This window comes from Xenopus tropicalis, chromosome 2, assembly GCF_000004195.4.
Source record: "Xenopus tropicalis strain Nigerian chromosome 2, UCB_Xtro_10.0, whole genome shotgun sequence".
Taxonomy (NCBI): Eukaryota; Metazoa; Chordata; class Amphibia; order Anura; family Pipidae; genus Xenopus; species Xenopus tropicalis.
This window is the reverse complement of record NC_030678.2, coordinates 138,236,233-138,358,128: the sequence shown is the minus strand read 5'-3', so window position 1 is coordinate 138,358,128 and position 121,896 is coordinate 138,236,233. Positions and strand designations below refer to the sequence as shown.

At 41.6% G+C, this 121,896-nt stretch overlaps 4 protein-coding genes across 7 annotated transcripts in view; 3 read left to right on the top strand and 1 right to left on the bottom strand.

Annotated features, from left to right (window-relative positions):
- Positions 1-9,277: 9,277 nt before the first annotated feature.
- On the top strand, positions 9,278-16,317 carry pym1 (PYM homolog 1, exon junction complex associated factor). Its single transcript, NM_001016274.2, has 3 exons — positions 9,278-9,336; positions 14,585-14,678; positions 15,474-16,317. Exons 1-3 carry the CDS (start codon positions 9,306-9,308, stop codon positions 15,949-15,951), a joined length of 603 nt encoding a protein of 200 aa, NP_001016274.1. The 5' UTR covers positions 9,278-9,305; the 3' UTR covers positions 15,952-16,317.
- A 10,779-nt stretch (positions 16,318-27,096) lies between these two features.
- On the top strand, positions 27,097-48,332 carry mmp19 (matrix metallopeptidase 19). Its single transcript, XM_031897166.1, has 9 exons — positions 27,097-27,265; positions 28,875-28,963; positions 31,034-31,164; positions 35,100-35,312; positions 38,724-38,969; positions 39,482-39,607; positions 41,549-41,713; positions 43,615-43,742; positions 44,222-48,332. Exons 1-9 carry the CDS (start codon positions 27,170-27,172, stop codon positions 44,456-44,458), a joined length of 1,431 nt encoding a protein of 476 aa, XP_031753026.1. The 5' UTR covers positions 27,097-27,169; the 3' UTR covers positions 44,459-48,332.
- Positions 48,333-51,853: 3,521 nt separating this feature from the next.
- On the bottom strand, positions 51,854-78,372 carry tmem198 (transmembrane protein 198). Of its 2 annotated transcripts, none has more exon segments than NM_001005013.2 (5): positions 51,854-53,707; positions 55,226-55,374; positions 60,866-61,441; positions 62,340-62,572; positions 78,020-78,372. In NM_001005013.2, coding segments are annotated over 4 exon segments (1,065 nt in total). In that variant the 5' UTR covers positions 62,530-62,572; positions 78,020-78,372; the 3' UTR covers positions 51,854-53,557.
- A 28,978-nt stretch (positions 78,373-107,350) lies between these two features.
- The window catches only part of dnajc14 (DnaJ heat shock protein family (Hsp40) member C14), an 18,109-nt gene continuing 3,563 nt past the window's right edge, over positions 107,351-121,896 (top strand). Inside the window, exons 1-6 of one of the 3 annotated variants that reach the window (XM_012957815.3) lie at positions 107,351-107,476; positions 114,942-116,414; positions 116,759-116,865; positions 119,622-119,741; positions 121,359-121,519; positions 121,755-121,857. In XM_012957815.3, coding sequence (XP_012813269.1) covers positions 115,014-116,414; positions 116,759-116,865; positions 119,622-119,741; positions 121,359-121,519; positions 121,755-121,857 — 1,892 coding nt within the window. In that variant the 5' untranslated portion in view covers positions 107,351-107,476; positions 114,942-115,013. Of the gene's footprint in view, positions 107,617-114,941; positions 116,415-116,758; positions 116,866-119,621; positions 119,742-121,358; positions 121,520-121,754; positions 121,858-121,896 lie in introns of all 3 variants that reach the window. The other 2 variants (XM_004911890.4, XM_002934512.5) reach the window with 2 other exon arrangements.

Here is a 121,896-nt window from a genome sequence, read left to right as displayed (position 1 = left end):
AGGTGTGCACCCACAAGCTTATTTTTAACTTTGCATTTCTTCACTGTTTTGCAGAAAGCCAGGTAAAACCTCTATGTGCTATTAGCACCCATTTAATCCTCAAAAATGTTGTCTTATATCTTAAATTATGCTTTGGTCCTGGTTATCCCACCTCCACACAAGGGGGTTGGTTAGCCTTTGGCACCAATTCCCTGGACAGAAGACATTTTCCCCCCAAAAAATGAGACTAGAGGATTGCCACAAAGAGGATTGGCAATTGTATTATCATAAAATTGTTACTAAAATTACTGTTTTTGAAAATGCACATACTTGAAAAGAATTTAAGGACTAGGAATTATGCAAATTCCTTGCTCTTATTTGTGTTTATCCTTAGTATTTTACCCTTTGGCTGCTCCTGCTGCACTTGGTTTTTGCCATGTGTGACTATTGCTCCAATGTTGAGCAACAGTCTGCAGAGCTGCTTTGGAACCTAATAGGCCTCATTTGCAAAACAGAGCACAGTGTGCAAAGCGCAAAAAAAAGCTGCAATTGCCAACTTACATTTTGCACTTTGCACTCTTCAGTCAGTTCTGAGCAAATTGCCACAGACCACTGCACTCTGTACTGAAGTGCAGAGACATGAGACATGGCCTTTTGATCCAGCACTAACTACATTAATCAGCGCGAAATCCAAGATGGAGGCACATAGGAGTTCTATCACCTGCAAAAAAGATTGTACAGGACAGTAGCCAATCTTCCAATAAAAACAATAATTCTTTATTTAGTTTAAAAACATCAGAGTCTTAATCACCTGCCCCTAACATTTACACACACAAGGAGGCACAGCAATCATTGGGTCCTTGTGCTTAGAGCAGGCAGTAAGGACAGGGCTAAGCTGCGCCCAATGTTTCCTCTTAATTCTTTTTGGCTTTGTGCGCAATAAATTCTCTTGTATGCACTTTTTAAAAATCCTGTGTGCATGTATCAGAATAAATGCACAATTATGTGTTTTCCCCCGAAAAATCCTTTGTGCACATGACAACTTATAGTGAGCACTGCCCTCAAAGCTTAGAGGGAACAATGGCTGAGCGTCTTGACGCTGCTCTCTGTACCTAGCACCAGTTTTCATACCTGTGATCAGTGCAGAGAGCAGCAACCCCAGGGTGCAAGTCTTAGTGAGCACTAAGGGGCACACTCTTGAACTTTTGCCCCCGGGGTTGTAAAGGACCCCTAATAAATACTTACCTGGGATGTCTTGACTGATACATCTGTTGCAAAAATTAATTAAATACTTCTGGGCATTGTGTGGTGTCTATAACAGTTGGGTGTATTTCCTGACTTTGGCACCAATGTTTTCAGGGTACATACATATATTGAGTCAGCGCTGTGCTTTGGAGGGGAACAAGGCTTCCAGTACAATGACATTATACAGTTGTCAAGGAATTGTTGTTTTTTTTTTTATGGTTCATTCTAGGAATGATCATTCACTGATAATTAGCACAATTACTTTCTCTAAGGTGATGCAAGTCTATGAGTAATTCTGAAATGCACATGTGTGAATGACTGATCCTCTGTAAACAAGAAGAGAGACCAAACTAGTAAAAATAAAAAAAACAGCACTGCACTAGGAAGTAATGACAGAGGTGACGTGAGAGCCCTTGGTTTGGTTTTACCAGGAAGTGCAAAGCTGTTCCAGATTTAGCAGAAGTGTATTTTTCTAACCCTGCTCAGTTGTTTATTTTCATGGATATCACTGATATTGTGATTGTTGCAGGTTAAGGGGAAAAAACCTTTTGCTGGATACCACACTGGAATTTTTATTGAAAACACAGAAAAATATATTGTATTACGACAAAGTTTCACATTTGACATCTTAGCTGATAAAACATGCAGTTACAGGTAGTCAACTGAAACAAGAGCAAATGAACTGAGCTAAGTCAAACTGAGCAAATAATTGGCTATAATGTACTTACTGTTTATATTTTACCTCCATTCTGTTCAAGCTTAAGTATAATCCTATACTTTTATACTTATCTTTTAGGGCACTGATGCGTCAGGGCATCCCTCTCACACAAATGCTAAGGCTGCAGGGAATTGTATTAATAAGGCCTGTCTGACAGAGAATCTAAGTGAGGTTAATATTGCACCTCACACTGCTTAGCTCTTGGGCTCAGGTAAGCATAACATTGTTTATGGGAGTTTCCTTAAAATATTGGTCCCCTCCCAATGTCAGTGAAAAATTTGTCAGGTTTCATGGCTCTGCAGTGTGACTGATCCTCAGCCATGTGACTGATCCTCAGAGGGAGTTCCATTGGGGCTTTAAAGGGTCGTTCAGCTTCAAATAAACTTTTAGAATGATGTAGACAATAATATTCTATAATTGCTTTTATTTTGTTATTATACATCTGTGTTTTTCAGTTATTTAGCTTTCTGTTCAGCAGCTCTCCAGTTTATAATTTCAGAAGCTATCTGGTGGCTAGGGTCTTGTTTACCTTAGCAACCAGGCAGTGGTTTGGCTGAAAAACTGGACTATGAATAGGACATGGTTTGAATAGAAAGATAAGGAATAAAAAGTAACAATATTAATAAAATTGTAAGCTCACAGATCAACAGTTTTTTAGCCCACCCCCCATTTAAAAAGATGTAGGACCCCTGGAAAGATGTAGGAGAGGAAGGCAAATAATGAAAAAAACTATTAAAAATAATATAATATATATAAAATATGTATTTATTATTGCCCAACTTGTTCCCAGTCCCACAGCTGCTTTACGTAGTTCTTCTGTACCTCTAGGTTATGTGGTACTGCTGTGGAAATGCCAGGAGAAGTGTTGCATTTAAAAAGACAAACAAACCAAACATTTTCCCTAATGAATCCTGTGTGCTGGGGAAACTGAAGCATTTCCTTGTATCCTTACATCACTGGAAGTTTCGTCATTGCTACTTCTCTGGGCTTTCACTTTTGGTATTTCTTGCCTTTAATGAATGGGGACTAGAATGAGGAAATGCCTGATCAGCTGATTGCATGTATTTTTGTTGTTGTTGTAGTTGATCTTTTATGGGGAACATAAACCAGTTCTCTAGAAGTTCAACAGGTTGCTTTCACCTTTGCCCTTTGCAGATGTGAGGTATGACCTGATTTATGTTTACTAGTAAATAGTGACTGCCTGAAAATTTCCCATGTTAGATAACGTTTCTGTTGATCGTTCTATAGATTTTGCAAGGTTTGAAAGTCAAAGGCTGCCAGCATGAAGTAGGTACCAAAAGTGTCACAAGGAGATTAGCGTGAAGATTTGAATGTATGGCCAGGGCACCAAACCTAATACAGGTATAGGACCCATTATCCAGAATGCTCGGGACCAAGGGTATTCCGGATAAGGGGTCTTTCCGTAATTTGGATTTCAATACCTTAAGTCTACTAAAAAATCAATAAAACATTAATTAAACCCAATAGGATTGTTTTGCATCCAATAAGGATTCATTATATCTTAGTTGGGATCAAGTAAAAGCTACTGTTTTATTTCTACGTAGAAAAAGGAAATCAGTTTTAAAATTTTGAATTATTTGATTAAAATGGAGTCTATGGGAGACAGGCTTTCCGTAATTCGGAGCTTTCTGGATAATGGGTTTCCGGATAAGGGGTCCGATACCTGTACATGTATAGGGCTTGTGGGCAAAAACAATATTTTGGATTATCGCCTTGCTGAAAAGAGAAACTCACATTTAATGATCCCTGTAGAAGAAAAGAAACCTGTACTTTCTAAGGCTAAGCTACGGATAGTGAGCACAACTGTAAAGACACACACAGTCCCATTCGTAGGGAAGATAATCCGTTTCGTATACACTTATTAACGCACATAAACTTACCTTGACGTAGTGTGCAATATGCAATCGCCATATTTTTCCCCAGAATGCAGGTTTTCTCCTAGAACTACAGCGTCATTGCAAATCGGGTGCAATTGCCCCAGTCTGCCCATTTTGACTCAAGTATCCACTGCTCAAGTTGCCCACAGCACTTGCACATGTATTAGGATTCTCGCTAGGCACTCTTTACACTTGAACCTCTCCATGGCTGTTAGTTCTGCTGTATCTATTGTTGTACCTGTGGAAACATGGCCTTAACCATGGCTGTTCGTGTATAGTTTAATAAAATCTTCACCCACTTGGTATGGGATTATTTGTACAGGTGCTAAAAATGAGATTACTTAAAGTCTAAAGGTGGAAGCAAGACAGCGTGTCCTGCAGCCCTATATGAATATATGATTTTAAACTGTTTTTAAAGGACAGTGATCAAAGTGGCTTTGTTTTTTTCTGCCATTCTATGCACTGCTTGCCTCCTACTAAATAAAAAAAAAGAGATCTTTTAGAAGGAGCAGAAGCTGTGATGTGGAAATGGCAAAATGATTTTAGAAGATAATATGAGGTGAGGAAATGGCAAAAGGTGTTTCAGAGTTTCAGTAGGATACAAGCACACCAAAAAAATCTGTAGGCTGGGAAAGCCCGCCGAAAATATGCGCCATACACTCCTACCTGTGCCTGCACCTGAATGAATGAAATACAGTGGCTTGCAAAAGTATTCGGCCCCCTTGAACTTTTCCACATTTTGTCACATTACAGCCACAAACATGAATTAATTTTATTGGAATTCCACGTGAAAGACCAATACAAAGTGGTGTACACGTGAGAAGTGGAACGAAAATCATACATGAGTCAATACTTTGTAGAACCACCTTTTGCTGCAATTACAGCTGCCAGTCTTTTAGGGTATGTCTCTACCAGCTTTGCACATCTACAGACTGAAATCCTTGCCCATTCTTCTTTGCAAAACAGCTCCAGCTCAGTCAGATTAGATGGACAGCGTTTGTGAACAGCAGTTTTCAGATCTTGCCACAGATTCTCCATTGGATTTAGATCTGGACTTTGACTGGGCCATTTTAACACATGGATATGTTTTGTTTTGAACCATTCCATTGTTGCCCTGGCTTTACGTTTAGGGCCGTTGTCCTGCTGGAAGGTGAACCTCCGCCCCAGTCTCAAGTCTTTTGCAGACTCCAAGAGGTTTTCTTCCAAGATTGCCCTGTATTTGGCTCCATCCATCTTCCTATCAACTCTGACCAGCTTCCCTGTCCCTGCTGAAGAGAAGCACCCCCAGAGCATGATGCTGCCGCCACCATATTTGACAGTGGGGATGGTGTGTTCAGAGTGATGTGCAGTGTTAGTTTTCCGCCACACATAGCGTTTTGCATTTTGGCCAAAAAGTTCCATTTTGGTCTCATCTGACCAGAGCACCTTCTTCCACATGTTTGCTGTGTCCCCCACATGGCTTGTGGCAAACTGCAAACGGGACTGCTTATGGTTTTCTGTTAACAATGGCTTTCTTCTTGCCACTCTTCCATAAAGGCCAACTTTGTGCAGTGCACGACTAATAGTTGTCCTATGGACAGATTCCCCCACCTGAGCTGTAGATCTCTGCAGCTTGTCCAGAGTCACCATGGGCCTCTTGGCTGCATTTCTGATCAGCGCTCTTCTTGTTCGGCCTGTGAGTTTAGGTGGACGGCCTTGTCTTGGTAGGTTCACAGTTGTGCCATACTCCTTCCATTTCTGAACGATCGCTTGAACAGTGCTACGTGGAATGTTCAAGGCTTTGGAAATCTTTTTGTAGCCTAAGCCTGCTTTAAATTTCTCATTAACTTTATCCCTGACCTGTCTGGTGTGTTCTTTGGACTTTATGGTGTTGTTGCTCCCAATATTCTCTTAGACAACGTCTGAGGCCGTCACAAAGCAGCTGTATTTGTACTGACATTAGATTACACACAGGTGCACTCTATTTAGTCATTAGCACTCATCAGGCAATGTCTATGGGCAAGTGACTGCACTCAGACCAAAGGGGGCTGAATAATTACGCACACCCCACTTTGCAGTTATTTATTTGTAAAAAATGTTTGGAATCATGTATGATTTTCGTTCCACTTCTCACGTGTACACCACTTTGTATTGGTCTTTCATGTGGAATTCCAATAAAATTGATTCATGTTTGTGGCTGTAATGTGACAAAATGTGGAAAAGTTCAAGGGGGCCGAATATTTTTGCAAGCCACTGTACGCTCGGGGTGCAGGCACATGTAGCCGAAATACACATAAACATGCAAGAGAAGTCTCACGTTTTTATGCGTATTTCGGCTATATGTGCCTGCACCCAAACGTATTCCATTCATTTGGGTGCAGGCACAGTTAGGTGCATATGGTGCGTATGGCGCATATTTTCGGCAAGCATTTTTTGGCTTGCCGAAAATATACGCCATACGCATGGTTTGGCATCAGCCTAAACACTGAAAATATGGAAAGCCCTAATTATGTGCTATATCCAAAAATTACATATAAACCCTTCCTGTTTGAAATATTGTATAACAGTGCTGTCCAACTGGCGGCCCGCGGGCCGCATGCGGCCCGCGACCCCCCTCTGTGTGGCCCCCCACCTGTCTGGCTGCTTTGATGGCTTACTCTTGTGTAAGCTTTAAATGGTATCAGTACTGTGATTAACTGCCCCCCCTGCATGGTTCTCACCTCAGATTCAGGCTGTAATCAGGCTGTATTGTTTAAATATGTAATCCCCTGTACTGTTCACACCTTTTAATCTCTGCATTGTTCACCCCCTGCAGTGTTCACACCTCAGGCTCAGGCTGTAATCACCCCCATTGTTCCCCTGTTCACACCTCAGGAGCAGTAGAAACCCACAAATAATCCCTGCACACTACAAAAAGAACATATACTGAGGTGGTACTGCAATTAAAACGTTTTTAAATATATAGTTATTGTGCAGACTGTTGGAGCAGTGCCAGCATTGTGTCACTGTAGGCTGCCTGTGTGTGCCATACACACAGGCAGCATACGGCAAGCAGAGTATGGCACACACAGGCAGGGTAAGGAAGGCAGAGTATGGCACACACAGGCAGGGTAGGGCAGGCAGAGTATGGCACACACAGGCAGGGTAGGGAAGGCAGAGTATGGCACACACAGGCGGGGTAGGGCAGGCAGAGTATGGCACACACAGGCCAAGTATGGCACAAACCAGCCAAGAATGGCACACACAGTGAAAGTATGGCACGCAGGCAAGGTAGGGCAGGCAGAGTATGGCACACACAGGCAGGGTAGGGAAGGCAGAGTATGGCACACACAAAGGCAGGGTAGGGCAGGCAGAGTATGGCACACAGGCAGGCAGAGTATGGCAGGTTTTTGCTGTACTACAACCAATAATATGGGCATGGTCATGTGATAACATGGGTGTGGTTTCAAGTGGGTGCGGTTTCAAAAAGGGGAGTGGTCAAAACTGGCTTCCATTATCGGCCCTCCACCACGTATGTTGGAAAAATTCCGGCCCTCGGTACAACAGAAGTTGGACAGCACTGTTGTATAAGATATTTCAGAAATTTTAGTGTGATGCCCAAATAAAAGATCAAACTATTGGCCTAAATGTCATTATTATTATCTCCAGATAAAACCGTAAGTAGGCTAATGATAACTCTTTGGCAGGATAATTTTGATTGCAGGAGACTCTCTTGTAGGACTGTTGAGAACCCTATCAATTATAAATGGATAGGACAAGAGACAATATGAATTAGTGTATTGCTTGTTATATCTGTTGTGATGGTGAGTGCTGCAGAGACGTGATTAAACTGACTTGAGTTTTCACATAATTGATTACAGAACTTTGCTGTTACTAAATAATACTGAGGTTCCTTTGCCTCTAGCACCTCCTACTGTTCCCACTAAAACATACACATATATAATTCATAATGTGCTTTTCGTAAGGTCTTAAAGGAACAGTAACACCAAAAAATGAAAGTGTTTTAAAGTAATTAAAATATAATGTACAGTTGCAACAGAAATGCTACTATAGTTTATATAAATGAGCTGCTATGTCAACACGGGGGCAGCCATTGAAGCTGGGAAAAAGGAGAAAAGGCACAGGCACATAGCAGATAACAGATAAGCTTTGTAGAATATAATGGGGTTTTATCTGTTATCTGCTAAGTAACCTGTGCCTTTTCTCCTGTAAATGGCTGCCCCCGTGGCTACACAGAAGCTTTATTATATAAACTATAGTAGTCTTTCTAAGGAAAACACACCAGTTGTACCAGTACAGGGCAGCATTACATTATATAGTTATTACTTTTATACTTTCATTTTTTGGTGTTACTGTCCCTTTAAGTCAGGGGTCAGGAACCTTATTGGCTGAGAGAGCCATAAACACCACATATTTTAAAATGTAATTCCGTGAGAGCCATACAATGGCCAACGGGAGCTAGGCCGAAGGCCGCGGATGCTGTGGGGCAAGGTAGGGTGGGTGTCATCTTTAGCTGTTCAATATGGCTTGTTAGTGGTATAACTAGAGGGCTACCTAGCACAGTGCACAGTTGGCTTCTCTTTGTAGCCCCAACAGAGACATACTGGCCACATTTTATTTTCAATTCAAGCATGACAGGTTTCTGCTCCAATGTCCCTCTCAGTTCCCTGGGCCCTGGTTCAAGTGCAACCCGGTAAGGATGCTGGACGCGGAGGAGGGCGTGGCCTGTGCTTAGCGGATAGAAGATGTGTTCTAAGGCATAGAACATGTCTTCTATCCGCTAAGCACAGGCCACGCTTCACGTTATTTTTTTTATTAAAGATTTGGCAGGGAGCCAGATGCAGCCATCAAAAGAGCCACATCTGGCTCCCGAGCCGTAGGTTCCCTACCCTTGCTTTAAGTCGTAAGTCTTACTCTTAATTGCAACATATTTTTTATGATATTTATAAAATTATTTTCAGTTCCTACTCTTGAACATGCCCTGCAAGTTTAACCAGGACAAAACCAAGCAGTCTAAAATAATACCTGCTGATGCCCTGGAAATTCTACTCATTGAACTGAAAAGGACAAATGTGCAGCTCTTGCAGCAGGATTTTCTTGATATAGCCCTAAATTCAAGTGATTGTGAATGGATGCAGGTGGGTTGCTGCTAGGATCTATGAGCCCATGTGAAAGACCAGTACTTTAAAGGTTGTTTCAGTGATTGATTTCAATTAGAATCCACGCAGCCCCTCTATAAACATTTACTAGAAGTGTCCCCACTTTTATGGTTGTTTTATCTAACAGCCAGCTAAGGAAGAATTCACCATGGTATTTTACCCTAGAAGGATTTATTAACGCCCCTATTTTCCCATGGTCCCAGTTTGGCAAGCACACCAAACACAAACTCAGCCCGGATTCTTGTTTCCCTCTCACAAGTCTGCCGCGACCCCTTCATGACGTAGTAGCTAGAGAGTGGCGGAAGTGAGTGAGGTGAGAGGAGCAAGATGGCGACTCCCTATGTTACCGATGAATCTGGTGAGTGAAGCATGTCGGGAGAGAGACGCTCATGTCTTGTAGTGCGCGTACCGTTCTGCAACTGATTTTGTGTACATTTGTTTGACGTCCTGAGTTACATAGAATGTGCGCCAAAGCCGGTACAGGCGGCACCTTATTCTCCCTTCATTCGGGCTCCTGGTGCGATACACTTCCCCGGGAACAGTGTGTGTGCGCGTTGCCTGAATAGCATGGCCGCCTCACGGTGCCCTACACGTTCATTGTGTGTTCGCCTCCCCATGTTGCCTTTGTTCTCTGTTCGCTCTCTCTGTGCCCCCTCCCTACCCCTCTCTCTGCCACTGTGTCGTGCTGCCCGTATGTGTCCCAGCCATTCTCTTACCCTGGGGGCTCCATTCTCTTCAGCTCTTTATAATCTCATTCCCCCCCAATAATTCTGTTATATGTAGTGTTACCCTGGGTTCTGCAGTGGGCAGGTCAGCTCCAAGGCATCATCATTTTACTGGGGGGGGGGGGGGCACAGTTGCCATTCTGTGTATATTATGTGGCTTCCACACGTGTATTGCTTATATATGTAACCCCTATTTGGCTATAAAATAGTCACACCCAGGCTAGTATAGGTGTTCGACCCCCAGGTTGAGAACCGCTGCTCTAACAACCCTTTCAGAGGGGTCGCCTATGACCATCGGGAAAACACACATTTCCGGTCTTAGGAATAATTTTATGGTTGGGGGTCACCACAACATGAGGAACTGTATTAAAGGGTTGCGGCATTAGGAAGGGTGAGAACCACTGTGTTAGAGCATGGGGTGCATGTGAATCTTAGACAGGATGGGCCTTCGCTAGGTGGAAAAGACCAGCGGAGCTAAGGGTGTAGTGTAACTACAACTCACTGTAGCTGTGTGCAGTGCAATTTAGTATAAATGGACACCAGAAGGTTCTTGCAGTTGAATTTTAGACAGGTTTATTGCATATACTCGCATACAGATGGTAATGGAGTACAACAAGAGAGGATGCACACCGGTTTATCCCACCTCTTTTGGGAGTCTGGGCAGAGGCAGCCAAAGAGGAAGACGCACCCTCCTGCTAAACACTATATTGGAGTCCAAGGGGTGTTGTCGACCCAAATAACCAATTTAGGTATAATTGCAAAGGATAAACTAGATACATGGGTCTTTGCCCAGTAACAGCAGAAATAAGGAAGTGGTAGGGTTTAAAGCCATAGGGGCAGATTAACCCTGTGGGTCTATATATATATATATATATATATATATATATAATGCCCTTATCCTTTCCCGCTTAGATTACTGCAATCTCCTACTAACCGGCCTCCCAGACTCCCACCTCTCTCCCCTGCAATCAATCTTAAACTCTGCTGCCAGGATCCTCCTGCTCTCTCCTAAGAGGGATCCTGCTCAGCCTCAATTAAGCTCACTAGCATGGCTGCCTGTCAAGCAAAGGATAGCTTACAAAATCCTTCTTCTGACATTCAAAGCCCTTCACTCCTCTGCTCCTCACTACATTTCTTCACTGGTCTCCCTACATGTTCCTGGTCGTCTCCTCCGCTCCTCTCAGAGCCTCCGTCTCTTTACACCATCCACACCCACTGCGCTCTCTCGTCTTAAACCTTTCTATCTCGCTGCTCCTTACCTCTGGAACTCTATCCCTGAATCCCTCCGTAGGGAAAACTCACCCACTCTCTTTAAGAAAAAACTCAGCTGTTAACTTCTGGAGCACTAAGACATTATTTTGCCCAGTCCTGCGCTTAAGGGCAAATGCCCATACCTGATGCACTCTTACCTTCCAGTTTGTGCCTGTATGTTACCCAACCACTCAGATTGTAAGCTCTACGGGGCAGGGACCTCCTTCCTACTGTGTCTCATACCACATGGCACTTATATATATATATATATATATATACATATATGTATTTATTGTATTTATTTATTATATCACTTGTCCTCCCTGTGTGTAATTTTGTATTCTGTAAGACTGTACAGCGCTGCGTACCCTTGTGGCGCTTTATAAATAAAGTTATACATACATACATACATACATACATATATAATCTGATCTGCCTCAGAACAAAGAGTCCATGGCATTGCTGGACCTGAATGACATGCACTATGGATTTTGGGGTTCCATTGCTCCTGTGGGGCAAACACTAAATAGGGAAATAAATAAATATGAAAAACATTTCCCAGCTTTGTGCTTTCCACTGAATGAAGTGGTTTGTGTTGCTTCTTTAGGTGGCCTTACCTAGGCTGACTGTGTGTTTTGCACCAAGTCTGTCAAATCTTAATTTCACCTGTGACAGGGGAATCATGCCAGATATGGGCACTTAAGGTGGCCATACACGGGAAGATTAGTTTGTTTGGCGACGTTGCCAAGTAAGGGGATCTTCTGAGTTGCCAGTTTGTCAGCTGTTTATGGGGCCCTTAGACTGGTCTACCTGATCGATATATGGGCAAAAAATATCCAGATGACAATCAGGCATGTTTAACAATCCCACTGGGATGAGAAGCACGTCGGTATGTAGATATAGTCCTCGACCCAACAGCCTGTATTACATCACTGGGTGGGCATATGGTTGATCTTCACACATATAGCCTTTACAATTAGCATGCTCCATGGAGAAGGATTATCAACACTTTTGAATTCCTTTTGTCTGGAAAGCCTACTACAGCTGCATGGTTTTCAAAATATTTGTAAAATTTTGCTATTTGTATATTGCTGGTAAAGGGCTTTCAAAAATCTTTGTGCAGTATTTGCAATGACAGTTAAAGGTCCAGTAACACTGAAAATGTAGTCTATAGGACATATGTTTATAGTAGATAATACATGTGTAGGGTGCAGTGTGTTTAGTTCTTACACAGGAAGATAAATGGGCCAAATGCCATTTATGTCATGGCTCTCTACAACATTACAGACTGAAAACCTCTTTCATAAAATAGGACATTTGTTGCCAAAAAATAGTTTTAAGACAGAGCAACAGGTAGAAACCTTTAAGGTTTCTTTAGGACAAGTCAGCCACAATATAATTTTTTGCCTAATAAAAGGAAACATAATTCTAATATACATTTATTACAAATTTGCAATATAAATATGTATATATAATTGCTTTTAGAAGTAGTGTTTGCCAGTCTGCTGCTATTCTCTGCCCTGGTGGCTCTGGCGTTTGAAACAATGGAACACAAGCAGCAGACTGACAGACTTGTCTTGCTGGAGGAGACTGACCTTTGCAACATTGTTTAAAACATAACAACCAGGAGTTCAGCAAAAATTGCTTTCAATAGCAATTACATTTACAAGTAACTTTTAATCCACTAAACCTTTTCAATAAATTTACAAGGAAAAGTTGCTTAGAATTATGTTTTCTTTTATTAAGCAAATTATTTATGGGGTTGACATGTCCTTGAAAGTGAATGGCACATGGGGCAATTTATGGCATTTTTTTTCCTAAGCATCTCGTTTCCTGTCTGCTAAGATGGAAAACGCTCAGATGCAATCTCAATACCCCTGTACCCAAGGCACCGGACCTAAACACCCCCCAGGTTGTGGAAGTGATTTCACACACACGGATGCATATCATCTGGTGGCGAGTAAGGAGGTTTTTTATTTTTTAAAAAAAAATTTCCAGGCACCTTAGTGCCGCCCCTTAAGCTGCAGCCTTAGCCACAGGCCCTTAGGTTCCTATATATACAATTGGCCCTGCCTGTACCATTGCTCTCAATGTATTAGGGCTCTGGCACACGGGGGAGATTAGTCGCCCGCGATTAACTCCCTGTTCGCGGGCGACTAATCTCCCCGAGTTGCCTACCCCTGCCATCCCACCGGCGAACATGTAAGTCGCCGGCGGGATGGCAGACGCGGCGGGGCGATTTGCTACCTTTTTTCAATCTGACAGCAGCAGAGGTCCTATTACACTGTTTGCCACTGCTGTTATTTGTCCTTTAATCTAGTCTTGTACTTTCTGTAAATTGGGAAATAGAACTTTATATTACAATTAAAAACTTTGTTAAGGTTGTCATACGCAGGCCCTTTCCTTAAAGTATCCAACTGGTCAGCCTGCTTAACTGGTTTAGCCATACATACCCAGGCGGTGTGGTTGAAATCAGCTACTTTACCAAATTTAGACATGTACTGTATGGTCAACTTACATGAGATGTCAAGAAGTTATGTTACCTTTAAAATATATTTTTTCTGGAAAATAAAATTTTATGTGGCTTTGTAATAAAATTCACAAAGTTTGCACCAGATCTAGTTACCCATAGCAACCTACTGGCAGATAGCCTTTAGAACACACATGGTAACTGTTGATGCCTTGAGGCAGTAATTCTTTAGACCATTGTTCAGGCCCTCTCTTCTATTTGTAGTCTATCATTTGTTCACAGTTTGCTTACATCAAGCCTGCAAAAATATAAAAACGCTGTGGCTGATTTTTCAAGTATCAAATATAGTTTGGTATGTTACCCATTAATCCAAGTTTTCCTGACAAATACATTTTTAATGAATAGATACATTTATCAAACATGATAACTGTGCCACTTTGTCAGTGTGAATTCAATTTCTTTGGCTATTCGGATCTATTTGTTGGTAATGCTGAGGGTTCCTCTGCTATATATACAGTGCTGAGCACTATCACTCCATTTAGATCTGTGATCCCCTATTGCATGCTGGGAGCAAGGAATCACACTCACTTTCCAAGGAAAAAAATAGTACATTTTTTAAGAGTTTTACAGAGTGGTAACTAAAATTGTCTTCTCAAGTCAGTAATTCAGAAACAATGCATTTACCCCAAATCTCACCCTAACTGGAATTTAGAGTGGGTATCCCATCCACTTTCTCAAGTCTCTGAAGGAGCTTTAGGCTGAACTTATAACTCAAAAGGGCTCTTATTGTGACAAATAACAAGGGCACACCCATGCCTGGCATAGGCCAGGTAGATGCCAAGTTTTGTGTTCAAACAGTGAAAGCAATGCATCAATGTTTTGTATGTGACTTGTCCACTAGAGGTCACTATTTGACTGTAGTGTATGGTAGATAGATGATAGATCTGTTAGAATGAAATGCAACTAAGTAAAGCTTTCCCAAACACATGCTAACATGATCAACGAAAGCCTTGTCTAGCAATAAAAGGGATTTTTCATCAGCCATAACACATATACTGTTCTAAAATTGTACAAGCTTCATAGTCTTCATAACCAGAATATTTAAGCTGCTGTAGTAACATGAACTATACATGAAACTGAATCCATTCAACTGTTTCCAGGAAAGTACATAGCAGCCACTCAACGGCCAGACGGTTCTTGGAGAAAGCAGAGGAAAGTGAAGGAGGGATATGTGCCCCAAGAAGAAGTACCAGTGTATGTATTACTCATTCCAAATGATATATTGCACTTTAGAAGCATCTGGGTCAGGTTTGTATGCCTTTCATGTTGGTTAAATTCATGTATTTCCATCATAAAAAGGTTAGTCACTTCACTTTTTGCTTGGTGATATATATCCAGTTTCCCTGCGGTCCATTTACTCCTCTTCTTCCTCCCTGGATACATGTCCATCAGGTTCAACCATTTTCTGAAATATATCCTGCTTAGTTTCTTGTTGGTTCGAAGCCATCTCCAGTGTGCCACAAAAGGGAAAGTGTCTTTCCTGACATTAGAATGTTAAACAGCTGTTGCTCCATGGGTAGTGCCCTGAGGTACAGCTCTTAGGATTTTTAGAATTGAGTACAAGTAGTTTGCTATTAGAGAATACTGTGAAATATTATATTTTTCTGAATCATTCATGTCCCATTAAAGTCAAGAAATTCCAAACAGCTTAGATTCTTAATAGGCGGCCCGCCAGATATGAAATAAGAACCTCATTAGAAAAATGAGGGGGAAAAAAGTGGTATTGCTGCAATAAAGACCATTTGATGGGCAAGGCTTATTCATTTGATGTTCACCAAGCCCAAAATCCATTGCTCTCTGTAATAAGGATGACCCAGCATGCTTCTTAATATAAAAACATAGAGTAGAAGAACGCAGACTGGACCAACTACCAAACTGGAACAGCCATTATAACAATGCTTTATGGGAATCAAGAGTGAACAGTGTGGAAGTGCCCATAATGCTTTCAGGGAACAGGCTCAAGATTTTGTCCTATTTGATTTCTTGCAGGTATGAAAATAAATATGTCAAGTTCTTTAAGAGCAAACCTTCTCTGCCTCCTGGACTAAGTGAAACTGATGCCTCCACAGGCAAAACCCAGCAGCCGTCAAAACCAGATGCTGATACCACCTTGTCCAAAACAGCCAAGAGGAACATGAAGCGCAAAGAGAAAAGGAAACAAGAGAAAGGGGAGCGTGAGCAGGTGGAAGACGCACGGCAAGATCTGGAGAGGGTTAACATTTCAGAAACCCCTGTGCAAAAGAATTTGACATCCGCACATAAGAATGGGTCAGCAAGCAGTGACAACCCTGCAGCAGAGAGAGCCAAGAAAATAAAGAACCTGCGCAAAAAGCTTCGTCAGGTGGAGGAATTACAACAGAAAATAGACTCTGGGGAGATCAAAGAGCCATCCAAAGAGCAGCTGGAAAAACTGTCCAGAAGGAAAGCTTTAGAAGAAGAGATAGAGGACCTAGAGCTGGACTTATAAATCACTAGTATGGGGATGGCCTTCATGTTCTGGAACAGGGATATCCAGCCATTGATAAACTACAGTTACCAACATCTGTGTGGAACAAGTTGTAGTAAAGCAACAGCTTGAGAGCTGCTGGTTGGTTGTTTTTGTCTTAAAACATGGTATGCCTTTAACCTAGTTTTTTTTTTGTTTTTTTTTCATCCTGTTTCAGTGCAGTTTTTTCAAGTTAGCATTTTTGTGTTGAAGGACCTCCATTATGCCTTACTGCCCCCCCAAATGTAGATCCTCCCCTCCCTTTTTTTATGATCTGAAGTTGCCTTTATATGTATAGTTTCAAACAGATTTTAGCTCATTAATGGATAATTCAGTTTTAAAAAAAAACAAAAAATACTTCTTACTGAGAGACGTATGAAGCCTTATAGGTTGCGTCTCCACACTTTTCATTTGTCTCATTCATTTGCACTGGGCTCTAACACTTCCCACAATGCTGTTTTTGAGCATAGGGTCAATGTACATGCGTGTGAAGCAATAAGTGTAACCGTTTCATTTGAATGTATTCCTTTATATGGAATGGGAGCTTTTGTTTTAAATTCTGGTTGTGGTAACATGTTCCCCTCCACTCAGTTATGTGATAAAGATCCCCTTTATTCACAATTTCTCAAAGCATTAACACAAGTAGTCTATAAAAGCAGGTTCTTCATTACTAGGTGTGCTTGATTTATTATGCAAAACCTTCACAGAATTATGGGCAAGTGCCATTTTTAAAAACACCTTACTTATCCGGAATCAGTAGTAGCCCTATTTGTTTAAATGGCAGTTAAAGGTAATGTCCTATGGGGGGACTAGTTGTCTGTAATAAATCTCTGCTATTGCGGGCAAATCTTCCGGTAAAGCCTTTTCATCAGCAATAAAGGGAATCGCCAGTGGAAAGGCCTATGCATCACTACGGTTTTTGGAATCATGTGGAGTTACCTGCTTCCCATTATTGTCTGTGTAAAGGCTTTTCAGGGAAACAGGGATTTATCATGGGCGACTAATCTCCGCATGGGACATTACCCTAATCAGGAGTTTGCAGTATATTGTTATCAGAGTGTGTAGTTTAGCAATTTCTGAAGAAATATAGGTTGAAGTCTCTGCCATATACCCACTGGTCTCTTCTACAGACAGGACCCCTCTTTCCTACAAGCCATGAGCAAAACTATGGTGCTGTTCATGGGAGATTTTTATCATTAACCACTTACCTAGTGGGAGTTGTGGGAGGAGGCAAGGAAGATCAGCTAGAAGCAATAGACTCACGCAGGAGTACAACTGCAGGTGAAGCCAGTAACACCTATAGCAGCTAGCCAAATAGTTATACAGCCACATACCACTCGGTATGCAACAGAGGTCGCAAATCCCTCCGTGGGTGGCCCCACAGTTAAGGAAGAACTACATAAACAAATATAAAAGTAATATTAGAAAAAGGTGTATTAGTAGCCTTTATGGTTTGTAAGAATCATATAGTTCTCTGGCTAGATTGTACCGAAAATCCAGATAATGAAATATCTATATATAGTTACAAAAGTGTAGACATGTCAGGTAGGGGTGTTTGTTTGTCTTGTGGCATTGCATATAAACATTGTGTGTGCTGGAGATGTTTAACAATTCACGTTCCAAAACTCATCTTGATTCGTGTGCGCTCTTGTTGTGACACATTAATTAGGCAATGGTACACTGTGATTTCCAGCTTTTTGGCTGCTACCTTTTTCTTTTGATCTCTAAAACAAGACTAGATATACCCAAAGTCACTTTCCATTTCTTCCACAGGGGAATTGTGGAAAATATCAGCATGGGAATTGGTCACATAATTCATGTCAACACACACTTTAACAAGCTTGTGGCTGTGGGTGCCCAAGGGTGATCTTGGGCATTTGGTTTTAGCATCATAAAAATGCAGCAGGCAAAATGACTGAAATTCACATGCTCTCTTGCCTTTGAGTGTAGATACTCGTGCAGATTAAAATGTAGTCTTGCTTCTTTCACTCTAAAGGTACAACTGAACAAAGTATTTAGATTATGTATAGCACAAGGAGGATTTGTTTCAATCTTGTATTTACATGTTAAAGTGCCTTGGCTGTGCTTCAGGTTTAGATCCCATCCTATATAAATGTTGGCCACCTAATACTAACAATCTAAAAGCCATCAAAACCATGAATTAGAAGCCTATATCAGAGTAACATGGAAATAGGAGCCAGCCAGGTGCTGCCGGTGTTTTATTTGACTCTCTTTTGTAATAGAAAGCATCCCACTCAGCATATAAATGGAAAGGAGCACTGTATAGGAAAGCAATTAGGGGCCCTGTTTGTAAACTGTTACAATGGGAGAATTAGATGAATTTAGACAAAATCTCTTCTCTGTGCTAGTTTAGCTTTATTTTTATTTTTTGCCACAATGTGTCGACAAAAGGTTTGATGATTGAAATAATTGTATAAATGTATAAAATGGGATTTAATTAACATTTTACTATTTGGGTGTAATTTTCATTCTGATGTTGATATATAATTATAACACACCACATATTTGCTGTACAATAAACGGGTGTATGCATTGAACATGCTAAAACTGATTAAGTACAAAAACAACCAAATGAGTTAGTATAAATATAAATAAGCAATTGTGCTTCCCCAAAGACCATTGAATTAATGGGGATTGAATTTGGTTCTATTTATAAACTGGGCTCTATATTTCTTCTGCTAACTGGATGCTTCCTAATCTCTGTAGTACCACAGAATAATGTACGCTCTAAGTGAAAATAGTTCTGGGTTCAGACAAGTCTGTATGTTCTTGTTGTTCATGGACAATTAGTTAAAATGCAAATACAAATTGGCTTACCCATTAGAGATACACTGTTATGCAGCAGACAATGTACCTGTGTATTCTCATGGTGTGTATCATTACACTGACCCCTCTTGCTTCTCTCTTTACACCAGGGGTGCACAGATCTTTTTTTCCTATGGCTGATTTCGAGCAGAATAACAAGATAGAGGGCCTTATTGCAGTCTCAGTGTATGGTATCTGAGTGTTGTACCATTAGCCAGTGATCAAAGCAGGAAACAGAGTGTGTGATACCTTTTATTGGCTAACTTAGCAATGGTATTCTAGTCATGGAGAACTGCTGTTAGTGAGAATGTTGCATGCTGGGGTTGGTTATTTTTTATTCCTTCCCTGAAGTTGGCCCAGGGTCCATGTTTGTGCACCCCTGTCCTTGACAAAATACTTCTTAAAAAATGTGTTTTGTGTTTTGGTTTTTTTTTGTGTTTTTTTTAATAAAAATTCAGTTGTAATATAAGTTGCTCCATGTATTTGTTATATTAATTCTGGGGAACTTTTGTGGAGCATTGGACCAATATGTAATAGGGAGTGCTAACAGTCTAAGGGCCAAATTTTGATTACGTGAGTCTTTGGGTTCAAGCAAATATAAAGAAAAACTCCACGTGAGTTTGCTATACTGGGTGGAAAAAGCTCTGCAATTTCCATAAATTTCCCCAAACAGCTTTTAGTTTCTCTTTTACAGAAGCACAGTCATGGAAATTCACGAAAATTGCAGCACTTTTTCCACTCAAAACCCAGGTTGATTTAGCAAACTCACGCAAGATTTCTGTTATGATTGCTCGAGCCCAAAGGGTTGCGCATTCATAAATCTGTCCCCATGTGTAAATGCACTTGGTAGGGTTTTATCTACTGTCTGTAAATTCTTTTTTTTTTTACAGCATGAATATTTATATCTAAGTTTCTGTATTTGAATAAAAGCCGAAAAAAGCAGCAATACCCTGAGGATCAGTTAACAGAATGCCATTACTAAACTCCTAGATCAGTATGTTACTGTGTTACAAAAAAAAGTCATAGGCTTTTGAGAATTTAATAAATGTGCTCATGTCTATACTTGCTGTTTTGCAAGGTGACATAATAAATATAAAATTTAAGTGCCTACGTTAGCAATTAAAAGTGGTTAATGGTGCTGATTGTCAACTTTTTATTTTGAAATGTATGTGCTCTGTGAGTAATTTCTTTGGCAGCTATCTGCAGATCTGTCAGTATCTCGTGATGTGCTCACACTCCATTACACCAGGGCGTTGGCAAACTTGGAGGAAACAGGACAATTGTCCCTTAATTCTATTGTACCAAATGGGTGAGTACCATTTCTGTACAGTACTCCAGAGTAGATGCAACACTGCTGTTAAAATACAACTGCATAACTCCCAGCCCAGTTCATTTGTTAGAGCGTTGTAGTCAGGTCTGGACTGGGATTTAAAATCAGCCCTGGCATTTCATGTACACAGAGGCCCAAACAACTTACTCCAACCCACTAATAAGTGACTGACTATGGCATTTTACAGCAGCCCATTTGCCAGAATCCACAGTTTGCCAGTCCGAGTCTGGATGTAGTCAGTTTATGGTCAGCGCCTGAAGGCTGTTGACGAGTACATGGAATTTTAAGTCAATACAGCGAGAGAGTTGCTGGTGGCCCCCAGCTTCTATTTTTCTGGTGTCATAACTCTGCCCCTAAAAGTAATAGTAAGGATTATAGACAAGGCAATCACTGTACAGATATTCTGTGCACAGACTGTATAAAAATAAAGATGTGAGAATAATTAATGAAGTGGGTTAATGGCCCCCACCTCATTAGAACATCCCTAAGCCTCCCTTGTGCCAGGGACATTTTGGGGACAAATATATTCAGGGACAGAGAAGTGCTGTATGTGGGAAGTGGGGCAGAAGCTCTCTGCACTGGTACAGTATAAACTTAGCTACATTTCTTTAGTAAAGTTACTTGTGTAAGCACCAAAGTTCATATGATCTGTTTTGTTACTGGTTTTCTTGTTGAGGAATACAAAAGGCCACATGTGCCATTGCCCTTAAATTCTGTTTATATGTACTTGTCTGTAGGAAATGAAAACAAAAATGACACTAAGGAGCAGATATCATGTGAGTTTAAAGAAAAACCCATCATGTAACTATAACACTTTAAGATAACAGGCCTATGACCGTGGGAATCTTAACCAATGGGAGAGCCCTATAGCCGTGCCAAGCACACATAATGTTTGGGGTGCAGTTCTTCAAGCTTTTTGGGCTCAAGTCCTACTGCAGCCCTGTTTTCTGTCCAGCATGTGGTGCAGTGTCAGTTTGGAGACCCATTGGTCCACCAGAGGACTTGACCTCCAGAGCCCCAAGTGAACAAATAAAGATGTTAAATCCCCTATTTAATTGACCTTTACACCGCCCTCCCTATCCACTACTTTGGGGCTCCCATGGCTGTCTATCGCTACATTTTGGGAATCTGTGACCTAGAGGCTAGAAATGTGGGTTTTTTTTTATGTTGTCCTCTGAGTACTTTTCAATTTACATTGATTTTCTATTGTTAGTGGTTTTTGAGATATTAGCAGTTTTAGACATAGACTGCTTATCAGTGGTGTAACTACAGAGCAAGCAAACCCTGCAGTCACAGGGAGCACCCGGGTCTGCTACCATGGGACCATGGATGACAGGTGACCCACAGGTTTTTCTATGTTGTGGGTTTTGGCTAAGGGGAGGGGTGGGGACCCCAAAAAAAACCTTTGGGGGGGGGACCCCCAATGTTTCACTGCTACTGCTAATATGAGGGTTTTGGCTCTTTTTTTTTGGAAGCTCAGAGTGTCAGCAAATCCTGATATAAATAACTGTCAATACACTTTCTATATTCAGATAACCTTTGGGTTGCTGACTCCCATTCGAGTTCAAAACTGGTCAACCACACTTGTTTCCTTGCCTGAAGACTCATAAAACACTATGCCTGACACAATTGTGTCCAATTCGCCAAAATTAACAAACACTTGAGAGCATATTTATTATAGTGTTGCCCATAGCAACCACTTGCTTGTATTGTAGTTAATCAGTAAATTCTAGTTGCTAATTGGTTGCTATGGGCAACATAACCTGTGGACCCCCTGGTCAAAAGGTGTGTTTTACACAAGAATCTTTGTGCGTGCTACAGTTTTTTTTGTGTGCTGGCCTTAAAATTTGTGCATGAGTGCACACCTTAGAGCAGGAATCCCCAACCTTTCTTACTCATGAGCCACAGCCAAATGTAAAAATCTTTGGGGGGGGGGGGCAACACAGGCATCATAAAAGTTCATGGAGGTGCCAAATAAGGGCTAAGATTGGCTATTAGGGAGCCTCTGTGCACAAGATCAGCTTACAGGGGGCTTTATTTGGTAGGAAATCTTGTTTTTATTCAACCAAAACTTGCCCCCAAGTCAGGAATTCAAAAATAACTACCTGGTTTGGGGGCACTGAGAGCAACATCCATGTGGTTGGTGAATCACTGCCTTAGAGGTAATATTACTTCTCTGCTTTCCTGCCTAGTTCTCCCCTAAACCTCCACTAAAACTTCATGGATTTTTTTTTTTTTACAATAGCGATGATTCCCCTTTAAGGAATGTCAGCTCCTGCCAGGGAGATGGGGAACATGGGCAGAGAATCAGATGTTGCTAATAGAGAAGTTCACTTCCTGGAATCGTGTCTATCAGGCACTTAGCAATAGCAACCACAATATCATCAGATGACAAATAATGATGCGGCGGTGGATGAGTTTATTCTCAGATACACGTGACTTCCTCGGCATCTTTTCTGGGCAAGATGGTACAACGGCACATTCTGTGTATGTTTTATTGCTGCATAAGCAACATATGCTGCTACTGTATCAATAGCATACCTGTGGAATAATAACGAGGCTGGACCGATGCATGGGCAGCCTAAAGAACGTAACAATTCAGGAATATTTGGCAGTGAAGTTGTTAATGTCATTATAGAAGGTACCAACATGTGGCTAGTGTGGGTTGCTTGATTCTTGGGACTTTTTTTTTTTTTTTCTACAGTCCCTTGGCAGCCCCTGACTCAGGTGGAGGGTATGCTGCATTGGAAACCTGAACCCCTCCTCCACTAGCGGCCTCCCTGTGAAGCATCTGGCGGGCTTTGAAAAGCTTTTGTTCCCTTTATACTGTGTACTTGTTCTATTTAGATCTGGGGCCTGAGACATTGTTCTCAGTATTGAAAAGACAATGGGCTTCTATGACTGAGCTGGATGGACAAATTCTTGGAAGGAGAACATGAAAAGAAGTCCTATGTATACTTTAAGTTTAGGTCCTGCTGCTTTGTTTACAGGGTAGAGATGCTACAGGTGCTACTAAAATGCGCTGGATGTTGTATCAGTGGATGTACATGGACATCCTTCATGGTGGTACCAATATCAGCTGGGACCTGAACACTCGCTACCTCCTCCCACTTTATTTAAGCATTAGTTTGTTAGGTAAGCATGGCCATGATCAAAAACAATTTTTGGGTTGCCAAAAAATGACAAGATCTAGAGAATGACTGTGGGTGTGGTAGAGTTGCCACCTTTCCCCTTGTCAAAAGCCGGGCAGGGAGACAGGCTGTGATATCATGGGGTGCAGCTGTGATGTTGGCCAGTCTAGATAAGTCCTGCCCTGTTTTCCAAATTAGGAAAGAAGACATTGGGGGTATTTTAGGGCCCTAGTACAGTGTGTAAGGTGCAATTTCAAGAGCAATCGCCATGTTTTTTTTCCCACCATGCAGCATTTTTTCCCCAGAATTTCAGCATTATTGCGGTGACCAGGGGAAGTTGTGCTTGATGCAGTTATGTAAAAACTAAAGAAATTGTTTTCACAGATGCAATTGTGTAGAAAAATTTCTATGTCCAGTTGGCATCATTTCTGTCCTTCAGTAATGTGTGTATTCCTTTGGTGCAACTGCAGTGCCACCTTCATGTATAATAATACCCTTATCGTGTCTGTTGTAGGAAATGCATTGCTGTTGGTTTGGGGTGTCTCCCAAGCCTTCATTACAATCCGCCCATGGCAGATGCTGTTGAGGTATGAGTTGTAGTTAAACAGCTGAAATACTGCAGATTAGGCACCCCCTGTTTTTGCCATCAATTTTCATTTGAACATAATTATTTTTAATGAAAAAATCGAGCCAACGAAGCTTGTACATCTTTCTGCGAATGTGCAGTTTTCTATCTGTGTGAAAATGTCTGCCTTCCCCAGTAATCACCCGGCTGACCCACTCTTGCCATTTCCTGTTGCCGGATAAATGTGTTTTGTTTAGAAAGGACACAGAGATAGAAACCCGGAGACACCGCCGCTGGGGCAGTCTGCTTCTTCTGTTCTTATTGATTCTCACGCTTCATTATCAAAACCACAGACAATTTAGCAGAGGCCAGCAAGGAGCACATTGAAACTATCTCTGAGTATTTTACACACAGCTCTAACCAATGGTCTGGCACAGAGGAACTGAGCAGCCCACAATAGACATACAGTGCCATCCTCTGTGCCAAGTAGATTCTGTTTCTGGGACATTAGTAGATTTGCCAACCTAGAAATAGGAATGTGGGTCACATCCAGTTTGATAAGAAGCTCTGGTTCAGTGAAGTATAAATTATAAGATAATTGGGCTTTTCTAGCAATGCCACTGATCACTTGCGCCTGTGCCAATAGTGGAAGAAAGCTGCCAGCACAGCACACCATATTGGAAACAAGAGCCCATAGGTAGGATTCTGTAGCCCTATTTGTCTCCTGACCCAGCCCAGCTTACATGATCTGAATGATGGACCAACCTTGGGGCTCCCATATGTTACCCACTTTCCACCCCTTCCCTATTCAGCACAACAGAAAGCAGGCAGCACTGCACATAGATTTGCACATATGGGGATCCCTCACTGTCCCTGCAATTGCAGCTTTTATTGCTGTCTGTTACCTCTAGTCAAAGGCTTATGGTAGTGCGGCTCGACCCCTGTGTCCATGGTGGGATACCACTATAGGATCATGTATATGAATGATCTGGCCACTGCCATGTTTATTCAACATAAACATGCCAGTGAGCTATCCATTTTTCTTTCTAGTCACCAGTGAAACTTAAGCTCAGATATTTTTTTTTTAAAGGCTTTTTTTTCATTAAAATTATTTTTTTTCCCCCTCAGATCTACTGTTTTCAAATTTTTCAAGCTTTTCAGGGCTTTCTACAAAAGTTCAAGCGATTTTAATGATCTGTCTTGATAGAGGTGAACACACCATAGCTGAACGGTGGAAATGGAATGACAAAATGCCAATATAGGTATGCAATTTATTATGCAGAAACCTGTTATCCAGAAAGTTCTGAATTACGGAAAGGCCTCCTCCCATAGACTCCCTTTTAACTAAATAATTCAAATTTAAAAAAATATATATCTTTTTTTTCCCCTGTAATAATAAAACAGTACCTTGTGCTCGATCCCAACTAAGCTCAAGTACAAGGTGCCCATTATTGGAGGCAAAACAATCCTACTTGGTTTGTTTAATGTCTAAATGATTTTTTAATACATGTAAGGGATGGAGATCAAAATTGCTGAAAGATCCCTTATCCAGAAAACCCCAGGTCACAAGCATTCCAAATAACAGATCATGGGATCTGTATACAAAGGAGCAATCTTTAGAGTGATTTCAGAGAAAGGCCCTGAGCACTGGTGATATTGGTTTAGCAGAGTAGGAAAGCACAAAATCCTTCACTTTGGAAAAATAGAAATATTTTCAGGCTAAATTCTCTTTATTTTCTCTGCTGAGAAAAAGTTTATATAGGTTTAAAGTGTCCCTGTAAGGATTCTGTTTCAGCCAATTCCAATTTCAAATAACAGTTAAGGAATCTCTACATACAAGTACAAAGACAAAAATGAGAAAGTAAAAGGGAAGAGGAAGAGAAGTGAAGCTAAGGTACCAATTGTAATGAATCAGAGTAAATAACGGTTGCAACCCGGCATTCTGTAAATGTAGCCAGGCACCCCATAGGGCACGGAATTTTTCTTTGCCCCAAAGTGGAATCCAAGGACACCAAGCCTCAGAGGGACCCCAGGCCAATTTCTTGGATTTTTGGATGGCCTGTATAACTGTGACAGAGGGAATAGTGGCATAATAGGAGGAGGCTCCTGGATTCATAGATATACCAGACAGCTAGAGCAGCTTCAGAATCTCCCCAAAAGCACATTGGTGGCCCAAAGTAGAAGAGGCTTCATTTCATAGCTAAGGGAATGCTGAAATGACCCCAGGCATCCTTTTCTGGCCTGATCATTCATGATGGGAACAATGGTGAAAAGTGTAAGCTCAGGTGGCCTGGTCCAAAATTATCCCCAAGTTGGTGCCTCGTGCAGAATTCATTGACATACCGACAATGGTCCTAATGGAGGCAGACAGCTCTGTATCAATAACCCCAGGAGGAGGTTGGGATTATTTGAGAGTAGGTGGAGTTTGGGGTGGGTCAGGGGCATTCAGGGATGTAACTGGTCAGGGATGAGTTGATCCTTTGATTCTGAAATGTTGACAGCCATGCACTGAGCAAATAAGAATATCAATTGTGGATTTACCTCCTACCTGCTCATAAATGAAACACTATTGCTGTTTATAGGCCAATACTACAGTATATAGACACAGACTTTCTTATTGTTTGATTCAAGTACAGGTATGGAACCAGTTATCCAGAATGCTCGGGCCCTGGGGTTTTCCAGGTAAGGGGTCTTTCTGTAATTTGTATCTCAATACTTTGTCTACTAAACAATAATTTAAACATTACATAAACCCAACCAATAAGGATTAATTTAGTTGGGATCAAGTACAAGGTACTGTTTTATTATCACAGGGAAAAAGAAATATTTTTAGAAAGTGAATTGTCTAAAATGCAGTCTATGAGAGATGAACTTCTTATAATTCAGCTCTTGGTTAACAGGATTCCAGATAACGGATCCCATGCCTATATTTTCTTTTATAATAAAAGTAAATGATTCTGTGTCCCTTGCTTTCCAAGTTGTGTTTTTCCTTTAAAGCTACCCTAGAAGTAGGAAAACCACACAATTTTCTTTGCATTACTTTGGGTTTTATAACTTCTGCTGTGTTCCGTCGGTCCTGCTGCAATCCTCGTCACAAACAGGAATCTGTTATTGGTACTTGATTAAATTCTGGCATTTTCACTGCTTCCCCAAATTATTCATGCTGAGTCTGCAGCAGAGAGTTAACACACAGCATTCCATTACTGTTTCTCAAGATTCAGGGGGGAAGGAGTGGTGGGAGGAAGGCGAGTGCGTGAGTCATTCTGGCAGTGCTCTTAAAGCCTGGAGAGGGGGAATCCACCGTAACAGCCCTCAAGGAAAGCAAACAGCTGGGATATCCTACATACAATGAGCTACAGGATGCTGCTGTTTCTACTGCTTGGGACTTTGCCATTCTTTGTCTATGCAATGCACATTGAACCCAGCTCTGGGGAGGAGGCCAAGGTAAGTCTTCTGCAACTTTCTTCCTAGAGAAAGACAATCACCCTAAAGAAATGGAAAGAAAGTCCCATACATGATGTCTTGCATTGTATGGTAAGAGGGGCCACATGTTCATTATATATCTAAAGGTCACATATGAATGATACCGCATAACTCAACTCAGATCTTGCTGTATAAATATTTTTTAAAGAAGCCTATAGCATGTAGATGCCATGCTATATATATAATATACATATATATATATACTTAGCAAAAGCATGAGCTGACTCTTCCGTATACTGCTGGATGTATGGCCTATCAGAACACCTTGCTTGTAGGGGAACATTGAAGGCACCTGGGAGACAAATATATAGTTATAGCTAGAATAATTTGCTTGTTTTGCATCACTACTGCAAGTGAATGGGATAAATGGGGGCACTGGTGATCTAAAAGTTAAATATGTACAAAAAGCCATAGAATCCATGTGTCCTGTCAGTAATAAGCACTGAGATGGGTTGCAGCATTTTTAAACAGTTTCGCCCACAGGGCAGTACAGTGTTGAGCAGTAACACACTGATCTCATGTGCTTCTCCCAGTATAACCTTTTACCTGCTGCTGAGGCTATCACCATTATTCTTCTTTGGCATATGACTAGCACAGTATCCCACGCTGCACCGTCTTCACATTCACGCCACACAACAGGCTACTCATGTCCTACACAATGTTGGCTCCTCTTACATGGCACAGAATTCCCTCCACCTCTGCTTCATATATCAAAGCCCACTCTCTGAGCTACAGAGCAGGGAGCCCCCCACTTCTACAAGCAATTCAGGGTAAAAAATCAGATGATTTCACTGTAAATTTTGAAAGATAACTAAGATAGATTGATAGGCAGATTATGGTACAGCAGGTGAAACATTTAACAAGATACTGATACCAAAAATGTAACTTTTTTGTCTTTTTACATTATAACATTGTCTTCGTATAAGCTTTATAATTTTTCCCTAAGATTATTTGCCTGATTCTCCCCTGTTCCTCTATGAGGGGGCTGCCATATTTGTACAGCAGGACTCCTTAAGAATTAGAAGCTATAACTTGAGATTTTTCTGGGGATAATTTTGGGTGCAGGGCAATGGGAAGCAACTTGCCGTGAGTAACACATGCTTTGACCACCATGCATTTGTAATGCTCTGTGTGATCCAGTATTAATCTATACACAGATCTATCAATTGCAAAGAAGCCAAATGTACATATGCTCCAAGCTCCCCCCACCTTTTATACCTGTTATACAGAGCCATGTGTTATCAGTATGACTGTAACATCTGGGGGATCTGTTGTACCTAGGTATAATAACTAATCCCATTCTTATTTGAACTTTATTTTAGTGGTATAATATATTGTACAGCTCTTGTAATATGCTGACATTTTATAAAGGAAAGATAATAAGGATCATTAAGTAAATATCCCTTGGAGTGAAGAGGTTAAATGTCCTTTACATTTCTGCCCCAATGATTGGCTAGAGGCACCTTCAGTTCATGTATTTGTCAAGCCTATGGACATTATTAGTTACCTCTGTTTTATACAAAAATACAGTTTCGTTCTTGTCTCATTCCAAACCTTCCCCCTGTAACAGAGATATCTACAGCAGTTTGGGTACCTACAGAAGCCCCTGGAGAGCGACACTGAGGACTTCAGCTCAGAGGAAGTACAGGAAGCGCTACGGTAAAATCCTACTGCTTGTCATTTCCTTGCCGTATTAATCCTTTCTTCTTATTTAAGCCTGATTTTAAAGAAATTAGATATGCTTTTTAACAAAAATAACAATGACATTTGTTCTTTCTGCTCAGACCTTGCAAAATCCCATTATTTGTAGGTTGAAATTTCTTTATAGGGCACAACGAGAAAAGGGATGTCAGTAGTAACTTTCAGTCAATAATGCGGGCATTAATAGTAGAAATGCTGTAAAAGAAATGAGATTTCAGTAATATTTTAATACAAGGAATGGAGCCATTGGTTGCAATTAGGATGGGTTTTATGGCAGACTAGAAAGGGCTTCTGTCTTGAGAACACTGACATAATTCATTTAAATAAAGTTACTTGCAGCCTTTACATATTACCTTTAAGATTGAACAACAATATATTAAATCAGTTTTTCATTTCTATATACAGTGGCTTGCAAAAGTATTCGGCCCCCTTGAACTTTTCCACATTTTGTCACATTACAGCCACAAACATGAATCAATTTTATTGGAATTCCACGTGAAAGACCAATACAAAGTGGTGTACACGTGAGAAGTGGAACGAAAATCATACATGATTCCAAACATTTTTTACAAATAAATAACTGCAAAGTGGGGTGTGCGTAATTATTCAGCCCCCTTTGGTCTGAGTGCAGTCAGTTGCCCATAGACATTGCCTGATGAGTGCTAATGACTAAATAGAGTGCACCTGTGTGTAATCTAATGTCAGTACAAATACAGCTGCTCTGTGACGGCCTCAGAGGTTGTCTAAGAGAATATTGGGAGCAACAACACCATGAAGTCCAAAGAACACACCAGACAGGTCAGGGATAAAGTTATTGAGAAATTTAAAGCAGGCTTAGGCTACAAAAAGATTTCCAAAGCCTTGAACATCCCACGGAGCACTGTTTAAGCGATCATTCAGAAATGGAAGGAGTATGGCACAACTGTAAACCTACCAAGACAAGGCCGTCCACCTAAACTCACAGGCCGAACAAGGAGAGCGCTGATCAGAAATGCAGCCAAGAGGCCCATGGTGACTCTGGACGAGCTGCAGAGATCTACAGCTCAGGTGGGGGAATCTGTCCATAGGACAACTATTAGTCGTGCACTGCACAAAGTTGGCCTTTATGGAAGAGTGGCAAGAAGAAAGCCATTGTTAACAGAAAACCATAAGAAGTCCCGTTTGCAGTTTGCCACAAGCCATGTGGGGGACACAGCAAACATGTGGAAGAAGGTGCTCTGGTCAGATGAGACCAAAATGGAACTTGGCCAAAATGCAAAACGCTATGTGTGGCGGAAAACTAACACTGCACATCACTCTGAACACACCATCCCCACTGTCACATATGGTGGCGGCAGCATCATGCTCTGGGGGTGCTTCTCTTCAGCGGGGACAGGGAAGCTGGTCAGAGTTGATGGGAAGATGGATGGAGCCAAATACAGGGCAATCTTGGAAGAAAACCTCTTGGAGTCTGCAAAAGACTTGAGACTGGGGCGGAGGTTCACCTTACAGCAGGACAACGGCCCTAAACATAAAGCCAGGGCAACAATGGAATGGTTTAAAACAAAACATATCCATGTGTTAGAATGGCCCAGTCAAAGTCCAGATCTAAATCCAATCGAGAATCTGTGGCAAGATCTGAAAACTGCTGTTCACAAACGCTGTCCATCTAATCTGACTGAGCTGGAGCTGTTTTGCAAAGAAGAATGGGCAAGGATTTCAGTCTCTAGATGTGCAAAGCTGGTAGAGACATACCCTAAAAGACTGGCAGCTGTAATTTCAGCAAAAGGTGGTTCTACAAAGTATTGACTCAGGGGGCTGAATAATTACGCACACCCCACTTTGCACTTATTTATTTGTAAAAAATGTTTGGAATCATGTATGATTTTCGTTCCACTTCTCACGTGTACACCACTTTGTATTGGTCTTTCACGTGGAATTCCAATAAAATTGATTCATGTTTGTGGCTGTAATGTGACAAAATATGGAAAAGTTCAAGGGGGCCGAATACTTTTGCAATCCACTGTAAAATCTGTTATGTATTTGTAGTATTTTCCAGCTGTCTACACACTTACCTGGAACTGGCGTCTTGGATGAGGACACCATAGATAAGATGAGGCAGCCTCGATGTGGAGTAGAAGATCCATTCAACCAGAAGACTCTGAGATATCTGCTCTTAGGTGATAAACCGTGACACATACAGTGCAATATATTGTAACCTGCACATAGGGCATCTACACAACAATAACAACAACACTATAGCATACCTGAACAAGTCTTCCAGGGACAGCATGAGAATGCCCACAGTGCACCTGGCCACCACTGATTTATGCCTTGGGCAGGATCAGGAAGACTGCTTCCGTCCTTACAATGAATTACAATTTGTGGTTCCTCACAGTCTTTTGTGCATAAACCCACTTTCACAATAGGTCCTTGCATCAAAATGCGCTTTTTGCACTTCTATAGTTGCACTTAGCACCAATAACTCCTTCCTGCCTCCAACAAAAATTAATTTTCTATATTTATGTAGACAAAGACAGTGTTAGTTAAGGTATTTAAAGGAATACTGTTATGGGAAAACATGTTTTTTTCAAAACACATCTGTTAAAGGAACAGTAACACTAAAAAATGAAAGAGCTTTAAAGTAATAAAAATATAATGCACTGTTGCCCTGCACTGGTAAAACTGGTGTGTTTGCTACAGTAACACTACTATAATTTATATAATAAGCTGCTGTGTAGCCACGGGGGCAGCCATTCAAGCTGGAAAAAAGGAGAAAAGGCACAGGTTACATAGCAGATAACAGATAAGCTCTGTAGAATACAATAGTGTTTTATCTGTTATCTGCTATGTGCCTGTGCCTTTTCTCCTTTGAATGGCTGCCCCCATGGCTACATAGCAGCTTATTTATATAAGTTATATAGACTTTCTGAAGTAAACACACAACTTTTACCAGTGCAGGGCAGCAGCACATTATATTTTAGTTACTTTTATGCACTTTCATTTTTTGGTGTTACTGTTCCTTTAATAGAACTTCCCCAGCAGAATCCTGCATTGAAATCTATTTTTAGAAACCACAAACAGATTTTTTTATATTTTATTTAGAAATTTCACATGGGGCTAGCCATATTCTTCCATTCCCATGTGACTTGCGCTCTGATAAACTTCAGTCACACTTAGGGCTCTGGCACACGGGGGAGATTAGTCGCCCGCGATAAAACTCCCTGTTCGCGGGCGACTAATCTCCCCGAGTTGCCTACCCCTGCCATCCCACCGGCGAACATGTAAGTCGCCGGCGGGATGGCAGACGCGGCGGGGCAATTTCAGGGAATCGCCGAAAAAGACTCGCGAGTCTTTTTCGGCGATTTGCGCGAAATCGCGCCACCGCGTCTGCCATCCCGCCGGCGACTTACATGTTCGCCGGTGGGATGGCAGGGGTAGGCAACTCGGGGAGATTAGTCGCCCGCGAACAGGGAGTTTTATCGCGGGCGACTAATCTCCCCCGTGTGCCAGAGCCCTTAACTGCTGTGATGCAAGTTGGAGTGATATCCACCCCCCAACAGGCGATCAGCAGAACAATGGGAGGGTAGCAAGATAGCAACTCCCAGTAGATATCAGTTGCTGTTGAAAAGGCTATTGCATCACTTGGTAATTCAAAAGTTGCATGAAAACCAAACCGTTGTGAAGAGCTTTCTACCAGCGAGTCCTTTTGTTGCTGGTGGAAAGGCATTTTGGAGAGATTAGTTGCCTGCAATAGCTGAGATCTATGTATGGCAGGTGACTGAACCGCTCCGTGGGGCATTAAGTGTAGTGCTGGCTCCTTCTGAAAGCTCAGACTCAGGCACAATGCACTGAGATGGCGCCTACACACCAATATTACAACTAAAAAATACATTTGTATCAAATGGGTCCAACTGCTATACCGAAACCCCACAGCAAAAATTAGGGTCAATGGCATCATCTCAGAACCCTTTGACCTCTCTCGAGGAACACGCCAAGGCTGTCCTCTCTCTCCCACCCTATTTGCTCTTGCCATCGAACCCCTGGCCATACTCATACGAAATTCCCCCACCATACAAGGTCTTACATATGCTAATATATCCGAAAAAGTATCGCTATTTGCAGACGATATCCTAGTGTACTTAGCCAACCCCGCCCAATCCCTTCCTGCGCTCCTCAAAGAGGTTCAAAACTTTGGCAACTTCTCCAGTCTCAGAATCAACTGGGACAAATCCCAAGTATATGCCCTAGACCACATACCGCCGGTCCCTCTTCCACCTGGGATGCAATTACAATGGGTCCAATCCTTTAAATATCTGGGGATATGGATTCACTCAGACCCCACACAGTTCACTAAACTGAACCTTGACCCATTGATGGATCGACTGGCCTCAACGCTCAAAACCTGGGTGAAATTACCACTCACACTTTGGGGGCGCATCAATCTCCTCAAAATGGTCTTCCTCCCTAAACTTCTGTACGTTTTTCATGCCACGCCATATCCCCTTCCACGCGCACTGTTCCGCAAACTCAATACCATAATAATACCATATATATGGGCAAACAAAACGCCGCGTATCTCGTGGCAAAGACTAGCGGCCCCGCTTCAACAAGGAGGCCTAGCTCTCCCTCATTTCTTTCTATACTACCTGGCCTCCCAAATATCATACCTGCAGTGGCAATTCTGCCCCAACCCATACAACCCCAACACGGCTCTACACGCCTCCCTTCTTGACTCCATAGAAGGCTTGTGTAACTCTCCCTACAGGCATATTACCGATGGGGGACCCCTCCCAGACTCCCTTAAGACCCCTCACAAAGCCTGGGTAACGGCACTTAAACTCCTGGGCCACTCACCACCCCACCTATCCCCCTACATGCCTCTATGGGGAAATTCACTGCTCCCCCACCTCAAGAACCTACCTGACTTTATAGTCTGGCCAAGACTCGGGATAAAAAAATTGGGAGACCTAATACAAGGTGCATACTTCCCTACACATCAAGAACTGCAAAGCAAAGAACCTCAGGTACAGCTGCATCTATTTAGATACTTGCAACTTAGACATGCCTTCCAGGCCCAGTTTCAAACCCTCACCCCGTCACTGGTTACACTGAACCTAGAAACAACGCTACACCAACCTACAGCCCCCAAACTCCTATCCAGACTGTACGCACACCTTTTGGAATCCAATGTTAAACCATTCGAACGGGCCCGTACACTGTGGACCTCCTCAATCCCTAACCTAACGACAGAACAATGGGAGGAAGCCACAGATAGCTGCTATGAGTTCTTAATTTCACTACGGGACAGGCTGATCCAATACAAGGTATTACACCAATTGTACATTACTCCTAACAAACTTCACAAGTTTGGTAAAATACCTAATGACTGCTGCCCAAGGTGCAAAGCCCCCCAAGCAGACTTCCTCCATCTAATATGGAGCTGCCCCCCCATTGCGCAGTTCTGGTCCACAGTGATGAACACCATTGAAACAGAACTAGCGCTACCTAATGTGCTTAATCAAATAACTTGCCTTCTAGGCACGGTGGAAGACATACTCCCCACTAATGCAGCTAGGACAACGTTTAGGTCCCTTACATTTTACGCCAAAAAAGCGATCATAATGAGGTGGATGGGCAACAGTGTTCCGACACTCGAACTCTGGTACCAGCTCATTAACACTGCCTTACCTCTTATAAAACTCACCTATGAAACTAGAGGGGCACACGGGAAATTTGAAAAAATTTGGGGCATGTGGTGCGAGTCCAACGGACCCCCAAACAACTGACAGGGGCCATCCTCAACTTAATGCCAAAGACTAAGGCCAGACTCAATCTCACAATAATGAGTAAAAATGTTGGAAATGTGAAATAAATGTACCAAACTCTTGCTTCATTATGTAACCTGCTTTATTAAGTATTATGTTGTATTTTGTTATGTATTGTTACAAATTCAGAAAAATAAACCTTTAAAAAAAAAATACATTTGTTGGTTCAAGAATAACATTTTAAATGGAAGAGTGAATTATTTGCTGTATTATTTCTTATTTGATGATAATTTTTGCCGGTGCCGCAATGTTTTTACTTTTCATACAATAGGATCACTTTTACCTAGGTCGCTGGAGGAAGAAGAACCTCACTTACAGGATATATAATTACACGCCAGATATGAGCCTGGCTGCGGCCAGGTCTGCCATCCTAGCTGGCTTTAAGTATTGGAGCGACGTCACACCCTTGACTTTCAAGGAGGTTACCCGAGGAAGGGCAGATATACGCATTTCTTTTCACCGCCGGGGTAATGGCTGTTCACGCCCCTTTGATGGTCCTGGTAAGTGCTGATATTTTTACACACACTCGAGCATTCACATGTCTTTTGAAGAATACACAAGTGTGTAAGGGCTCTGGCACACGGGGAGATTAGTCGCCCGCAGCAAAACTCCCTGTTCGCGGGCGACTAATCTCCCCGAGTTGCCTTCCCCTGCCATCCCACCGGCGAACATGTAAGTCGCCGGCGGGATGGCACACGCGATTTCGCGCAAATCGCCGAAAAAGACTCGCAAGTCTTTTTCTGTGATTTCCCGAAATCACCCCGCCGCGTCTGCCATCCCACCGGCGACTTACATTGTCGCCGATGGGATGGCAGGGGAAGGCACCTAGGGGAGATTAGTCTCCCGCGAACAGGGAGTTTTGCCACGGGCGACTAATCTCCCCATGTGCCAGAGCCCTTACAGTTTCTAATTCCAATATGAGATTGTGTTTTGTTATATTTTTCCTATATAACCAGGCCTGCATTATAATATGTTTAGTGGGGCAGCAGTATAGGGCACAGAGCCAAGAGCTGCTTCCCAACCTGCCTTCTGACAATCTTCACTGTCGCGAGCGACTAATCTCCCTGAAATGCCATACCTCAATAAGTTTCTGACTGCACAGCGAGTTTGGGAGCTGCTAGCGAGTGTTGCATTTAATCTAAAGTGTTGCATGTAGATTAAGTGTATAGTAGGCGTTAAAAACAAAAAAGGCACTTGGGGTTTACTGTGCATGCTGGGAGTGCTGGCTGAAAGGAGGAAGTAAGTGCAATTAACTAACTGCTGTGTGACTTGTAAGTGCTACCTGGCTGATTGAAGTTGCCTTGAGAGGAAACTTGGGCGACTTTAGCAAATCATGCCACCTTGTATGCCATCCCACCAACGATTTATATTCTAGCCGGTGGGATGGCATTTCGGGGAGATTAGTTGTCCGCCCCGCCGCACGCAAATTTTGCTCCCATACGGAGCAATGGGGACCTCTCCCCACTGCTCCGTATGGGAGTTTTAACTTTGGCACATGCGCGGGGGGGGGGGAGAAGAGGAGGTTGTTCGTGCGCGGGGGGGGGAAGAGGAGGTTGTTCGTGCGCGGGGGGGGAAGAGGAGGTTGTTCGTGCGCGGGGGGGGAAGAGGAGGTTGTTCGTGCGCGGCGGGGGGGTAGGGGCGCCGAATGGGGGCGGACTTGGGGCGCCCCATTTAGAAATCCGCGCTGCCTGCTAATCTTGGCAACTTTCCCTTTTTTATTATTGGTGGAAAGGCATTTTGGAGAAATTAGTTGTCCACGTTAGCAGAGATTTATAGCAGGCAACTAATCGCTCCAGGGGGCATTAGCCTAGATAGAAGAAAAGCTACTCAGGCATTTTATTGCCAATAGATTTAGTCATAATAGTGCAAGATAAAACGCTATTTTTATTCTGTAGAACCTCCATCTTTTTGTTTAAGATAGCAGTTGCCATTTTAGCTTTGTCTGACTTCAGTTTTAGGCAGCAGCATGCAGGCAGTGAACAGATCTCAGCTCTCTGATTGCAGCAAAGAGGGGAGGGGGAGAGAGGCACAAGCTAAGCAGGCTTGTGCCATGCCCTGAAGGAATGTTCTGAGAGAAGGAAGAAGATCATGTATACAGAAAAGAAGCAAAGAAATGTGGTTGTTTCTTTTCATTGAGGACTTAGAGTAGCATTTCTGTGAGTGCTTATTGCTGTATTTACATAGACCTTTCTGATACAGCTTACTTAGTTTTTACCTTTCCTTTTCCTTTAATTTTATAATGTCATAATTTTATTGTAATCTGGCCCTTGAATGCAACATATAAGAAATAATTAGCCCTCTACTAGAGGACAAGCATCACTTGCTTACACACATAGCTAAATACAGGTGCAAACTTAAAATAGTCCCATTAGAGTGGAAGTGTATTAAGCAATCAGCCAATAAAACCACAACATTTAAAAGCCCTGCCTTATATGCAATTATGTCATGCAGGGCTCTTTTAGAAACAGTACTAACTTGTACAGGTGCGGCTGCCAGTTTAGGCCAGTCAGGTATTTGCTCTCATTTTTTAGGTTGTAGTAGACTATTCAAAACTACTTGCTGATTGGTTGCTATTGGCAACCACTTTTGTAAAATTTACCACATATGTTCATAAATCAGCTCACCGTTGTCACTATGTTTGTACATTTGAAAATATTAAATCACCCCAATACTTTCACTAAGAGAATGAATTATCATTACACAGGTCCTTTCTTGGCTCTGGGTGCCACCCATATGCCCAAACTAGTGATACTCTGGCGCACTCTAGTGGTCACCAAAAGGGTTTTACATTTTTTTAGCTGCTTTTATTATGATAAAAACTTACAGACACCCAGGAAGTAATGTAACACAAAGGAAATGTGTTTGAATTGTGTTTCAGTGTGAATCTGAATTTCCATTAAAAAGGGCGCTGGTAAGTTAAAAAGCAGCTCCAAGCTAGGGTGACCTGATGACTTGAAAATTCAGGGACACATCTACTAAAAGATAATGTATCTGACACAGACAATATGTGTGCGCTAGGCCCCTCACCCCCTCTACCCCCCGGGGCACAATTGCTCCCCCTTCCCCTTTAGGTGTTCACAACCCCCGTGCTCACCACACCCCCTTACCTATTGGCTGGACTGGGGACATGCTGCCCACTGGGTGCATCTGCACTGGGGACTGGACAGGGGATTTTGACAGCTATTTAAATCTCCTGTCCAGTCCCCAGTGCAGATGTGCCCAGCGGGCAGCAGGCCGCAGAACTGTCAACTTGACAACTGTGGCACCTGAAATTTTTCTGACGATACCCAGAAGTGAGGTCACATGCACGTGCAAAATTGCAGCTGAAGGCAAAGAATTCTACCTGCGCAAATGCATCAATGACGTCACTAAACGCTTACCGCACACCCGAAATTCACTGCAACAGACTTTGGAAAAATCGTGAGAATGCTGCTGGGGGACGAGAGAATGGGGGGGGGGAGCCTTCAAAAACAGGGAGCTCCCAAACCAAACCTGTAACAAACCAGCACAGGGATTATGTAGCACAGGGATTATGTAGCACAGGGATTATGTAGCACAGGGATTATGTAGCACAGGGATTATGTAGCACAGGGATTATGTAGCACAGAACAAATTTGGTGCAGACCAGGAATCCAAAGCATAATGTCAGGCATTAGCCTTTTATAACCTAACTGCACTTGAAATGAAAATTGTATGATAACTGTGAGCTATCTGCTAAAGATGCCTCTGACACTGACATGCCCTACCAGCAGCTCTGGGTAAATTTATGTCATTCATTTTTTTTTTTTTTTTGGTTCATTTTAACATTTTAATTCAGCATAGTTGGAAAAAGTGGAACAATAGACAATAAAGATAGGAAATGAGTAGTAGCGTGTATGATGCTTGTCTTGATGCTCTTCTTGTTCATGCAGGTAAGGTGCTGGCCCACGCCGATATCCCTGAATTGGGCACTGTGCATTTTGATGAGGATGAGTTGTGGACAGAAGGGACCTATGAAGGGGTGAACTTGCGCATCATTGCAGCACATGAGCTGGGACATGCACTGGGTCTGGGACACTCACGTTTCAGAAGTGCTCTGATGGCTCCCATATATTTTGGCTACAAACCAAACTTCCGACTCCATGATGATGATGTGAAGGGGATTCAGGCCTTGTATGGTGAGACTGACTCCAGTTACACACTTGAATGAACCTAATGCCATTCCATTTTCTGCAGAGGGACTTCCTCTGGGACTAAAGGACTAATCCTTTATAAATCTATGAAGGGGCTTCATTTACAAGCAGTCAATATGATCTATGTGCCTTAAAACAATGTGTAATATTTATGTTATGTAAGTATTTAATGTTCTACACCCGTAATAATAGTCTACTGCTTCATAACTAGAACTAACTAGTACTATACTTTTCTAGTACTAAATAGAGGAGCAGTTATGCCACACCTGTATCAGCCATAAGACAATGACTAGGGATAAGAAAACACTATGCAGCTCATACTGCAATGCTATTCCCTTCTTTTTATCTGCAGGTTCACTGCCGTTTCATTACCTTTGTAGAATGTTGCTGTTGATGTTTGCTATAGTTGCATTTCCATTGTTGCACGTTACTAGATGTTTATTCTAGTACCATGTTCCTGTTCCCCCATGTGATCCACCATGCTTTATGAAATGTAGGTAAGAAAGATAAAATAGAAGAAGAAGAAGTTGTAACCACTGAGGAGCCTGCCATCTCTGCAGAGCCAACACCCACCAGCCTAACCCCTGATCCTTGTAATGACAACCTTGATGCCATCATCCTAGGTAAGCAGCATTAAAGCAGTGGTAAATTAATTCTCTATATTCGCAAATATTACTCTGCAAAAATGTTAATTCAATTTCCAGTTTTACTTTAATGGTAAAAGAAAGACAGTTTATAGACACCTTTGAATTTGTGACAAAGTAAACAACAAAAATACAATATTTTCAGAATACGGTATGGCAAAAGATAAAAGCAAGCCAAGAATGATCCCCTCTGCTAGCATCAGCCTTTCCCTGTGCCAGCATCAAGAGCCATTGCGTTGCTCCAGGTGTAGGCACACAGCACGGATTTTGGTGCAAAAATGCATACTTGTGCTTTTCAGTGGTGAAATCTGCTCCATGTGCCTGCGCCTTGCCCAACACAATGGCTCTGGGTGCAGGGAAAGGTGTATGTCTGCGTAGGGGCTCATTCTTGGTCTGTATTGATCCACAGGCATTAGCCTAAAGCTCACAGTGTCAGCCCCTGTGTTAACTCCTCAATGGTGTTTTACCCAGTCTCCATTTCACCCCTCTCCCTATTGCAGTATGGGGGAGTCATTAGCATATAAATGGGAATGTGCAGCCTATTGTCAAATGAGAAGCCTAAAGTATTTTTTTTAGCATTTCATATATAAAATGTATCTTATTGCCAACATTAAATAGAGTGATGAAACATGAGTTTGTAAAGCCTATTTTCCAAGGGGGGTGATTTTTTATTAGTAGTGTAAGTTTCACTTTACTGCACATACATGATCACCAAAAAGCTGAAGACTTAAAGGTAAGGAAATGCCTACACAATAATGATCTATTTCACTTGGGGAGTTTACAGGTCCTCTTAAGTTAGAGGGTAAGTAAAGTTCCAGTTTGTCTCAGCTTATCTGTGCCCCTAGCATGTCAAGAACTACAGAGTTACCCAGCCACCACTGCCTTTACCTGTTTTACTTCTGCTCCCAAGACTAATGTTTATATATTTATCATGCTGTGTAAAAAGTGGAGTGAAGCATTACCTGTGATGTTGCTCATAGCAGCCAATCAGATGCTTTGCTTTGGTATTCTAACTGCTGAAATATAATTGCTGACTGGTTGCCCTGGGCAACATCACTGGTAATGCTTCACTCCAATTTTTACACAGCATGATAAATATACCCCTAATTGTTGTCATCAGCAAGCAAGTGCATGCACACTGGGAGCCAAACTGTGATATCAGGCTATTGCACATGTTCCTAGATGAGATCTATGCTAGGAATGGAAGTTTCATGTAGAATAGAAAGTAGAGACCGCATTCACAACAATTTTTGGCTGGGGAACTTATCCCATTTATTCTGCCAGTGAAACCACACAACGGAGACTACGCCCTGCTGAATCTCCTGGTTGGAGCACAAATAGCTGCTCTTACTGCCTCACTTACCTAGAAAGTTTATCATAAAGTTTACCTGCTCTTACTATAACTCATTCAAGGGGACCCTGCTCCCAAACTTTCCTAGAGGTACAGGTCTCGGCAGAGCCAGGATCCCTGGAGCATCCACCTGGTTCAACAGATGCAGTCCACAAGAGGAAGATCCACTCCTAACCAGACACTATAGTAAAGTGTATCATAAGCCTTATGGGCCAATAATCATAGCTATATGCTAATAGCAAAATAGATACATGGGCATCCACCCAGTAACAGTGAAATGTGGAACTTAAGGTTTAAAGCTATAGGGAATATTAGAAAATTTGACAAACCTATAATTTTTGTGATTTGGATTTGTGAATTCCCCCGTAATATAGTGGGGAACATGAGCATAAGAACATAAGGTCTGCCAAATGTCATTTACATCTGTTTCTTTTCTTAATGGGTTATTAATAATAATAATTTTTTCATCAGCCCAGTTCAGGTTGTGTAAGCTCATTCCTAGTAATTCCAGAGCAGCTCCCACAGTACATCAAGATACCTTTTTGCAAATATTTTTTTTTTATTTAAAGGTCCCTATGGAAAGACTTATGCCTTTAAAGGGGATTATGTTTGGACAATCACAGATTTCGGAATTAGCCCCCTTATTCGCATCCAGTCTCTGTGGAAAGGCCTGCCCGGAAACATAGATGCAGCCGTGCACTCTCCGCGCACACAGAGAACCTATTTCTTTAAAGGTAAGTAGAGCTGTAACTCATGGATGTTAAGGTCCCCATACACAAGGCGATTTCACTCGTTGTGCGACAAACGATTATATTGACAAACGATCGTATGGCGATCGGGTTTCCATACGATATGCCATCCACGGGCAACGATAATTTGCAAAAGATTTCATCATATCATTATCGTAAAATACGTACGATCGTACATCTACGTACGATCCAATGTCGTGGCGGAAGCGGTATTTATTTATTTATGTTCATTGACTTCCGCTGCTGGCAATCATGACATGCACAGAGAACAATCATTCGAAGACAAATGTCTGACACTCACACCAACTGAACAAAACTTTGTACGGAGCAACGCCAACACTGTTGTTTTCATAAAAATCTTTCTTTATTTATCCATTCTTTTTAAAAAAAGCATATTGTGCTTATACAGAAAAAAGACCATACGCTTGACGCGTTTCGTGGTATCTCACCACTTTCTCAAAAGCTGCATCAACACCAACACCACATCACACCAACTGGCAGATTTTATCGTTAAACCTGGCCGATCGATTTTGGGGATGATTTTGTCGGGTCGATTAGTGGGCCGACGATCGTTCGCACACCATCAACTATACGATAACTTAACGATAGTATCGGATCGTTCGGGAATTGGTCGTTTGACAGTAAAAAATCGGCCCGTGTATGGGGGCCTTTAGGTGGCACACAGTCTAAATAGGCTGAATAGAGTATTCATGAGAATGGCAGTAAGGGCCACAACTGGAATACTCCAAACTTCCTACCATTAAATGCAGAAGGGGCAGATGGTGCTGCCGGTCAGGGTCGGACTGGGGGATGCAGGGCCCACCTGGGCTCCCGGCCCAGGGGCCCTGCAGGTGCCCCCGCCATCGTGTCCCCTACCCCCCCAGGGGCCCCCCTAACCCCCCGTAGGGCCCCCACCCGACATCCTCCCCGAGCGCGTATAAATTGAACGTGTCAGGGGAGGAACAGTCAGTAGGGGGAGCACCGGCAAAGGTCAGACTGGGCCGCCGGGGCCCAGTCTGGTACAAATAAATGGAGTTGTGGAGGTAACAAGCAGCCAGAAATAATGCATAATAGAGCAATGGGAGTGGGTGGACTAAACATGCTTTGGTGAAAGTCATATTTCCTTTAGTAATATGGTAATAGAAATGGCAAAGTAAGCAGTTTTATAGAGAGTGGCAGAGATGTCTAGGCTGCAGCTGGACTGTCACATAAGCTCTTGTCACATAAACAGAACAGAAGGAAGGACAGAAGGGATTTAATTTAACCCAATGATTACTTTAGTTGTAGATAAATAAATACATTCATGTAGCATCCCATACAGATTAAACTTGAAGTTTAATATCAGGAACTTTCAGGATCCCCCCTACAGACAGGGATATGATTGCATAAATATTTTCCACACAAAACAGGTTATGCTATGTTGCTGCAAAACTGTAATATAGGGCTCCTAGAACAGCTACTTCTGGATAAATGAATCCCCAACGTATATTTAATTTGAAGCAGTGTAGGGGGTTTTTCACGGTAAGGGCAGTGAGGTTGGGGAATGCCCTTCCTAGTGATGTTGTGATGGCAGATTCTGTTGATGCCTTTAAGAGGGGCTTGGATGTTTTTGAATAAGTAAAATACTATAATATTTTGTGATATTAAAATCTACAGTTAGTATAGGAATTGGTATATGTAGTTTATATATGTAAATACGGTAAGTATATATTATTATGTGCATATATGTGCACTGGGGTAAATTCAGAGGGGTTGAAATTGATGGACTTTTTTCAGCCCAAATTATATATGTAACTATATGTGTCTGAGACAATATAAAGGCCTCCTGATTTCATTCTTGCACACTATGAGGTTTCTCACGTTGCTTTCTGCCATCTTTTTCTCAGGAGACAAACTGTGGGTGTACACAAATTTCAAGCTGAATCCTGGATACCCCAAGTTGATAACAAGGGTTCCACCAAATATCAATGCTGCTTTGTACTGGGAAGTAAACAAAAAGATCTTCTTGTTCAAGGTAAATTTCTAACATACATACAGAGCACTTTACTGTTAATTCAGTAAGGAACAGCAGTTAAAGGGTTAATGTTGTTGCACTTTACCTTCAGTGATTCCTTGATATCAAGTGGCACTAGGTTTGCCATTTTTTTTCTAGTAATTCCGGCCTTTGGGTTGGGGGAGTAGGCAGGGGCGTAACATGGGGTGGGGCCATGATGTCACAGGTAAGGGAAATGGGTAGAGTGGGAGGGAAATGCGTAGAGTGGGGTGGGAATGGGTGGAGTGGGGTGGGGCAATGGGTGGGGCATAGGCAGATCTGTACTTATAAGGAGTAAGCCTTTATAGGGTATTACAAGTTTGCCAGTAAATTTGTAATTCCGACCCCGACCCTAGCTGGTGATTTACTGGCTGGTTAATAAGTAGCACATTAATATAAATTCTTACATATTTGGGTAGCATCCAGTGATTTAACTCATATCTAACATGTCTCCACTCAAGGGGGATGGGTACTGGCAATGGGACGAGTTGGGATGGAGCAACCTTTCCTCAAAGAAGATCTCCAGCCTGTTCACTGGCATTCCCTCTCAGCTGGATGCCGCTGTGACGTGGAAGAACGGCAAGATTTATTTCTTCAAGGGAGACAAGTACTGGAGAGTGAACAAGCAGCTACGGGTGGAGCGGGGTTATCCTCTGAGCAAGGCTGAACGCTGGATGCAGTGCTACTATTTTGATTAATAACGGGCTAAAGAAATATTTTTAAGGTGCCTCACTGGCTGCAAGGAGAAGTCGCTGGGTGGGACACGGGGGAGTCTGAGGCCTGATATTGTTTCTCATCCATCAGAAAGTCCTGTATTTTCCCTTTATTCTAAATTGGGACACTGGCACAGTAACTAGGCCAGAAGCCGGGATAATTGTGCGCAGTGGTTACAAGTGAACTGAATGAAGTCTCTGCCATCTGAAGGATATTGGCTAGAGAGTCGCACATTGTAGTCTTTACCTTCTGTTATAGAGGCCTGGCTCTGGTCTGTTCTGGGCAAATGTACAGTGCGGCCTAGAGAGGGGAAGCCCAGTCTGGGGAGAGGGGTCATTTATAAATCAGCAATGTCCTACCTCTGCTTGTCTGGTGAACAGTTTGTGGGAGATTGAAAATATTATTTGTGGGAGTTCATGAAAATATCTTACAGCTGTTACACAATATGATATGTCCTTTGTACTTTTAGCAATGTCTCTTTCTCACAGGCGCCACCATAGTGCAGGGAGCCCAGGGTAAATGCCATTTCTGTTGTATCCTAAACCTGGTTGTGGTCTTATGTAACTATAAAAGTTCCATAGCACTTTTGTGAATCTCTGACACATCTACATGTGGGCCAAACAGGTGGTCATATTCAGGTCCATGGGTGGGGCCAACGAGACTGGTTTACATGAATGTACGTTGATTTGATCAGGGCTTAAAACTAACATTCTGGATTGCTGATGAGCCACTGCAGGGATTCAAACTCCTGTGTGGGATTTTGTTTCAGTGGAAGGTACAGATGATCCTAGGTGCAGGCAACTTCGGTCGACATTGCAGAGACACGTGTGTCATCCCACCGGGAAATGAAAACCAGTGATTTAAGGCCAGCGGCACACGGCTCACTGAAATAAGTATTTTTGGTGCCAAGGTATGCCCCGTGTGCCTTATATCACTGGTTTATAATGCTCTCTTCCCTTGTTGGCTTATGGTTCCCTGTAATTGATTACAAGGTTAAAGATATAGGAAAAAAACATTCCAGGGGCACCCAGGGCAGCAAAAATGGGCCTTTATCCCAAATCTTACTCATATGCACAATATTTCTACATTCTTTATACCAGTAACTCATTTTTGCAAATTAGAACCATTGTAAGTTAGGAATATTAATAACCTTCTCCTTGCTAAAAAATAATCATCGAGCCCTGTTTAAGATCTACAGAACAGCACCCAGCATGTAGTTTTCAGGGAGTGGGTCTGCCCCACACAGTTTAATCTGGTTAGGAGCCCTCTGTCCCAATCTGCAGGGAGTGTGTAATGTTTCAGCATCACGGGGGCACCGAGAAATTCTGTATCTGATGTCCCAGGAAGGCTTTCAGGGCTGCAGCACCTAGTATAATACACTCAATTATCACCCCTGCAATCCCTAGCCAACCAGGGCAGCTCAGGGCAAGGAAAAATAACAGGACCATATTTATAGTATGAACTTAATGTTTACTAAAACACAGTGCATCGATAATGCATTTGATTGTCCCTTTCTGCTCCTGTCCAGAGCATACTTACCGGCCAACTCACTGCCCAGGAAAGTGTGCCATTGCCATTAATCACTGGAAACTGGCCAGAGCATTACACTTAATGGGTTAGATAAATGCATTAGGGTGCAGCTACATTAGACAAAGCTGCACTGACCAATCAGATCACCTATGTGACTTTAGCCAGGAGGGCCCTTGGAGGTTGTAGTGAATGCTATGAAGATGCAATGGGCATATTATTATATTATTTATTATTATCTAAATCGTTCCAGCTTCAATTCAGCAACGCACACCAACCGCTGGGGAGTTGTTCCCTTTGTTTTGCTCTTATCTCAATCACTCTGCTAACTGATGCTGTTTTGGGCTCATCATCGTCATCATCATTTATTTATACAGAACCTGTAATAATGCAAACAATTTATTTTCAGACAGAGTTCAGTGACCACCACAGTCTGAATGTGCTCTAATAGCCATCAGTAAATGCTTCCCTAAATATGTATCTTTCCTGTAAGTTCTCCAGCTTCCTGCACCCCAGGCCTAATCATCTAGAACATTGCCAATGAACAGGGCAGAAACAGCCACCTCTGGATCTGAGTGCTAGTGTGCTAAAGTGCTAGTTAGTGTGTTAGAGTGCTAATCAGTGTGCTATTCAGTGTGCCAGAGTGCTAGTCAGTGTGCTAGTCAGAGTGCCAGTTAGTGCGCTAGAGTGCTAGTTAATGTGCTAGGGTGCTAGTTAGAGTGCTAGTCAGAGGGAAATGCTGTGCCAGAAAACTCTTTAATAATAGAGAATGACTGAATAATGCATAGAATAGAATCTATTCCTATTGTATAAATAGCTGGAACGCTCCCCCACTCCTCATCCCTAGGCACTAGGCTCTCTCCCCCCTTAAAGCTCTGTTACAGCAGGCACTGATGGTTCCGTTGCACACACCACGTAAACAGAATTCCTGGAAACCTTGGGCTTCTCATGAACGGTCTTGCTCTATGAGAGATGACCAAGAGATGCCAAGCTGAATGCACTATTTATGCCCAACTTTGATACAGAAGACAGGAACAACATCCACCTACTGCTCCTGAACTGCAACTTTTAGCATCTCCCTATCAACCTTCAGCAGAGCCATGACAGCTGTTGGGGTGAGCAGAAGCTGTAGTTTTACAATAACTGAAATCAGAAGGTTTAATTCGATCATTTTTGAGTCCTCATATGGGAATGACAGCCTTTCTGCATTGTCAGGAACCCCTTTATCTGTACCTCTGGCTCTGTGCCCTGGGGGCTCTAGCTTGGCCTTAATGAATGAGCCCCACTGTGTATTTAGAACAGTTTCTTTATGAGCCAACTGCATATCCATTCAGGTGCTTCTCTAGGGAGAGAGCATTCTTTATTAATACTGAATAAATCTGGCACAGCATGAGATTTCTGGGACCATATGGGGACTGGGGCAGTTAAAATACAAGCTCAGGTCGGGGCCCCTATCAGTAGAAACCTGTACCAGCCGGGGTACCTGCGAGCTAGTGTCTCCTCTTCCTTCTCCTGTCTTGTACATGTGCAGTACAGTGAAAAGCTGAACTTTAACAAAAAAGTTGTCTTTTTGACTGTACTGCACACGCATGGGCCCTGGGGTCGCAAAGAAAAAAAAGAGGATTGATCACTCGCAGGTACCCGAGCTGGTGCAGGTTACTGCTGAGAGAGGCACTGGCCTGGGGTATTGGGTAAATGACTACAATCACTGCCTAACATTTGGCATAGTCTTTCTCCTTTAAGAGATGAAAAGAGTCAGAAGAAAGCAAATAATTCAAAAATGATAAAAAAAAAAATGCTGACCATCTTAAAAGTTGCTGGCCATTCTATAACAGGCTAAAACTTAAAGGTAACCACCCCTTTAAGCTAACTGGGCTCTGAAGCACAGAGAAGACCAAGCAGTAGTAGAACAGTGATGGCTGATTTTCCTTTTTCCATTTTAATCACTTTCATCTTGTCCAAAGTTTCATGATTTTCATAATTAAACCTGCCCATTCCTTCGCTTTTGTCTTTATGATTCATTTCAGTGGTAACTCAGGGTGCAGAACCCCTGTATAGTTGGTTTATTCTGGGGGCCAGGCCACCCCTAGGGAATCAGAGCGCTTCTGCCTTGTGAACAGGACTTGTGTGAATGATAAATGGAAAGTAGATAATTTAACAAAGAGCACTTTTCTGCACTGTTCATAGAATTCAGAAATCATAATGATAAGGCACCAGTAACTAGGATAGTCTCAGTATAAATGAAGCCCATGAAGTAGTTTTGTACTACAATATGCTTTTTTTTTTTTTTCGTTTTTGCAGATTTCTAAATAAATTGATGTTTTAACTATTTCTTGGCCTTTTATGCTTTTGCATTCTCAGTAATGTTTTCCAGATCCCACTAGGTGGCAGTACCACCCCAAGCTGCCTTAGGTACCCTATCCACTCCATTGGCATTTCAACACCACATAATAACACAAACATTATATTGTTTTGGTATGAATCCCTTGAAAAATCAACTACATGCTGGGGTGAAAAGCCCTTGTGGCTCTGATTTTACTGCCTTGTACATATGTATATATATATACAGTATATAGTTCTTAAAGTTCTCACAGTCAATACTGTCTCCTGACTTGCCCCACTGGACAAGTAACCGACTTGCATGGTGGATGCAGTCCTCTCCTGATAGGCCTGCATGGGCCTCTATGGTAATCCAATCATTAGATCAGGGGATGAACTACTGCACCAGGGTGATTTGGTCAGTTGTGTGGAGTAGAGGTTTCAGCTATATCAAGCTATAGGCATATGGCACACACAGCACTTTCAATGCTTTGTATTCAATTCATGGAGAAAAAAATCTGGGAAGATTTCGGGCATTTGATTGTCACTATACAAAAACCCATTTCCCATTGCAAGCACACATCCTTTACTTGGACCAAAAAAGGTCACAAAGGCAAAGTACAGGCACTGTAATGCTAGATTCAGTACCATCTGTTGTAAGATGATTACCGTATATACTCGAATATAAGCAGAGTTTTTGAGCACTAAACAAGTGCTCAAAAAGTAACCCTCGGCTTATACTCGAGTATGATATTTTGTGCTGACTGTGCCGATCCCCCAGACGGACTTGTGTCCGTGCACCTGCGCTCTCCCTATGTCAGCTTCCCAGAACCGCCATCCTGCTACTTGTGCGCTCTTCTCCAGTGCTCTTCTATGGTGTGCTCATCTCCGGTGCGCTCTTCTGCTCTGCTTGGCGCCAGTGACGTCACGTGCCCCCTTCAGTTACTCATGGCCTGATCTTACAAGGTCTAAGATCAGGCCATGAGTAACTGAAGGGGGCATGTGACATCACTGGCGCGACTGCGGCGCCAAGCAGAGCAGTCATTATTAATATGTATGTTTCTTGATCCCTAAGCTGGCACATAAGTTTAGTATATAAAACTGGAGGGCCCAAACATAGTAATATTACCCAGCAGACCCATATACAGCAGGTACAAGGTTATCTTTACCCTCATGCCCCACAGGGAAGAGCGCAAGCTTCCGGCAGCAGTATTCTTGTTTGAGCTGGGTTGTAAATACTATTCCACAGTATAAAACTTTAAGTTACATTTTAGTATGTTGTAGAATACGCTATTACAAGCAACTTTGATATTGGTCTTTATATATAATTATTATATTTCTCTTCTGCCTCTTTCCAGCTTTCAAATGGGGGTCACTGACCCTGACATCCAAGAAACAATTGCTTTGTGAGACTAAAATTTTCCTTTTATTGTTACATTTTATCCCTTATCTTTTTATTCAGGCCCTCTACTATTTATATTCCTGTCTTGCATTCAAACCACTGCCTGGTTGCTATGGTAAATAAGACCCTAACAACCAAATAGCTGCTGAAATACCAAACTGGAGAGCTGCTGAACAAAAAGGTAAATAACTGAAAAGCCATAAAAAATGAAGACAAATTTTAAATTGTCTCAGAAAATCACTGTCTATGTCATACTAAAAGTCAATTTAAAGGTGAACTACCCCTAGCCAACAAGTAAAGGCGGAGTAACTGTGTTGATTTTTATTTTTAATTCATTGTCCCTAAAGGAAGTGCCACACAGAGGCATTGTGGGGCTCAAAATCAGCAGTCGTTGTTATTTAGTTCATATACTGTTCTACTGAAGTCATTTGGGAATTTCTGTGCACATGATTGGGAGCTGCAGTGCTGCCTGTAGCCTACGCCACTATGCAGAGAAGGAGACTTCTGTATATTTGGTTTATTTAAAATAAATGGAATAGAAATGGTGACCAGTGCATAACCCTAAACATTGCTGCCTGCCGGAGTGCGTTACTTACCCAGTGCTCAGGGCACGGCATTAGCTAACACTGAGCTGGACTGACTAGAACTCAAAAAAGATGGCGACCTGTGAAAACGTGTCCCTGCCATTGGGAGACTGATATTGGCGCTGCCTTACGTGAATGATAAATGGAAATAAAATCATTTTTAAAAGCAGCACCTGTCATATTTGAGAGTAAGTAAAGGCTCGATGGGCACTATGAGAATTGGGAATAGACAGCCAGTTGTCAGCATGCTAGCACTACAGAACTACAAGTCTCTCTATCCCCACACCAAATTCCTAGTTAAAAAAAAAGCCAGTGCAATTGGAAATGCTGGCGTGTAAGAGCCCTCGCTTATATTGCGTGCCATATTCACAATAAGAATGGCGGGCTTCAATTTTACATTTCATTAATTAAAACAAGTATTGCAGCTACTGCTGTATCATTTTCCCTTACATTTAATATTTAAATATGTTAAAAAAAAAATTAACATTTATAGCAGTGTATAGAAACAGTCTCACCAGGGAAAAGAATTCTATAGAAAAGTTGTCATTTTTACCTCCCCTGAGCACAAACCATTGGTATTGCAAAGGTAATTTGTTAACAGGGAACATCCCAATATAAGCTATTTATAATAAGGCTTTAGCATTGAGGCATCAGCGCAGGTCAGAATTCGGTGTTTGTGTGCAGCAGGCCATGGCTGGGGGTGCTGTTCTTTGGCAATACAAGGAATCAGTACAGGCACAAGGTAGTACTGCAAGTGACAGTGCAAATAAATGGCAGACCCAAATCAGCAAATCTCTCTCTTACAGGCTAGAAGAGTTTGCCTTTGCCAAATCGCATGTTCTGTACATATAAGATACTAACACCTGCACTTCTGTCACATACTGTACAACCCAATCCTATGGTCACAGAACATGCACATCAAATGATAACAGCCAGACTTGACTACAAAAACCAACTGGAACATTTTTTACCCCATAAGACCCCTGCCGTCATATTCAAGATATGCAACCAACTGCTTGGCTGAAGGTGTCTATTATTCGTTTATTCGCTCGTGGAGCTGAGGTGCCTTTTGCCATGCCCGGCACAGCTTGTACAGAGGTAATACAAGGCCAAAAAGAAAGGGGTGTAAATCAGTGGGGTTCATCCTACCGTAAAGCATCCTTCTTATTACAGCCAGAGCCTGGCAGACAGAACAATCTGCGTGGGTCTCAGTCACAGGTACTGTTGTGCCATGCCAAGTCTTTATTCTGCCACTTTATGGCTCAAATTGTAATTATGGCCCTTGTGCAGGTCAAATTAGGCCCTGGCATTTCAAGTGTACAGAGGCCCAAACAGCCCCACCAGCCCAATAAATAGTGACTGTCTATGGCATCTTACAGCAGCCCCTCTGGCATTTGCCAGTATCCACAGATTGCTAGTCTGAGCCTGCCCCTGTGCTAGTGTACCGCTTGCTTAGTTAGTTTGCATCACAAGGTTACACACACATGCCCCACACGCTGACACAAGGTGGCCACACTTGTCATTGTATAAAACATGAAAAAAACAGATTAAAAGAACCAAAACAAAAATGTTTTATTTTAAAACCTCTGGTGGAGAACAGAATTCTATGTAACGACTATACCATTTGCTTTGTGGGGCATTGTAACTGGCAACACTTTATACAATAAAGTCATAGCAAACTGTACAATCACTAATCCACAGCTGAGAAAAGCAAGTTGGCCTCTGATTGGCAGCACTCAGCATGTGTATGGTGCCATCTTAGCACTAAGCGGACATGTCCACAGAATGGCTGGTAAGTACATTTCTCCAGTCAGTGTAATAGGGGCATCTGTGGCTAATATATACATCAGACCAGTAAGCCCATGGGGTTATCAGATATCCTAAACGTTAGCCTGTGTGTGAGTCAAAGTAAGTACAATTGTTGAGCCCAGGGGGGTGATGGGAACAATAGGGTGACTATAAAGCATATAATAAAATACACGCTATAACCCAGTCTTGCCCACAGATATTTTTTAATGCACTTACGAGATGCAAATACATAGCATGCCACAATTCTGAGGGTTCCAGTGTGAAGTATCTCCATTTTGTGTGTACACTAGGATGTGCACAGCAGCTTTTGAGTTTTTAAAAGCAAACTATATGTATATGGGAGCAAACTAGAGGATATATATTACCTTTGTGACTATTCCTGTAAAGGTGCCATACACAGGCCAATAAAAGCTGCGGAGTCAGTAGTGAACTGATCTGTGTACTGGGGCCTCCCGATTGATATTTGGCAGAAAATTAGCCAGGATAGAAAATCCCGTTGGGTGAGAACTGAGCATTAATCAGTGGTGTAACTATATGTTACTGGGCCCCACAGCAAATTCAATTTAGGGCCCCAAAACATTGGTAAGTTGACCTATTCTGCCAAGCTATATTGACATTGCTCATTATTTAGAGCCTTACTGCCCCCCTGCAACCACACGGTCTGCTTCTGTAGTTATGCCCCTGGCATTGATTTGGTCCTTGCCTGGCATGACTACACAGGCCTGTATTAGGATCAGATTGTTAACTGTAAGGCCAAATAATCAGCCTTTGTTGGCCCAGCACATCAGCAGCCAAATCAGGCAAAGCAACGCTAGTTCTGCAAGGCTGGTTGTATTAACAGATTTCATGATGATTTTTGCAATTCTCTGCACCTTATTATGTTGTTTTTATCCTCACAAAAAAAACTGGTTTAGGCTTAACCTGTTGTGTGCCTGCACTGATTAACCTGCAACCCTGAGTGCCAGCACTAGATTTTCTCAAGCTAAGGCACAGAAAGGGTTAATCTGCACAGCCACTACTATGTTCTATGTATGTCGTTCAGCGTATTTTATATCACGTATATGTGATCACACGTGTGCACACAATCATGTTTTATATTTACTGTTCCATTAACGATGCAGAGCATTACAAATATGTGCACTATACTAAAGGGCATGTAGTCATTCCAACATTCCAATAAAACTTCCTCCGATTTAGCACCATGAAAGACACCACCACCGGCCCCCAGCTAACTCATCTGAATACCTACCATATACAGCACAAGGATCCAGACCTGGAAATAACAGTTTACAGTCCCAAACTGATGTACCAGCAGTGGCATTTGTGGCACACAAAAACACAGGTAGAATTGTTTAAGGCACAGAATAAAGAGTGCAGTCCTGCAAATTGTCACTGACACAAGTGGCTTCCAGTGGCAAAGGGTCATCGGCAAACGCGTCGCCTTAAACATGGATGACAGGGGTAGTGGCAGTGAGTGGCACAGTAGAACCACATTCGTAGTCCATATCTACAATGGTCTGCATGTTTGTGCTCAGGCTGCTCATGGATGTGCCCGTGCCCGTCTGGCGCTCTCTCAGGCTCTGCAGGTAACTCTAAGAAAAGAAAAGAAGTGTAGTGATTATGCAAGCAAGGGCGGGAAACAAGGGCAGCAGGACATTCCATCGGATTAAACAATAGAGAAAAATGAACATGCTGCAGCAGCCTTCCTGCTCTTTCCATGTACCTACATATGCAGAGGGCTACCTACAGATACAGGGAAGCTTGGCTGCCATTTGATTAAAGGCTACTTGTTGCTGCTACAATACACCGGTAAATACCCCACTATAGACAATACTGAGAATTGTCTCTGCTAAAACACAAAGTTATAAGTTTTGCCTTTTTTGTAGTAGCAACAAGTAGCTTGGTGTGTCATTGCCCTAAGCACCTCTAATGTCAGTACTACCTAGCAACTCATTAGATGGAAGCCCACCCCACCCATGATTTACACCAGGATCATATTTAAGAACCTGATACCTAATACCATTAAAGGGCTGCTAAATCTGATGCAGATGAATTAAACATGAAAAATGTAAAGACGTGAGGTAAGGTGAGAATCTTGAGTGAAATTCTGCCACATGCACAGCTACAGGCATACAATTATTCTCTTTTACCAGCCATTTTAGTTTCAATAAGGCAGGGGTCTCATCCAGGATCAAAGACTTATTTCTGAAATCTTTCATTCCAATAAACTTTTAAAACTTTTACTGTGAGAAAAATATTGCTATTAGCAGTCACCTAGGTATTGTGTGACCATATGAAAGCACAAGGCCAAAGGGGAACTCCACCCAAACACACATGATGTCAATAAGAAAAGGAACATCACAGTGCAAAGCATTGTGGGTTATGTAGTTCCTGCATGACGTATGTAAGCTGCATAGAAGTGGTTCCATTTTTGACATCAGTGTTTTAGTCCCTCCTGGATTTTACATGATGCAGAAAGGTGGATTTCAGCATATAAAAATGGAAGTTACAGTGATAAATATATTAGGGGTTTTTGTGTTGTGTGGGGCTCTTTAACAAATTTTGGTTCTGAAGCTGGAGTTCCCTTTTAAGGTCACATAACTCCAAGGCAACTTCTATTTGTATTTGTACATTTTATTAGAATGTATATTATGCTACATTATCCATGCCTCAGTGCCCCCACGCTTGTGCCTGACAGCCCTTCTGCCTGTACTTACACGGGCAGCTCGCCAATAGCGATAGTGATAGGCAGGAACATGGACACACTGTCAAAGCAGCAGCAAGAGGTGCAGTGACCCAAACTCCTTCTAGCCGCTGCTGTGACAACACATCCGATACACTGCCTATCAGGGTTGCTACTCGTGCTAGTCGTGCAACCATGCTGCATGCGGATATCAATTCTGATATCATTTTTGTGAGCTGCCCATACTGTAGAGAGATGAGCTATAGTAATACTTATGGATCTTGTTGCATAACTGTAGGTTTGTTCTATGCCTATCCAGATACAAGTGTCCTGTGTGGCAGGAAAGCCTCTGGCACTATGAGGGTATGTAACAGAGTATTGTGCCAGCCCATTGCTGGATGCAAGCCCCTGTTCCATTAATTCTTACCGGCGCAAGGATATCTCCAGTATATCTTTTCATAGGGTTGGCTTTTCGACGGTAAGTGCCTTCTTGAGAAGCAACATTTTGCCGTTTTTTGGCATCCTTCTGCCGAATTCGCAAGAGCTGGAGGCGTTTCTGACGTCTACTTATTATAACTGTAAAAAAGAAACAAAGTAGAGAGAGAGTAATAATTGCTAACACAGAACTTGTTTCATCCCCTGGCAGAGTGGGTGGCCTGCCAACACTGAATGGGTCCCAGTGGGTTGGTATTTGTCTCTTCTGAAGGGAAAGTTTCTTTAATGTAAATGTGTGGGTATAAAAGACAGCAGTTCAAACATCTATCCACGGCACTGGCCTGCCAAATGGTAAGAACATTATTTACCTGTCTGTAAGCCAGTGAATTCCTCAGTTAAAGTCTGATCTTTGCTTATCCTGAACGCAACCTCTGTCTTCTCCTATAAGAACTGTTCCAGATACAGAATGTGTGAGGTCTTTAGCCCAAGGAAACCTTAGAGCAGGAAGCTGTCACATAGTTTCAAGTCTCACATTAGCCTCTAACCCTGATTAACCTCTGTGCAAACTGCTGGGCATCACATGGTTGGCAGAGCATTATAAAAAAATATTCCCCCTGCCATCCTCTAACCACATTAGCTTTACACCCCATAAATGCAAAGTGATACACGCGATCCTTAGCTGTGAATACACAGCAGCTTCACACCCTATAAATGCAAAGACACTTGTGCTAACAGGAGCCGATTACATCTATAGAGTAACACACGTGGCAAACCCAACACAGACACACACACAGTCTGTCCCACTGCCTGAGAAACACTGTAGGTTACACTTGCTCCTATGCACTAGGAATCTGGACGTATTACTAATCAGTTTTTTTTATAATTACTACATCAGTTTGGTTTGATTTGTGACTTAACCCTTTCTGCAGCATGCCATCGATCTCTCATCCTGAGACCATGAAATGTATAATCTAAATGGCTGGTAGTTGGGTGTTAGTTCCAAAAACTTTACAATCCTTGGCCCGTAAATAGTTAAAGGGACGCATTTCTATATTCACATACATGCAGTTAAACGAACATTCTGGTACGACGGCAAAAATAAATGTTTATATTTGCTTCACACCAGGGCTTTATACCAGCTTCCACTATTGCACCATAAACCCAGGGGCTGATTTAAAGGCACAGTAACACAAAAATAGGAAAGTGTCTCAAAGTAATTTGTATGTATAACTTGTATGTATGTATAACTTAAATGTAATGTACTGTTGCCCTGCACTGGTAATGGTTGTGTGTTTGCTTCAATTGCATACAATTTACATTCTTTTTGTTAATATTCCTTCAACAATAATCAGCCATTTATAAAGATAGTGATTTTTCTTTTTATTATGTTTATGTTTTTATTATGTTTAATTTGGCACTGAAAAGATTATTCCAGTGAGGAAAATAAAGGTCTGAGTCGTTTTTCCCTTTATTAGGTAGCAAGAATATACAGTAAATTGGTTTTAGGCTAAGGTACTCTGAGTACTAATACCAATTAATAATTAATATTTTCCACGCATTTAAACTCATTCTAAAGAACTGACAAATATTTGCTGTCATAAATGGGTGACTTCTCTAGCTGTATTTAACAACACTAGCCCATATGGGCATTTACTGCTAATATGACAGACCATGATAGGCTACTACTCCTGTAGTTGTACCCTTAGCACTTTGCTTTTTGTAATAAACAAACCATCATATTACAGGTATCGGATCCCTTATCCAGAAACCCATTATCCAGAAAGTTCCATATTACGGAAAGGCCATCTCCCATAGACTCCACTGTAATCAAATAATTCACATTTTAAAAAATGGTTTCCTTTTTCTCTAAAAATAATAAAACTCTACCTTGTACTTGATCCCAACTAAGTTATAATTAATCCTTACTGGAGGCAAAACAATCCTATTGGGTTTAATTAATGTTTAAATATTTTTTTTAGTATACTTAAAAGGTAGGAGATCGGAGTTACGGAAAGATCCCTTATCTGGGAAACTCCAGGTCCCAAGCATTCTAGATAACGGGTCCCATACCTGTACAATGCTTTACTAATAATTTCCTGCATTAAGTTTTGTATTGTCTCATTCACTGGTATAACATCTCTTAGGGCTCTGGCACACGGGGGAGATTAGTCGCCCGCGACAAAACTTCCTGTTTGTGGGCGACTAATCTCGCGAGTCTTTTTCGGCGATTTCGGGAAATCGCGCTGCCGCGTGTGCCATCCCGCCGGCGACTTACATGTTCGCCGGCGGGATGGCGGGTCATGGCAATTCGCCATGGCGGGTCATGGCAATTCGCGGGATTAGTCGCCCGCGAACAGGGAGTTTTGTCGCGGGCGACTAATCTCCCCCGTGTGCCAGAGCCCTTACCCATTCAACCATTGTATATAATACTCACAGGGCTTGTAACAAAGTCTATTTTCCTTGTCTATTACTATCCAATGTTAGCTACTTTCTGTTGGTTGAGGTTTCTACTAGAGGGGAGTGACTGCACTGCTGAATTTTGCGGTGTCTCTTTTTGCGCAAATAGGTGGGGTGTACATTCAGGCGTATTTATTAACAACCATCACTGGTATTGTTGCCCATTGCAGCCAAACAGATTTGCTTTTGTTTTCCAACTTGTAGGAGTTCAATTCTATTTCTTGATTGGCTGCAATGACCAACATCACTGGTGATATTTGTCTCTAATGTTAATAAATGAGCCCCTCATTGTAAAGGTGGCCATACAGGGGCAGATTTCAGCTGCTGATTTGGGTCCTTCGGATCGATTTAGCAGCTTATCTGCCTGTGTATGGGGACTCATGACTGGCTGCCTACCCAACTGATATCTGGCCTCAAATGTGCCAATGTCGATCGGCAGGTTTGATTTTCGCACTGGATCGAGGACTACATTGGCTCAATAATGTGGTCCTTGCTCCGATGGGTCCTATTACCGTCGTTGTAATTCGACTACAATATCTCCCACCTGAGATGAGCATATCGGTGGCAAGATCTGCTTGTTTGAAGACCTCACCAAACAAGTGGATCTCATGGTGTATGGCTACCCTAAAATCTAATAATGTTTTGCTTCTATTGCTTAAAGCCCTGTGGAGTGCCAAGAATATTTCATACATATACCAAATACAACACATTGCATGGATGAATTACCAAGTTCTAAATGGAAACCAATGCAGGTTTAACATGCACTAGAGCCATTTACTCTAAGTAGGACTGCATTTTATATGGGATTGCAACTACTTGTACACACATCCACAGATTTGCATTGAAATCAGAGAGTATTCTAACAATAAGGAAAGCTGGTAAACATTTTGTTGTCAGTGGGACCCAGTAGCCCAATTTCTAGTTCTCTGTGCCCCTGCGAGCACTTGTGCTTGATTATATGGGAGTAGGCTGAATGCCTTCTATTACAAATAAAATGTAGGTTTTTTTTTAGAAAGGAATTCTGGGACCACTATAGATAATTAAAATTCACAAATATGTGAAACCTGTTCCTTTAATTTGACAGAAAATAGCACAGCACCAATAAATGTATAGAAAAGGAATTTGGCTTGTAAAAAAAATGATAGAAATGTTACAATTCTATCACTTTAACAACTACAGGAAATACAAAGGGAATTTTCCCATTTATTGGAGAATGTCTGACCATTTTCCCATTTTTGTTATAAGCCTAAATCACAAAATGAGAAACAGACCCAGAACCAGAAAAGCATTAAGCTCACTGATTGAGTAAGAGCCTGTATCATCTGCTGTTGAAAAAGCAAATGCTCTTCCATAATGCAAGCAATTGCAGCAAAATAAAAAGGCCATCAGAATGAAGGGAAGAGGCAATACCTAGGGCCATGTTGTCCAACTTAGTGGGCCAGCTGCCAGATTGTATTGTGTTCCTGAGCTGGGGGCCATAAAAACTGCACTGCAGGACTGTATCTGGCCACAGGTCTCTAGAAGCACAGCTCTGCCCCTAAGGAGAACATAACCTATTTAGGGTAATATTACAGGCCATTTTGTTCCTGTTTTTTGTAACATGAATCATTCCCCAAGGGAAATACTTTGCTGCGTATTCACAGTGATAAAGAGCTGCCGTTTCGCTGCATGACTGTTCTTTTACTGGAACAGAACTAGTTCATTCAGAGACACAGCTTTTGCCTCTTTAATTTTCCCAATGAACTGCAACAACCATTGGATTGCCCTGCTGGGTGTAATGGATGTTTGGTTTGATATTTGTACAAAAAAAAAAGATAATTCTCTATGGCATTACACAACTTATAATTTATTTTCCTGATTGATATATGCCAATAGTCTGTGATCTGCACACAGGGTGTTTGGGTAGCAATGAAAATGACTCTACTTGCCCAGTACCTGGTATGGATACTTCCTGTTGGCATTAATGGGAAATCCAGTATTTAGGTGATCAGAATATAAACATGCACTGCCCTGGTTAAAATCAATCGACCAAGACCCCCCACACAGAAACACTAACCTTTATGCGGTCATGCTGCTAAACTGTTCAAGATGCATCTAGTATAGGGTAATGGCTTACTAGCAAAAACTGAGACACCCATAAAACATTTTATGAAGGTTGAATGGCGACAGTACTAAGGATTTCGATTTTAGAACTTCTAAAAGGTCTCTTTTCTCCCACCCTCCTGATAGAATGAGACATGCAAGCTGAGCTGTCTCCAGTCAGAACAAAGGTTTAGGCAGGAGAGGTCCCTGGATCAATAGATCTTAGAAATCTGGCGGTCCCTATTAGAGGCCTGAAGCCCTCAGGGTTATGATACATCTGGCAGAGTTACACGTCTGTTTTCCTTTTTAGCCTTGGGCACAACATTCAACTTTCCTTTCACTGAAGCCTGCTCAGTGGTGGGACAGAAAGTCACAATGAAACTGTACATGGCAATAGACTTTACAAGAATAGAAAGGTTATGTGAGCAAAATTAATTGATCAATTGAAATTAAACATAGAAGACTCTGGTAGAGAAATACTTCAGTGGGTTGTGAGCATTTCAGAAGCACTGGCTCTGAGATATAGAACTGATGTCCATATTTTCTGTTGATCAAGTACTCTCTCATCTTGCCATGGTATTAGACACTCCAACAAACTACTACCCAAGATCCAGTTTAGAATAATATCCTTATAAATATTGGCGTCTTCCGTATTAAATAATTAAAAAAATATATACATTCACTTTTTAAAGGAGATGCTTGATATCCCAATCAAAAGCAATATGGCAAAATCTTCCATCCTGACCAATAAGATCCCCTATTCTGTACACATTTGTGACCAATTAAGTAGCGTATACACAACAATATGTTAATTAGGCAAGGTCCCCAAACAAATAAATCTCTGCATGATTGGCCCACCAAAGCAATGGGACAAACCAGGCTGATCTGGCCTTAATATGGGGCACATTCAGATATCACGTAAGGTAGGCATAATTTGCGAACCAAATGATGTTGGTCTGTGTATAGACGCCTTACATTTTATTATATTCATTCCTTTATACAGCTAGAGATTTGAATCTGCACATGCTAGTTGCTTGATGGTCATCCTCTCAGGAGTTTAGGACTAGAAAAATGAATGTGGAAGTATACTCACCATCAGTATGAGAGAATCCCTCAGCTGTCAGCTTCCACTGAACTACGATTCCCAAGACACTCAGCACTGGCCACATGCCCAGGATAACCCAGCTATACCAGCAGAGGGGGTGAGAGGTCTCTAAGCGAAGGCGGTCGTACACATACTGTACCAGCAGCATCAGCTCTATGAAGTAATCTGTACACACAGTCAAGATTGCTGCCCCAAATGTTGCAGTAGAAACCACTGTGAAAAGCTTTTGCCATTGAAGAGTCAGTACAGCAAAGAGCATAGCAGAACCCATCATCAGCCCCACTGGAATCCATGCACTGGGAGGGTGATAAAACTGTTCAAGGCCTACTAAGGAGGCAATGGCAAGCAGAAGTCCCAGCAAAAGTCCTGTCATGAAGAGACCCACACTGTGCACAAGCATAGTGACAAGTCCACAGAGGAGGCCAATGCCCAAAGCTATGCCTGCACTGAGTTCTAGGCTCAGCTGTGTGTCCATGATCCGCTCCTTATAGCAAAGTAAAAATATGACTGCCGAACCAGCCAGCAGACCAGATAAAAACATAATGGCTTTGAAACATCGATAGCCTGTAAACCAAAAAAGAGAAATAGACATGAAATAAAAAGGCAAGACTATGTAGGTTTAAGTTGTGCTTTTGCAATATATTAAAGCAGAATGAGTAGACAGAGACTTTCTTATTGATTTTAGCAAAACATGCATTCTCCATGAGGAATGACTGGGTGATAATGCTATTTATACAGAGAGTAGTATTATGTGCCTAGTGATGATTATAGGATGAACTTTACTTGTAGACCATGGTTTACTCATTATTATTGGATGACCATTGACCAATGACTATTTTGTAAAGCGCCTAAACTTTCCTGTGTGCCAAATGCAGTCAACCTAAAATTCTTGTTATTATACATTCCATTCCCACTATTTCTAAAAACCCTCACACTTCTGCCTGAACTGGTAAACAACCAACTCTGATCAGCGTAAAGCTCTGATCATTCAGCAGCCTGGCATGTAGGCCCATCTTTAGCACCAATGTGCTTCCGGTCTAAACCAGAGTTCTTCTACCACCCTGTTCTACTTATGAAGACTACTTCAACACTATAGCACCCATTAAAAAAAACTGTGGGCAAAATTCTCATCCCCCAAGATATAGCTTTTATTCTCTTACTGTGACACATCATTTTTAGGTGGATTTTTTATGACCTTTAGAATGATTTTTCCAGATATATCAAAGCTGATAGATGTGCCAATCTGTTGTGAATTTAATATGGGGATTAATGTTTTGGGCCATCATATTTCATGCTAGAATAAATCATCCTGGCACATAAAATATATTGTTAAACTGTGCTTAGCTCTTTTGTGTAAGAAATGAAGGACAGATAGTAATCGAAATATGATGTTGCGCTAATGGCTTCCACCCTAAAAACCTAAAATTTATAGTTTTCCACCCACATTCATATTTTCTCTTACCAAAAAAGGTGTATACCAGCCCAAAGAGGCAGCACAGAGAGCACACAACTGTAGGAACCACATCATAATGCCGTTCACTTTCCAAGCTACAGAAGCCATCAAACGGGTCATCTTGACCAGTGTCCACTGTCCGATTATCAATGTTCTGCAGCATGTCCGGCTGGACAACAGTTGATAAATCAAAGGCCATCTTAAATATTGTTTTAAGTAAGCATGTCCAGGAACAGAAAAGTCTGTGAAAAGAAAAGCAAGATGTCAGTGAGCTAATAACAACTAAACAAAATAGTGATGGTGGGTTTGCTAACAGGGTACCTAATAAAAATTAAATTTTATAACTTATAGGTGCTCACCAGCTCCCCATTTCCTAGCTAATGAGATGACTTTTACTCTCACTCATCCCTACCCGGGTCCACTTCAAATATAATACGGTGCCTAAACTTATATGTTATAGTTAATGCCAGCCATCCATAAGTTTCATAGTGTGTGCAGTATTTATAGCTAATGGGGTGTCTACTACTTGCCCCATTTCCTAGCTATCGGTGTGCCTACCACTTTTCCATTGCTCATGGGTACTAATCATGAATAATTTCAGGATTTCAATGAATAAAACAGTGATAAGAATAAAATAAAAACAAATGGGTTAAATGTGTTCTTTTGTGACAAAGGTTAAAAGCTGAGGAATACAAAACACAAAACGTAATTTTTCCTAGAAGAGAAATGCCTCCTATAGTTAAGGGAAATTGAAGGTGAGCGGCACTGGTCTGCCAGAGAGGCTAATCACATATCACAGATTCTTTCCATTGGGTGGAACCTGAAGGAGTAATAATATGATGTTAAATGGATAAGCTGTAACTATAATAAAAGGCACAGCAAGAATCCCCATTAACAGGGCACACACCCAGGCAGCACTCAGTGGTCCATGTCTGTATCCCATATAAGAAACAGGAGAAGGAGGTAGCAGCTGGGAATCTCAACCATTCCCATGTGTGTCCTGAGCTCTGCCCAGCCCAACAACATCTGGTACACATACACAAGTAGTATGCTTTCCTTCAGCATGAAACATGATAGCTGAAGAGGGGGACTGTAATTCTATATACACCTTTGGATGTGAAATGCTACTGCAGCCAAGGCTGGGCATGTGAATATTCCAACAATTGCTCCAAAACATGAGGAGCATGTAAGAGTCAGCAGGGCAGGCCTGTCAGACTTTGGCAAAGCATATTGGTTGGGGGAGTCTTTCCAACTTTGCCAATGCAGGTGTTTGTGTGGGGGGGTTAAGGCTTCTCACAGGTTCTGTTGCTTACCTATACATCAAAAAATATACAGAGCAACTCGGCTCTATTTGTATCCAGTCTGCATTGCCCTAGCATTTGTTCAGCTGCTACCCACTCCCACCCAAGTCAACAGTGTCAACAGTGGCTCAATGGCTCCCTCTACTACACAGAACAAGACCCCAAGTAAACTAACCTACCCGTATTTAATTACACCCATTCACCCCCCGAAGATTGAAGTTCAATTATATTTAATTAATTATATTCTCTCAGTATATTTGTTTGTTTGCTATCCAGTTACTGGTTCCAGAACCAGAAAATATTTACAAACTGGATGCGAAACCCAGATGTGAATGGAAACACTATACATTTGTTCGGTCTATTACAAATGTCAAGAGCCGGGTACATAGGGTGAATTGCCAAGCAAGCAGATATTTAGGCAAAGCCTCATGATGTAAATTTCCATGGGAAATCAGCACTAGAAATCTCCTAAAAATACTTTGCGATCTGGATGGATTAGAATCGCCACATGTAAATGTCCCAATCCTGAGTAATCATGAGAAAATGCCTTTTTGACTATCCAGGAATTATGTGGCAATTCTAATGGATCAGAATGGCAATATATATTAGTATATAAGTTTTGCTCCAGTGGGACCGGCGATTTCCTGCAAGCAACAAATTGCTACATGTGCCCTTGCCCATATTCAGGCCACAATGTAATTGGATTAACTAATCTACTGGCCCATTGATTCAACTGTCAGATGAAAAGAGGGGATCATGTCAGCCTGGTTGTTGTTGTACATCCACAGTCAATACCAGTGCTTAGGGAGGGCATCAATTGGCTGCCAAATCAGTCAAGAGTGGCAGCCAATGTCTGTCCCAGATGGGCACTTATTCAGTTTTTCATCTTATGCCACACCAGATTTACTGACCTGGTAAAAATGTTGCATTGTTCCTATGAAGGCATAACTGTATATTGCCTTACAGGAAACAGCAAACCTTAGTTCTCGGTAGCCACTAAAGTATCTGCGGCATCGTAGCTGAAAAAATGTGAACAGTCATTAACACTAATTATTTTTTCAGAATTATTTAATTTGAATTAATGTGTTATGGAGAATGAGATAATTCAGAACAATGTCAGTTTGTATTGCTTGGAGAAGGGGCGGAACTTTCCATCTGGTGAGTCATATTTCAGAAAAAACAATAATGCCAGGAAAGAGATCCTGATCTGAAGCCAGAACATGAAAGCAACATATCTAACAATGTTAGGAAGAGCTGAGTCCACTCCACTGACAGAGTAAATATATGGTGTAACACCCAGGCAGAGGTAAAGATGATAAATGTCATGTCAGAGGTTGTACATTTCCTGCACAAACAGGATGGAAGTGGGGACGGGGTCGGATCAGGCATTATGTCCCACACACCTGAGCTGAATCACATGCATCTCTAGGTAAATATGCAAACTAGTGACTTTCAGCTGTTACAGATGATCCCTAGATGTCAGTTTTATTGCTATTAGCTCTGTACTGTGAATTAGAATGGGGGTCTCCAACCTTTTACCTGTGAGCCACATTCAAATATAAAAAGAGTTGGGAAGCAACACAAGCATGAAAAATGTACCTGGGGTGATTGGTTATATGACCCTATGTGGACTGGCAGCCTACAAGAGGCTCTGTGTGGCAGTACACCTGGTTTTTATGCAACCAAAACTTGCCTCCAAGCCAGGAATTCAAAAATAAGCTTATTGGCCACTGGGGGCAAAAGCCAAGGGGTTGGTGAGCAACATGTTGCTCCTGAGCCACTGGTTGGGGCCCCCTGAATAAAAATTATTTGTAAAATCTGCAACTATGAAAGAATAACATTCCCTATCATCCACCTTTGATTAAGAGTGGAGCACTGACTAAGGGGCCCCAGTGGGGTAACTCCCACATATGTGTAGAACTGCGCCACTGGTAAATGCTTCCACACTATGCATCAGACCTGAATGGAAAGATAATGGTTCATTCTCACAGAAGATAATTGGTAGCAGAGAAGGCAGCCACACTACATAGAGTACTAGTATACAGGTGGCGCATTATGTCACTTTATGTACTGTATTTGGCACACACAGGCAGCATAGGTAGTATATGCTGCCTGCATGTGCCATACTCTGCCTACCCTACCCTGCCTGTGTGTGCCATGCTCTGCCTGCCCTACCCTGCCTGTGTGTATCATACTCTGCCTGCCCTGTTCTCCCTGTGTGTGCGCCATACTCTTCCTGCCCTACACTGACTGTGTGTGTCATACCCTGCCTGCCCTATGCTGCCAGTGTGTGCCATACTCTGCCTGTCCTATGCTGCCTGTGTGTGCCATACTCTGTCTGCCCTATGCTGCCTCTGGGACAGGGGTGTCAAACTCAATCACATAAGGGGGCCGAAATCTAAAACACAGGCTAAGTCACAGGCCAAATTTTTTATTAATATACTTAGTAAGATACTAAGGGGTATATTTATCACAATGTGTAAAAACATTACTGGTAATGCTTCACTCCACTTTTTACACGGCATGATAAATATACCCCTTAGTCTTAGTTACTATGTGAGGAAAATGGGAATTGATCAGGCTGGATAGTCAGACACACTCACCAAGGGCCACATAAAACAGCCAGGTGGGACGGATTTAGCGGTGAACCTGGCAGAGTTTTCTTCTGGGAGTTTGTTAGTAGTTGGAAATAGCCATTAAATGGTCCCTAAGGTGTGTAATTATGTGTTGGGGGTTGCTGTGCTATTCACATGGGAGGAGGGGGCATATGGATTTAAGCGTGTGTCTTAATATGACATAATATAATTCTTTCACATATGAATGTGACATATGATGGTTGATTTCCCTGCAGTGAGCACCAACCATTTGGGTTTTTGCTGCGCTACCACCATTAATGTAGGCATGGTCTTGTGATAACATGGGTTTGGTTTGAAGTTGGTGCAGTTTAAAAAAGGGGAATATAGTGGCCCTCCACTATATATGCTACAGAAATTCCAGCCTTCGGCGCCACAGAAGTTGGACAGCACTGAGCGTAATGCCAAACATAGCCTTCTATAGGCTGCCAGTTCACATAGGGGCTCCCAAATAGCCAATCATAGCTCTTATTTGACAACCCCTAAACTAAACTATTGTGATTCATGTGTTGCTCCCCAAAACATTTTCCATTTGAATTAGCTCACATGTATAAAAAGGTTGGGGATCCCTGATCTAGAGAAAGAACACAAAACTCTGGGTAGTCTAATATGTAGGTTAGAGATGTCCAACACTTAGGGGCTGATTTACTAACCCACGAATCCGACCCGAATTGGAAAAGTTCCGACTTGAAAACGAACATTTTGCGACTTTTTCGTATGTTTTGCGATTTTTTCGGATTCTGTACGAATTTTTCGTTACCAATACGATTTTTGCGTAAAAACGCGAGTTTTTCGTATCCATTACGAAAGTTGCGTAAAAAGTTGCGCATTTTGCGTAGCGTTAAAACTTACGCGAAAAGCTGCGCATTTTTCGTAGCGTTAAAACTTAACGCTACGAAAAATGCGCAACTTTTCACGTAAGTTTTAACGCTACGCAAAATGCGCAACTTTTTACGCAACTTTCGTAATGGATAGGAAAACTCGCGTTTTTACGCAAAAATCGTATTGGATCCGAAAAATTCGTACAGAATCCGAAAAAATCGCAAAACATACGAAAAAATCGCAAAGTACCGATCATTACGAAAAAAACGCAATCGGACTCCATTCGACCCGTTCGTGGGTAAGTAAATCAGCCCCTTACTGTGCTAACAAAAGCTAAACCCCCAAAAGGACCTTCAGCTATAATGAGGCAGCAGTAACACTTACTAAAAACTATTTATTATTACTAATACTACACAAGGGCATTGATCTCCCATATCCAAAGGGCTAAATGGAAATTATTTGCAATACAGAGCTCACAAGCTCCTCAGTAAGTAAGAGATAATGCAAATACCTCAAGGCATTAATGTTCAAACTTCTTAAATGAGGAAAGTATATAGGCCCAGACACTTTATCCTCTTTGGCCTGCAGGGGATTGCCCTGCTTTTATTTATATCTGCTGTTATGTTTCAGAGACCGAGTGAACCAATGCATCTTGACAATAGCTGCCAATGTAAATTAAATTCAATTAAAAGTGTAGATATTTAAATTCTGAAAAGGCTCTTTCCTATTCATCTTACAGTCTCTTATTTAAACCACTGCCCAGTTGCTAGGGTAAACTGGACCCTGCTAAAATTCCATACTGTCATCTGCTCTTTTATATATCCCCACTGGCAGGCATTTTACACTTGGATTTTATCTATCAGTTTATATATATATATATATTAGGGCAAGCTGTCTTGCTGTTAGCAGTTGCAAGACAAATACAAAACATCTGCTCATAGGCTGCAGGGCAAATGGATCTTATTCAAGATTAACTGACAGTCACAAAAGAATCAAGCTGTCTGCTAAAGAAATGCATTTTGTGGCATTCACAGAACAGAAGGTACCAAAATAGCTTCATGCGTATAACTTGTGCCATGTGCTATTTTATCTTAATATTGTCAATGTCAATAAGAATCACATAAGAATCACAGTAAGGTTAGGTGAGTAGGGTTGCCACCTTTGCACTACAATGGGTCTGGGCAAGGGGAGGGGTGGTGACGTTTCAGGGGGCAGGGTGGAGCTATGACACAGCAATCAGTGATTCGCTAATTACCGGGTCATTCATTTGAAAATCCAGACTGGCAGTTTTCCCCCAGACATCCCTAACAAAAACAAAAACTGGACTGACTGGGTAAAAAACCGGAGAGGTGGAAACTCTACAGCACTCTTAGCACTGGTTAGAACTGGTATTTATTTTTTTTTATTAATTGCCGTGCTCTTTTATCTCTTTCCAGCTTGTAGATTAAAATGCTGTCTGGTTGTTAGGGATCATTTTCCCAAACAGCCAAAAAATCTACTGATTTGTTTATTATGCTTGACAGAAAAGGGTGGGCTTGCCTTATGCCCCTCATAATTGTATGAGCTGATATCCAATATATTTCATTACTAGAGCTGTGGGAAACGAACAGCAATAATCATTCGGTCTGGTAGAATGAACCACCACATGTGCTGGGTGTCCACCAGGTGGAGAAAACATATTTGGTTGGCATGGGAGAGGCTTGGCATCTCAAAGAAAGGGACCATAACAGGTTAAAGCTAACCAGTTGAACTGTTCATAGAGCTGCTTAGTGAAACTTTAGCATTGAAATGAAGAACACTCCAACACAATTTGCCAACATTACTGATGATTAGATTCCTCATTAGTAATTATTGCTCAAAGTACTTCAAGCAGACTGATATTTTATACCACTTTGTACCTATCTATCCATGAGATCCATGAATAGGTGGGCAAACTGGGCAACAATCAGCTCAGTTGGTGACCCTACAGCTCTTTAAGTCTGTGGCTAGATCACTCTTCCACTTTACACTAACTACAAAAACATTTATTACCAATTACTCTTATATACAATACTCACTAGTCACATCAACAAATATGGCTGGCATCAAGTGATCACATGAGGTTATTCCACCAAACTAACTGAAGCACATTGCAGTCTCATACAATCTCAAGTAATTTAAACCTAATTTATGATGTAGTACACTCTAGACAAACACTGCAGGAGGGTAAGAAGTTCAAGACAAATGTGCTATTAGTGTCAAATATCTTTTTGAAAGCTTCTATGCCCTGAAAACAAAAGGAACCTTTGGCAATAAACTTGTATTCAACATTAGACAAATACACCAGGGCTTACTATAACTTCATGGAGCCAACAGTGTCATAGAGCAACAATTAGACAAGACAGCAAGTCTTTTCCAGATGGACAACTCTAGGGCTCTCCCAACACCACTGTTCGATGGTATCTGCAAGTTGCCTCAGTAATGAAAAGGTTAGCTGGAAGGAACAGACTAAATCTAATAACACAAACAGTGGAAAAAATGACAAGTCTATCCAGGATATACATGGAAATCATCTTGGCCTTATTCTCCTGAGGAACATCTGGCAGTGAAGCAGCATATGGAATATGTAACCACTGGACCAGGCAAGAAAACATCTGCCTCATTCACACACACACACACACACACACACACACACACACAGTGCAGTTACCACAGTGAAGCTAAAGGAATTTCAATATCTCACTTAATGGTACCTGTATAAATTGGGCTTTCCAGGTTTGTGCATGTGCCTAGGGTATGTACGTGTAAGAGTTAACAGGAACAGCTTGCATTATAGCTGACAAAACCTTTCACTACCCTGTAGTCTAAGCAAATATCTCAGAACTTGTGATCATTTCTATGAACTAAAAGAAAAGCATTTATAGTCTGCAGGCTCAGACACTTCATCCTCTTAACTGCCAGAGCATACTGGCCAGTCTTGATTAAAGAATTATTAAAGGGAAACTTTACTCTTATTAATAACAACCATTCATATATTTCTTTAGGGAAGTAAAATGATATAGCTTGTATAAATAGATTACTCCCTTGCATTTATAAATGGTTCTAAAAAGGCTTTATTATTTACCTTAGAACATACATTCTTTATAAAGCCCAACACAACAATGCAGTATGAGTACAGTCAATGGTGGTACACAGATTAACACTGGGGGGGGGGGGGGGGGGGTTATTCCTGAGACTGATTCTGACCGATATTAAAAAAAGGTTTCTTTAAAATGAAAACTATGCTCTATAAAAATATATTGCATCTGATATGTAAAACCCTGCTTCATCTAAATAAAACATTTTTATAAAAGTATACTTTTTTTTATTATTACGTGCCATTGGGTAATCCTAAACAGAAAATTGCTATTTTAAGGGCCACACAAATAAACCAAGGGCACACATACATGTTAGGTCACACAAGCCACTTATTGTGTCTTTTACTCCAACACTACTTCCTGTTACAGTTAGAGCTGCATTATTTCCTGTCAGGTGATCTCTGAGGGATCACACAGCCCATCACTAAATGGTGATCAAGGGAAAGGATATAAAAGGGCAATATTTACGGATATATATATTCCAGTTTGGTGACATTCTTTAATAGGCAAGTTAATATGATATAAACTATCTGTTGGTTATGTATTCACTCTGGGGGTATATTCCATTCATTCCATTTATTTTCACAAAATAAGCTAAACCTCCACAATATTCTATTTCAGGACTGACACTAAGCAATTTATATGCCACACAGTTTGCCCAAATGTTACAATTACAATACAATATGTAACATTATAGTTTACAGATATGGTATATTGAATAATCACCCAAAACATGGTAAAGGCTAAAGAACAGTGGTTTATTTAGATGGAAATAGAGACTAGAGTAAATGCATAATATTATAACACAACAATACGGACAACAAGAATAGAAATCAAATTTCTCAAATACTGGGCCAATGTAGTTCATTGCATGAGAAAACAGAAGAGGTATCACTGAACCCTACAGGTGTGTACAGACAGGTATCCAAGTGAATAGAGAATAGAAAGGATAGAGATCAGTTGTCCGTGAATGCCACCTGTAGCTACAGAGATTACGGATAGTGAAGAGTTAATTGTCAATATTTGCCATTTTACAAGTGGTCCCCTTAAAACAGGCAACGGCAGCAGAGTGTAAGACTGAGGCCAAGCCAGAAGACAAGCTTATTTACTGTCATAGATAGATATACCATATTACTGTAAGAGTAAGGGGAATCTCAAAGGGTAACTTGAGCCCAAAAACCCTAAAAACCACTGGCTCTCAAACCAGGCAAAATGAGGTTTGAACAAACAGCAGAATACTATTTCTTATCATCAAACTGAGATGGATGGCTGAAATGTTATATCTAGTATAAAAAAATGATGTTACTGAAAGGCTAGCCCACAGTAAATTGCCTGCCAACCATAACAGAGTAAAATACAATTTTCAAATGCAAAAAAGAAAACCTCCCTGGCTAATAGGTATGAGATTAAATACTTCCTGCATAATGCAGGTCTTCATTTTTTAATGACTACTGAATTTAATTAGGTCACTGCAATGCATCAACTTTGGCCCTGTGAGGCCCCACACCATTTAGCATTCCGACTGTCACTGTAGTGTGTCACTGTGCTGTTACTGGGAGCGCAGGCAGGGGCAGACTCTGATGCATGCTTATGTGCAAGTGAAGGGTGATGTTTATTCATAACTTTGCCACGCTCACCCTACATTCTCAACAGAGAAGAGCCCAATTGTGTGCCTGACAGTCACCCTTTTCACCCCCCTCTCTCCACTGGCCCCTCAGAACCCCAAGCCTTTGCTCGGTTCCACCCACAAGCACACAGCATTGACCCGCTGGCCCCAGCTGAATGTCAGATCTGTGCAGACAAAGCCAGCAGATACATTAGCTATTCACATGAAGGGCTCTTAATGGGGACAGGGATAAACCCCTTCATTGCCAGATTTACATAGAGAACAATAGACATGAAAAGAGTAGCAGACAAATTGAAGCAAATGGAGTTAAATAACGGATTCTCTCTCAGCACCGCTGGTTCAAATGCCGCCCTGTATAACAACCATAGAACGCATTTTTCAAAAACTAGTTGGCCAATGAAATCAGCTGACCTCCCCCCCATGAAATGAACTGATCCCCTTGTGTGTTTTGTGACAAAGCTATGCACTATACCATCTGTTTTCTATGAACTCATAACCAAGCTCCAAACTACAGACATGATTTGGGTTTTCAATTACTGCCTGGGATCAACTATTTACTCTCAAATATTTCAGCTCCGCTAGGCATGGACACAAAGATGCTGTTACTAATCTCTGCCGGCACCCACAGACCGGCATTGTATTTGTGCTAACCTGTGACTTAATTCAACCCGAACAGTCATGAAAGGGACATAGAAGCCAGAAGATACCATCTCACAAAAGGGAAGACAGTGTATGCTTGCTTATATACTCCGGCTGATACTGTTATCCCCCTGCTGTGAGAGGTTGTTCTGGGCCACAGGTTAACTCAAAAGTTGTGATATGGTTCTGCATGAGCTGCTTTTAGCATGATGAGGGGAGTGAATTGCTCCTTGCCTCTTGCTATTTAACAGTCTCAAGGCCAGGAAGCATGAAGTGCAAAAGAGAACTGATAGTCACTGCTTAACCAAACAAACATCTCACACAAATCAATATATTACATTACTTAGTTTATGACATGTATTAATACAGTAAGCTCTCTCTTAACATTATTCACTATTTCAGAGATAAATTCCATTAGGTGTGCAACAACAATTCACATTTCTAAAGCATTCTAGCCTTTTTTATTATTTTTTTTAATTTGTTCCACAAAATGAAATAAATCACTCACCCATTTAAAACACATAGATGTTCTACTAAGAATGTGTGCAGATCACTGGGAAAACACAATTGGCACCAACAAACTATATCCCTCTACCACAGTGCCCAGGTGAGAGTGCTGTGCACCTGGATGACATACCCTGATGACAAATCACTGACATAGCACACCATAGTAAGGATATAGCCCTAAGATTTCTCTAGTTAATTATCTCTTACTATTAAATGTCTATCCTTCTATGAAGCGGTGATTCTGGGGCTGCTGCTGCCTGAAGCCAATGCTGCCCCCTCTCTCCTGCTTGGTGCTTACAATTTACAACTAGCGTGGGAGCAGGTCCAGAGGGGGCTTTTGTACAGGTCATGGAACTCCGAGGTGGCTTCTTATATCCTCATATTTTACAACACGGTGTATATTATTTATTATAATACATACGTTTCAGTGCATTATGTGACAGAACTTATATCACTAAGTACAGATTATAATGGAAGACATCACTTAGCATTGTACTAAGGATATAATTTACAGGATATTCATGGTTCTTGTGTATTACGTGTGTAATATATATTAAATGTATGCTTCCTATAAAGTCCTGCCACTTTACATATAAACAATATTTTTTATTAAACCTTTGCTTGTTTCCTTACAAAGATATTTATACCAATATGATATAGAGAAATAGAAAACTTTTTAGGTACAGGCAGTGTTTTATTTTCATGCACACTTTCTATGTGTGCTGTAGTTAGTCTGGGGGCACTTGTAATTTCTGACATAACAATGGTAACACTGAGATAAGGAGCTGCTGTAAATAAAACAACATGGTTCATGCCCAACCACCTACCACATGACACAAAGGCCAAGTAATGCCTTGGTGCAGTACCCAAAAACAGCCTAATAATATAGTTTGTCCTTACTTGGCGCGTGGGTTATAAAGCTGCAGAGACTGAGATTCAGTACTGAAAGGGAATTATCAGTGCTGTGGTGCTGCTTTGGGCAGTCAGAACAACTGTATGGCAAGCAACAAATAGGGAAGAGTGCAGTGGCATCTTAAATAACACAGATGGTCTAGGAAAAAAGCCTTGTATGGAGCAATAAACAGTGTACTTGATCAGTATCAATTTAGAATCTCTATGTCAAACTCCATGGTTTATATCTGTTCTAGACTACAGACACAAATAGCTGAGTTGTGTGCCTTTTCAGGGGTTGCATCTTAAGAAGCTGTGAATACTGGGAGGTCAGGTCAACTGTGGGACTGCAAATTTGACTCCCACACAATTATTTGCACCTCTGAATCACCTGTACTCAGCATCACAAGATCCATTCCTTGGAGATTCATTCAGGATAACAAGGTTTGAATATTGCACTACAGCAACTTGGGACTGCAGTCCTAGCCCGGTGGAGTGCAAGGGCGAGACAGGAGAACTGACTTGTGGAGGGAAGGGTATCAAGAGGAATCCCTTTTACATGCCAAGCCTCCACACCAGCTGCTGTCATTCCCACGCTGACATGGAGATCGGAAGAAGCCAAAGAGCATGTTTGGCTCCAAATGGAAATTCTGCATCCAACAAATTACCAGTCTGATATGGGAAGAGAATTTCTTTGCCAGGTGGAAAGATTCCCAAGCCAATGAAGAGATGCCTTTAGACTCAGCTCTGCTCCTGTCTGCACAGTGACAAACATCTTTAATGGGCATGCAACTTCAGTAACACGGATTCTAACGGCAAGATTTTCTGTGTGATTCGACTGTAAATCTATTTATTATTTATTACTGAGCCCATTTGTAATGTGCAGGCTACAGCCTGTACTTAGCGTGACAAAACGGCAGCCGCTGTGAGTTTAAACAGCTTTTTATCTCTAGCCAATATTCCCTAGTGATAAGTGCAACACCTCTGATAATTAATTTGCTAATATCACTTTTACTTTAAGAAATATATCCCCAAGGTGCCTATCAAATGGGTATGGGGGAAATCATAAAGTTTCACTTTCATTGCTGAAGTCCTACAAAACAATAATTTGGCCAAAAAAGTGCACACAATGTGCAAAAGATGTGCACACAAAATCATGTGTTCAGAGAGAAAAGTAGCTGACGACCCTTCACGGACAGCTGCTTACTGGTTCAAAATGAAGTGAAAAACACTTTGACTTATGACCTAAAAATCTCAAGGGGTGGCAAAACCCCATCCCCCAGAGGGGAGAAAAATTCTGGGGTTTGTAGTTTACCAACAATTGAATGCCCCCTAAACACCAGCAATGTACGAAGACCAGAGAACACACAAAGATTATTTTCGATTGGTTTCTCATGCACTAAGAAAACAGAGAAGCTCTACTAGAGGAGTACAGTACGTAGAAGATTCTAACCAGAGTTTCCAGGCAGAGCCTGCACACCATTCTTCCCAGACTACTTGCCTGTGCTGCCCAAGTTCCCCCCACACTTTCAAAGCTGCGCACTATAGTCTCATGCTGAAAACTCACACCTATACACCGCCAGCACGACATAAATAATGCAGTGTCAAGTAACAGACAGCGAGGTGGGGAAGCACTGTGGTTAAAGGAAAACTGTAGCTAGAGAACAGCTTGCTCTGATACAAAACAAATATATAGGCTTATTTTGAACAGTCATAAATCCTTACAGTTTCATGCATTTGCTAAACTTCAGACATCTGACATCTATGTGATGATTTTAACAAAGAGTTTCCCTCTTTGTGAACTTTCAAAGTAATTCCCTGATGTGTTTAATTTTTGGTGCCTTACTGTTGGACCCCAGGCACAGCTTAATCTGCCCAACAAAAAAAAAAAAGCAGGTACAGTAATAGAATGTACTTCCCTGGGAGGACTGTATATCAGCTTGAGTTACTAAAATGGGACCATACTACAGTATATACCCAACAAAAAAACAATAAAGCCCTGGGCGTAACTGGAAACTTGTTGGGTGTCCTTCAGGCTGTTGTTATACTACAAATGGCTAGTCTGGGATTCTAGGGGTTTTAAGCAGCATGCAGAGAGATTAAACTATAACGGAGTAGCAGAATGTATCAATATTATGTCCAAACTACTGCATTTTGAGAGCTTTAACAACCCAAAATTACAAACCCAAATGCCCGAAGAGCATTCTAGGAAGGGCTGCACACTCCCTTAGGGTGTAACAAGCAACAACCCAACTTCTAGTGCTGTTTTTGGTGGGGGGGGCGCTGTAGTCTGGGGTTATCACTTTTTTCATTATGCAGCTGTCCGTATTGCTTTAACACATTTACTCTGAAACGATTTGGTTTATAAATACTGGCAAAAAAGAAGTGAAAAGAAAAAAGAAGTGAAACGATGACCTCATAAAATTAAGAGTGAGGCTGCTGGTTATTTCAATATTCTAAACCTTTTCCCAATCATGGTGTTGGGAAGTCAGCAGCAGCTGGAGGGACGCTGGGGTTCAGAAGCAGCTGGAGGGTCGCTAGGGTTCAGAAGCAGCTGGAGGGTCGCTAGGGTTCAGAAGCAGCTGGAGGGTCGCTGGGGTTCAGAAGCAGCTGGAGGGACGCTGGGGTTCAGAAGCAGCTGGAGGGACGCTGGGGTTCAGAAGCAGCTGGAGGGACGCTGGGGTTCAGAAGCAGCTGGAGGGACGCTGGGGTTCAGAAGCAGCTGGAGGGACGCTGGGGTTCAGAAGCAGCTGGAGGGACGCTGGGGTTCAGAAGCAGCTGGAGGGACGCTGGGGTTCAGAAGCAGCTGGAGGGACGCTGGGGTTCAGAAGCAGCTGGAGGGACGCTGGGGTTCAGAAGCAGCTGGAGGGACGCTAGGGTTCAGAAGCAGCTGGAGGGACGCTGGGGTTCAGAAGCAGCTGGAGGGACGCTAGGGTTCAGAAGCAGCTGGAGGTACGCTGGGGTTCAGAAGCAGCTGGAGGGACGCTAGGGTTCAGAAGCAGCTGGAGGGACGCTAGGGTTCAGAAGCAGCTGGAGGGACGCTAGGGTTCAGAAGCAGCTGGAGGGACGCTAGGGTTCAGAAGCAGCTGGAGGGACGTTGGGGTTCAGAAGCAGCTGGAGGGACGCTAGGGTTCAGAAGCAGCTGGAGGGACGTTGGGGTTCAGAAGCAGCTGGAGGGACGCTAGGGTTCAGAAGCAGCTGGAGGGACGCTAGGGTTCAGAAGCAGCTGGAGGGACGTTGGGGTTCAGAAGCAGCTGGAGGGACGCTAGGGTTCAGAAGCAGCTGGAGGGACATTGGGGTTCAGAAGCAGCTGGAGGGACGCTAGGGTTCAGAAGCAGCTGGAGGGACATTGGGGTTCAGAAGCAGCTGGAGGGACGCTAGGGTTCAGAAGCAGCTGGAGGGACGTTGGGGTTCAGAAGCAGCTGGAGGGACGTTGGGGTTCAGCAGCAGCTGGAGGGACGTTGGGGTTCAGCAGCAGCTGGAGGGACGTTGGGGTTCAGCAGCAGCTGGAGGGACGTTGGGGTTCAGAAGCAGCTGGAGGGACGCTGGGGTTCAGCAGCAGCTGGAGGGACGTTGGGGTTCAGAAGCAGCTGGAGGGACGTTGGGGTTCAGAAGCAGCTGGAGGGACGCTGGGGTTCAGCAGCACATTCCCAAAGGAATTCAGAGGGCACTTGCTATCAGAAGGAAGAGTTATGCTGCACTACCAAGAATTACATTTGTAGCAAATAAGTGACATTCCCACACTTCCTCTAGACATACTCATGCCCTGCAGGGACCAGAGCTGCATTTGGCATCCCCTTAAAGGTGCAGTGATCATAACAACCAATCACTGATCAGATTCGGAAGCAATCATTTGTTGGTTTGTTTATGCAAAGTAATACAATGCCTAAAGCCTGTGGATTTTTTTGGTTTTTCAAAAACTGGCAATAAGACAATTAGGCCATTGCTGTAATGCAATATTTGGCATCACAAGACAAGGGGGTATACAGAAAGCCTGCAGCTTGCACTTAAAGAAATAAATACAAACAGACGAGAAAATAAAGTATGTGCAGAATGACCCATGCCCATATCTCTTACTGATTCTAATTCTACAAATTGGGCGTGCTGTCCCCTTTAAGAGCCGATAGGAGAGCAAGTGGTCGAGTTGCATTACCGGTCACAGCAGGATCAGGATAGAAGGTCTCCTCGCAGTAAACTGTCACTTCCTCCGGCGGCCAGGGAACCAGGAGAGGGCAGAGGGGGTGGGGATCGGCCAGTGGCGGTTGGGGAAAGTTTTCAGCGCAGCAGACTTTTCATGGAAAGCTGTGGGTTGTTACTGCCCGAAGAGCAAATGAGTGCAATGGCAAGGGGCGGCTGTGTGGGCACTGCACTCATCCTCCAAGCCATTCCAGCAGCCCGTGTGTCCCAGCCAAAGCGAGCACCAAAGCATCCCACTTCGCCACTACTTGGCATCCGATTCAAACTCACCAACACCTCGCTTGCTCTTCCCACAACAGCTGAAAGGTGACGTCACCCGAGCTAGACCGAAGCACTTCGGATGAGAAGGGGCAAAGATTCCCTATTGCGTACAAAATAACTCTCACACAGTTAGACGTACTTATCCTGACGCCGAGATGAAATGTGACTGATAATTTGCATTGTGAATTGTAAAAAAAAATTATACTTCTGAAGGAAATAACCATTTCTGTAGAAACTGGATTCTTTCGCGCACCCCTGAGAGAGAGAGTGGTTTAGACTCGAAGTAGTTTATGCCATAGGGGCTGTGGGAGAAGTGAGTTTAGCATCCTGTAGGAATATATGTCAGTTTGTTACTGTTATAGGCATAGTTTAGAACACAATCTTCGACTTTTTTCGCCTTTTACCAATGGAAATTTTAAACATTTTACTGTTATTTGTTAAAAAAAATCCATGTGAAAAAGTGAGTAAACCATTAAAACTCAGACTATCAGGCAGAAATATTTTTTACAATCAATATTGTGACAGGATCCTTGAAAACTTTTACCAATTTTGGCAACGTTGGGTTCTACTCAAGTACTTCTTGCAAACAAATTTTATGGAAAACACCTGAGCTAAATGTGAGGACAAATACACATTACCTTAGGGCCAAACAATGAAATTAAAATTGTGGGCATAGGTGCTAATATGGTCCCCAATCTGATGGAAAATTAAACCTGCCTGATCAAGATCTGGCCAATTTCAGGCCAAATGTCAGTCGGGGCCTGTTGGTGGTGCCCATACAAGGCCAGATAAGTTATCTAATTTGTCTAAAGAACCAATATTGCCAGCTGAAATCAGCTGTTTGCTTTTTACCAAAAGATTATTTAAACATACCCGGTGACTGGTTGTCATTCTGTGGCTGTACAATATATGGTATAGTAGGGAGACATGGTGCCTATAGTAGCAGTGGGGATAATAGCCTCTGGGAAGGGACTGTGGCTGTGGGATAGCAGGTATAGTAGGTAGAGATGGTGCCTATAGTAGCAGTGGGGGGATAATAGCCTCTGGGAAGGGACTGTGGCATAGCAGGTATAGTAGGGAGAGATGGTGCCTATAGTAGCAGTGGGATAATAGCCTCTGGGAAGGGACTGTGGCTGTGGGATAGCAGGTATAGTAGGGGGAGATGGTGCCTATAGTAGCAGTGGGGGATAATAGCCTCTGGGAAGGGACTGTGGCTGTGGGATAGCAGGTATAGTAGGTAGAGATGGTGCCTATAGTAGCAGTGGGGGATAATAGCCTCGGGGAAGGGACTGTGGCTGTGGGATAGCAGGTATAGTAGGGAGAGATGGTGCCTATATTAGCAGTAGGGATAATAGCCTCTGGGAAGGGACTGTGGCTGTGGGATAGCAGGTATAGTAGGGAGAGATGGTGCCTATAGTAGCAGTGGGGGATAATAGCCTCTGGGAAGGGACTGTGGCTGTGGGATAGCAGGTATAGTAGGGAGAGATGGTGCCTATAGTAGCAGTGGGATAATAGCCTCTGGGAAGGGACTGTGGCTGTGGGATAGCAGGTATAGTAGGGAGAGATGGTGCCTATAGTAGCAGTGGGATAATAGCCTCTGGGAAGGGACTGTGGCTGTGGGATAGCAGGTATTGTAGGGAGAGATGGTGCCTATAGTAGCAGTGGGGGGGGGGGGGGATAATAGCCTCTGGGAAGGGACTGTGGCTGTGGGATAGCAGGTATAGTAGGGAGAGATGGTGCCTATATTAGCAGTAGGGATAATAGCCTCTGGGAAGGGATTGTGGCTGCCAGATAGCAGGTATTGAAGGGAGAGATGGTGCCTATAGTAGCAGTGGGGGGATAATAGCCTCTGGGAAAGGACTGTGGCTGTCAGATAGCAGGTATTGAAGGGAGAGATGGTGCCTATAGTAACTGTGGTTGTGGGCCTTTTTTAATAATAATTTTCTTTTCTATCCACTACAATTGTATATTTAAATAATGGTTGAGGTGCCCTTTAATAACATTTATAATTAAAGTATTAATGTTGTGAGTGGATTTTCTAACAGACAGCTCTATACTATATACCTATATACTATAACCACATTTGTACACAGGGTAGTACAGCCACAGATTTGATAAGGATTGCAGTGCCTAACAATGCAATCTTTGGCCTGGGCCCTTCAGCAACTTAAAGTGGCTCCAATTATATCACACTAGGTGGAGGCACTGGGACAAGGTGGGGAATGGTATTCTCATACCATTGAGAATTGAGGTCATAGCTGAGATTTAGTTCCAGAGCACAGGAGCTAGTTCTTTCTGCAATTCTGTGTTTGCCCAAGTAATTTCAGAGAATTAATTTATGAAATGCCAGGAAGTCTTCTTTCTTCCACATGAATAATTGAAATTTGTTTAAGAAAATAGTTACACGCATAAGAACAGGTCACAGCTGTGGTTTTAGACAGAATTTTGCAGTTGCTCATGAGATCGCTGCCAGTGCATGGTGATTCAGCTACACTATCTCCTGCAACAGAGTAGGAGACATATTTCAGGCTACAAAGAATGGCTAGGAAAAGTTATTAAGTGATAGCCATTTCCCACTGAAATCAATGCAGAAAGCAAGAGGTGATTCCTGGATGAACAAGTTCCTGTGTGCCACCAGCCTTATTGTACACATCTTTTACCTGAAAAAGCATCTTTGTAGCCTGCCACTGTTAAATCCTCTCCCTTAAACAGCTTTTGCTTATTTTAGGGATGAAAATGGAAAATTCCATATTGGCCCAAACTCAGCCACCATCATAATGTTAAATCATGTGCAACCTTAAGCTGGCCATACACGCACCGATACTATCGTACGAAACCTCGTTTCGTACGATATTCGGTGCGTGTATGGCATGTCGGCGAGTCGACCGATATCGCAGTAAGCTGCTGATATCGGACTACTCGCCGATCGGCCAGGTTAGAAAATTTTGATCGGGCGCCATAGAAGGTGTCTGACCAAAATCTGCCGTCAGGGCTGAATCGGCAGAAGGAGGTAGAAATCCTATTGTTTCTACCTCCTTATCTGCTGTTTCAGCCCTGACGGTGTGTGGCGGATCTGACAATGTTTCGTGCGACCGATGGTCACACGAAACATCGTCAGATCGCCACGTGTATGGCCAGCTTTAGGTAGAAATATCGGAAGATCTTTCGGGGATCTTTTTTTTTTTTAAACTTTGTTTTTATTTTCATGTCATCAAACATTACTGTTACAGTTTTTATCATTAAACAAGTACTATTAAAATTTTCTATAACAATGTGTTATCGTTATATTTTGTATCTTGTGGGTAATAGTTTGACAAAAAGAAAGGTGGAACATTTGAGTTCAACATATTTAACAAAATTTTGAACTTTTAATTCCTTATGGCCATCTTTAAAGAAGCACTGTGGGCCACAGATGGCCAAATCTTTCAATATCTGTCCATTCATTATGTAAGCCAATTAGTGGTGTAATCTAGTTCCAGCACCACACATCATTTCTTGTTTGTTTGTCCTTGCTTGATTTAATGATGCTGTTTGGATTGGATTGTACATTTGCAAACAAACTAGCCCCAGAGATAAACAGACACAAAGCATCAGACGTTCTTTTAAAATACCCTTATACCTATAAGTAAAGGCCTTTTGAAGTGCGTTTGAACAAGCAGCTATTATCATTTCTAATTGTGAGGAAGGTACAACCTCTGATTGATACAGTTGCGCACTGTTACAGAGCCAGTTGCCAGGGGACCCATGGCTATGCAGGAACAATAGGGCTTCCAACTTGAAGCTTTAAATTATTTATATCTAGCATGTATCCACCCCCCCATCTAAAGCTGAACTCCAACATCCCAGTCAGTCAGCTGTTGGTTGCAGTTCAGTTGGACAACTCTGTAGTGTATTCAAGCATATTCTGTATAGCAGGGCGAAACATGGGCTCAGATAAAACTCCTCACTCCAGCTGGACGAAATACTGTATAGTCAGCAAACTAACAAGAAATAGAAACTTGTAAATGTATTTCACTGAACTGGGAAGCCTTACAGGGACACTGAAACATTTTTATAAATTATCTGCATGCCATTCCCGAGGCTAGATTTCCTAGAACGACCACAACCCCCCCCCCCCCCCACCTTCCCCCTGTTTTTGGTAGGACAGCTATGGTAGAGCACAGCTACGTGACTTCAAATTTTGTCTGTACCTGTCTTGGGAAAGACATACTGTACAGGTGATTTTTAAAAATGTCAGTTTCCCTTTATAGGACAAGTAAACCAAAAAAACTCAGTGAGAGGGGGGTTTGCCAATTTTTTATGTAGCCCCCCCCAAGTTCCAGGAGTTTATGGGAAAGAAACATTTTGCTCAGCTGGCCAAACCAACCCCTGTCCTGCCCTGCCTGCAATCATGTTCTGTGGCTGCTGGCAACCCTAGTCAGTGACCCCCATTTGAAAGTAGGAAAAATATAAAAGAGAAAGACAAATAATTCAAAACCTATAAAAAAATAATGAAGACCAACGGCAAAGTTGCTAGCAACAGGACATTTTATAACATAAAGGTGAACCACCTCTTTAATATATGCTTTATCATACTGAAATGAAACACTTTCTAAATATAATCATGTCAGAATTTTTAATTGATTATAATAAAAAAATAATTATTTCAGTATGATGAAGCTTATATTATATTTTCATGATAGTTCCACTTTAAAGAAAAGGCCAAAGTTATATATATTTGTGGATTGCCACCGGTCCGGTTTTGACCCGAACAGCCCAGTTTTGCAAGGGCTGTCCAGGTCGAAACTGCCTGCCCGGTTTTCCAAATTAGGAAATCTGAAAAGGACTCCTCTTGAATTATGCAGCAATCAGACAATCACTGATCTCTGTGTCATAGCTCCGCACCTGATGTCACTGCCCTGCCCAAAATTAAGGTAAGAATGGCAACCTCCCCAAACGAGCATATCTTCTTCCCATATGTACACCTAAAGTGGGCGATATCGGGCTAATTAGACTGTTTGACCCTATGGTCAAATGGCCATGCTTTTACCAGGCAAAGACACTGGGAGAGAATACAAGCTCTTTGCAGATAGTATGTTGGCTAGAATGAAACCTAGGGCCTCTAGCACTGCAAACAGTAATGCTAAAAATTGTGCTATTTCTGGGGAAGTATGTTTCCAGAAAATAATGGTATGAAGACTTTGGCACTATTTTCTGTTCAGCCATACAGAAAACAATTTTAATTCATTTCTAATTTGTCTTTCAGTGTAGGGATATTATGTACAGTTTTAAAGGCAACAAGACATCCACTGGGCTGGCCTTTGTGTAAAGAGCTGAGCACTGTGCAAAACAGTGCAGTGGCAGCCAACAGACGATTTGAAAGTTACATTGGTCTCTTATGTACCACATTCTTGAAAGCCTGCTAGAATACCTTAGTTTTCAGCACACGCTTAAAGGGTGATATTAAAAAATTGATATTACAATTCATATATGAGAATAATGCACCAAATTGTGGTTATTTTCCTTTTGGTGCCAAGTGACCACATTGCAAAGAATAGCTTATACATCGCATTAAGGGTAATTATGACTGCACCAATGGTCCTGCTAAAATGGATGCAAATGGATGACACCATTTATTAAAGATACTTGCATCTAAACACTCCACTTGCACTTCTGTATAGTTATGTCAATGCACTATCTATCTATTCTGATACTGGGGAATCTTGGAGCTACTGCCAACCTGAAAATGGTGGTTCCAGAGTTCCTGCAATAGGCACAACAGACATACACCAAAAGAATCACATGCTAATTGCATGTAAATGCTCCATGCCGGAGTTCATCAGATGTAATTGTGGCACAAGCTGCATTGTAGTTAAATAAAAATGCAGCTCTGTATTGCACTTACACTGTGCCTGGTAAGTAAATACCCCTTCATGGGCTGATGATCTGTATTTTTACACAGTGTTAGGGCTTCTTGTTCACTGTGAGGGCAATGCAGTGCCTGGGCATCTGCAATGATAGACTGCACTGCACCTGTATACACCTTTTTCAAGGTGCAAAATACATTTGTGTCATTTATTTGTAATAACACATATATTAACTAAAATATGCAGCCCCCTTAGAGTCTAAGTAAAAAGACATCCAGTATCAGTACCAATACATTGTCATGCTCAGTCTGTTTTCTAGTTGCTGAAGTCTGTGACATGAAAATAGTCTGTTTCTTTTGGTAGCTTGCATTGAGTTCATGTACAAAGGAACTTCCCATTTAAGGGAAAGAGAAGAGCATAAATGGAGACAAATCAATAATGTAATGTTTCTGTGTTAAGCTGCATAAGCAATTGGTACATAATATACACAGTGATGTACATAAGTGATGTATATATGAAGTGATGCGTATATTTGAGGTCCATTCAAACATGGAGTAGAATTTAAATGTTTTTAGGCACACAAACAAAATGCCCAAAATCTGCCTCTTGTGCCATAGGCCTCAAGAATCTTACCTCTCTTTTCCTTGCTTCCATTCCTTTATGCTGTAACAGTTTAATGGTTTGACGGCTGTGTGTTGGCAAAGTTGCTTCTCAAAGAACTGGGCAGGACACCATCTTTGTATATATATCAGTCTGTGTATATATATATATTTATATATATTAACAATAGTAACTAACTGTCATTGCATCGTTGATGTGATGAATGCAGCTACACATAATACTTTTTACACACGTCCAGTAAATCCTTGCCATTTTAAGATTATGTCATAGACATCTATATATATATCTGTTAAAAGTTCTGTATAACATGTTTGCTACAGGAGACCCATGTATCCCAACCCAGCCACAGTGCTTGCTTCTGTATAAGACTGTGACTAGCAGGCAGATTCAATGTTAGCCCTCCAAATGTTACAGAACAACTGCCAGCATTCCCCAGCAGCTTTAATGATATTGAGATGTCAGTATATTCCTGCATCTGGAGAGTCAAAGGTTGCCTATCTGCTGCGCTATGCTAGCAGTTCATCAAGGCAATTTTCCAACCATAGTGTGTATCCTAAGCAGTGCATAAATCTACTGTACATACAATATATATATATATATATATATATATATATATATATATATATATATATTAGCATAGGAAGCCAGCACTCACATTAAATCGGTATATTTTGCCTGGGTGCAGTCCCCGAAGATATAAAGTAGACATGTTCTAAGGATTAGGTACCGCTCACACAGAGCTTAAAGTTCATTTTGATATTTTTATTTATGTGAACAAACCACTAACGTTTCGGCTATGATACCAGCCTTTGTCTAATATTGGAGTACTTTAAGGCCCTTCTAAAATATGGAAATAAAATCATCACCATTTAGGTCTTGTGAACAGCACAGTATGTTTACTAATTATAGTTTTCAAAAAAAAAAAACAAAAACTGCACCAGCCTGTGGACTTTTCCGTGAGAACCATGGAGCAAACCACTTCTTCCTTTTTCTTTCTTCAATGCCCCCTGGGCAGACACATGCGCATTTTTTTGTTAAAGTTCACCTTTTTACTCTACTGCACATGTGCACCCATGCAAAAAAAAGAGGAAGCAGGAAGAGGATCGCTCCATGGTTCTTGCTGAAGAGTACCACAGGCTGGTGCAGTTTTCTGCTCATAGGAGCATCAGCCCGGGGTATGTCATAAACATTTGACACCCTCTGTGATCAACCCTTTCTGATAAATGCAATTTGTTGAGTTGCATTTGGGTTGCATTCAGTCCTTATATCTGTATTTTTATTTTGTTGTTCTTGGGGTCCCTGACATTTTTTACCCATAAGCAACATTTGAATATAAAAACGTTGGGGAGCAACACAAGCATGAAAAAAGTTCATAGGGGTGACCAATAACGATTGTGATTGGTTATCTGGTAGCCCAATGAGGACTGGCAGCTTACAGGAGTCTCTGTTTGGCAGTGCTCATGGTCTTAATGCAACTAAAACTTGCTTTCAAGCCAGGAATTTAAAAAATAAGCACTTTGTGGCCACAGGGAGAAACATCCAAGGGGTTGGTGAGCAACATGTTGCTTCAAACCACTGGTTGGGGGATCACTGGCCTGGAGCAAACCCATGCACCATAGGAAGAACATACAAACCCCTTGCAGACAGTCCCTGGATAAAAATTAAACCTAAAACCCCAGCAAATGATCAATGCTCACTATTGTGTGGTTGTGTAGTTTTTTTTTCTTCTAAAAAACAGGTATGGGTCCTCTTATCAAGAATGCTCAATACCTTTCCGGTAAGGGGTCTTTCTGTAATTTTGATCTCCATACTTCATGTCTACTAAAAAATAATTTTAACACAATAGAATTGTTTTTTCACCAATATGGATTGATGCACAAGAGTTACCATTAAGTACAAGTTACAGGTTTATTATTACTGAGAAAACTGAAATCATTTTTAAAAACTATAATTATTTGCTTATAAGAATCTGTGGGAGATGGCAATGTTATAGTTTAAAAGTGCTATAGCAAACTTCAGCCATTCAGAGCAGAACATTCACTGGAGCTATCTATCAATCCAACAGAACACAGCAACCTATCAGCAAATAGCAATTTCTAGCCAGCTGAAATTAAGCCTCTGATCAGGCCCAGATTTGTGGCGAGGCAGAAATTTAGGGCCGGCATGCCACCCCGGAATATTTTGCCCACAAATACGGAGCAATGGGGAGAGGGCGTGCAGAAACTTTAGCATGTCCTCTCCTCACTGCTCCGTATGAGTTTAGTGGCACACACAAGCGCATGTGGGTGGGGGGTTTGCGCATGCACAGTCGAGGTGGGCTGGTGGAAAAAGGGGGTGGCCTTGGGGCTCCCTATTCAGAAATTCGGCCCTGCCTCTGATCAGATGCTATGTGGTAACAAGAACTAAGCAAACCTTTCACCTTTTGTTTAAAGACCCAAAACTTGTTTAGCTGCAACATTATATTATAATGTTTCTTTATGTAACACATTTGTGTGATAACAGCGTAATGTTGTATTCCCTATTTTTACAGATAAAATTCAAAATTCAGATATAAAAATATAATTTTACTTCCTATAATAAGGTGTACTGTGAGATTAGTTCTCTAGAATGTAATCTGTGTGTGTATGCAAAGCTATCAATGTAAAGTCCTAACAATTAGCAGCACTGTTTTTAGACAAATGGAGGATGAAACAAACAGTGAGTATTATGGAGCTCTGTTCTGTGGTCAGGGCAATGTGACCTAATGAACAATGGCTCACTGTCTGTGTTACACATACATATATATGTGTAAGCTGTGCTCACTTGCTACATTGTATTGTAGGGCTTCAGCACACAAACAAAGCATTACACAACAAAAGCTGTGAGTGTATAATCTTTTCAATAGTTAAAAGCTAGGATTGTTTTTGAGAGGCTATTAAAAAGATGTGATGCTTCAGGATGCCAGTAATTGCATCTTACAACAGTAGGGGTTTGATATATCTGGGTTATTGTTCATGTACTCCGTTCTAAAAATTGGAACTATACCTCACATGAAAGCAATATTTCAGATTCCTATTTATCCAATATCTTGAGTATGTTACAAACCCTGTATTCTGTACATACAGTTTCATATAACATTCCATGGCCTGTACAATGCAACATGTAACAATAGTTGGTTACTCTCTTCCTAGCAAAGCAACATCGGGCGACTTCGAAAAGCCAAAGTGATGCATATGTTTCCCCACCAGTTATTAACATTATAGCTGGTGGGAAGGAACTTGGAGGAAGTTTGTTGCCTGCAGTATTGGAGATTTGTCACAGGCAACTAATCTCCTCACATATCTGGGACTTTAGGAAGGTGGCACACAGGGAGATTAGTCACCTGCAATAAATCCTTGCTACTGCGGGCGACTAATCTCCCCAAAATGCCATCCCAATGGCATGAATGTAAATCGCGACAAGTATGTCGTTACATTCTTGCTGGTGGGATGGCATTTTGGGGAGGTTAGTTGCCCGCGGTTGTGACTTGTAAATGACAATCCGGACAGGGCAGCAAACTGAGACAGGAAAGGCTACAGGGGGCAGGCACCAAAATAACAGTCAGAATAACAAAGGAAAAATAATCTTATGATCTGTTTAGAGGGAATTCAACATGATCTGGCTTTGGTGACTGGCTGGAACAGGCAAATGCAATTTAAACAGGAGGAGTGTTTATCTCCTCTGGCTCAGCAACAAGGGGTAGAACAGGGCCACAGGTCATCTTCTCTTCAGTTTAGGTTTGCTAGATTAAGCTGGCCATACACTGAAAGATCAGCTCATTTGATGAGGTTACCAACCAAGTGAATCTTTCCCCAATATGCCCACCTTGAAGTGGCTGGGTTAATCTGATCATTTGGCCCTCTGTCAATTGGCAGCTTTTATTAGCCTATGTATGGCCACCTTTAAAGGTATACTGTCATGATTTCATGGTATACCTTTTATTTCTAAATTACTATTTACATATCAAATAATTCACTCTACCATTTAATATTTTAGTCTGAGCTTTCAGAAAGAGCCAGCTACTATTTAGTGGGCCTTGAGGGAATGTTTGGGCCTCTGTGTATCTGAAATGCCAGGGCCTATTTTATATTTGAGTGGGTTACATTACTTCATTATAAAAGGGAGCTACTTTTCATCTGCAGTTTACTCAAACTCAATTTGTGCTTTTAGTTTAAATGCAGTATAATGCTTTTAATGATTAAATAAAGCATGCATTTAATTTACTCATACATATTTTATATGTTACTCTGTATGTCCAATGTATGAAACCCACTTATTGTACAGCGCTGCAGAATATGTTGGTGCTTTATAAATAAATGTTAATAATAATATGTACAGTATATTTTTATTTCTAATGTGGCAATGCTGCTGCTTAAAAGACAAAGTATTTGGCAATTTATGTACAGCAGCCTGCGGAGTCTGTTTGTATCTCTTTATGTGTATCCGTAAGCTGCCAGCTCTAGCAAGTTCAAGTGAGGGGAATGTAGCAGCCTATTTAATTTGAATTCCCTGGGCACAATACACAAGTGACAATGTAGTGCTGGGGGGTTGAGTAAAGGAGCCAAAAGCACAAAGAAACCAGGGGCCCCTTGATTCTGCTTTAAGTGTAGGATACTACACAGGACTATAGAAGCTTTGGGTGTCTTCTGAGGCCACAAAACCCAAAGCTGGGTCTATCCCTAAAAGTGCCCCAGGGGAAAAAGCCAAAGTCATAATGCTCAGAAGAAAGCCAAATTAATATAATTTTATTTAAGTTTCTTTCTGATAAGGAACACAAGCTCATCTAAACTATTTATGTTTCATACTTTGTTAAATAACCCCAACTATAATTGAGGTTCGGACATTTTCCAGAGCTATCCACCAAGTAAATCTAATTTAAAGCTGGCCATACACGTTCAGATTTTAGTTTTCTTGCAGCGAACGTTCAGATATCGGTCTCACATTTCAATGCGATCTGAAAACTAACATTCAGACTGAAATTGTAGGATAAAGCCCTTAAAATACAAATCGGAGGATGTTCTGAACATGAAATGGCAGGCAAAAATTTTATGAAGTGACTTCCACAATAGGTCCCCCAAGGATACGTCCGGTACACAATACATACACAGATTTTTTTCCGTTAGCTGAAGTAAATTTTCTAACCTGGCCAATCGGCTAAACGACTGACCACCATGGTACGAAAATTACTGGGACAATAATTTGCTTCCCACACACAATTTTATCGGTATGTGTATGGCCAGCTTTACACTGTGCTTACAGGTTATACTAAAATTTAGCAGATTTTATTTATTAAATATGTTTCAATAATATTGTTATAGTTTTTTTGTTTACCTTTTATTTAAAGCTGGCCATACACGGACCAATATAATCGTATGAAACAGTTTCATACGATTTTTGAACCTCGTGTGGGCTCCAAATCATCTCCACAATAACTTTCGTACTATCGGTCATTTAGTTGACCAGATAGGTTACAAAATCTGCGCTTGTATTGTGTTTTAGAAAATATCCTTGAGGGACCTACTATGCATTTCCAGGAAGTCACTTTCGTACAATTGGTGTCTGCCAACCATTTCATGTTCAGAACATCCTCTGATTTGTTATTTTTAGGGCTTTATTCTACAATTTTAGTCTGAATGTTAGTTTCAGATCATTGCATTTAAATGTACGATCAATATTGGAATATGTTTACCATTGGTCCCCATCGCACAGGGACAGGCCCCGTTTCAGGACTATAGTCCCTATGCAGAATTGCCCCGTGAAGTGTCTCCGTCTGACCCGTCTTGCCAAGCAAGCAGATGTTCTCCCGATATCCCCACCTACAGGTTGGCGATATCGGGTGAATTCAGGGTGGTTCAGGGACCCCATCAATGAGCCGTTGTGGTGCCTGATCCGAATAAATTTTTTAATCTGCCTGATCGATATCTGTCCGATTTCAGGCCAGATGTTGGTCAGGCCCGTCGTTTGTGCCCCTACATGGGGCGATAAGCTGCCGAATCTGCCTAAGGGACCGATATTGGCAGCTTGACTCGGCCCATGTATGGCCACCTTAACTCCTTAAAATCCCCGTGGCCAGTGCAGAAATTTGAGACATTGGCCTCCACTGATTTTTTTTTCTTATAGCTAGGGGGTACAAAAGAGCAAGCAGGAGGCCCAATTCAGCAGAAGAGCCACAAGGGAAGCAGGAAACAGAAGAACTGGAAGGGAAACAGGAAGCAGAACTGCAGCAGGAGGACAGATTTTGCTTGTGTCTTGAATTTCCTGTCCCCATACTTGCTCCTTTTGGTGAGTGGAGGGAAAGAACTTTGCTACTCACTGCAGATCTCCTACTCCCCCACCACCAACTATCAGTAAAGACAGAGAGAGAATGCTGGTAAGAATAACTACTCCAGTTTTATTACTTGGTGGGGTTTATTTATTTTGTTTGTATTCCCACATCCCTTATCTTGCAGTAATTTGGCTTTCTGTTTCTTCCACAGTAATGCCATTAATTCTTCATTTGCCTAAATGAGCAATTCTGAATTTTAATCTCGGGGATATTATACATGGAATTGCCACTGTGGTCTTCCTGCAATGAGTTCTGGGGGGTAATATACATGGAATTGCCGCTGTGGTCTTCCTGCAATGAGTTCTGGGGGTATTATACATGGAATTTTCACTGCAGTCATCCAGCTATAAGTTCTGGAAGTATTATACATTGAATTTGCACTGCAGTCATCCTTCTATAAGTTCTGGAAGTATTGTACATGGAATTGGCTTTGTGTTCATCCTGCTATAAGTTCTGGAAGTATTATACATGGAATTGGCTCTGTGTTCATCCTGCTATAAGTTCTGGAAGTATTATACATGGAATTGGCTCTGTGTTCATCCTGATATAAGTTCTGGAAGTATTGTACATGGAATTGGCTCTGTGTTCATCCTGCTATAAGTTCTGGAAGTATTATACATGGAATTGGCTCTGTGTTCATCCTGATATAAGTTCTGGGGTATTATAGATAGAATTGCCATTGCATTAATTTATATTTTTTCTGAGGATTTATCTGTGAATTAAGGAGTGGTTTATTGGGGGAGTGTTAACCAAAGTGGGCATGGCCTAAAAATTGCCATGGCATTCAGAGCTCTCCGCCACTTCCCAACCTGTCCCTGTATTTCAGTCTAAAAATCTGGTCACCTTATATTGGAACGTTCTTGGGAAGAAGACTAAAATCTGGATATGTATGGCCATCTTAAGGGTGGTATTTGTGGGGAATAGATACAATGATCTGACCATGGGACAAATGCTTTTAACCATGGAAAACTTTTGGCCCTAGGGTAAAACAATTAAATTAAAATGTTGGCTATAAGGGCCTGTCTAAACCAGTGCTGTCTAAACTTCTGTGGTACCGAGGGCTGGAATTTCTCTGGCCTAAATTGTCCAGGATTGAACAGTATAGCCAATAGCCTGATGATCTTTTTTAACATTTGTGGTTTTTGTAAGAATGACCAAAGCCGACCGTGTTATAAATTCATTGAGTGACCTCAAATATTAAGTCCATCTCTACCTTAAAGGAACAGTAACACCAAAAATTGAAAGTGTTTTAAAGTAATTAAAATATAATGTACAGTTGCCCTGCACAGGTAAAACTGGTAAGTTTGCAACAGAAACTCTACTATAGTTTATATAAATGAGCTGCTATGTCAACACGGGGGCAGCCATTGAAGCTGGGAAAAAGGAGAAAAGGCACAGGCACAAAGCAGATAACAGATAAGCTTTGTAGAATATAATGGGGTTTTATCTGTTATCTGCTAAGTAACCTGTGCCTTTTCCCCTGTAAATGGCTGCCCCCGTGGCTACACAGAAGCTTTATTATATAAACTATAGTAGTCTTTCTAAGGAAAACACACCAGTTGTACCAGTACAGGGCAGCATTACATTCTATAGTAATTACTTTTATACACTTTCGTTTTTGGTGTTACTGTCCCTTTAAACAGGCCTCAAGGAGGTTAAAAGAGGCCTGGGAGTATGAGCTTTGTAACTGCCAAAAGTTCAGCAAATGTATGGAAGCAATTTGGTTGTTCAGTCAGGAGACAGTAAATCCAGCACTGCAGTCTACATTAACTCATCAGTTACTAACATAGAATATGCACGCTATCTGACAAGTTAAAGTTGAAGCTTTTACAGGGCAGCAAGTTTCCTGAAACAGGCAGTAGGTTGCTGGGCATTGTGTTCCTCTTTCTACTAACTAATTATATACAGGTAACAAAGCAAGTTCTGAGAATATAATAAAAAACATAACTGAAAGAGCACTATTCTATATTAATATAGCACTGACATATGACATATTTACATAACATTTTAAAAAGATTGTTCATTATTCACAACCATATCCCCTAAGGTCCCTTTTGCATTTTTGCACGCTACGGTCAGTTTTATCAGGAGCCAATTAATTGGGCTGTATGTATTTGGAGTCTAGTAGAAAACCAGAGCACCTGGAGAAAATCGAAACAGGCAGGAGGAGAACAAACAACTTACATGCAGAGAGTGTTCAGGTCAGAATCAAGAAGCACAAACAGTAATGCAAATCACTATTTTTACAATTTAGAGGGACATTCTGAAAAAGGAGGAGCTATGAAAGAAAAAAGGAAAAGGTTAATCAGCCTAACAAATTGGTAGCCCTTCCCCCAGTGATTAACCCGTACCTACATCCTTAACCTTTGTGCCAGCTGAAGGTGCATTTGACACTAGATATTACATTTAAAATCTAAGCAGTAGTCTTTGAAGTCTCATTGTAGCTCATCTGACAAGATTCTGGGTAAAGGCCCCTCTCTCTCAATGGGTCTGCATAGCTATGCACTATGATTAGTTGCCCTAATGATTGCATCAGCTGGATTTGGCCCAGCACAGGGGTGGCCAAACTTGGCAAAGATCCATTCATTTGGTGACCTTGGTTATGTGTATGGCTAGTTTAATGATGCTAACATGCAACCAACAGAGATTCTCTCCTTGATATGGATTTCTGTGTGTGTGTTCTAAACATTTGTGTTCCCTCACCTTCCCAAAACAATAATGTAATTTCACTTTAAGAGACTGGCAGAAAAAATCTCTACATCATCTGGATAGTGATCTAAAATACATTTTTAGTCCAAGGTGGAGGGTCATCAGGCCCGGATTTGTGATGAGGCCACAAAGGCCTGGGCCTAGGGCGGCCCAAACTCACGCATGTGTGGGGGGTGCAGAATGGGGGTGGCCTCAGGTTCCCCAATTTAAAATCTGCCGCTGAGGGTCATGCCAACTTCTGTCTACTTTAGCTACTTAGGGCTTAACAAACGAACATGGATTTGGCTGTATAAAGTATCAGAGTAGTATTTGGCAACTGTGTCCTCAGGTCACAGACCCCCACAAATTCCTCCCTTCCCCAGTATAGAAGGAGACATGAGACGCTCAGCTTTGAGACATGCTATGTTAAGCACAGTGCCTGACCTGTGCCGTAAGTGTGCTATTCACAGAGCTGGCTGTGTGACTAGTGGCATGCTTGCACCAAAGTTATGCTGGGGTAAGAGACAATCCAGGGACAGGGGGACTAATGATTCCAGGGTCATGGAGGGTCCCAAACCTAACATGCAACAGTCAAATGAACAAATTTGCTTGTGACGCAAACTATATGGGTTTGTATTCTAAAACTATGTGAGAAGCTCTAGATTGTAGAATAAATATATTTTTTTCAGCTGTCTGCTATTCAAAAAGTATGGGTTGGTAAGTATGTGGATGTGTGTTGCACAGAACAACTGCCATTACTGAGCATTCTTGTGTGGGACACATTCCTGCATTTTAGGTACGGGTGCCTTAAGGTTGTTAACAACAATTTTTTATTATCCTTTATTTATATATGTCACTGCCCCAGTGATGATATAACCATTGGCTTTGAATCAGTTATATACTTCATTTTAATTACAATTATCTATTGCAGGAAAAAAATGTCACATTATTTAAAAGCCATGATGGAGACCAACCCAAAATATTGGGACCCATTTTAAAACCCAACCTATTGGTTAAGAACTACATTGTAGAATGACCCCAATATCTGCTGGATATTTCATCTTTATTACTCTAAAATCTATCACAAAGCCGTCACAGAAATGCTTATCCAGCCCCAAAGATAAACATCATGTTTTTGTGACCTTGTGGTGGTTTTGGGGATTAATGGGAACAAAGCAACTTCCAACAAAACAGGAACAGACTTCCCAGGATCCAGTGGGTGATTTGTGTAACAGGAATAACTTCAGTCCTGGAAAATGCATCTCCTGGCACAGCCTGTCCTCTGCACTTCCAAGGGCTCTGGTTTCTATCACAGGCTGCACTGCAGGTCCCACTGTAAAATTCTGCATCACATCTACTTGTACTGTCAGTAACACTAATCAGTGCAGACAGAGCAGGTCTCAGCCTTACTTGCCTTCTATCAACATGATCCAATTAATTGGCTCGAAAGCCAAGCGATCATATCAATCTAATATTTCCCACCTCCCCTTATTTCCGTGTATGGCTAGCTTTATTTATAATTATATTGCAGGACTTCTAAACTAAACCCACAATTGTACACAATATATTTAAATGCATACATACCCTACTAATTATTGGGTTTTACTGTATTGCCCCCTTGCTATTCCCTCATGATAACAGACTTTTTTCTTAGTTTTTTATTTGAGAAACAGAACAGGAGTATAATGTAACTTATTATAACAAATTAATTCAATAAAATGTCTGGCATGGAGCAAAAAACAATTTTTATACTTCCACTGTGATAAATGTAAGCACTACTGACAGCGGAGGCTTCCAGTTATAACATTACTGTTAAACTCACCTGATGGCTTCTAGACAAATGAAAACTGCTATATTATGCAGTTCATCTAAGGCTATAGTCTCTGAGTGCAAGGCACCTTCTAGCTGTCTGAAAAGGAGGACCATTGAATAGTTCTTTCAAACAATAGTACAATATGGGATGTTAGCCACAAACCCAAAACCCAATTTGGGCACCACTGCCTTCCTCTTGCCTCCTGTTCCAAATGCCACGCAGTTTGCCTTTTGACACAGGGGAACCTTGTAGCTACTGCTACCTTCGAACAAGGGGTAGCTCCAGGGTTTCCAAAGCAGTCTGTAGCACATCTCCCTCTGTCGGCGACAATGACGTTGACATCATGGGGGAAATGCCGCAACATGGGTCAAAAACATGTGCTCAAACTTACACTTAACCTAATGCACTTGCAGTAGTTAAAGGGATACTGTCATGATTTGTATGGTGTACTTTTTATTTCTAAATTACACAGTAAATAATTCACTTTTTTTAAGCTGTAATATTGGTGTGTAGGCAGCCATCTCAATGTATTGTGCCTGAGTCTGAGCTTTCAGAAGGAGCCAGCGCTACATATTAGAACTGCTTTCAGATAACCTACTGTTTTTCCTACTCCCATGTAACTGGAGGAGTCCCAAGCTTGAATTTCTTGCTACTAAGTGCTATTCTGATATCTACTGGGAGCTGCTATCTTGCTACTTTCCCATTGTTCTGCTGATCAGCTGCTCTGTGACTGACATTTATTAGAGCACAGGTCACATGGCTATGGCACCCTGGGAAATGAAGAATACGGCCCCATGTGTTTCTGAAAAAACATATTTCAATGCAGGATTCTGCTGGAGAAGCTCTATTAACTGATGGGGTTTCCCATGTTTCCCATGACAGTATGCCTTTAATGATCCCACCAAAAGTGCAACGAGCACATGTTGACACAAAAACATTCAAGTAATGGTTATTTGTACACAAATAACTGTGGCCAAGCCAGAAGGAAAGGCTAAGTCACTTGGGGGTGCCAAAATATTATGCACCCCCAGGTTAGTTTAATCACTTACCTTGTACCCCAGGCTGGTGCCCCTGTTAGGAGAAAACTGCACCAGCCCGGGGTACCTGTAGCGATGCGCTTCCTTCTTCCACGTTTCTTCTGTGGTGAAATCCCTGGGCCGGCGCATGCGCATTAGAGTGAAAAGCGACTTTCTTGTTAAAGTTCGGCTTTTCACTCTAATACGCATGCGCAATGCGCCAACATGGAAGAAGGAAGCGCTCGCTGCTACCCCGGTCTGGTGCGGTTCTCTCCAAACAGCCCGGGGTACAAGGTAAGCGATTAAAGTCACTTGGGGGTGCCTAACATTTTGGCACCCCCAAGTGACTTAGACTTTCCTTCTCCTTTAAGGTCCCATGCATGCCAGATAACAGATCTCATACCTGTGCTTCAAAAATCAGAAGCCCCCAGTTGCTAAGGAGATTCTTAAGAAACGTGTGGGCTTCCCCTAAGGTCCTCTAAGGTCACTGTCCCCATAAGGACAGAAACTAGAAATAATAGGAACAAACAGAAAAAACGTTGGAACCCACAATTATCCTGTATATTTAAGCTGTGTTATTGTCCCCACTAGGCCCTCTATACTCCTGGACAAAATATATCCTTCTAAAATGGATTACCCTAGCAACGCCCATACAGAAAAAGGGAGAGAGACATGATTCTTATAAAAAAAGCTTTCTGCAGAGCACCATAGAAACCATTTCAGGCCAGCTCTAGACATCATGCATATGTCCAGTCTTTTGTTTCAACAGGAATTACAGAAATATATTCATGCAAGTCCAGCAGACACGATCTCTGCATTTGCTAACACCAATATACATGTTATTAAATATACTAGCCATTTTGTGCTATATACTGACCCAGCATTACTTTTTAGCCAAACTGAGTTGACATCTGAGTGGACATTGCAATCCTAAATAGTCCTTATATTTTTTGTTATATGCCCTTGAGTGTTATGGTTTGCATTTAATCGCAAAGAAGAACTCTTTAATCAGTTTTCTTGCTTTTGCATTCTGATTTACGATAATAGGCCTAAAGAACTGTATTTGGGTAGGAATCATTTGTAATTGTGATTATTTTTTGAACGACCACAATCAGTAGGATGAGGTAAGGGAGAGAAAAGTCTGATAAAGATGGAAACAAAAATAGACAATGAAGTGTGCGCACTTAACTAGCACCCTTGGGATTAATATCCTGCCCTGAAAGTCTCCATGTATGTTTATGCTTACAAAACTACATACATTTGCATATAGCACCACTTCTAATACTGGTAAAAACAAAACAAAGATTTCCGTTCTACAACACTGCATTTCCATGAAACAAGGAAACAATCTGACACAGAAGGAAATGAAACCATATCTCCCTGGGTGTGAATGATTGCCAGAGGCCCCCTGCCTACAGTCAAAGTTAGTCCTCTCCTGCCTGCACACCTGAACAAAGGGGTTAGGATATGGGACAGGTGAGTGGCTCTGGGACTCTGGAGAGTAAGAGGCAGGCTCAGGTTAGCAGGGTGTATGTGGGGGAACCAGAACCAGATTATCTGGAGCAGTGCTGTTCAGCGGCCCGCGACCTCCCTCTGTGTGGCCCCCCACCTGTCAGGCTGCTTTGATAGCTTACCTTTGTGTAAGCTTTAAATGGTATCAGTTCTGGCCCCCTGCATGGTTAACACCTCAGATTCAGGCTGTAATCCCCTGTGTTGTTCACACCTTTTAATCCCTACATTGTTCACCCCCTGCATTGTTCACACCTCAGGCTCAGGCTGTAATCACCCACATTATTCACCTGTTCACACCTCAGACTGTAGGAGCAGTAGAAACCCAAAAATAAACCCTGCACACTATAAAAAGAACATATACTGAGGTGGTACTGCAATTAAAAAGTTTTTAAATATATCGTTATTTTGCAAACTGTAGGAGCAGTGGCAGCATTGTGTCACTGTAGGCTGCCTGTGTGTGCCATACTCTGCCTGCCCTATGCTGCCTGTGTATGCCATACTCTGCCTGCCCTACCCTGCCTGTGTGGGCCATACTCTGCCTGCCCTATGCTGCCTGTGTGTGCCATACTCTGCCTGCCCTATGCTGCCTGTGTGCCATACTCTGCCTGCCCTATGCTGTCTGCGTGTGCCATACTCTGCCTGCCCTATGCTGCCTGTGTGTGCCATACTCTGCCTGCCCTACCCTGCCTGTGTGTGCCAGACTCTGCCTGTCCTATGCTGCCTGTGTGTGCCATACTCTGCCTGCCCTATGCTGCCTGTGTGTGCAGGGCCAGATTTCTAAACCGTCCGCCTCTAGGCCGCCCCCAGTCGCACGCCCCCTCCCCCCGAGTGCGCATGCGCGAACAGGAGGGTTGCGTGCGCAATGTGCAAAGAGCGCGGGGGGTAGGGTTGCGCGCATGCATGTGCGGTCGGCCAAAGTTGCATACGGAGCAGTGGGGAGAAGTCCCCATTGCTCCGTATGTGAACAAAAATTTTAAAAGTTTTTAGCGCGGCGGGGCGGCATGCCGCCCCCAGGTTTCTGCCGCCCTAGGCCCGGGCCTTTGTGGCCTCTCCACAAATACGGGCCTGTGTGTGTGCCATACTCTGCCTTCCCTATGCTGTCTGTGTATGCCATACACACAGGCAGGGTAGGGAAGGCAGAGTATGGCACACACAGGCAGGGTAGGGAAGGCAGAGTATGGCAGGTTTTTGCTGTACTACCACCATTAATATGGCTATGGTCATGCAATAACATGGGTGTGGTTTCAAGTGGGTGTGGTTTTAAAAAGGGGAGTGGTCAAAACTAGCTTCCATTATCAGCCCTCAACCACAGAGGCCGGAAGAATTCCAGCCCTCGGTGCCACAGAAGTTTGACAGCACTGATCTGTAGGATCTGCCATTAAAAACAGAGGCACCATCATACAACCCCACCCCTTCAGGAAAGCAGTTTGATTGGGCAGCCCAGAAGATAAAAATCATTTAGAACCTTGGTCAGGTAAAGGGTGAGTAGATATAGATATAGAATAGGATTTTTTTACTCATTTTGAGTAATGGGTAACCTAGCAATGTTGTACCCCCACCACCCTCCCACTGTTTGCACAGTCACCCTAATTAACCCAAGGGTCACTGACAAACTCTGAAAGAGAGCTACTGTTATCTCAAAAACAGCAAGAAAAAAAGTTATTTGCAATAGGCTCACTCTAATTTTACATTAATTTTCTAATTTGTGTTTATATCCCCTTTAATGGCTCAAACGTTTCCATTGATAAATACACTTCTAAAAATCCCATAGGAATGAATAGAACATGGGTGAGTTTTTATTAATAAGTTCTAAACTTACATTTTGATAAATCTGCCCCTTAATTTTAGCTGCACTCACCTGATACCACTATGGCAGAAAACAACAGGAAATTGCCTTGGGTAATATAGCAGGGTCATTCGCAGAACCACCAACTGACAATTTAATTACATCTCTATTGGCGGTAGTACACAAAAGAAAATCGCCAAATGTAATATGTTTGAGCATGCGTTCCATCCATAGGGTGTTTCAGTAACCATGCATTGTACAATAACGTGCTCAGTCCAATTTAGTTTATCAGATTAGTTAGAAGTAAGCCCCAAAGTTCAAATGGCAAAGTGGACGTATTTAAAGGGGTTGTTCACCTTTAAATTAACTTTTAGTATGATGTAGACACTGATATTCCTAGACAATTTGCAATTGGTTTTTATTTTTTGTGGTTTTTCAGTTATTTAGCATTGTGTTCATCAGCTCTTCAGTTTAGAATTTCAACAGTTATCTGGTTGCCAGGGTCCTGTTTACCTTAGCAACCAGTCAGTGGTTTAAAATGAGAGACTGGAATATAAAAAGGAGAGGGACTGAATAGAAATATAAGCAATAAAAAGTAACAATAATAATAAAATTGTAGCCTCACAGAGCAATAGTTTTTGGCTGCTGGGGTCAGTGACCGCCATTTGAAAGCTGGAAATATGTTGAAGCTGAAGGCAAACAATTTGAAAACTTAAAAAAAAAAATGATGAAGACCAATGGCAAAGGTGCTAGGAATAGGGTATTTTATAAAATACTAAAAGTTAACGTAAAGGTGAGCAACCCCTTTAACATGAATTTAACCTGCTTCAAAATGGCATAAACAATATAAGCATGTTCTTTAGCTTCCCTTATTGAACTAGGATTACCCCTAGCCAATGAGAAGATAGTAGAACCCATATGCTATTTTTTCTAGGAAAAGAGATCGATTCCGAAGCCAGGAAGTGCAGGCTTCCCAGAGATGGGGCAGGAAAGGTTAAGAAATTCCCCCCATGAGACATACAGTCTCTTCTGAGACTACTTAATTTTGTTTGTAGAGTCATCTTAATGTACAGGGTCTTAACAGACAGCTAAAATGAGCCACAGCAGTAAAAACTGATAACACAAAGAACGAAGGCAGATCTGTTAGCCAGAGAACAGTTCCTAGCAAAGTTCAAACATGTCAGAATATGAAGAACTAATGGCAAGCATACAAAAAGTATGGGGAATAATTCCAGAGAAAGTGTAAGCCACAACATGTTAATGCTAGCAAATTGGCCCAGCTGCTGTCTGCTTACCTTAGCTGTGGGAAGGGGTAGATCTAAAGCAGGGGTCCCAACCTTTTTTTACCCGAGAGCCACATTCACATGTAAATAGTTGGGAAGCAATACAAGTATGAATCAATGTACTTGGGGACACCAAAAGGACTGTGATAGGTTATTTGGTAGCACCTACATGAAATGGTGCCTACAGGCTCTGTTTTATACAACCAAAAATTGCCTCTAAGGCTGATGCCACACCAGGCGTAGGGCTGATTTTTTCGGCAAGCGGAAAAACGCTTGCCGAAAATTCAGCCCTACGCCTGCTACTTGTGCCTGCACCCGAATGAATGGGATACGCTCGGGTGCAGGCACATGTAGCCGATATACGCACGAAAACGCGAGAGAATGCAAAGTCTCGCGTTTTCGTGCGTATATCGGCTACATGTGCCTGCACCCGAGCGTATCCCATTCATTCGGGTGCAGGCACAAGTAGCAGGCGTAGGGCTGAATTTTCGGCAAGCGTTTTTCCGCTTGCCGAAAAAATCAGCCCTACGCCTGGTGTGGCATCAGCCTAAGCCAGAAATTAAAAAATAAGCACCTCCTTTGAGGCCACTGGGAGCAACAGCCAAGGGGTTAGGCTGTCCCTAAGCCACTGGTTGGGGGCTACAGATCTACAGTATATGCAGCACTGCATGTCTTCCACGTAGTGCAAGGAAAGTGGGACCTAAAGTGCAACCAATTCATGCCCTGGCATGCCCAGACCCTGCCTGTATTTAATGGAGACAGGCAGGGTTCATTCACCAGCCTAGTGTGTCATAAGCCTGTCTTAAATGTCACTTTTGTTTTTCTCTGCTTTGTTCCAGTGGCTGCAGATACAAAACAAATACCAATAGATTAACAACTACCTCACATTCTTTTATTTGACAGTGGGAATATTTCCAGACACAGATACATAATCCATCACAATCTGGTCTCTTCTGCTTTCACTTACTATGTGCAGTGCAGGGCAGGGCAAGTGGTAGGTCAGCCGCACCATGAGGGTGCTCCCAGTGTTACAGCCATGTTGCATTATGCTGTAGGAGCAGTAGCTGCACCTCCCAAGTTTATGTCACACACATGCTCATAAAGAGCAAGTTGTGTCAATCACTCAACCCCCACATCACTACTGCACTTACCTCCAGGTGTCAGTGAGCTGCACACTTGGGAAGGGAGAGTGGTGGCTGCAAGTTTTTTCTTCTTACACAGCTTTCTGTACTGCTGGTTTGTCACTGAACTTTAACTTCCAGTAGAGCCATACAGGGATTGGATAGGTGACGTTTGAATTTTGCCACCAGCCTATCCAATCCCTGTGCAGCTTTACTGGGACTTAACCTTCAATGACAAATAATCAGTATGGAAAGCTGTTAGAGCAGGGATTCCCAACCTTTCTTAAGCTGGCCATACATGCACCAATAATATTGTACGAAACCTCGTTTCGTACGATATTCGGTGCGTGTATGGCAACTCGGCAGAAGGCTGCTGATATCGGTCGATTCGCCAATCGGGCGGGTTAAAAGATTTTGATCGGGTGCCATTGAAGGCGCCTGAGCAAAATCTGCCTTCTGGGCTTAATCAACAGAAGGAGGTAGAAAATCCTATTGTTTCTATCTTCATATCTGACGATTCAGCCCTGAATGTCAGTGGAGGTTTGGAGCGATCTTTCGTGCGAACTTTGAAAATCGCTTTACTTGTGAGCCACAGTCAAATGTAAAAAGACTTGGAGAGCAACACAAGCATCATTTATGGAGGTGCCAAATAAGGGCTACGATTGGCTATTAGGGAGCCTCTATGCACACTATCAGCTTACAGGGGGCTTTATTTGGTAGTAAATCTTGTTTTTAATCAACCAAAACTTGCCACCAAGTCAGGAATTCAAAAATACGTACCTGGTTTGAAGGCACTAAGAGCAGCATCCAAGGGGTTGGTGAGCAACATGTTGCTCACGAGCCACTGGTTGTTAGAGGAAAGAAGATGCAAGGCACCCAAGCTCCCACCCTCCCTTCCAAACTTTGCAGCTTACTGACTGCACGGAGCATGACTAACAGGTTCAGAATGGGGTGTGCAGGGCTCACTGGTGCTGCTACCTCAGGGTCCCATCACCTGCACGCAACCCCCATCCCTCCCCCTTGAGCATGCATATCTGAAACTTACCTTATCCAACATAAGCTGGGCAAGTCCTCTAGACAAAGTACAATGTTTGAATATCTATGTACCCACCCATACCCAGGAACAAATCTCTTGGTTATACGTTGGATAAAACTCACATACCAGGCAAAACAAAATATACTGGGAGTGCTGGGAACATAGCTTGACCAAATCTAAACTTAGTAAAATGTATTATTCCGACCCAAACAGCTTCACGGACTACAGAGAGGAAGGAGATGAACTACACACGTGGTGGATCTGCCACCCACACTGTGCAAAGAAGTATGTGGATTTATCTACACATTACTACAAAATGAAGCTCCACCAGACCTCTAGCTAGTAGTACTATTCTGCAAACCTGAGACCCTTACCAAAAAGTAATTTAAATTATGTTCCCAATTATGCTTTCGGAAATAAGAGGGAATATATGGCGGAACTCCTCTATGGAAAGACTCTCTGCTGCTAAAACATCATAAACTGGACAAATATGAGATTTGGTTCACATGGACAACCTGGTGTGAAAACCATCCTGCACAGTCTGAGGTCTGCTGCTTGTCCAGCTGACTTCTCTGTTTATTCTGAGGGATAATGCATATAGGAACACAGCAACTGGTCCCAATGCTTTTTTGCCTTAACATATCTTGGTGAGATTATAAATGCATCTGGATATATGGACACTGGATGAGAGCACCCCCACTTCCCAACCTCCCTTAACCCACAAAACTTCCATTTCAAACTTATAATTTGTTTACTATCTCATTTTGCTAATTACAAAATGGCACTATGCATATGTCTAATATACACAATGACCATAACAAACTGTCTTACCAATACCATGTAATTCCCCATCTTCTCTTTTTATCTTAAGAAATTACAAAAATCATAGATTTGTCTTGATATAAACAATAGGCAAATGTTCAGCCCAAACCCTATTCATTTAACTCATGTTAAACAAGGCGATAAACCGCCCCTTTAAAACAGACAACGGACCAAAGTAAGTTGTGATTGTCTGCACTTAATGCATCAGTTTCACGTGTTCTAAAGAGTGACCCAGAATATGGCGACTTCATCAGAGCTGTCTGATGTGTCATTTGGCTTTTGACACTGTCTGACTGTTCCCTGTCATGTGCTTGTTTGCCTTAGTATCAAGTGCATACACAAAGCTCCCTTTGTTCTCCTCTACTTGACCCAGTGAAGAAGGAGTGAAAGTAAAGATACAAATGTTTAAAGATTTAGCAGTCTTTTACTACACACTCCGCTTTCCATGCATACAATTATGGGGAAGTGGAGAGTAAGCTTTAAAAAGTCCTTTTGGTCAGGAGTAGTGAAGTGAGCATTTTTTTGCCAGGCATGGATTCGAAGCGCTATTCCAGAAATTGCAGTCATGGCAAAAAAGGTTGTGGTCTCATCAAAAAAGGTGGGGTCACATCAAAGTAGTAGCATCAAATTAGACAAGGTCGCATCAAAATAGGGAGTGTCAAAAAAGTTGCGTTTTGAGAATTTCTCAGAAGGTTTACAAATTTTTCTGCAAAACTAAACGGGACAGGAGCGGAGCTCCACTAGTCAGGAGCAGTCCCACCCAATAAATCCATGGCTAATAGCAAATAGTATTATGAGTATTGTTAAAGGGACTGTGTTACCTCATAATAAGCCCCATGTTGTAATAGTGTTGTGAGGATATATAGAATGCCTGCCATAAAGCAAGACAGGACTGCTGCTGTTTGGCAGAAAGGAAAAAACATTTTGACATGAATGCAAGGAAATGTGTACTATTTACAAGCATACATACCTTTGTCTGAAGGATTGCAATAGGAACATATTTATGTGTGTCTGTTTAAGACCTATTAATATACACACACATCTATAGTTGTTAAGTAACAGACTAGTGATTTTCTTTCTTTTTTTTTAAAGTATATTGCAATATCTAAATGCTATAAAATGAGGCATTTCATAAGCACTGCTGAACTTGAAGGTATGCTTATCTACTGAAGCCTGATATTTAAAAGGGTTTCCTTGTCCTTTAAAATGCTGGAATGTGAAGCTGAAGGATTTTGTTCAGATGGCTCCACTTTACCAGTCATGCTCTGTACTGAATATATAAAGTAAGCAGTATTTTGCTGAATATTTTGTGCAAGATTTGTTGCACCTTGGAGGTGACTGGATTTACTGGATCTCAAATTGTGATTTTTCTGCTACTTAGTGACATCTTGTGGTGTATGTTGGTTTTCACTGAAATTAAGCTGTATTATTATTCTCTCAAATCATATCTTACACTGTGTTTTTAATTCAGTATAGATCATTTCTCTTTACTATTTCCCATATAGTGCAAGTAGATAATTTGGGGTCCAGGTGCACAAGCCCCAGACCATTAGTTTAGGGGAATTGAATCATACTTTTTTCAGCAATAGACTTTTTTTCCCCATACAGATCAATCTCAAGATGACTTTCGGTAAATTTTACCCATTGCGCATAGCTCCCCAACTGTCCCGATTTACATGGGACAGTCCCTCTTTTGACAGCTCAACTCGTAGTCCCGGATTCTTACGGAAAAGTCCCTCATTTCCCTCAGATCTCCTGCACTGAATGCTAAAAAAGATACACATTTAATTAAAAAGTAGCTTTTGGCAGAGAGCCTAGAAAGTTAAACAAGGTTCAGCTGCACTTAGATACATTGTTTCTCACATTTAATTAAATAAGTGGGCTTTTGGCAGAGAGTTAAAAAGCCACACCTGCACTGAGAAATAAATGTAAATAATAAGCTAAACAGGTCTCTTGGGGGAACTGAGACTTGCAGCTTAAAGAAAGTAAGGTAAAAACTAAGTAAGCTTTATCAGAAAGGTCTATGTAAATACAGCCATAATCCATCAAATGCTGCACTGACTTCTCTGTGAAGAGATTTCTTATATCTGTAATTAATGTGCCAGAGACACGCAGCTCTCTCCTTCTCCCCCCTCCCTCAAGAATGCTAGAACTCACTCCCTTAGGAATGTGGATGTGAGCCAATCAACAGGAAGCTGACTCATAGTCTTACTAACTGAGCATGTTCACTTGATCTGGGTGTCTGTGCAGGAGTGAGGCATTATGGGAACTTTCTTTACACAGCTCAGCGTTTTTTCTTCCTGTTTGGCTTCTGATCATCTGAACAGGTGAAATATGGGGAGACTTAAGGGCACTATTGAGACAACTGAAGGTATGCCTGCAGCTTGAGATTAACTCTTTATTAGTCCTTCCCTAACCCTAAAGGGCAATTTCAGCTTTTTTAACAAAACTGTAATAACACATAAAACAAGACCCCAAAACCCCCAGAAATGTGTTGAAACTTTAAATAAACTGCCAAATTTAGTCAAATGGGAGTGGTATTTAGGGGTATGGTTGTAAAAATACGCATGGTCAAAAAAATTTGCATAGTGCAGCATTTGTTTTTGTCCCTCTTTCCATTTTCAAAATGTTGGGAGATATGAATTTGCCTTCTCCTAAATAACCCAGTGTAAACCCATGCCCCATGTGTACAAAAAGCACTGGGATCATCAAAGTACAAAAAACTATTATTAAAAAAAAGCTTTAATTTTACCTCTCCCTAGAAAACACAAAACCTTTCCATTTCTGTCAAACAGGGAGAAGAGGCTCAGATGGCTGCAGGCATTGTTGGCAACCAGTACAGTTTTTTTTTTCAGTTCCTTGGCAAGAGTAGGAGCTCTAAGCAGGAAATATAGAAGACTCCTGAGAAAACTCTGGGGACTGATGTGGCAAAGGGCATGCTGGGAAACCAACACGAAAGAAATGTCTTTTTTCTTTTTTTTTTTGTTCTCTTGCAAAAGTAAGAGTGGCAAGCAGAGGAAAACCAGTTCGTTTGATGAAACACAGCCACTTACAATACGCTTTCCAAATGTGTAAAGATAGGCTTCGCCGTCTTTACTTTGACTCCCACAAGGCGGCTGCGTGACGCGTCACGGCGCTTACGTAAGTCATGACGGCGCTTACGTATAGTCGTGACGCCACAGTCTCGCGTGATTAGACTTGTGGCATCGGGATTTTCTGTGAGACAGGAGGCAAGGAGCTTGCAATTAACAGCTTTGCAGGAGGTGTAAGTAGCGAACCGGGACTGCGGGCTGTGTTAGGCAAAGCGGGAGTGTGTCGCAAAAACGGGACTGTTGAGCAGTATGCGCTAGCTCCCGCCCTCCCGAAGTCTGCATCTTACTGACAGCAGGGGCCCCGGTAATCCAAGTAAGTGCTGTAGGGTCCCCCTTAAGGTTAAGAACCAAAGCCCACCCTGCCCGGGAAGACTGGCGGCCCTGGGTGGGACAAGCTTGTTTCTACAGTGGCACCTGGGCTGACATGTTCTATGTTACACAAGTGATATGGGCAGGATATGAGTGATGCATTCTGGATGCACTGCTAGAGACAGCATATAGGGTTAATGGCATCATTCTCTTTTTCGTACTACGCTCAAACATTTATGAATACACTGTTGTACAGTAACTGCTATATGTAAGGAAGAGGTAACAAACAGCCGTGCCTACATGGGAAATGCGAGTTGAAAAGGTGGGGTGCAACGTTTTATGAGCCCCCAGAATGAGGACTGCTGTGTCAGCCTGCTGGGGTTTCAGCCCTTTCAATGTAACTATGTTTTTCAGAACTCTCTTTTTTAATGTGTAGTTTTTTCAGCCACTGTTGGCAGCCCTGTCTGGGTCTCTATTCTTACTTTAAACCATTTTTTGTATTTCTGTATATAATGCCACTTGTAGAAGCTGCAGTGCTCATTTTATTTCTAATACATTCATATTGCAGGCATGTGGAATAAAAACAAATAAGTATGCAATGTCATTACGCAATTCCTTAAAGGAGACCTATCCTATAAAAATTACAAATGTACCAGTGAATTATACTCCTCTAGATATAGAAGGAATGTGCTTAAAAAAGTTGTATTTCAGACTGATTTATTGAGAAATTCCACCAAAACCCCACTAGTCCCGCCCATCTGTGCCACTTCCTGCTGGCTGAATTCTCTGGATGAGCTAGGGAGCCGGCGGCCCTCCATACACTGCACTATAAGATAGGAACCAATCAGCAGCTAGGCTGACCTGATAGGGAACTGAAGCCTGTCTGTGCTTGTGGGAGTGCAGGGCTGTGATTGGCTCTCCCCCTCCTACTGTGCTTCTGGCAGGGACCGTTAGGACACGCCCACTCTCCATTTCAAACTCCGACAGAGAAGTGATAGGATCTATAGGGAGCTCCAATAAAGGGGCCATTGTTACAGATAGGATTCATTTTTAGCACAAAGTGAAACCAGCACCTTATATTATTCATAATTGCCTACAAAATTAGGGTTTTCCCATTTATCCTATATGTCCCCTTTAACCCCACAAAGCCCTGCTGTGAATGCTAGCGCCCTACTCTCTCTGATGACTGTGGGCATCACACCATGCCTGGAGACAGTGCAAAGACCTGATACACAGATGCACAAGGTAAACAGGCCTCTTCAGTTTTTGCACCGCCTCTTGGCCCTGCCTGACAGTTGCAGGAAAAAATTGTCAGTGTCTCGCAGTCAGTGATAGAGAAACTTTCAGTTTTACGTCACATGTAATGTAGCTTATATTTCTTAAGAGTGCTCTGTAACAATTTCTTTTTCCTAACATCGCTGCTGTATTGCATACCTTTAGATATTGGTTTATCCTGTCCATAACACTATTATTTCTCTCTTGTTTGTGTTTGGTATTAAACCTACACATTGTTACTGTTTTTTTTAAGTTTTGAATCTCCTTGGAAACACATTGTTGTTCTTGCTTTTCTTCATTGTTTCTTTAAAAAAAAAAAAAAAACACATGCAGCTACCGACTATCCTGTGAATGGTTTGTTATTGTTGTATAGTTAGACGCATTGTAAAATGATTTATCCATTTGATCACAATGAACACAGTAGCTGTATGGGTTGTTGCCACTGCTCTGTTGCTTGCTACTGGTAAATCTACTATGTTGTTAAGGGCTCTTCCACCCTTATTTGTTTAAAAAAAATTTTTTTTTTAATCTAATGAAGGAAACTGTAATGCAAAGCAAGCTCGCGGTTCCCTTGTAGCTATCAGAGTTCCACTGAAATAGCAAGCATTATACAGTGAATGATGTAGCTATTTTGTAAAATATAAGGATATTATAAGTTGCTAAGGAGCTCACTGACCATATAAAGGGACAAAGCCGAAGGCTGTGTGCTTTTATACAGGTCATGGAATGCCAAGGTGATTTCAAAAATCCTCATATTTGACTAAAGGAGGTAAATTCTTATGATAAACAAGTTTCAGTGAGTCGTGACAAATATGATATCACAAAGCAGTAATTTTAACTGTTGCCATCTTTAAGCACTGTTTATAAGGATATAATTTACAGTATATTCATGGCTCTTGTGTATGACTTCGGAGAACATTTTTACATTGCCCAGTGTCAGTGACCTTTACACCAGTCAAGCATATGTTTTAGCCATTGTGCATGCCCTTTGATCATTATTTTGTTTATCTCCTGAGGAGTTATTCTTGTGTTGTTGTAGTTGCTTTCAGAGATAATCTGGAGTTCAACAGTAAAGGTGCCCATACACGTGAAGCAAGCAGATCTTCTCCCGATATCCCCACCTACCAGTGGGCGATATCGGGGAACATGTAGGCTAATTCAATTGTTTGGCCCTGGGGTCAAACAATCGAATTATAATGGTGGCAAGGGGGCAGTTGGTTCGGGGACCGCATCAACGAGCCGATGCGGTCCCTGATCCAACTAAATCTTTTAACCTGTCCGATCGATATCCGCCAAATTTCAGGCCAGATATTGGTCGGGCATGCCCCTCATTCCTGCCCCGATACCGGCAGCTACAATCGACCCGTGTATGGCCACCTTAAGTTTTCCAACTAGGGACTTTTGATTTATAAGGACTATGTCCATCAGCAATCCCTTTGTCAGTTTTGTAGCCTACCACTACACCTGCCAACAGTTGCTTATTGACATGTTTCTTTAACAAGTGCTTCACTTAAATGGATACTGTCATGATTTTTATGGTATATGTTTTATTTCTTAATGTACTAATGTATTTTTACAAATGTATTTTTTTTTTGTTGCAATTTTGGTTTGTAGGAAGCCATGGCAGCTAATTGCATTGTGCCTGAGTCCGGGCTTTCAGAAAGAGCCAGGGCTACACATTAGAACGGCTTTCAGATAATCTATTGTTTCTCCTACTCCCATGTAACTGGAGGAGTCCCAAGCTGGACTTGGATTTCTTACTATTGACTGCTATTATGATATCTACTAGGAGCTCCTATCTTGCTACCTTCCCATTGTTCTGCTGATCGGCTGCTGGGGGTGGGGTTATATCACTCCAACTTGCAGCTCAGCATTAAAGTGTGACTGAAGTTTATCAGAGCACAGGCCACATGACTGTGGCACCCTGGGAAACGAAGAATATGGCTAGACCCATGTGAAATTTCAAAATTTAAATATAAAATCTGTGTTTTTGAAAATTGTATTTCAACACACAATTCTGCTGGAGAAGCTCTATTAACTGATGCATTAAAAATAAAAACAACAAAAAAATCTCAAGCTGTAGGTATACCTTCAGTTCTCTCAATAGTGCCCTTAAGTCTCCGCATATTTCACCTGTTCAGATGATCAGAAGCCAAACAGGAAGAAAAAATACTGAGCTGTATAAAGAAAGTTCCTATAATGCCTCGCCCCTGCACCGAGACCCAGACCGGTGGTCTTCTCAGTTTGTAAGACTATGAGGAAGCTTCCTGTTGATTGGCTCAGATCCTCATTCCTAAGGGGGGGGGGGGGGGGGTTGAGTGCTTAGCATTCTTGAGGGGGGGTGGCAGGAGAGGGGAGAGACCTGCGTGTCTCTGGCAGAGGAAAACAGATACAACAAATCTTTTGACAGAGAACTCAGTGCAGGGTTTCTGTGAGTGCTTATGGCTGTATTTACATAGACCTTTCTGATACAACTTACTTAGTTTTTACCTTTCTTTCCCCTTTAAAGTTCACCAGGGCACCTCTAGCAGGACAGAAATTTTAAAGGAGACATTTTATATAAAGTTCATATTCAGTTATAATTTTCATCCTCCCTCAAATTGTGAAATGATGCAGAAAGAAAGATGTTTTGAAAGTATTTTACCTCCTAAAACTGCCATTATATGAGAGCTGCATACACAACCCCACTGATCAGAAGTCAGAGCCAAATGAGACAAGGGAGTGTTGCTTCAGTCTCCCACAGGAAGTGGTCACAGCACTGACTGACAGGCTTTACTCAGCAGCAGCAGGGAAAACCCCTTCCTCCTTCTGTGTCTCTCTGCTTGTGCTGCTGCCAGGGGAGTGGAGGGGGGGGAGAGGAGCGAGTAGAGCAGGAATGACTGTCTGTGACATTGCTAAGCCCCGCCCACTCTATGCATATTCACTTTAAGTAGGTGAGGGTGTCATTGAAGTCTAGAAGATGGCATAAGGTCTGGGTAGAGCACAGTTTTCAAGCAGTTATGGACATATTTGAACCCAAAGGTATCAAAATAAAAGCACTTCCTTCTATTTTACATTATTTTACATTGTTTAGTGCATTGTAAAAATGTATGGTATATATCCCCATTAAAGAGATGGTTCTTAAAAAGGTTGCATCCTATGATGATGCCTTGTTGAAAGTAATGTAAAAAGAAAGTTGGTTTTAGTAGACTGAAATAATGGTTTTGCCATTTCTGAGGTTTAGGCCATGCACAACTTCTAGTAACAGAATCCATCATTTCTACATGGAACAAGGTGAGGGAAGGGTTGAATTACTCTGCCAGCTTAAGGGTGATGAAATGGTCCCCACAAATTAAAGGCAGACTGTCATGCTTTCCTAACATGTATGCATAAAAAAAAAGTTTGTTATGTTTAGATTTTTATGCACTTTTTTGACATAGCCCATCTGATTGAGCTCATGTTAAAGAGGCCGGTATTTATTTTAGAGATGCACCGAATCCAGGATTCAGTTCAGTCAACAATTTGGCCTTTTTTTAGCAGAATTCAGATTCAGACAAATCCAAGAACCTGGCCAAACCAATTCTGAATTCTTAAAATCACGTGACTTTGTTGCATGAACACGGAAGTTTAAATTTGTTACAGCGCTCTGTGGCACTGCTCTCTATACCTTTTCCATAGCCTAATTTGCATATGCAGATATTATTGTGCTGCTTGACGTATAATTTTGTGTAATGAACAGTATTTTTTGGGATGGTCTCATACATAACAAATGAATGGGAAGATCCGTAAGGTCAAAATCAGTGATATCATGGCTCCAGGGACTAGTATTATGGGCAAGAACAAGTAAACAACAGTGCAGAACTTTAAAGTAGGTGTAAAGTGATAGACATTGATATTCTTAAGTTGACTTTTAATATGTTAAAGAATGACCTATTCCTTGCAACTTTGCAATTGCTCTTAATTATTATATTTACTTTTTTTTTGACATTTTTGTCTTCCTCTTCTACATCTTTCCAGCTTTCATAAAAACTATCGCTCTGTGAGTTTACAATATTATTAATATAGCATGCAAATCTACTATTTCCATAGCTGTCTCTATATTCAAATCACACCAATGATGCGTTTTTTTTTTTTTTTTTTTTTAAATATCAGGCAGATATGAAGAACTCTAGATGCTTAAAACAATATTATGGATTATAAAAACATTTAAAAAACCTTTTATTCATTAAAACACTGCTCGCCAGCATAATTAAAAGAACAAAACATCAGGCAAGTAGCCTTTTACCAGTGTGCAGGTAACAGTCTGCTCAATCAGGTTACATAGCATGTGGACATTAATTAGCATACCGTATTTTTCGCCCTATAAGACGCTCCGGAATATAAGACGCACCCAATTTTAAAGGAGGAAAATCTAGAAAAAAAAGATTCTGAACCAAATACTGTAGTAAAATATTTTATATCAACTGTATAACGTTAATTGTCTCTGGGCTCGCACATAATGAGCCTCCCCCCCCAAGTATCCTTCAGCTTCCCCAGGGCCCCCCCCAAGTACCCTTCAGCGTCCCCCAGGGCCTCCGAGCATCCTCCAGCTCCCCCACGGCACCCCCAGCATTCTTCAGCTTCCCCCAGGGTGTGTGTGCCATCCCGCCGGCGACTTACATGTTCGCCAGTGGGATGGCAGGGGAAGGCAACTCGGGGAGATTAGTCGCCCGCGAACAGGGAGTTTTGTCGCGGGCGACTAATCTCCCCGTGTGCCAGAGCCCTAATAGCTTTCCTAACAGAAAAGTACCAATATTCATAAAGAACTAACATGGACACAGGTTGTGTAACAATAGAGATAAGATTGCTTGTATTACTCTGGCATTGTCTACTTTGTTCAGGTTGCAAACACCCTAATGCAACTGTCAGTTTGAGTGCCTTTCCTGCATGCACTACATCACTCTCTAGCAAATTTGGTATAAGCTGGTCCTTTATGCATAATTTATGCACAAAATCAATGCTAACTTTGCAGTTGAGTCCAATCCAACAGGATATGATTCACTATGCTGCTTAAAAGTGACATGGAAAGCGACCAAGGATTCATTAAGTATTAAAATAAAGTTTTTGGGTTTTTTTTTTTTTTTAGAGCCATTTTACCTGGTGATTTAAAGGACAAGTAACACCAAAAAAATAAGACCATGCAGTGGTAAAAATGGCACATTTGGTTTCATAAACACTACTTTAATTTTTATAAATAAGCTACTGTGTTGCCATGGGCACAGCCATTATAGTTGAATTGGACAAAAAGTACATTTAGAAGCTTTGTAGAACATAGTGGTTTTATTGCTTACACGGGAAGAGAGTTCAAATGCCATTCATGACTACAGAACTATAGAATACAAACTGTAGAACTGTTATCATATAAAACAGGACATTTGTATAAAAAGGTTCATACCTAGGTACTGCAGATACCAATTTTAAATGTTATCGTTTTATGATGTTGTTGGCCCTTTAAATTACAAGTGGGACATCACTTTAATACAGAATTTATTATACTGTCCCTGTTACCCCCTAGTTTGTATGGGTTTTTATTCCTGTTATTCATCACCACATCTTCCTATGCTGCCATTGGTTCTCAGACTAGCTGAACTGAAAGGCATATTGCAAATAGTTGCTGATGTTAGTGGCTTTTACCAAGTTACATAAAGAAACGCCACACAAATGATTTAGATATTATCCAACCTCCCACTAGCAACTGTGAATTTCCCTTATTAAATACATGATCTTTGATTGCAAGATCAAGAACACTAGTTTACAATTTCTCAGTTTTCTGTGCTGTCCAGCTGTGTAGATAATTTTGTAGTCCGCATCAGGCTAGTAATGCACCCTGCAATGTCAGCTTCTTTGACCAATGTAACCTCTTTTACTAATGATTTAATAACTGATGGATCTACTTTGTGTCTATTTATACAAAATATATTTTTGTTTACAAATTGATAGCCCTGTTTGGGCATCTCATACGCATGGCTGTGGAAGATAGTTTTAAATTGAAAATTTGCCTTGTTTTTGTTTTAACTCTTCATTGTCTTCTTCCAGTGCAGGATAGATGGAGGTACAATGAATGCAATAACCTAGAATCAGTCTTATGCCGGTGATGGATATGAAAGTATGGAGAAACAAATGCAAGGAGATTTGGAAAAACATGAAGACACAGCCTTATTCTGTAATAATGACCAAGAGTTCTTCAGGTTAGAAAATGCCTGGAGCCCTTCCACTAATCCAGGTGTGAAGCTGAATGTACAACAAAATGGCACAGGAGCACCATATGCAGATTTAGGGAAATTTAATCAAAAATGTTTTTTGCCCAAACAAGGTTTTATAAATAATGCGAAGGGGAATGAAAAGAAAGTAACAGCAGATCATTTTATCAGGGCAGCTGACCAAGGGTGCAATACATTTCTTCTTGAAGAGGATATTACTATTCAGTCTTGTAAAAATTCAGAGCCTCAATCCATATCAGAAACGGCAGGGTGTAGTGAGCTTCAAGCAGGAACTCCTCAGTCAGATTGTGGATGTATTACAAAAAACTATGATTCTAATTGTGACAGCTACTTAGATTCTGAGGATCATTCATTGGGGCGAGGGTGCCATCATTTTTCATCCTACCAGCAGCAACCTTTAGATGGTGAAGGAGATGAAGATGCAGACTGTGAGAGGCAAATAGAAGGTGAAGAGGATTCAGGAAAAGGGACAGGAGGAAAGAAGACCAGTCGCAGAGGAAAAAGCCGTACCCATCTAAAATGGGATGGTCATCAGACTTCATTCTCTGGAGGTAAGCACAAGACTGGCCGCAAAAAAAGCTATGCAGATGGTCGACGTGACCTTCAGTCTCTGGTTCCTCAGCCCTTAATGTGGCTTTCAACATCTTGTTTCCATATGCTCATTAGTTTTGTGCTTGTGATTGGAGAATATGTAGAGACACTGGGAATGCTGTTGTACATGAAAGTATGGATGCCAGCTCGTGACCTGGACCTTTTAAAAATTCAGCTTAGAACTTTTGGTCATTGGTTAAACCAGTGGAGAAAGGATTTGTGGAACTGGTCTTGGGCTTGTGGTTTATGGCTTCTGTCTGTGATGAAAATGGCCTGTGCCCTGTTGTTTTTGGTTCTAATGCTTTCAGTAGGCTCTGCTCGTCTGTCTTGGCAGTACATTAAAAAAGCACTGGACAGAGCAATAGTTAGCAAATGCCGGGCATCTGGATTCTCACTAAAACTTCACAGAGTCTGGGAAATAATTACGCAAAATAGAACTTGTAGCCGATTTGTTAATAATCTCAAGCAATGGACTTCAAATATATGGCCTTTCAAGTTAAGGAAAACCCAGGACACTTCATGGGCAGCAACAGGATCTCCAAGAATGGGCAAGTTCCAACCTGGGGAGGAAGTAGAACGTCTTCTGACTATGGCTGATATCCCAGAGGAAGACCTAAACCCTTTTCAGGTGTTGGGGGTGGAAGTGAATGCTTCTGACGCAGAGCTCAAAAAAGCATATCGTCAGCTGGCTGTGCTTGTAAGTGCTTTGTCATCAAATTGCTTTTATGCCCAAATTTACCTATTCTTGCTAAATCTGCTTCTTTGTCTAACTTCATCTGCATGTTCTTGCTCAAAGCATTTTCAAGCAGATTTGGGTTAAATGCACATTCCAAAAAGAAGCTCTTTCATGTTTTTCAGTGCTAGACTTTGTTAAAGTCCCTTTTTACATATATTTAGAGGTATCATGTACTTAAGACACATGTGTATAAACATATCAAGTGCAGTGTATATGAATGGTTAACATATAGCAATAGCCATGTTAAAATAAGATCAGCAGGTTTAAAGCTCAGCTCATACCCACTTTATTTGTTTCCATAACAGGTTCATCCAGACAAGAATAACCATCCACGTGCAGAAGAGGCTTTCAAAGTTTTGCGTGCTGCTTGGGACACCGTCAGCAACCCAGAGAAGCGCAGGGAGTATGAAATGTGAGAATTTAATGAAGTAATGCATGATTAAGTTATGCCTAAAATAACAGTTGGGGCTCATTTATAAACACTGGGCAAATATACAGCTGGGCAGTAACCCATAGAAACCATCCAGATGTTTTCAGCCAGCGGCAGGTAGAACAGTAAAAGCAAATTTTGCACCCGTAAAGTAACCCACATTAAACAATGAAACATATGCTTTCAATTTCTAACTTGGGTTCCCCAACCTTTCTTATTCGTGAGCCACAATCAAATGTAAAAAGACTTGGAGAGCAACAACAGCATTATAAATCATGGAGGTGCCAAAGAAGGGCTTAGATTGGCTATTAGGGAGCCTCTATGCACACTATCAGCTTACAGGAGGCTTTATTTGGTAGTAAATCTTGTTTTTATTCAACAAAACTTGCCCCCAAGTCAGGAATTCAAAAATAACTACCTGGTTTGGGGGCACTGAGAGCAACATCCAAGGAGTTGGGGAGCAACATGTTGCTCACAAGCCACTAGTTGGGGAACACTGCTGTATCGATTCAAAATTACCTGGTGCTTAGATATGAGCCCCAATGGCTTTTTCATTCTGACAGCAGAAGAGAAATTGGGAAATTTGGATCAACAATTCTGAATTTCATAAAAATGAAAATCGATAGTAATTGTCTTATGATATGCATTTAGAACTATGTTGGCTGAATGTGGCCCTCACAAACAAATATATTGTCTTCTTTTCTGCAATTTTAGATCTTTAAACCTACAGTCTCTTATATAAGTATCACTTTTATGTTTGTATACAGTGTAACAATAATCAGAGCCTTAAAGGATCAGATCAGGTATTGGCTGCTGGTTGTGGCCCTCCAAGGTATTTTGTGACACCTAGCATGCACATAGTCTTCAAACACTTCAATTTTTTTTAATGTAGTGGTCAGTTAATTTTTCACCATAAAACAATTTATAACAATAAAGATCTTTACTTAGTATTAATCTACTTCCGATAGCATTTTTTCAATTTCATGTTATATTGCAGTGTTTCCCAAACTGTAGAGCTGGCCCCTGGGGGTTCTGGAGCAGTAGCTAGAGGGCTTAGCCTGATGATCAGTTAGGGTGAGATTTGAGGATTCAGATTAAAAAATAGGCATGCATATCTGTTCTCCTTGATACACTTGAAGACCAGCTTGAAAGTCAATATGACTGAGATTTTGCTGTTGCAGATATTTGCAGATTTTGAACTGTGGACTTATAACGCAACTGTTTTCTTAATAGTGCAAAAATCACAAAACATTCATTTTAACTTATTTGCAGATGCCCATGTAATTGTAAGGTTAGCTTGTCCTTTAAAGCAGTGACTCTTACCTCCTGTAAAGTTAGTCACAGTACTATAATAAGTAAGTTGAACAAATGTATTTTAAACATGACTGCAAGTCTAGCTGTTTAACACTGTAAATCAGCCTAGTTCTATATAAAGTAACTGCTCACATACAAGTTTTATTTCCTAATGTAGCAAAAAATGCTTCCCTATGTTTTGAGAAAAAGATATTAAGATATTAAATGAGTACAAAAACAGGTACATTAGGTGCTTGATATTTTATTTTGTTTCCTTAGGCATAGTTTTATTTTTGGGTTTCTAACCTCTTAAAGCAAAATGTACATTATGTATACATAATGAATAGACATTTGACTAGTTTATCGTTTGTTGAGGGATAATTTTCCTTTGGAAAACATGCTGATTTAGCATTTTCACATCTCCTTTGTCTAGTTTTTGGATGTGATCAATGTTAAGGGTAAATTAGCAATCACAATTTTTGCTGTATTTCCTTGGTTATAAAAAGGCTGTAAGTTTAGACATATCTTGCACAATTTACAGGTACAGTGTACCAAAATTATCCCAAATGTGAATTTGCTGCTGCATCCAGTCTCTGGTTTAGTCACACAGGTCATTGCCAATGTACTAGGAAATGATCAACTAAATACCCTGTATTGCAGGCAGGAACAGTACTTAGAAATAGATAGCAATGGCACTCAGGAGCTTAATACGGGACTCAGCCCTTCAAAAAATTTTATTGCAGAAAATGCAACGTTTCGAGGCAAAGACAGCCCCTTTGTCAAGCTTGACAAAGGGGCTGTCTTTGCCTCGAAACGTTGCATTTTCCGCAATAAAATTTTTTGAAGGGCTGAGTCCCGTATTAAGCTCCTGAGTGCCATTGCTATCTATTTGGAAGTTGTGGGGAGGGTGCCGATCCCTCTAAGCACTGTGCACCGAGTGGTGAGTGGATTTTGGAGAGCGGAGGGAGTGCGGGTAAGGTTCATTTTTGCAGGAACAGTACTTAGGTCATCTTGTATTAAAATGCCTTGTTTGTGGCTATTTATTTCCTGGTATTTATATAGCAGCCAACACATTCCACAGCTGTTTACAGAGATTATACATCATTCACGTCAGTCCCTAGCCCAGTGGAGCTTACAGTCTAAGGTCCCTATCAAGTTTAAACATAGTAGGGCTATTTTATCAGAAGACAGCCGCCTGCCTGTATATTTTTGGAATGTGGGAGGCAACCAGAGTACTAGGAGGATACCTACATAGACATAGAAAGCATAGAAAATCATTGCAGGCTAGTGAAGCTAGTAAAGATAACCCTGTGCTACTTGCCGATTAAAATAATTTCCTTTTTACAATGGCACCAGGAATTGTTCCATGGTACTAATTATTTAAAATTGGAAAATTGTTAATGTTTCCTTTCACTTGTCCCTTCACTTCACTTGTTTCTGTCCAGGAAGCGTATGTCTGAAACTGAACTAGCCAAGTCTATGAATGAGTTCCTCAGCAAACTGCAGGATGATCTGAAGGAAGCAATGAACAGCATGATGTGCAGCAAGTGTCAAGGAAAACACAGGTAAGTTAGATCTGACTATGTTCCTATGGAAGCATCTAATAGGTTATTTAGGTTTTATATTCCTAAGAGTGCATCCCAGGTCTTAAAGGGCATTAACTGGTTGAGGTCCTTTATAGCATACTTTATTGCAAACTTTAAAGAAGAGCTAAACCCTAAAAATGAATATGGCTAAAAATGCCATATTTTATATGCTGTACATTTAGAACCAGCCTAAAGCTTCAGCATCCAGGACTTTAAACTTGTCACAGGAGCTTCCCATCTTAAAAAGTTTTTGTGACCTTCACATGCTCAGTGTGTTCCGAAAATTAGGTTAGCATGGATGTACCCTGATTCCTTTGGGAAAGATTTGGCCGAATAACGAATTTGTATCCTTATTTGCAGATGCAGATTAGGCCACGAAGGGTTTAAAGAGAAAAATGAGAAAACTTCTGTGTTTTTGTGGCAAAAAGAAGGTTTCTGATTCGATTCGGCCAGGCCCAAAAAGACATTTTCTTGGAAAGAGAAAAAGGCATTCGAAGTGTCTACCATTAGCAGTCCATTTCCAATTTAAATGAATGGGAAGTGTATGCTGTGGGAAAGGGCATGTTGACTTGCCAGAGTTCAGCCCGAAAAGTTCATAATAGTCTAATGTGCTGGCAAAAAAAGTGTGTAGACTCACCATCATGCAGTTTACTCCTTTTCATGTCTACAGAAGAACAGCCCAGTTAGTGTATATGCTCTTGTATAGCTCTGCGTTATGCTCTGGCTTCAGTGGAACCAGAGAATCATTTAGAGTTTGTCTTCAACTTCATCAAAGTTGATAAACCTTTAAACTATAATTAGCTTATTTATTATTGTAGACAAGTCTTCTAACTAGAGCACAGTTACAGAATCTAACACAAGCATTGTAGGCATAAAATTGCTTTAAATCTGCAAATAAATATTTCCATTAATTTCTCTGCACAGTGAGTAAATTTAAGGATGTACCTTTAATAGTGTGGTTGGCAAATCAGGTACCAAACTGTGGGGCTGGCCCACCTAGGCAGTGGGTTAGGGGGCTGAGCATGAAGGCCAGTTAGGCTGAGATTTTGCTCTTCTAGGTAAGCCAGGCTTAAAGGTGAGGTGAACACTTAATTATTATGAATTATTTAACTATTGCTGAAAACAGTATCTCTTAATTTGTTATTAATTAAAGGGATCCTTGCTGATTGACTTTAAATGGGACCAATAAATGCCAGTGAGTTAGAGCCATAGAGAATAAGGGTTTACATTCTACATTAGAAGCCTGAAGGTGGCCATACTTGGGCAAATTTAAGCATACTGTGCATGGACCCTCCAATAAGCCTACATCTACCAATAGCAGGCATGTTTGAATTTCCTATTAAATTTAGGGCTGCATCGGCTGGCAACATGCATTTCCAACATTGTAATCAGATAGTTTGACCCTAGGGCCAAGGGTGATATTGCCCACCTTAAGTAGGCATATTGGGGGAAAGATCCACTTGTTTGGTGATCTTACCTAATGAGCTGATCATATAGGGTGTGCCTAGAGTTAGTCTGTGCTTGGATAAAACCATCTAGACCCTACTTTTCCTTTTAAATTGCGTTGTTAAGGCATTGATCTTCTTCTTTTAAAAGGAGGTTTGAAATGGACAGGGACCCTACCAATGCTCGATACTGTGCTGAGTGTGGAAAGATGCATCCAGCTGAAGAAGGAGACTTTTGGGCAGAGTCTAGTATGCTTGGGCTGAAAATAACATACTTTGCAATGATGCAAGGAAAAGTGTTTGACATAACAGGTAGGAATTAATTACAGATCGATAGACATAATCCTATCCTAAAGTAGTTTAGAAGCAGCCAGTAGCTGCAGTTAAACTATGTTTTTTTGTCTAAACAGTATAGGACATTTAGTAGTGCAAAAACTAGTATATTTCTAAAGAATCGAAAAGTTCATAATACACTATTCTGTGTCACTTATTAGCTGTTACTGATTATGTTAAGGGCTGACTTTAATTTTATTCCATCCCTCTCTAGAATGGGCAGGATGCCAACGTGTGGGCATTTCACCCGACACTCACCGCGTTCCTTATCACATTTCATTTGGCTCAAGGAATCCCTCAAACACAGGACGACAAAGGTTTGGAATTATTCATGTGAAAAAAATTTAAAAAATGTT

Bases quoted from the DNA above. Each gene is read 5' to 3' on its own strand.
- mmp19 (XM_031897166.1), top strand. From the start codon at position 27,170: ATGAGCTACAGGATGCTGCTGTTTCTACTGCTTGGGACTTTGCCATTC. The intron at 41,714-43,614 runs GTAAGTAGAGCT...TCTTTTTCTCAG, and splicing joins GAGAACCTATTTCTTTAAAG to GAGACAAACTGTGGGTGTAC. The intron at 43,743-44,221 runs GTAAATTTCTAA...TCTCCACTCAAG, and splicing joins AAAAGATCTTCTTGTTCAAG to GGGGATGGGTACTGGCAATG.
- pym1 (NM_001016274.2), top strand. From the start codon at position 9,306: ATGGCGACTCCCTATGTTACCGATGAATCTG. The intron at 9,337-14,584 runs GTGAGTGAAGCA...AACTGTTTCCAG, and splicing joins CTATGTTACCGATGAATCTG to GAAAGTACATAGCAGCCACT. The intron at 14,679-15,473 runs GTATGTATTACT...GATTTCTTGCAG, and splicing joins CCCCAAGAAGAAGTACCAGT to GTATGAAAATAAATATGTCA.
- tmem198 (XM_012956755.3), bottom strand. From the start codon at position 62,529: ATGGCCTTTGATTTATCAACTGTTGTCCAGCCGGACATGCTGCAGAAC. The intron at 61,442-62,339 runs GTAAGAGAAAAT...TTTGGTTTACAG, and splicing joins GCTGGTATACACCTTTTTTG to GCTATCGATGTTTCAAAGCC. The intron at 55,375-60,865 runs GTGAGTATACTT...TCTTTTTTACAG, and splicing joins GGGATTCTCTCATACTGATG to TTATAATAAGTAGACGTCAG.